Source organism: Mercenaria mercenaria, chromosome 10 (assembly GCF_021730395.1).
Source record: "Mercenaria mercenaria strain notata chromosome 10, MADL_Memer_1, whole genome shotgun sequence".
NCBI classification, from domain to species: Eukaryota; Metazoa; Mollusca; class Bivalvia; order Venerida; family Veneridae; genus Mercenaria; species Mercenaria mercenaria.
In genome coordinates, this window is record NC_069370.1 from 47230966 (window position 1) to 47342908 (window position 111943).

At 35.4% G+C, this 111943-nt stretch overlaps 4 protein-coding genes across 7 annotated transcripts; 3 read left to right on the forward strand and 1 right to left on the reverse strand.

Annotated features, from left to right (window-relative positions):
- Positions 1–6817: 6817 nt before the first annotated feature.
- LOC123561693 (peptide methionine sulfoxide reductase MsrB-like) lies at positions 6818–29334 on the reverse strand. Its single transcript, XM_045354226.2, has 5 exons — positions 29146–29334; positions 22582–22694; positions 19842–19918; positions 18643–18790; positions 6818–13225 (listed from the first exon to the last, which is right to left on the reverse strand). The coding sequence occupies exons 1-5, from the start codon at positions 29261–29263 to the stop codon at positions 13118–13120; spliced, it is 564 nt and encodes a 187-aa protein (XP_045210161.1). The 5' UTR covers positions 29264–29334; the 3' UTR covers positions 6818–13117.
- Positions 29335–29345: 11 nt separating this feature from the next.
- Positions 29346–50454, forward strand: LOC123561690 (kelch-like protein 18). Its single transcript, XM_045354225.2, has 11 exons — positions 29346–29496; positions 33601–33731; positions 34526–34666; positions 35032–35230; positions 36601–36761; positions 39320–39456; positions 40236–40343; positions 41326–41440; positions 41682–41786; positions 44718–44829; positions 45739–50454. Exons 1-11 carry the CDS (start codon positions 29389–29391, stop codon positions 46126–46128), a joined length of 1707 nt encoding a protein of 568 aa, XP_045210160.2. The 5' UTR covers positions 29346–29388; the 3' UTR covers positions 46129–50454.
- A 6362-nt stretch (positions 50455–56816) lies between these two features.
- LOC123561689 (outer dynein arm-docking complex subunit 4-like) lies at positions 56817–79596 on the forward strand. The gene is made up of 16 exons (XM_045354224.2): positions 56817–56962; positions 57085–58032; positions 62121–62252; positions 66266–66419; positions 67030–67085; positions 67272–67523; positions 67833–67986; positions 72631–72822; positions 73384–73557; positions 74289–74481; positions 74783–74943; positions 75237–75435; positions 75911–75997; positions 76412–76608; positions 77621–77689; positions 77998–79596. Exons 2-16 carry the CDS (start codon positions 57301–57303, stop codon positions 78447–78449), a joined length of 3204 nt encoding a protein of 1067 aa, XP_045210159.2. The 5' UTR covers positions 56817–56962; positions 57085–57300; the 3' UTR covers positions 78450–79596.
- A 3514-nt stretch (positions 79597–83110) lies between these two features.
- On the forward strand, positions 83111–100527 carry LOC123561686 (centrosome-associated protein CEP250-like). Of its 4 annotated transcripts, none has more exons than XM_045354215.2 (15): positions 83115–83507; positions 86622–86782; positions 87098–87296; positions 87745–87804; positions 88357–88533; positions 89364–89480; positions 90403–90537; positions 90901–90954; positions 92053–92157; positions 93139–93318; positions 93628–93732; positions 94090–94197; positions 95613–95738; positions 96053–96131; positions 96658–100527. In XM_045354215.2, the coding sequence occupies exons 2-14, from the start codon at positions 86732–86734 to the stop codon at positions 96100–96102; spliced, it is 1467 nt and encodes a 488-aa protein (XP_045210150.2). In that variant the 5' UTR covers positions 83115–83507; positions 86622–86731; the 3' UTR covers positions 96103–96131; positions 96658–100527. The 4 variants fall into 4 exon arrangements, with proteins under 4 accessions (XP_045210153.2, XP_045210151.2, XP_045210150.2 ...); XM_045354212.2 differs by having other exon boundaries at positions 83119–83507; positions 96053–96098; XM_045354218.2 differs by lacking the exon at positions 95613–95738 and having other exon boundaries at positions 83111–83507.
- The last annotated feature ends 11416 nt before the right edge of the window (positions 100528–111943 follow it).

Consider the following 111943-nt stretch of genomic DNA (forward strand, 5'->3'; position numbering starts at 1 on the left):
ACAGAATTTAAAACAATTACCATAAATGAACCAAATATGTAGCTAGTCTGATGTTCTGACCTCATAATGGATAAAAAAAAAATACCTTTCCTTGCGGGAAAACAAAACATCAAAACATAAAATAGAACTAGAAACGGATTACAGCATTTGTTTTCCATACCTGCATAACTTGAGGAAGAAAATTAGACACATGTATCCATATGTATCAACTTCTTCAAGTACTTTTCTGTTTACCTGCTTCTAATGCGCATATAAAGTCACATTAGTATGAGTACCTTTTATAACAGCAGTTTTAATGTAAAACAAAACATCAAAATAGTCAATAATTATCATTCTTTGTATCAGATAATCCTTTTGTGCCATTCTTTGAATTCTTTCGAAAGTATTTATAAGTTCTAATTTTCAAAACTACAAATGAGTGATAATGAATGGGAAAATTTATATTTATAGCAGGAATTTGACATTTTGACATATTTTTTTACCTTTAAATGTAACAATTTAAATGTTTGACAATTCATGAAAGGTATGTTGCAATAATCCTACAAAACAATGCATGCGAGCAGTTTATTTCATCAAAAGTGAACGAAGAAAACAAAGTTCCTTTTTTTCATTTTATAGCGGCCATCTTGTATTGGACGCCATCCTGGATTTCTCAGCTCGCCACCATTTATATATATATAAATGCCAATTTATGCCGGTACTTTCAGAATCTACAAACTTTTACGAACATTTCGGTATATAACATGCCTTGGGTCCGAGTTACCCCTAGAAATAGTGCCGGAGTCACCCTATCACTGTCCAGTTACTGTTTTGTATGTGGTACGTTTTTGCAAAGTTACCAAGATATCCATTCATGCATGAAATAGTTCGAGATAAAAATCTCGACCACAGTGTTAAACATCTTTGACCCAGTTTCGCAACTGCAACAACGGGCGCATTCGGATAAAAAATGCAGTTTGATTGAACCCTGATTTTTAAAAACTTCGGAATATACTTCTGAATACATTTAAGGAAACAAAAAAGATAGGGTCGTGTGCTTGGTATTTTGCTAGACTGCTTTGGAAAAAAATGAACCTCGCTCAAATTTTCATAATGGGAGTCAATGGTAAATAATAGAAAGATTATTTTGTTACACAAAAAGACCTGCTACATATTGTATAGACTACATCTTGGACACTCATCATTATACAATGCTAGAAGCGGGGATCACTGAATAAGGCACAAACGATCCTCATGCATGTGGCTCGCAAATCAGTAATAACCGAGCAGTGTATATAATATAGCGTCTGAACATAATTGTAGTGTACAGTGGTTTAAGTAGCGTTTTACAATCAATGTACAAGAGGCTCAAATGGGCCTAAGTCACTCACCTGACGAAAACCTTAACCATCTGACTTTGCTTCTAGCGAGGTTTGAAAATCCTTTAAGCTGTTCATTAAAACAAAAGTTATTTGATTTTTTTCTATATTTTGCTTTCACGCTCCAAAAACGCATAACCACCAGGAGAAATTTTTTAAAGGTATTTCTTTTTTAACTCTAGTGGCCCCTAAAATGGCCCAAGTGCCCCCAATTTGTTCAAATTTGAAATAACCCTTATAATGATGTTACAGACCAAGTATGAAGAAGATCTATTAAAGGCGTACGTTAGAATTCCCTGTATATGAGATGGACGAAAATTTTCCCAATAACAGAATTTCTTTAAACTTTGCATATTGAAGGACAATCATCTAAGAAACAAAAAAATGCAATAAAAATCATAGGTCACCGGATTCGAAAAAGAGTTATCTGCCCTTGAAAACGTCATTTTTGGGGGGAATGCCGTTTTCAAGGGCAGATAACTCTTTTTCGATTCCGGTGACCTATGATTTTTATTGCATTTTTTTGTTTCTTAGATGATTGTCGTTCAATATCCAAAGTTTAAAGAAATTCTGTTATTGGGAAAATTTTCGCACCAAATTCTAGCATACGTCCTTAAGCGGTTCATAAAAAGAAGTACTTTATAGGTATTTCTATTTTATGCTTAAGTGGCCTTAACTGTACGAACGGACCTTATAATGACGCTACAAATCAAGTTTGCTGGAGATCCATCAAGCAGTTCATGACAAGAAGTCATTTAAGGCATTTCTACTTTTAACTCTATTGGCCCCTAAAACGGACTAAGCGCCCCCAAATTGAACAAAGTTTGGAGAGGACCTTATAATGATGCTACAGACCAGGTTTGATGAAATTCCATTGAGCAGTTTATGAAAGTAACACGTTAAATATTATTTTGTTTTCGCCCTAGCGGCCCCTTAAATTTGAATAAAATGGGGAGAGGACCTCTTAATGATGCTACAGGCAAAGTTTTATGAAGCTCCATCAAGCAGTTCATGAGCTCTAGTGGACCCTAATGGGGACCAAGTGCCCCCAATCAAACAGTTTTGAGAAAGGACCTTATAATGATCCTAAGACCAGGTTTAATGAAGATCCATCAAGTGGTTCATAAGAAGATGTTGTAAAAAGTGTTTCTATTTTTAACTCTAGCAGTCCCTAAAAGGGATCAAGTGCCCTCAACTGAACAGATTGGTGAAGGACCTGATAATGATGCTACAAATCAAGTCTGATGAAGATCCATCAATTGATTCATGGGAAGGAGTCAATTAATGGCATTTCAAATTTTTAGCTCTGGTAGCCCCTAAAAAGGGCTAATCGTCACAATTTGAATAAAATTGGGAGAGGACCTTACAGTGATGTTACAAACCATGTTTGATAAAGATCAATCCAGCAGTTAATGAGAAGTTGTTTAAATGTATTTCTAACTTTAGCTCAGGCGGTCCCTAAAAGGGGCCAAGTGCCCCCATAGGTATAAAATTGGGAGAAGACCTTAGAAAGAATGATGTTACACACCAAATTTGATAAAGATATATCAAGTGGTTCACGAGAAGGAGTCATTTAATGGAATTTCCAATCGTCACAATTTGAACAGAATTGGGAGAGAACCTTATAATGATGCCACAAACCAAGTTTGATAAAGATTAATCCGGCAGTTCATGAGAAGTGTGTGTGTGTGTGTGTGCGTGCGTGCGTGCGTGCGTGTGTGTGTGTGTTCGGGTTTAACGTCTTTTTCAACAATTTTTCAGTCATATAAACGACGGTGTCAACTTGTAGCAGTGAGCACAATGGCCAACTTTATAGTGCTGCCTCACTGGAATATCACGCCGTAGACACATGGCATGATACCCACCCAGTCACATTATACTGATACCGGGCTGACCAGTCCTAGCACTATCCTCTTCTAGTACCATTTTTTACGTCTTTGGTATGACGCAGCTAGGGACCGAATCCACGACCTTCCACACTCGAAACGGGCGCTCTGCCACTAGGCTACCGAGGCGGTAGTTCATGAGTTGTTTAAATGTATTTCTAGCTTAAGCTCTAGTGGCCCCTTAATGGGGCCAAGTGCCCCCATATGTATAAAATTAGGAGAGGGCCTTAGAATGACGCTACAGACAAAGTTTGATGAAGATCCATTGAGCGATTCCTGAAGCGGGTTTCTTTTTCAATTTTTAGCTCTAATGCCGCCATTAGAACAAACATTGGAGAGGACCTTATAATGGTGCTACAGACCAAGTTTGGTGATGTTCTATCTAGTGGTTTATGATGTATTTCTAATTTTTGCTCTAGCGGCCCTTAAGAAACAATCGTCCCCATTTGAACAAAATTGGGAAAGGTCCATTGAATGATGCTACTGATCATGTTTGATGAGATCCATCAAGCGGGTTTTAAAGTGTTTTTCTTTCTTCTATTTTTAGCTCTGGTGGCCTCTTAAAGGGGCCAAAGTGAACCACTTGAATAAATTTGATACAGGTCCATGCCAGATTATTTGATAGACAGAAGACTGTTTCATGAACACAATACTATTTTATTGAAAAAAGACCATTTGATAGACACACGATTATTTCATGGACAGAAGACTGTTTCATTGACACAAGACTATTTGATGGAAACAAGCCCATTTGATAGGCACAAGATTATTTGACGGAGAAAAGATCATCTAATAGACACAAGACTATTTAATGGTTACAATGCCATTTGACAGACGCAAGATTATTTGATGGACAGAAGACTATTTCATTGACACAAGACCATTTGATAGACACAAGATTTTTCATGGACAGAAGACTGTTTCATTGACACAAGACTATTTGATGGAAACAAGCCCATTTGATAGGCACAAGATTATTTGATGGAGAAAAGATCATCTAATAGTCACAAGACTATTTGATGAAAACAAGACCATTTGAGAGACACATGATTATTTGATGGGCAGAAGGCTGTTTCATGGAAACAAGACCATTTGATAGACACAAGACTATTTAATGGTCTCAATGCCATTTGACAGACGCAAGATTATTTGATGGACAAAAGACTATTTCATTGACACTAGACCATTTGATAGACACAAGATTATTTCATGGACAGAAGACTGTTTCATTGACACAAGACCATTAAATTTTGATGGAAACTATTTATTTGGGTTTTATGGTGCACCAACAAGACCATTTGATAGATACAAGATTATTTGATGGAGAGAAGACCATCTAATAGACACAAGACTATTTGATGGAAACAAGACAATTTGATAGACAAGATTATTTGATGTGCAGAAGGCTGTTTCATGGACACAAGACTATGTCATGGTAAATAAGACCATTTGATACACACAGGATTATTTGAAGGACCGAAGACTATTTCGTGAACAAAAAGACAATTTAATGGAAACAGGACCATTTGATAGACAAAAGATTACTTGATCAACAGAAGATCATTTGATAAACACAAGACTATTTAATGGACATAAGACTATTTGATAGACACAAGATTATTTGATGGACAGAAGACTGTTTGATGGATGCAGGACTATTTGATGGAAACCAGACTATCTGATGGAAACAAGACTATTTGATGGAAACAAGACTATTTGATGGACACAAGATTGGTTGATGGACACAAACTATTTGCAGAAAGCATGCCTACATGATGGACAGAGGAAAGGTAGATGCTTCGACTACAGCTACAGTAAAGCTATTATTGAAACAATGATGCTGTTAAATATTAAATGGCAAGGCAGATTTCCTGGAAGCTAAAAGCACAGCAAACATTACCAGGGCCATACATTGCAAAGGTAGAAACTGTAGTGGCAAGATGAAACAGACCAGTCAGTACAAAAATCCAACATTAGGTATATTTTGATTATATGAAAGATACAAACAAGAGGGCCATGAAGGCCCTGGATCGTTCACCTGACCTATTGACCTAAAGATCATCAAGATTAACATTCTGACCAAGTTTCATTAAGATATGGTCATAAATGTGGCCTCTAAAGTGTTAACTAGCTTTTCCTTTGATTTGACCCAACATGACCCAGATTCGAACTTGACCTAAAGATCATCAAGATTAACATTCTGACTAAGTTTCATGAAGATACAGTCATAAATGTGGCCTCTACAGTGTTAACAAGCTTTTCATTTGATTTGACCTAGTGACCTAGTTTTTGACCCCACCTGACCCAGATTTGAACTTGACCTATAGATCATCAAGATTAACATTCTGACCAAGTTTCATTAAGATATGGTCATAAATGTGGCCTCTACAGTGTTAACTAGTGTTTCCTTTGATTTGAACTGGTGACCTAGTTTTTGATCCTACATAACCCAGATTCAAACTGGACCTTGAGATCATCAAGATTAACATTCTGACCAAGTTTCATGAAGATACAGTCCTAATTGTGGCCTCTACAGTGTTAACAAGCTTTCCCTTTGATTTGACCTGGTGACCTAGTTTTTGACCCCACCTGACCCAGATTTGAACTTGACCTATAGATCATCAAGATTAACATTCTGACCAAGTTTCATTAAGATTTGGTCATAAATGTGGCCTCTACAGTGTTAACTTGCTTATCCTTTGATTTGAACTGGTGACCTAGTTTTTGATCCTACATAACCCAGATTCAAACTGGACCTTGAGATCATCAAGATTAACATTCTGACCAAGTTTCATGAAGATACAGTCCTAATTGTGGCCTCTACAGTGTTAACAAGCATTTTCTTTGATTTGACCTGGTGACCTAGTTTTTGACCCCAGATGACCCAATATCGAACTTGTCCAATATTTTATTGAGGGTAACATTCTGACCAAGTTTCATTACGATTGGGCCAAAATTGTGACCTCAGTGTTAACAAGCTTTTCCTTTGATTTGACCTGGTGACCTAGTTTTTGACCCCAGATGACCCAATATTGAACTGTCCAAGATTTTGTTGAGGGTAACATTCTGATCATGTTTCATTAAAATTGGGCCAAAATTGTGACCTCTAGAGTGTTAACAAGCTTTTCCTTTGATTTGACCTGGTGACCTAGTTTTTGATCCCAGATGACCTAATATCGAATTCCTCCAAGATTTTATTGCGGGTAACATTCTGACCAAGTTTCATTAAGATTAGGCCAAAATTGTGACCTCTAGAGTGTCAACAAGCTTTTCCTTTGATTTGACCTGGTGACCTAGTTTTTGACCCCAGATGACCTAATATCCAACTGGTCCAAGATTTTATTGAGGGTAACATTCTGACCTAGTTTCATTAAGATTAGGCCAAAATTGTGACCTCTAGAGTATTGGTAACAGTCAAATTGTTGACGACTGAAGACGACGGACACAGGGCGATCACAAAAGCTCACCTGAGCATTTCGTTCTCAGGTGAGCTACAAATGGGGATGAGGAAAGAAAGGTATGGTGGTGTCGAGGAAGTGGGGGAAAAAGCAAGTATGAATATTCAACAAGTGAAACATTATTTCAATTTATTTTGAAAAATACATGTAACTAAAATCACGTAACAATTTAGGAAAATTCAAAATCATATAAGTCATAAAACATTCCCAATAGTATCATTATGTAATAATCGCATACTAATAATTAATTAAAGACTAGCCAAGGCTAAGCAAATTGGTGACAAAACAAATTCAGTTGCATTTTGTGTTTATTAACAAATCACATGTATTCATACACAAATTAGTTTACCTGTTGCCATGCTCTAAATAAATAAGAACAATAAGTAATATAAAACTTACATGTGAATAATACACAGACACAATTTTATCATTAAATATTAAGCTTTTATATGGCACAGCTTTAAAACTTAAAACTTAAGATTAAAATAAAAATGCAGCCTGAACTTTATGTAATAATCTAAGATACTTAAGAATGTAAGAAGTATATCATCATAAGACTGTCACAAAATACGTTCTTAGCCGAGACATTATGCCCAAAATAATTGTCAGCAAGTTCGGTGAAGATCGGATGAAAACTGTTTGACTTAAGAGAGCGGACAAGACTAAATTTGCAGTTTTTCAAGTAATTCAAGGGCCATAATCCGAGAGCGTTTATGGAGATTTGGGTGGTTATCAAACTTGGCCTTTATTAGGCTGCATTATGTCCACATTGTCAGCAATTTTGGTGGAGATAGGATGAAAACTGTTCGACTCGGAAAGCGGACATGCTTTGAATGCCGACTGCCCATCACAGGTGTTCACATAATACACCCCGCTCTTTCAGAGATGGAAGTATAATAATTCAATAACTATATCAAGTAATATCAATTAATTCAATGTGAAGCACAAATGAAATTTTATATTCATATCTATGTCTTTCTTACTTTTTTCTGCAATTTAAAAAAAAAACAACAACAACAAAATTTAACACATTCGGACCATCTGAGACCATTTGCTATCACATGACTATATATCTACCTATGAACACACCTTGACTGCACCAACTGAAAATCATGACACTCCGTCAATATTGCTGTTACATGTACATAATACTGTTTTATTATATAATGATCAAGGGACCTTCAAAGCTTTATTCAAATGGAATGGTAAATTGATATACATGTATAATAAATGATTACAGCCCAAAGAGATGTATTGGAAGACAGACAAATATTTCTAAATCCAAATTTCACTGTCAGTGTGTAAAATGATACACAGAAAACCTTGAAATAATAATTCCTGTTTGACCTTTGACCTAACCAGGATCATGACAGATCAGGAGCACCACCTTTAACGAAAATAACCCTTACAATATGTGTCCCCATAATATTTGAAGACAAATAAAAAAAAACCACACACACACCAGACTGAATGACATTAACACTTCCCTGTGACCTTGATCTTTGACCCACTGACCTCTACAAAATAGGGGTCATCTAACCTCCTATTAACCACTATGTTCCAAAACATTCTCTAATTATTGACCTGAAACGAAAGGGTTTTGGCGTCAGATCAACCAACCAACATAATCACAACAACTCACTGATGGGTCTTGAACCAACAGCCTTAAGGTTTAGCAAGTTTAAGAACTAGTAGGGTCACGAACGCACCTAGCCATATGACACCAGCAGTTTTTTCCCCAGAAAGCAGAGTTGAGAGTAATTCAAATACCAGTAAGGTACATGTAAAAAACCTTCATATTTAAAACCAAACACTCTGTTTGATACCTAAGTGGCATTAGTATACCAAATAGTGTAGTAGATCTACTTCATCTCAAACAGATTCAATGTACACTTTTTTTTGTCATACCAGTCTGGAGATCTATCTACAGAACAAATAAAACTGTACAGAATAGCACTAATAAGCAAAAACATATACTAATCACTACCTTTACAGCAAAACCATATGCCCTAATGTAAAAAAATACTCTCTGAAACCCAGATCATATTTCAAATAACAAACTATAACAATTTAACTAACATATTACAATCAATCGTTAACTGCTTATCATAACAAGAGGACCATGATGGTCCTGAATCGCTCACCTATCCCCACATGACCCAGTGCTGAACTGAGTATGACGTCGTTATTTCTATGATTTGACATAGTGACCTAGTTTTTGAGCACATGTGACCTAGATATCATCAAGATAAAAAATTCTGACCAATTTTCATGAAGATCCATTGAAAAATATGGCCTCTAGAGAGGTCACAAGGTTTTTCTATTATTTGACCTAATGACCTAGTTTTTGAAGGCACGTGACCCACTTTTAAACTTGACCTAGATATCAGCAAGGTGAACATTCTCACCAATTTTCATGAAGATCTTGTGAAAAATATGGCCTCTAGAGAGGTCACAAGGTTTTTCTTTTTTTTCGACCTACTGACCTAGTTTTTGATCGCACATGACCCAGTTACGAACCTGACCTAGATATCATCAAGCTGAACATTCTCACCAGTTTTCATGAAGATCCATTGAGAAATATGGCCTCTAGAGAGGTCACAAGGTTTTTCTATTTTTAGACCTACTGACCTAGTTTTTGACCCCACGTGACCCAGTTTCGAACCTGACCTAGATATCATCAAGGTGAACATTCTGACCAATATTCATGAAGATCTCATGAAAAATATGGCCTCTAGAGAGGTCACACAGTTTTTCTATTTTTAGATCTACTGACCTAGTTTTTAACCCCATGTGACCCAGTTTCGAATTTGATCTAGATATCATCAAGGTTAACATTCTGACCAATTTTCCTGAAGATCCATTGAAAAATATGGCCTCTAGAGAGGTCACAAGGTTTTTCTATTTTTAGACCTACTGACCTAGTTTTTGACCGCACGTGACCCAGTTTCGAACTTGACCTAGACATCATCAAGGTGAACATTCTGACCAATTTTCATGAAGATCCATTGAGAAATATGGCCTCTAGAGAGGTCACAAGGTTTTTCTATTTTTAGACCTACTGACCTAGTTTTTGATCCAACATGACCCAGTATCGAACTTGAACTAGATATCATCACGGTGAACATTCTGACCAATATTCATGAAGATCTCATGAAAAATATGGCCTCTAGAGAGGTCACAAGGTTTTTCTATTTTTAGATCTACTGACCTAGTTTTTACCCCCACGTGACCCAGTTTCGAACTTGACCTAGATATCATCAAACTGAACATTCTGACCAATTTTCATGAAGATCCATTGAGAAATATGGCCTCTAGAGAGGTCACAAGGTTTTTCTATTTTTAGACCTAATGACCTAGTTTTTGACCCCATGTGACCCAGTTTCAAACTTGACCTAGATATCATCAAGGTGAACATTCTGACCAATATTCATGAAGATCTCATGAAAAATATGGCCTCTAGAGAGGTCACAAGGTTTTTCTATTTTTAGACCTACTGACCTAGTTTTTGACCCCACGTGACCCAGTTTCGAACTTGACCTAGATATCATCAAGATGAACATTCTGACCAATTTTCATGAAGATCTTGTAAAATATATGGCCTCTAGAGAGGTCACAAGGTTTTTCTATTTTTAGACCTACTGACCTAGTTTTTGATGGCACGTGACCCAGTTTCGAACTTGACCTAGATATCATCAAGCTGAACATTCTGACCAAATTTCATAAAGATCCCATGAAAAATGTGACCTCTAGAGTGGTCACAAGCAAAAGTTTACGGACGCACGGACACACGCACGCACGCACGGACGACGGACGATCACAAAAGCTCACCTTGTCACTTTGTGACAGGTGAGCTAAAAACACCTTATACATTCTATTAACAAGTTCATTGAACATTTTGCTGTAGATTAGGTAATATTCCCTTCGTTTTATTTTAGCTAATTTTTGCAATCAGAGCAACATACAAATTCAAAACTCTCTTCAAAAGGAGGAAGCATAATCTCAAAGATTACACATAAAACAAAGTGTGAATTCTTAACAGTGTGATCATGACTGCTATATACAAGAGGACCATGATGGTCCTGAATCGCTCACCTCTTCCCACATGACCCAGTTTTGAGTAAGACATCGTTTTTTCTATTATTTGACATAGTGACCTAGTTTTTGAGCTTATTTGACCCAGTTTTCAACTTGACCTAGATATTATCAAGATAAAAATTCTGACCAATTTTCATGAAGATCCATTGAAAAATATGGTCTCTAGAGAGGTCACAAGGTTTTTCTATTATTTGACCTATTGACCTAGTTTTCAAAGGTACGTGGCCCTGTTTTGAACTTTATCTAGATATCATCAAGGTGAACATTCTCACTAACTTTCATGAAGATCTCATGAAAAATATGGCCTCTAGAGAGGTCACAAGGTTTTTCTATTTTTATACCTACTGGCCTAGTTTTTGACCGCAGGTGACCCAGTTTCGAAACTGACCTAGATATCATCAAGGTGAACATTCAGATCAATTTTCATGAAGATCCATTGAAAAATATGGCCTCTAGAGAGGTCAAAAGATTTTTCTAATTTTAGACCTACTGACCTAGTTTTTGACCGCAGTTGACCCAGTTTCAAACTTGACCTAGATATCATCAAGATGAACATTCAGACCATCTTTCATACAGATCCCATGAAAAGTATGGCCTCTAGAGAGGTCACAAGGTTTTTTTATTATTTGACCTACTGACCTAGTTTTTTAAGGCACGTGACCCAGTTTCAAACTTGACCTAGATATCATCAAGGTGAACATTCTGACCAATTTTCATAAAGATCCATTCAAGGGTATGGCCTCTAGAGAGGTCACACGGTTTTTCTTTTTCAAAACCTACTGACCTAGTTTTTGATCGCAGTTGACCCAGTTTCAAACTTAACCAATATATCATCAAGATAAACATTCAGACCAACTTTCATACAGATCCCATGACAAATATGGCCTCTAGAGAGGTCACAACGTTTATTCATTATTTGACCTACTGACCTACTTTTTGACCGCACATGACCCACTTTCGAACTTGACCTAGATATCATCAAGATGAACATTCTGACCAATTTTTATGGAGATCCATTCATAAGTATGGCCTCTAGAGAGGTCACAAGGTTTTTCTATTTTTAGACCTACTGACCTAGTTTTTGACCGCACATGACCCTGTTTCGAAACTGACCTAGATATCATCAAGCTGAACATTCTGACCAATTTTCATGAAGATCCCATGAAAAATATGGCCTTTAGAGAGGTCACAATTTTTTTCTATTATTTGACCTACTGACCTAGTTTTTGAAGGCACATGACCCACTTTCAAACTTGACCTAGATATCATCAAGATGAACATTCAGACCAACTTTCATACAGATCCCATGAAAAAGATGGCCTCTAGAGAGGTCACAAGGTTTTTCTATTATTTAACCTACTGACCTAGTTTTTGACGGCACGAGACCCACTTTCGAATTTGACCTAGTTATCATCATGGTGAACATTCTGACCAATTTTCATGAAGATCTCATGAAATATATGGCCTCTAGAGAGGTCACAAGGTTTTTCTATTTTTAGACCTACTGACCTAGTTTTTGATCGCATGTGACCCAGTTTCGAACTTGACCTAGATATCATCAAGATGAACATTGAGACCAACTTTCATACAGATCCCATGAAAAATATGGCCTTTAGAGAGGTCACAAGATTTTTCTATTATTTGACCTACTGACCTAGTTTTTGATGGCATGTGACCCAGTTTCGAACTTGACCTAGATATCATCAAGGTGAACGTTCTGACCAATTTTCATGAAGATCTTGTGAAATACATGGCCTTTAGAGAGGTCAAAATGTTTTTCTATTTTTAGACCTACTGACCTAGTTTTTGACGGCACGTGACCCAGTTTCGAACTTGACCTAGATATCATCAAGATGAACATTCTGACTAATTTTCATGAAGATATCATGAAATATGGCCTCTAGAGAGGTCACAAGGTTTTTCTATTTTTAGACCTACTGACCTAGTTTTTGATGGCATGTGACCCAGTTTCGAACTTGACCTAGATATCATCAAGGTGAACATTCTGACCAACATTCATAAAAATCCCATGAAAAATGTGACCTCTAGAGTGGTCACAAGCAAAAGTTTACGGACTGACGCACGCACGCATGCACAGACGACGGACGCTGCGTGATCACAAAAGCTCACCTTGTCACTTTGTGACAGGTGAGCTAATAAAATCAAGAAAAAAAAGTGACACATAAATTACACAGTCTACCATGACACATGATCAAAATTGCTCACACAAACAACCACTCTATAACAATGCTGCATGTAAAATCATCAGTTAAAATTATTGTCGAGAAGATCCATTTCCCTTCCTGTGTTTGGTTATTCACTTTTTAGTTTCTGGTTCAAAATCTAAAGCCACGCTGTTGATGCAATAACGTTTAGCTGTTGGTGCTGGTCCATCGTCAAACACATGACCAAGGTGAGAATCACACTGAAAAACATTGAAAAATGTGCTTATTTACAATAAGGCCTAAAAAGAATTCTTTGTTTCCGGTAACATGCTAAAAAAAATAAGGGTAGGTTAGTTGGAAATTTATTTTTGGAATTTTTTTTTATTAGACGAGACATTTCGGAAATCATTTTTGTGTCAAAAAATGAATACAAATAAGGGGTTTAATAATGCCTTTAGATCATCAGTAAGTTGATTTCTAACATCAATGACCATGTTTAAGGCATAAAAAGTGCAGTTTTGCAACTTTTTGTTAAAAAGTTGAAAAAAAATCTCAAAGGCCATAAAAACAGGGTCAGGCCAAAAATTTAGGGTAGTTCGGGATACTGAAAACAAACTTTCGTTTTTAGGCCTAAACTAGACCAACACAAAATTTTAGGCCATTTGTGCACACTTTTGACAAAATCATTTGCCTTACTTAGTGAAATCCAAAACAAAACTCCAGGTGCATAACTTCACATGCTGAATAACAGGCTTATGGTGTCTGATGACTAGGTCAAATACTTTTCGAGATAAGCATGACACAAATATGGCCAGAAATACATCCGGATGCACAGACAGACATACAAACAAGGGCATATCTAAGTGCACCACTACCTTCCCCCACAAAAATTCTTAGGGCACAAAAGTACAATGTAACATGTGATAATATATAAGAAATATTAAACATGAATGAACTTTGGATGGTAATCTATTTTAAAAAACTTTTCCCATGAACTGACCCATTAGTTGCAACCAAGACACCTATGTATGACTGTTACCCCTTACCCTGCTAAATTTCTATAATGAACTTGTCCATCTTTAAATTTGAACAGTACCAATTACTGTTAAAAGGGGTGCTTACCAAAAAGATGCTGACTGAATGGCAAACAGTGCAGATCTTGATCATACTGCATGGATGTGCAGGCTGATCATGATCTACACTGGTTGTAAAGGCAGAATCAATTGTGTCTAGCATGATAAGGGTTAAAAGACAAAATCAATGGAATACAATTTTTCAACAGATTTTAGAGTCATTCTTAGACTAAATATTTCTTTCTACAGGTAAACATATTTTTTTTTTTTTGGTTAACATTTTTCTACATGTAAGATGGATTTTTTGTTTATAAAACACAACAAGAGGGCCATGATGGCCCTATATTGCTCACCTGTTATCATTGCACTTGAGGACAAGAAGGTCCTCAGAAAAAATATCTAAGTCCAAAAGACAGGAACAACAATGGGAAGAAATTCAACCAAAAAGAAAAAAAAATCTTACAAGGTATAGATATGTTTAAATACACCTAAAAATTGGAGGTACCATCCATGTTGTACCACAGAAAACTGGTCTCTTGTTTTTCCTACGGCCAATAAAAGTTACCAAAAATAAGCTATTTATAGTAACATAAAAAGGAAGTAATTAAAAAAAATATTGTAAGTGAACAAAAGAAGGATCTGCCAAATAAATCTTTGAAATAAATGAAATTTCAGATCAGTATCTTCAGTAGTTATGGAGATATAACAATTTTAATTTGAAATAAAGGGAGGTAATTTGACATAAAATCAGTCCATAGTTATCTAAGTAAGTACTTACTGATATAAATCCATTTTGATTCCAATCAGGGGAAGTAATCAGATATAAAATAACTCTGGAACCTGTGATTGGATCTGATTTGTCATGGAATCCAAGATTGATTGTTGTTGAAGATATTTTGGAAATTTGTATCAAATAAAACCATAAATGAAGTCTCTACATGGCTGCAAAAGCCAAAATAGCCAATTTTGGACCTTTAAGGGGCCATAACTCTGGAACTCATGATGGAATCTGGCCAGTTGAAGAAAGGAAGCAAGATCTTGTGGTGATACAAGTTGTGTGCAAGTTTGGTTAAAATCAAATCATAAATGAAGCTGCTATTGTGCAGACAAGGTCAAAATAGCTGATTTTGGCCCTTTCAGGGGCCATAACTCTGGAACCTATTAAGGGATCTGGCCGGTTCAAGAAAGGAACCGAGATCTTATCGTGACACAAGTTTTGTGCAAGTTTGATTAAATTAAAAACATAAATGAAGCTGCAATTGTGCAGACAAGGTCAAAATAGCTAATTCTGGCCCTTTCAGGGGCCATCGCTCTGCACATCCTTTCAAATGTGTGAACATTTGTGTCAGGTTTCTCTGAAATCCATCAAGGGGTTCAAGAGTTACAGAGCGGAAGGGAAATTGCTAACCAACACAAGTTGGTTAAAATCAAATCATAAATGAAGCTGCTATTGTGCAGACAAGGCCAAAATAGCCAATTTTGGCCCTTTCAGGGGCCATAACTCTGGAACCCATTAAGGGATCTGGCCGGTTCAAGAAAGGAACCAAGATCTTATGGTGACACAAGTTTTGTGCAAGTTTGGTTAAAATCAAATCATAAATGAAGCTGCTGTTGTGCAGACAAGGTCAAAATAGCTAATTCTGACCCCTTCAGGGTCCATAACTCTAGAACCCATAATGGAATCTTGCCAGTTCTAGAAAGGAACCGAGATCTTATTGTGATACAAATAGTGTGCAAGTTTGGTAAAAATCAAATCATAAATAAAGCTGCTATTGTGCAGACAAGGTCAAAATAGCTAATTTTGGGCCTTTCAGGGGCCATAACTCTAAAACCCATAATGGAATCTGGCCAATTCAAGAAAGGAACCAAGATCTTATGGTGATACAAGTTGTGTGCAAGTTTGGTTAAAATCAAATAATAAATGAAACCACTATCGTGCAGACAAGAAATTGTTGACGGACGGACGGATGGATGACGGGTGATCACAAAAGCTCACCTTGTCACTATGTGACAGGTGAGCTTAAAACATTTCAGTGCTACACTGAAAAGAAAAGCAAACGTTTAAGCGAGAAATACCAAAGGACCTCCCTCCAAGATACTGCTTATGTGTTTATTCTGGCTTCATTTTTGGCAGTGTTCAAATAACCAGACTTACTGCAACAAGAACGCTACAAAGCTGGGTAATATATGCTCGAGTTCTAGATCAGAGGAAAAGGAAGTTAAATTTGAAGACTTCTTTTTTTTTTGAGATTGTGTGTCGGAGAAGGAATGTAATGTGGCAGTGGGTAGGAGGTTTGGGGTGGGTGTTTATGCTGTGGTGGTAATGGAATACTTTGACTTTTCATGGAGTGAGGGGGGAGAAATATGAAGTCACACTGGGACCTTGAATTCTGGCCTACAAAACAATTCATACGCTCTGCACATCGTCTCCTTGGCACCTGCCTATATGCCAAGTTTGAATACCTTGAGTGGTTATTCAGTAATGCTCTGGACATCACATGACAGATAAATTTATCTTTGCTGTAACCTTGACCTTTGACCTAAATACCTATTTTATGCCCTTGAATACTCAGGCACAAGAATATTCAAGGTTTCTTTTATGTGTGTGTGGGGGGGGGGGGGGGGTGAGATGTTATGTGAGGGATTAGATGGGGTTGAATCAATGTGGTGGATTGTGTTGCACTCCCTGGCAATAAAAGTGATTGTGGGGAGTGATGGGGTAGTAATGAGGATTGTTGCACAACTCATCATCACTCTCCTATTTCCAAGTTAAAAGCCAGTATCTTCAATAGTTCTGAAGTCCTGCTTTGAACACAAAATACAAAGGACAAATTTAAACTCAGTTTGTGACCTTGACCACTGACCAACCAACCAAGTTTGTGCCCTCTACACATTGTGTCATTGCCACCTTTTACCTATATGCCATGTTTGAAGCCAATACCTTGAATGGTTAATAAGTTATGCTATTTATTATTACTTAACCAAATCGGGATGCCGATGCCGATGCACTGCTGAGTCCAATAGCTCTATCTATTCTTTGAAAAGTTGAGCTAAAAAAGGTCTATACTAGTTTTCTGAAAATAATTCAACATGTAATGTAAGTTTTAATTTAAATGACATCACACCTTCTCATGTGACATTAGGGCCCAAGGTTATTAGCAGAATTTGGAGTCTGAGACCAATCTAGAAAACATCAGCATTTGATTGGCTCATTCTGATCTCTCTTTGAAACTAACCAATGGCATGGCTGCTAGGGCTGTCATTGATTGGATCTTAGGCATATCGACGATACCAATATATCAGAAGACAAATATCGACGATACATCGATTATTAAGTTAGATTAACAACTTATTTGTTCATATGCATACTATATACCTCCCTGTAAATGCTATTTTTAGTTTTATTGCCTACTATTCATATTGCTGTTTCATTGTGCTGTATTTGTATTTATGAAATAAAAGAAATAAATAAAAATTAATAAAATCTTTCATTTTTATTTTGCCTTCTCTTCTCTTTTGCATTTATCCAAATTTGCAACTTTGTGAACTTAAGTTGTTTTTGAGGGTCTGAGTGTTTATCTGGATAGTTTTTTCTTTCGTAAAATATCGATTTTTGAAAATGGGAATCGATAATCGATCGACAAAAAAATATCGTTGATATATTGATATCGTTTCTTTCGATGAGTGACAAGCAGAGTAATATTCCAAACTGAGTAATGTCTTTTTCCGTTGGATCTCCGTCATCTATTTGCTGTTTATTCCTCTTCCAAATTTTTTCTTTATCATCTTAGAACAATTACAGGCTTTTAAGCTCATCTTAGAACAAAATGCTCATGATGAGCTTTTAGAACCACTGGATGTCTGTTGTCTTACTAAAACTGTTCAAACAAGCTGTGCAACTCAACTCAGAAATCTAAGGCCATCATAACCCTCTTGTTTCAGAAAGCAGACTCAAGGATGATTCATCTTAACCTTTAGCCTGCTGGCGGCAAGTGATTCAGCCTTTGCGACCAGTGCAGACCAGGATCAACCTGCACATCCGTGCAGTCTGATCATGGTCTGCACTGTTCGCTATTCAGTCAGTAAATTTTCAGTAAACACCCCTAGTAATTATAAATGGTATTGCCCAAATTGAATGATGGACCAGTCTATTATAGAAATTTAGCAGGCTAAGGGTTAAATAAACATCAACCACATACACAGCTGTTGTTAAATACATTTAAAAGAACAGCTATTTGTCTCGGAGCAGGCTCTCTACACTAGCATGTGTTTGCTGATGTTGCTCTGTAATTGTAAATTTACTAAAGACTTCATTTAACTTTTAGCCTGCTGGCGGCGAGTTATTCTGCCTTTGCGACCAGTGCAGACCAAGATCAGCCTGCACATCCGTGCAGTCTGATCATGGTCTGCACTGTTCGCTATTCAGTCAGTAAATTTTCAGTAAACATCCCTTCGAATAATAAATGGTATTGCCCAAATTGAATGATGGACCAGTCCATTATAGAAATATAGCAGGCTAAGGGTTAAAGGGAAAGAAAACCTGCAGTTGTTGGTCAGTAAGTAAGGATTGTTCTTAACAGATAATGCTATAACATTTTACAAACCTTTCTACAGATGACCTCAGTTCTGAAAGTACTACGACCTGCACTGTTTTCTGGCCTCTCTATAACATTTGGCAGACCTGTCTCTTCCTGTTTGTAAACATCACTAAATGATGGCCAACCCGTGCCTGAATCGTACTTGCTGTCAGAGCTAAAACATCAAAATACAGACACAATGTAATTAATCTCAAACTTGAAATTTAAACGCAATACAAAATGACAAGTTAATCCATTTAGTACGCCTATGCTAGACAAATAATGTCTTAGCTCAGGTTACTCGATGAATCACCTTTAATAAACGACAAAAAAACGCTATTATCATTTAAACATAATCAAACATTTAAGTGCTCCATTTTGGTCCGGTTCTTAACTTTAAAGAAAAAAATTCTCTAATTTTATTTGTGGCCGATATTTCAAAATGCCAGATTTTCAGTATTTCTTTACAAAAATAGAGCAAAAAAAAAAACATGAGTGAAATTATCCAATGCTGATAACCTCTAATGAACTTAATCAAGTCTTTAAACTGAAATAGAGCACTTATTGCCTGTTTCAGCAACCTATGGTAAAAGCATTAACCCTTAGCCTGCTAAATTTCTAAAATGGACTGGTCCATCATTCAGTTTGGGCAATACCATTTATTATTTGAAGGGGTGTTCACTGAAAATTTACTGACTGAATAGCGAACAGTGCAGACCATGATCAGCCTGCACGGATGTGCAGGCTGATCTTGGTCTGCACTGGTCGCAAAGGCAAAACCAATTGCCGCCAGCAGGCTAAGGGTTAATACATCAGTGTAAAAGGAAACCAGCTGTAATGATCTGATTCACCATACTTTATGAAACAGGCCTAAAAATATAAGAAATGCAGGAATGATTTGTTCATTTGTGTCTATGAAACAAATTGAAATCTGCAATAAACTATGCTGAATTAGTAACATAACAAATGGTGGTTAAGACTGTTGGAAAGGTGGTTAAAACATGCTGGGTGCCTATGCTATACTTGAGTAATAAACCAGTATATAAAAACTTTTTTCAGCAAAAAGAAAAAACGATTCAAGCTGCAAAAATGATATCTTCTAAAAAAGTGTAAATTATAATTTTTCGTAATTCGAAGTATATGAATCGGTTTCCAACAGTCTGTTAAACTGTTCAAATGATGCATGACTATGGGATATATGCTACCTGTGGTCACCCTTATTTTACCTGAAAAGACCCTCTCCACAGCATACACATGTGTAGGTGCCTCGCTCATAATGGCTGTTGTACATACCACTGAATGGCTGTTTAAGTATACAGAAAATAAACAAAAATATTTTACCAAACTGTTACTACACTTATGAATGTAAAATGTACATTTCATTTCTAGGAACATCTGCATAATTTTTTACTTAAAGTTGTGCACATGTACCAGTAATGATAATTGGCAATTTCTGTATATATATTATATGATATATTCTTGTATATTTACATTCACCCTATTCCTTTCCATTGAAAATTATGACGTTCATTTTGTATGAACTGCAAAAGGAAAGGCGCTAAAGTGACGTCAATGATGCTTAGCGATAACGGGCTGCTGTTTTGACAACACATGCGTACAGTCAGGGACGTGTTCCTTAGATGACGTCACAGTTGTTCCGTTTGGTGAACAAAATGGCCCGGAAGCTGATTTTAATGTTTTAATACAACAAAATGTGTGCAATTTATAATATAATCTTGTTTACAAATGGAAAGAAAATATAATGTAAATATCAGAAATGAAATTTTTTGGTGTTCATGCGAAATGAACGACAGAATAGGATCAGCAAACTAAACATGAATCACGCTAGCCTATCCTATTCTGTTGTTCATTTTGCATGAACACCGAAAAAAAATTTCATTTCTAATAAATAAAATTTCAGCATAAGCTTCGACCATTAGGATTGCTTATAAGATCACAATGATGTTCCACAACAACCAGAGAAGAAAAGTGGAGTCATATACAGTGATTGCATAATCAAACAGTAAGTGAGCACTGATCATCATTACAGGACCACAACCTAAGATTTGACTTTCAATTCTTTCATTCTAACAAGAGCGGTCAGTGCACAGCGCGCTCGACTATTCTCAGTGCTTGATAGTATAAAATAAGCAATGAGTAAAACTTTAACATTATAATAAGCATATTCTAAGTCGAAAAGGGGCCATAATTCAGTCAAAATACTTGATAGAGTTGCCTCCTCCTTTTCACAGACTGGGGTCATGATGGTAACAAGTACGCAAAATATGAAAGCAATATCTCAATGGACTTTGAAAATATTTGGGGTGGCACGCAAACTTTAACATTTATTCTAAGTCGAAAAGGGGCCATAATTCAGTCAAAATGCTTGATAGAGTTGCCTCCTCCTTTTTACAGACTGGAGTCATGATGGTAAACAAGTATGCAAAATATGAAAGCAGTATCTCAATTGACTTTGAAAATATTTGGGGTGGTACGCAAACTTTAACATTTATTCTAAGTCGAAAAGGGGCCATAATTCAGTCAAAATGCTTGATAGAGTTGCCTCCTCCTTTTTACAGACTGGGGTCATGATGGTAAACAAGTATGCAAAATATGAAAGCAATATCTCAATGGACTTTGAAAATATTTGGGGTGGTACGCACACTTTAACATTTATTCTGTCGAAAAGGGGCCATAATTCAGTCAAAATGCTTGACAGAGTTGCCTCCTCCTTTTTACAGACTGGGGTCATGATGGTAAACAAGTATGCAAAATATAAAAGCAATATCTCAATGGACTTTGAAAATATTTGGGGTGGTACGCAAACTTTAACATTTATTCTAAGTCGAAAAGGGGCCATAATTCAGTCAAAATGCTTGATAGAGTTGCCTCCTCCTTTTTACAGACTGGGGGTGTTTGGGGTGGTACGCAAGCTTTAACATTTGTGTGACGCTCATGCTCACGCCGACGAGAGTAGGATAGCTCCCCTATTCTTCGAATAGTCGAGCTTAAAAGGAGACTAAATATTGTACGACTTCTGTTTGTGCAATAATACAAATATGACCCAGTAACCACTGAAAGCCCAACAATTGTCTGAAGCGAAAGAGCTCCTATTTAGGTTCCTCATTCCCCTAAACTTAAACTTCTGACATTTTTTTTTCACCAAGTTCAAAGAATATGCATTGATCTAGCATCTCAAGAGAAGAAGTTGCTAAAACATTTTTTTTATTTTATTTAAATTTTGGTGATTCCTAGATGGCATTTCAAAGAAGAAGTATTTAATCAAACTTGAGAAAGGTCCATCCAAGAATACTACAGACCAATTTTGGTGAAGACTGTCTGCCATAAAAGGCAGTCAAAGCAGAACTATTTGAAAAGGACATTACAGATCAAGTTAAGTGCAATTCTAACTAGTAGTTTCAGAGACAGTTTAATTAAAAACGCTATACCAATTGACCTCTGACCTATTAACTCTAAAAACTGACCACAAGCAATCATCCTAACATTCTTTAGTTAATGAACGGAAACCATTTCTAGCCTCAGTCACTGTGACCTTGACCTTTGACCTATTGACCCTCAAAACTATAAGGGTCATCTATTTACCACTGAAAATCATCCTATTAAGTTTGACTAGTCAGTAACAAAGGATTCTCTACTTACTGACCAAATCAAATAGTCTACTGACATACAGACTGACAATGAGCAAAACAATCAAAAGTTGGAATAAAAAGCTTCTTGTTCTATTGAGTATTTAGGTTCTTCTTTTGCTTTTCAAATCCCATTTATGATTTATAAAAAATATTTTGACCAATACAGATTATTATTGCTAAGTAATTATTGTATACCCGTACATAATGCAGCAAAAAACTGGGAATTACAGTTACATGTGTGGATATATCCCTTTGAGCAGAAAATTTCTGTACAGTTAATTATAACAATATAACAAATTAATACTAATTTACTTACTGGTTCAGTGCACTGCTCCCTACACACTGAGAACTGTTCAGGGGTCAGTCTCTCTGCCCACTCTGCCTTTGTCAGATTTCTCAATTCTTTGTGTGTAACTGGATGTGCATAACCTCAAATTGAAAAAGTAGAAAAAAGATAAAGATATCTGATGCCAAACATTTATTTCAAATGCAGAAAATCTTCATCAAATTCTACAAAATACTGGTATATAAATTGTTTATGTAGAGCTAGATTCAAATTAAAAGTCATGAAGGAACAGTCATTAAATTTATTATAACAAGTTTGACTTGGTGACAGGTTTAAATATGGATTCTGCAGTTTTAAAGAAAAAAACTTCAGCTCTTACGCTAAATGACCTAGTTTTTCGAACAAGCAGAACTTTAGCAGCACTGCCTCATTCTAAAGAAGTTTCTGGTCAAGTTTTGCAATATTACCATAACAACAGCTTAAGCTTTGTCAGGAGATGTACCTCTGACAAATTAACTTATGGTACATTAATTGTGAAATGCATGAGTTTTCTTTATTTTTACCAACTGTGTCATATGATAAAGTTTATGATGTGAAAGATCTATTTTAAGTCTAAATCAAAACCTTTAAATGTAATAGCACAGATGAAGTAAAATTGCATCAACATGAACCTGAAATTCTAAGAAAGGGGCATAATTCATGAATTATTGGCATAAGAGTTATGACCCTTGTATCATGATGCCAGTGATGATTTGGAACAACTACTCTATGTCTAAATGAAATCCATTTTATAATAAAAAAGACTAAGAGTGCATCAAAACTTATACCCAAAATTTTATACTTTATTTAGCCAAGCTCAAATGTAATTATATGTAATAGGAGCAGGAAAATGTGCAGCCCGGTACAGGATTCGAACCTGCGACCTTCTGCTTGCAAGTCAGATGCTCTACCAACTGAGCTAATCGGACAACCGATATCATAGACCAAATATATATACATTATATAGACACTGCTACATTCCTCCCTCCATTTTTTAAAGACAAACTCAGATTCTTTTGACTAACCCAGCCATTGCTTCACCCTAGCTCTAGGATTCCAAGGCTAGTCATCACACTCGCGGCACCAATGCAATAGGAGCGGAAAAATGTGCAGCCCAAAAAAATGCTAAACTTGCTTAAGGCATCGCCTACAGTGGCGGCCATTTGACTCAAAATTTTACATGCAAATTTTCATAAAAATAAAAGATGACTAAGTGGTTATAATAAAGTCAATAAATTTGTCATAATTGTGTTTAAAATATCTATGTGAACATATGCAAGTAGAAGGATGTGCATTTCACTACCTGTATTATGCCTTTATTCGATATTTTTCTATGACAAAATTTTGCAATTTTACGTGCAGTCAAACTCAATATATATTCAATACATTTCAAAGATAGTTACAGCCAATTGTAAAGCAGACCGTGAAGAATAAAGTCTTCAGAAATTATTTTGAAATTTTACCTGATTACTGAATTATACAAAAAAATCCCAACACCATCAATTTATCCAATTTGTGTTATCTGTTCACACATAATTTACATGTATATAAACAGGTGATATTATAGGATTATGTATAGGTTTACCTGGCTACCTGTGGTCAGTAATGCATGTACAAACAACATTTTAAATTAAATTTACATGGGGTTGTCTTTTTGTGTCTTAAATGCAATAACCAGGAACAATTTCGACAAAAATCCATAAGAGTTTGCAGTATACATATTGTACTATGAAATTAACTAAATTTTGTCTTTGCAATATTTTTTATATTGGAGTTTGACTGCACATAAAATTTCAATATTTTGGGGTAAACTTTCGGTCTAAACGAGACTCAAACATTTTACAAGCAGCATATTATGTACTATAAATCATCATATGCTTCTTATGTTGTTGATAATTTGACCAGCTGTTAAGGTATTAGATCACTAATAGTAATGTTTACAAAATGGCCTTTGCTTGGTACATTCTGAAAGGAAACCATATTTTCACTATTTTGCAATTTTTAAACAACTTTCACCGTGCCGTTTTTTATAAATTTTGTATAACTTATGGTATCTCCTCAAGCTCAAGTAGAGACAAATTTCAAAGTGATAGCCACTATCCAAAACATTAGCAGAGAACTCATTTTACCATTAATTTTAATAAAAGAAACATCAAACTATTGGTAAACAATTATAAAATACAAAATAAAAATGACAATTTCATTTTTTCTATGGTGCCTCAAGTAAATGGATTTAATGAGATAGAATTCATACTTCAACATTGAAAAAATAAGGTCCAATGCTGTGTTTATGTTTTGAATTTTGCTTACTCCATTTAAAAATAACCTTAGGTCAAACGTAAAACTACCTAAATTTCTTCCACAATATATAATCTAAGAGTGAAAGCAAAATGGAGAACTTTCACCGTGTGTAACTCAATATTTTTAAGGATGTGTAAGTCTACCCCTTCTGTTTAAGTAGTAAATTCACTTTGAACACCAAGAAATCGCTTATAAGATTCATCTTTTTCCATTTTTGTACAAGAAATCAATAATAAGTCTTGAAAGAAGTAAAAATTTACTAGAAAAAAGGAAAACAAGGAAAAAAAATTTGCAGTGAAAGTAGGTTTATTGTAGGAATTGAATACTCTTCAAAAAGGAGGTTCTCTATTAGTGATCTAATACCTTAAGGCTTTAGTGCAATTTTCTACAGAAAAATACTCCGCCTGAAAATATGAACTGATACTGAGTTGTGACTGTGGCGATGCCTTAAGCCTCTGTATTCGTTTGCTGAGCACAATTATTATTTGGTACTTTTTTCAAGGGCGATTCTAATTTATTAGCGGATTCTTCTTTATTTTTATTGTTGTTTTTTTCTTTAATTGGTATCATCATTATATTGCTCTTGTTAACTTCTTTTGGGATTACTTGGAAATCTTTTGTGAATAAAACTTTCTTATTTTCAATGTTGTCGTGTGTTTCGATTTTAATTTGTATGTTTTCATCAGTTTGGAATAACGTTGTGTTTAATTATGTTTTCAAAGTCTGGTGTCGTTTCTTTGCAATAATAACACTAATATTGCTTCATTGTACCTAAAACAGACAGAAATCAGAATTTAATCGTAATTTGTAATAACAATCTGCCATTCAATATGGACAAAATCATATTCAAATATTTGCAATTTAAGTAGTACAATTGTGTGTGTAAAATCGAAATAAGTCGTTCACTATCATTTCAATTATAGTCGTACAATACAATACAATACACAGCACCGCAAATTTGTGTTTAAAATGAAATAAGGGATGAATTACGGTTGAAATCGTTATCAATGAAAAAGAAAATAAACTAAATTCTTATAATGTGACATGCATTCAGAAAATTTGCTTTATTTTTTTATAAAACTCATTCAATGTTGGTATGCATGATCTAAACATTCACCGTGTAATAAACTGATTTCACCTTACCTACCGCTCATGTAAGTCATTCTGGACTTATATTGACTGGGAAAATTTTGAAACATGCCTTTCGAAACACATCTCAAGGAATAAACATACCTTTATTTGACATTTATCCAAATATCAATCGAAAAAGTTAGACCACGTTTATCATATTTCAACAAATGATTGAAATCACATCGCTATTTCCGTTTTGGTTGTTCAATCGTTTCTACACTGTGTGTCATAAATGTGGCCTCTAGCAGGGCACTTGTTTGGCCATTTTTGGGGCCGAATATGGGCCCCATTCCCCTCATAAAATAGTAATGTTTTTTTCCCCTTTCTCAGAAGAAAATTCCCCTTGAAAAAAACAACAAAAAAATGAACTCTCTTTCAAGTGGTTATATTATAGTGCCTCTAAGGAAGGTTACTGCTGCAATATAGATACATTTGTTAGAAATGATTGAAAACAGTATTAGTAAGTGTATACTTGATAGAAATGATTGAAACTGTATTAATAAGTGTGAAAAATAGTAACACATATATGGCTAAAATTCCCCTTTTTGTCTTAAAACGACAAAAAATTCCCCTTCCTGAGGGTATGGGTACCTGTCTCCAAAAGTTGTCTGGTGCCCTGTCTAGAGTGTTAACAAGCTTTACCTTTGATTTGACCTGGTGACCTAGTTCATGACCCCACTTGACCTGGATTTGAACTTGACCTAAAGATCATCAAGATTAACATTCTGACCAAGTTTCACAGAGATATTGTCATAAATGTGGCCTCTAGAGTGTTAACTAGCTTTTCCTTTTATTTGACCTGGTGACCTAGTTTTTGACCCCATCTGACCCAGATTTGAACTTGACCTAAAGGTCATCAAGCTTAACATTCTGACCAAGTTTCATTAAGATATTGGCATAAATGTGGCCTCTGGAGTGCTAACAACCTTTTCCTTTGATTTGACCTGGTGACCTTGTTTTTGACCCCACATGACCTAGGTTTGAAAATGACCTAAATATCATCAAAATTAACATTCTGACCAAGTTTCATGAAGATACAGTCATAAATGTGGCCTCTAGAGTGTTAACTAGCTTTTCCTTTGATTTTTGACCTAGTTTTTGACCCCACCTGACCCAGATTTTAACTTGACCTAAAGATCATCAAGGTTAACATTCTGGTGAAGTTTCATTAAGATAAAATCATAAATGTGGCCTCTAGAGGGTTAACTAGCTTTACCTTTGATTTGACCTGGTGACCTAGTTCCTGACCCTACTTGACCTAGATTTGAAATTGACCTAAATATTATCAATATTAACATTCTGACCAAGTTTCATAGAGATATTGTCATAAATGTGGCCTCTAGAGTGTTAAATAGCTTTTCATTTTATTTGACCTGGTGACCTAGTTTTTGACCCCACCGGACCCAGATTTGAACCAGACTTAAAGGTCATCAAGATTAACATTCTGACCAAGTTTCATGAATATACTCAAAGAAGTATAAAATACACAGAATGGCAACTGGCTGTAATCTCGCGTGAGCTCGTGTCAGAGCGTGATTCGGCGTTATCTTACTAAAAACAAACATCGGCGAGCATGGAGTTACAATTTGTACCTTTAAAACTACATTAAAAATACATGTTAGCTTCTAAAACAAAATTAGTTTAATTTGAAATGGTCTTAAGACTCGAAGTACACGTTTTTTTTTTTTTTGCCATCGAAAGAAGCGTGGTCATATGGTGATAATTATTTTACCGATGAATAATTGCTTTCACATACAAAATGGCGCGTGGAGAAAGCGCCACTTCCGGTAAACGAGATCTCGTTTTTTTGTCACGGGAGGTTGGCGAGATTTGCTCTATATGCCTTTCAAGTTGCCAATCTATTTATTTTAATAGCTCTTTGATATACTGTAATAAATGTGGCCTCTAGAAAGTTAACAAGCTTTTCCTTTGATTTGACCAGTCACCTGGTGACCTAGCTTTTTGACCCCAGATGACCCAATATCAAACTCATCCAAGATTTTATTGAGGGTAACATTCTGACCAAGTTTCATTAAGATTGGGCCAAAATTATGACCTCTAGAGTGTTAACAGTCAAATTGTTGACGACGGACACAAGGCGATCACAAAAGCTCGAGCACTATGGGCTCAGGTGAGCTAAAAACACAAAAATAATCAATTGTAAGCATTTTACAAATTCTGAAACTAGAATCTACTTCTGATGAAGTGAAGTAGCTAAATCTTGTAATGTTCAAATTTATCAAGGTTGCCACAGTAAAAAAATACGCCCGTCCAGAGCTTGTTAGAAGAAAAGTTTTTGTTACAGAATTGCACATATGATTCAAATATCATGACAGTAGCTTTTAAAATACGAAAACAAGGGCTATGGTTAAAAACGATGGATGCTACCCGAACTGCATCATTCACCTTTCATAAGCATTTTAATAAAAGAAGTCACAGTGACCTTGACATTTGACCAACTGACCTTGGCCTAAAATGAGTGTCATGGGTGATGTAGAAGCATTCATCAACACACTATAAGGCATATAAGAAAATTTTGTTCTTATATTTGACCTTTGACCTCTAAGTGCGACCTTGAGTCAATGAACTTAGACCTAGGGACCTGGTTCTTGTGCAAGACACTCTGTCCCATAATGCCAAGTTACATCAAAATCCTTCCATGCACTTTACGAAGAAGAAATGCTCCGTACAAAGTCATTCTTGAATTTGACCTTTGACATCTGTGACCTTGACCTTAGACCTAGGGATCGCTAGTTCTTGCATAGTCACTCCCTCTCATGACGGGGAACAATTGTGCCAAGTTAGATCTACATCAAACTCCCTCCATACATGAAGAAATGCTCAGGGCAGTCATTCTTGAATTTGACCTTTGACCTCTAAGTGTGACCTTGACCTTAGACCTAGCGACAAGGTTCTTGCGCATGGCACTCCATCTCATGATGATAACATTTGTGCCAAGTTACATCAAAATCCCTCCATACATTAAGAAGAAATGCAAAGTTTGTGGACGCCGCCAGCCAGCCCGCCAAATAATACGTGACGGATGCAACGTAAAATGAACTTGGCTCCAGTCTTGACCGAATTTTGTTCAATGCAATATTGATACAGGTAAATTCAACTTACATCGATTTATCGCTGTCAAACATTGAGCACTGTTTTGAGACTTTTTCAGCACTGTAAATGCAGTGGACGTCCGCACACTAGTACCTGGAAAACGACGACAAAGGGCAAGAAACGACATTTTCTGGTTATTTCTAAGAGTAATCTAGGACATCTATGACGTCACGGAATTTCCCCCGGCTTATGAATAAACTCCGAAGGTAATCGAATAATTCGCCTCAATTTCTCGGACAATCAATAACAAACATGGCGGACGAGATCGAAGTTTTTCAGAAAAACGACTTGCCTAATGTAGCTTTCCCTGTCTTCGAAGAAATAAGGAGGCAAGGAAAACTATGCGACGTTACACTGAAGGTATATTCAATAATTGTTGTAAAATTATGCGCAAGTTGTAATGTAGAATCTACATTACACAGCCAATCTATCAAGGAAGTGTCTAGGGATACGGATCCGTACCTCTAGACAAGACAAGCCTGTTAGCGGTTTTCTAGGGGTACGGACCTCCATTTTCTAGATATGTAGGGTTATATATATCTTAAATTTTGTTGAAAATGAAATAAATTAAGACTTAACCAGTGTTCACTTAAAACTTGGATCTAAATGGTTTACAGATCCCAGCGTTCACCCGATTGTTAACCTTCTCTTTCAAAACCTAAATAACCGAGGAACTCCAAATGAATACACTATTCCGTGCCGATAAGTTTGTTGATAACAGATAAATGAATGCTTCTAACCCTTAAATGAATTCTATTTGAAATTCAACAGAAAAAAATAAATTAAGCATAATAATATGCACCTATTTATTTTGTTATTTAACAAGATATAATGATAATCGGCACGGAACTGATTATTTGATAATCAATTAACCGACATTAGGTAAAAGAAACTGTTTGTGAAAACGTCCCTTGTATCTCGTAACGGCTACCAAATGTGTGGAAAACATCAATACCCTAAGGGTTATTTATCATTAAAAATAGTTTTTTCCCAAGATATTTAACTCTTTTTTGTTTAATCTTTATATTTTTTTTCTGCCAGTTCGAATCATCATGATTTATTCGGTGTTCCTCGGTTATTTACGTTTCGAAAGAAAATGTAACAAATCGCGGGTGAACGTTGTTATCTGTAAACCATTTAGATCCAAGTTTAAGGTAAATTCTGATGAATTCTTATTTGATGTTTCATTTTCAACAAAATTTGAAATGTAAATGACCCTCAATCTTTAGAAAATCGGAGGTCTGTACCCCTAGAAAACCCCTAACAGGCTTGTCTAGAGGTACGGATCCGTACCTCTAGAATCAGATTCTAGAGGTACGGATCCGTACCCCTAGACACTTCCATCTATCAAACCCTTCACGTCATCATTCACTGGATGATTCAGTCCTCAGTGCTCTCGATGATATCTCTGCAAAGGACTCTGTCACAACACCTCCTAAACACCCATGCAATTCCAGTTCCATGAACCCTCCTAAACATCTACGTTCCCGCAAGGGGTTTGACGTCAACGGAAGATAGATAGAAAGCCTCTTCAACCCCCAAGTCTGCAGTAAAGCCCAAAGGCAAACGCCCCAAACCACTAGGTAACAATCGAGGTATCTCAGTAGCAGTCAAACTAATCCGACGCATACAGTTTGTTTTATATTGTCAAAACTAATCCGACGCATAAAGTTTGTTTTATATTGTGACGGTCCCTAAAATAAGCTGTTTTTGAAAAGGAAGTGGCTATTCATAAGAATAGTAAAAAGCCCGCAGGTGTCTATTCCTACGGCAGTTTTGTGTTACACATCGTACTGAATTCATTTGAATGATATAATTTCACCCAACTTCTTTACTTAATATTCCGGTAAGGAAATCCAGTGAAGACAAAAAAGGGAAGTGATTTCCCCTAGTACCTAGTATAACACATTTTGTTACATTTTATTACTTCCATTTGTTACATAAACAGTTTTTATTGTAAGTTTAAAATACTTATTTAAGCGAAATTTGTCTTCTTAAATTAATAAATCGGAAAACGATTGTTGGATGTACAACTGTAGATGTAAATACATACGTATTATATTGATCTATGTTTCGTGTATATGCATTTTTTTTACAACAGTACCTTATTGCCCCTTAATTTAGTTTTATACTTGAAGTTTGTCACACATCAGCTTGACATATTTGCATCAGTTCAGACCTGACATTTTATTTGTAACACAATGACAAATGTGATTACATGTCATTTCCGAAATCGGTTGAAAATATATCTGTTGAATATATTGTTATACAAAACTGCCGTAGGAATAACCACCTGCGGGCTTTTCACTATTTTTACGGGAGAGCCGTAAAAATAGCCTGTGAGGCTATTCCTACGGGACTGTAAGAATAGCCACTTCCTTTTGAAAATAAAGACGGTCTCAAAAACAGCCACAATTTCACTACAGGCAAAAAGGTCCCATAAATTAGCTGCACTCAAAAATAAGCTGTCCACTTTTTTGAATCAGAAATAGTATCATGATGTATAAATTGATAACACAATGCGGTGTTTATTACGTATTGTGTAAGTTATTCATACCCGTTGGACGATTAGTTTAAACATATTTATTCCACATATATGTACATATAGTTACATAAGCATGTATTACATCTGTATGGACAGGATTAGAACGAAAGACAATGTCTTATAGAGTTCTTCTCATTGGGCGATTAAATCATAGGTGTATTTGTTTGTAAGCACGGCGGATTATTTTCATTAAGGAATTAACAAAACAGGCATGTCATAAGTATTAAGTATTTACCGACGTTGATGTTTTCAAGAAAAGCAAAAAATAAAACATCCGTACCTGCAGTATTTTGGTACTCAGAACATACACTGGTTTTTAAACTGTTAACGGATATATGTACTCAAAAGTTAGTCGGACTCAAAAATAAGCCGGTCTCGTTAATAAGCCACCAGATCCTTATGGAAATTTAAAATAAGCCGCGGCTTGATTTCAGGGTATAACGGTGGGCAAATTTTTGCGACATTTAGCGGCAGATTATTTTGCAGCATATAATGCAACCTTGCGACATTTAGCCATGCTGCGACATTTAACAGTGCCACACACAAGTTAAGTTGGTAAAATTTTGCAATGTTTATGAAAAGAGGGTGCCTGCACATTTATCAGACCCAAGCCAAAAATACACTTGGTCTCCAGATATCCGGTAATTAATGTATGTTACCTGTATACTGTGGTTCCATGGGAAAAGTTTTAATCAGCAACATAAAAGTTGTGTGTTGAACAGTCATTATTAACTACATTTTTTAAAATTTATATGAAATAACACTATCAAGTCAAAATGTCTCCTGGTCAAAACACTTCCCATTTTGGTCAAAATGTCCCCTATTTAAATTTGGTCAAAACACGCCCTATAAAAGAACCACCAGTCCTATCATTTTTTTTTCTTTTTCTAAATTCTGTGGGATTATTATATTTTGTATTAAAATATTTTTAGATCTTGTATTTCACAAAATCCATTTTATCAACACCTAAATTAACTTAATCAACCCCTTTAAATTATACATAGATGTGCATGACTATATTGAGGGTATATATACTAGTACCAGGTGTCATAAACCCATTAATCACCAGTTTTAAGGTGTGAACATTTGAGAAAGGATTATCTTTTATTCAGCACAATCAACAGACTTCCAGAAAATCGTCAGTCTGGCGGACATGACCGGAAAATTTTGTAAATTGAAGCAGTATTTGTTTTTTGTCTGTGATATATTCTGGTACTATTATACTTAATTATAAAGTTATGATGATTAGAATTTAGATTACAGTGATCTTTGATATTAAAATTAATTTATGTAATAAAATATTATGTTTTGTTTGTAACTTTTCATACGACATTTGATATTACCATGAAAAAAATAAATCAAATGAAAATAGTGTTATCGTATCTATTTAAGTGAATATCATATATTGCAAATTTACCTGGCAGCTGATCTTACGACAACGTCTTTTGCTATTCGTCTTTTTTACTTTAGGAAAAATATAATGGCCCTATAACAAAAAGAAAATGTCATCAGCGTGTTCAAAGAATGCTGATATTCTTGGGTATTTGATGGATATTTAATTACACAGATGGACAGTAATTGTATTAATTATTTAGCATTTTACATGACTTTGTTTTTTTTACTAAAATAGCGTTTATGCTACATGTAGGATAACATGACATGGCCCTTACTTGTTCACTAGCTGAAAGGAAAAGCTACTGGCTAAAGTTAAGCAAAAATATTTTTAATAGAGTGAATTATCCTAGGGTATTCAGCTAATATCAGATGTTTGAATACTGAGTTTCTGTAAACTGAAAGACTACTATAACCTTAAATGGACTTTCAGTAGGTGCATCAGATTGCATGATTTACAGACCAGCTATGCCTAAACGGTTGCTGCCATCGAAGTGTTTTAATTTTCATTTTATTGATATTTATAGGTTGGTGACAGGAAGTTCAGAGCTCACAGAATTATATTGGCCTCAACTATTCCATACTTTCATGCTATGTTTACACATGACATGGTTGAATCAAAGCAAGATGAAATCAGCATGCAGGGAATAGATCCAAAGTAATTATACATTATAGCATAAAGGAATTTTAAAATTTGTTTTTCTTTCGTTGGATACAAGTTTAACATTGTTTCTTTATATGATCTGTACTTCAGGGGCCTCCGTGGCTGAGTGGTTAAGGTCGCTGACTTCAAATCACTTGCCCCTCATCGATGTGGGTTCGAGCCTCACTCCACTCGGGGCATTGAATTCTTCATGTGAGGAAGCCATCCAGCTGGCTTACAGAAAGTCAGTGGTTCTACCCAGGTAACCGCTCATGGTGAAATAATGCACAGACGGGCACCTGAGGTCTTCCTCCACCATCAAAGCTGGAAAGTCGCCATATGACCTATAAATAGTATAATTGTGTCGTTGTGACGTTAAACCCAACAAAATAAATAAATCAGCTGTGCTTCTGTGATGTAATGGCAGTCAGTTAACCTCCAGTATTCCTGGGTTCCTTACTAGTAATTACTTTTTCTGTGAAAGTAACTAGCAACTACCAGACCTGAATCAACACAGATGAGGAAAAACCTGCTTTTATTGTCATGGAGAACATACACCTTGCCGAGGGATCAAACCTGGTAGGCTTGTACTCTGCTAACTGAGCTTATTGGGGTGCCTGTTTTAGCTGAAAATCAGATTGGTGTACACAGATGGCTTATCATTATATTTGTAATGTTTGTTTTTTTCATAATTGTGCTTCACAAACAAGATATGCAAATGTTGTGAAAGAGCCTTTTCACCTGTGTTTATAAGATAATTTCATTTCAGATTTTGGATCGGAATCTATTTTTGTTTACTTGTGTTTCAGTGCGCTGGAAGCATTAGTGAATTTTGCGTATAATGGTAGAGTGGAGATAGACCAGAACAATGTGCAATGTTTGCTTATAGCTGCAAGTTTCCTACATCTACAGGCAGTAAAAGATGCTTGTTGTGAATTCTTAAAAAAGAGGTAGGTAAAATATTGCCTTCACTTTTAAACAAGCCCCTTACTTTCCTCTTGAAATTATATATTTTGGATATAGCTTAGAAGTTAAATCCTTCAGTTATTATTCGATTTCATCAGATTTTTGTTGCATGATTATAGGATAATTTTAAGTTTTAGTAATGCTGAGTATTTGTATAGTTTATGCAGTAGTGTTTTGTGAAAATTGTGATATATTAACATGTTATTAAGAAATGCATGTTTATTCATCTTCTGGATGGGTCTAATACTGTATATTGTATTGATCTTTAAAACATGAAAAGACATCAAAACCTAGCAAATGTTCTGTATATATATGTTTTTAATATATATCAGTATCTATTTATTTTCAGACTCCATCCCTTGAATTGTCTTGGTGTACGGTCATTTGCTGACCAGTATATGTGTACAGGTCTCGTTGAAGCAGCCAATAAATATATACAGAAACATTTCAAGGATGTTGGAAAATCAGAAGAATATTTAAATCTGTCGCAGACCGATGTTGTAGATATACTTGGACGTGATGAACTGAATGTCAACTCAGAGGAACAGGTAAATACAGAAATAAGAAAAATAGCTGTCCTTGAGTATGATTTTTTAGCTTGCATAGTACTACATTTATTCAGTTTAGGTAAAAATAAGTTTGCCAGTAAACATTATGATATTTCACCTATCATTTACAAGCTGTTCAAAAGGACGCACATTGAATCCTTTTAACAATGTGACCAAGGCTTGCATCCACAGTCCTCAGTCTGATTTATATAAAGGACTCTTCAGGTAATTTCCAGAGGATTTTCTGTGTATGTTTGACCATTTGATGTTTCGGAAGAATGGCAGAATTTTTTTAAAACTAGAGTTAGTCTACTCTAAGTCAGACTTGGATTCTTTTAATAGCTATTACCAGAGCTTTAGTATACAGCATTTGATCAGGGTATTGCTTGTCTGTTGTGTCGGCCAATGTGACCAAATCAAGAAGGCCTCCTAATGAAACCAGGACAGGAAGCAAGTGGACTCAAGTGCATTTCAGATTTAGCATCAAGCTTTCTTCACAATCAAAAATAATTTGTTATGTTATAAACTAAAACTGTGTACAATTTAAAGTTGTTGTTTGTGAGCTTGGAAGTCACTGAAATTTATATCTAGCTGCTTCTTACCTAGAAACTTGATACATACAAAAATAGTAGTACTCAGACAACAAAATATTAAGTTATTTTACAAGTAACACAAGTCAGCAATGTTCATCCAATTACATATTAACATTATGTGATTTTGGCATTCAGGGCCTCCACTGGGCCTCAGAAAGTTGTAGCCACTTTTTGAGAGAAACTGCCAAATTGAAGCTGAATTGCTGAAATTTGGCTAGATGTTAATAAAATTCTTGTAGCCACTTTCAAAAATTTGAAGCCAGTTCTTTGAATTTGTAGCATTTGGCTACATTGGCAAATGGCAGAGGAGGCCCTGGCATTTGACTAGTCATGGAACCAATGCGTGTATCAATGTTGAAATTTACGCTAAATAATGTCAGAAATAATAGATAAGAATAAGGACAGAAAATCTGATTGTTATTATGGATCTCTGCAAGTTATGTATTAAATGCATATATTGAAATGTGTAGCCTTCGATAGCTCATAGGAGGAAGATCTGGAGTTGATCCCCAAGGCAGTCATGTATCCATGCATTAAGAAGACATTGTCGAATCATTGATTTCCACCCCGACATGTGGAGAAGTTGGCAGTTACTTGTGTAGAACAGGTTTGTACTGGTACAGAATCATGGAGCAATGGTTAAGTTAACTGCCCTCTGCTAATTAACTGAAATACTGTTGGAAAAAATGCATTAAAGTAATTCCCCCCCCCCCCACACACACACAAAAAAGATCAATCATGAATGGTTCTGTCATGTGTTGGTGTTCTATGTTGTAGGTGTATGAAGCTGCACTGAAATGGGTCAAGAAGGACATATACGGAAGACAGGAGTACCTGCCAGAACTGATGGCCAAAGTGAGGTTACCACTCCTTACACCTCAGTTCCTAAGTGACAGAGTGGCTTCAGAGGAACTTGTTAAATCAGATCATAAATGCAGGTATGTTTCAAATTTTGGTGTCTAAATGGTCTGGAGACATATTTTGTTAAATCGTAACAAATATTTACTCAAACTTTGTCAGATATTTTATTTTAAAGAGAGAAGAAAAAATGCTGTCAAAACTCAGTATCTCTAACTCATTAGCTCATCTGATTTTTTGAAAAAAAATGATGAGTTATTGTCATCACTTGAGCGGTTGTCGGCGTCGGCGTTGCCTGGTTAAGTTTTATGTTTAGGTCAGCTTTTCTCCTAAACTATCAAAGCTATTGCTTTGAAACTTGGAATACTTGTTCACCATCATAAGCTGACCCTGTATAGCAAGAAACATAACTCCATCTTGCTTTTTGCAAGATTTGTGGCCCCTTTTGTACTTAGAAAATATCAGATTTCTTGGTTAAGTTTTATGTTTAGGTCAACTTTTCTCCTAAACTATCAAAGCTATTGCTTTGAAACTTGGAATACTTGTTCACCATCATAAGCAGACCCTGTACATCAAGAAACATAACTCCATCTTGCTTTTTGCAAGATTATTGCCCCTTTTGGACTTAGAAAATCAGTTTTTTAGCTCATCTGATTTTTTGAAAATATGAGTTATTGTCATCACTTGAGCGGTGTCGCGTGCGTTGCCTGGTAAGTTTTATGTTAGGTCAGCTTTTCTAAACACAAAGTTGCTTGAAACTTGCATACTTGTTCACCATCAAAGCACCCTGTAATAGAGACATAACTCATTTGCTTTTTGCAGAATTATGGCCCTTTGTACTTAGAAAATAAGAATTCTTGGTTAATTATGTTAGGTTAACTTTTCTCCTAAACACAAGTATGCTTGAAACTTGAAATACTTGCTCACCATAAAGCAGACCCTGTACATCAAAAACAAACCCACTGCTTTGCAAGATATGCCCTTTTGAAGAAAATCAGTTTTCTTGGTTAAGTTTTATGTTTAGGTCAGCTTCAATCCTAAACTATCAAAGCTGTTGCTTTAAAACTTGCAACTCTTGTTCACCATCTTAAGTTGACCCTGTACAGCAAGAAACATAACTCCATCCTGCTTTTTGCAAGATTTATGGCCCCTTTTGGACTTAGAAAATATCAGATTTCTTGGTTAAGTTTTATGTTTAGGTCAACTTTTTCTCTTAAACTATCAAAGCTATTGCTTTGAAACTTGCAACACTTGTTCACCATCATAAGCTGACCCTGTACAGCAAGAACATAACTCCATCCTGCTTTTTGCAATAATTATTGCCCCTTTTGGACTTAGAAAAATCATTTTCTTGGTTGAATATTATGTTTAAGTCAACTTTTCTCATAAACTATCAAAGCTATTGCTTTAAAACTTGCAACAGTTTTTCACCATCAAAAGTGGACACTGTACATCAAGAAACATAACTCTATCCTGCTTTTTGCAAGAATGATGGCCCTTTTTAGACTTAGAAAATCATGGGTAGGGCAATATTTCTATTACACAAAAAAAATCAGATGAGCGTCAGCACCCGCAAGGCGGTGCTCTTGTCTTGGTTAAGTTTTATGTTTAAGTCAGCTTTTCTCCTCAACTATCAAAGTTATTGCTTTAAAACTTGCAACACTTGTTCACCATCATAAGCTGACCCTGTACATCAAGAAACATAACTCCATCTTGCTTTTTGCAGATTTATGGCCCCTTTTGGACTTAGAAAATATTAGATTTCTTGGTTAAGTTTTATGTTTAGGTCAACTTTTTCTCTTAAACTATCAAAGCTATTGCTTTGAAACTTGCAACTCTTGTTCACCACCATAAGCTGACCCTGTACAGCAAGCAACATAACTCCATCCTGCTTTTTGCAATAATTATTGCCCCTTTTGGACTTAGAAAAATCATTTTCTTGGTTGAATATTATGTTTAAGTCAACTTTTCTCATAAACTATCAAAGCTATTGCTTTAAAACTTGCAACAGTTTTTCACCATCATAAGTGGACACTGTACATCAAGAAACATAATTCTATCGTGCTTTTTGCAAGAATAATGGCCCTTTTTAGACTTAGAAAATCATGGGTAGGACAATATTTCTATTATACAAAAAAAATTGATGAGCGTCAGCACCCGCAAGGCGGTGCTCTTGTTTTTAGAGAAGTTCTGCATGTTGTAGAAATTATAAAGTTCGTCCAGAATTCTGTAAGTGTTTACTTTGACTCAAGACAGATTTGGCATATCTTGACAATACTTGTGTGGAAGGAAATTCCTGTTATGAATGCCTGTTTTGAACAAAAACACAAAATCTATCTTACAGAAGATAAAATACTAGACTAAGTGATGATATTATTGATAGGCATGATGTTACTCATTTTGATTTAAAATATTTTAAAGCAATATTCAGCCAATAGCAGTGAAGTAGATCTCTTTTGTACCTATTGTTAGATAACTTATGGTTTATAATCTGAAAACATAATGCGAAAAATGTCAGATATATTTCACTCTTATTTTGCAGTTATTTACTGGGAAATGTGTAAAAAGTCTTAAATGTAAACTGAAAATTTAGCATTTATCAAGCATTATCTTGTACCAAAAAGAAACTTTTTTCCAGGGACCTATTGGATGTTGCCAGAGACTATCACTTGATGCCAGAAAGACGACACTTGCTACAGACATTCAAGGCTCGGCCTCGATGTTGTACAGATATACCAGGAATGATATATGCTGTTGGAGGTCTAACATCCTCAGGTTTGTCAAACAGTCACCCTTTCTTATATTTTGTTTTGTTCTGCTTATAAAATTCAAGAGACCTCTGTTGCTGTCGTGCTGAGTGGTTAAGGTCACTCACTATGAATCACTTGCCTTTCACCGCAGTGGGTTCAAGATGTCACTTGGTGTGTAGATATTTTAAAAATCTTTTAGATGGCACTTAGATTTGCCTTTGTCCATATGTTTATCCATAGTCTGTATGAATTTGTGTCTTGCATATGTTAAAAAGTATTTCACCTAGAGTCATCAAACCTCACAGGAGTGTTATTGAGCATGTTACGTTTTGCGCCTGGTGTTTTAATTGAAATTTCACAAAGCCAGACCAGTTTTACAGCCCTTGACTCAGTCAAAAATATGCATACTGTATTTTTACAGTGAAGGAGTGGGTGGAAAGTTGCCACATGTCCTATGACTGTAATAATATGGCATTAAACCCAACAAAAAAAAGAAATCAACTTACTTTTGTATTTTATTGTTTTTATGTAAGTTGCAGCATATTGATCCCAGTTTCCTGTTTGAAATACTCTGTAACACATGACGGTGGTTAAAGTCAAACACAAACACTTCATACCTTTGACAAGAAAATGCTAACTTTGCATGAAATACTTCCTACAGACTGGGGTCAAAACATTAGACTTAATAGAAGTCAAGCAGGTATGCAGTGGTGAAATTTTGTCTGACAACTGTTTTTATCTAAACAAAAATTTTATCAGAATCTGAAGCAGTAAAATTTTAAACAATAATTTTTCTTTTTCAAGGAGATTCATTGAGTGCAGTAGAATGTTATGATCCATTGCTGGGCCGCTGGATGGTAGCTGAGGCTATGAGCACAATGAGAAGTAGGGTTGGGGTGACAGTTTTAAATGGTAAGCATATGATTTTATATTTAATACATAATAAGTTTCAGGTGCATAGTTGTATGAATTGTAGCAAAACTGAAAAAAAAAAAGGAAAAAATTGTGTGCATGCAGACATGAGGTACATTGAGAAGTGACATGTCAAACTGAAAACTAAATAAGGCTTATTTCTCTTTCCTTTGTTTTTTCAAAGTGGAATCCCTGAACAAAACTTGATACAGTTTGACTTGTTCTGTTTGAGAGTTTAAGCTTGCATGTCTTATGGGACTACATAGTAAATTTTTAAAAGTCAGAACATTGATTTAGAAGATGTTTCTGCAATGATTTTACCAAAAACCTAGCAGAATATGAAGCTAGTAAACACACATTGCAGTAGATTTGAGGTCAGGCACACTTGCTGTAATCTGAGACCTGATGCAAAATATCAGTCTATTATTCAGCCATCATGAAGGTATGTTTAGTAACAATTTCATAACTCTGTCATGAAATCAAACGCCTGATGATAAAAATGTTCGCTCGTGCATGGAAACATTGGCATTCCTATTGGTAATTTATTATGTCTCCCACCACACCGCGGTGTGGGAGACATATTGATTTACTCCAGTCTGTCAGTCTGTCTGTCACAAAGCTTGTCCGCACTCTTAAGCCAGACATTTCTCATCCGCTCTTCACCAAACTTGAACAAAATGTGTTTGACCACAAGACCTCAGCCAAGTTCGATAACTAGCCAAATCTGCCCAGGCACTTCTGAATTATGGCCCTTGAATTACTGATTGGATCCACTCGTCCAAACCATCTAATTGGATCCACTCATCTAGACCATCTAGAGAAACTAGGCAATTTTCATAGGGGCAGTTGTGGGAGACAGGCGCTTTTCTCAAAAGCATCTCTAGTTTCATCATGAAATTTACAGATCATTAGAATTTAAAGGACACTCAGAACAGATTCAGAAAAGTGTTTTCTATTTACCTATGATACTTTGTTATTACAGGGTTGTTGTATGCTATAGGAGGATATGATGGTCAGGATAGGTTGAGTACAGTGGAAGTGTTTGAACAAGACACAAAAAGATGGAAAAAAGTTGCTTCTATGAATTGTAAAAGAAGGTGAAACAAAATTCAGTGTTTATATCTCAGCCATACTTTGTAATTTATGAGGGTTCTCAAAAACAAAAACTCATGAATTTCAGTGTTTACACTGTTCACATAATTTAAAGAATAAAAATATACATTAATATCTTCTGTATTATTTGAATTGTAGCAAAATACCATAAGATCTTTAGTTAAGTCCCTAATTTTCCAATATAACAAGTTGTAGAATGTTGCAGCATTTACTTGATACTTTCAGTGCTTTAGGCGCTACAGCATTAAACAAGAGGTTGTACGTTCTCGGTGGATATGATGGAGTTACTTCCCTTAGATCAGTAGAAGTCTATGACCCTGAAACTAATGTGTAAGTTCACTGCTTTTCAAGATTTCAAACTTGCATGTAGTGTATTTCCTGTAAAAAATTGGCATAAATATTCTCCTTTATATATTATTTATTTTAACATGGCTCAGTTTGATTGCCAGTTAAACAAAGAAGAAAGTCAAGCTCTGTATATTCTGTAAAAAACAATGGTTGACGTGCAGACTGGTATCAGAGCATTATGACGTCAGTTATGAGGTCAAGTTGCTGCTTGGCATCCATTTTATTACTACTCAGATAAATGAAACCCAGCCTAAATTTTATTAAAATATTTCAATGAACATGTTAGATGAAAACAAGCAAGTCCTTCTAGTGGTTTATCGTCTAATTTACCATGGTTCATCATTCAAGTGCTTAGATATTAAACAACACAGGCTAACATCTTTGTGGTTCAATTCCTGCTCATTTGAACTCTGAGCTGTGATTAATCAAAAGACAAACAACTGGAGGGCCTTGACTGTTTGTTAAATACTGTAAATCCAGTATTATTCGCGGTGTTATAATTTTCACTATTTTTCGCGAATCGGGTGCATCGCGAAATCATGTCTCCGCATAAATATCCTTCCATAACATACAGATATATTCGAAAAAAATGTCCAAAAAAACGGTCGAGTTCAGCAATCAATACTAGCCGCCTGTACATCGATGTTTATTGAATGAATTTCAATTCATATCACATTTCAATGTCTTAGGAATAAGTACATGCAGCTGGCAGTTTTTAACGGTGAGCATCTCCTTGATGCACTTCGTATGTGCCAAACAAGCAGAGCGCGTGGTGCCCGAGGGGAACATCCCAACATTATCTTCTCAACAAACCTGGTATTTTTACACATTTTGTTTAGACAACAATAGGGATTAGCGGACAATCTATATTTATCACACTATTGTATTATATATTTGAATGTATGTTAATTATGTATGAAATGGCTGTAACAAACTTTGAACATTTTATCAGCTATTAAGTGTAATAAGAATAATCGCCAGTGAATTGAATAAAGGATTTAAAGGCTCAATTATTTCAGTCTGTGTGAATAAAGTAACCGATTGCTAATACAAAATAACCGTTACGGACCATGTGTTTAACGTGTCTTTGGCATGCATAAATTCCGTACGGTGTTGAAAAATGGGCATTAGTATAATCACGACCTCCTGAATTAATTGAAATTCCGCTAATAAAAGATAAGAACCTTCGCGAATTTTAATTCCTGACCATTCCGTCGCGAATTCATAAAACCGCGAAATAATTCAGGGTGCCGGAATTCGCGAAATAAAGATCACGCTAATATAAAGTGATTTACAGTAGCTATGGTTACAATATGTTTATATCAAGATATCATTTACATGTACATCTGTTATAAAAGAAATGATAATGAGAAACTGATACAACAAAAGGATAAATTATATAGTCAGATATGTTCACCAAACATGAATTGATATAATACATCAGTCATACTCGTTGTCTGTTCCTGATAGAATTGTTCTGTCTAGGAATTGCTGAAAAATGGATAACTGGAACTCATACAGTGTTTGAAGCAAACTTGTATGTTTTATATGATATGTTCAATGTTCTGTTTTTCATGTTTTGAAAATACGACCGTTGCGCCTGTCATATTGTTGAAAGATAAATGGTGACTTTAGTTTGATGAATTTGCATTTGACATGCAGTCATATACTAAAAATAAGAATTTTCAAAATGTTTTTGCTTCAAAATAAATGTCATAAACAACAGATGCCATTAACTGCCGATTGCTCAAACAAAACATGGTCCCATTGAGTAAAGTAAATCGTGTTACTGTGCAGGGACACCAATAAAAAGCATTCAAATAAACTGACTTGTTTTCAGGAATAAAGATATGGTTTGAATCATACTTAATGGCATTTTTGTATCCCCCGACAACAAAGTTGTAAGGGGGGTATACTGGTTTCAGGTTGTCTGTCTGTTTGTCCGTCCGTCCGTCCGTCTGTCTGTCTGTCCGTAGACACAATCTTGTGCGCACCAACTCTCCTCATCCCCTTGACACAATTTAATGAAACTTCACAAAAGTGATCAGTAACAACAGTAGTTGTGCATCATGCATGTTAGGTTCTTTCAGAATTTTTTTTTCAGAGTTATGGGACTTTGTTTTTTGCTACTATACTATATACATAGACACAATCTTGTGCGCACCAACTCTCCTCATCCCTTTGACACAATTTAATGAAACTTCACACAAATGTTCAGTAACAACAGTAGTTGCGCATGGTGCATGTTAGGTTCTTTCAGGAAAAAAAAATGCAGAGTTATGGGACTTTGATTTTTGTTACTATACTATATACATACAGTCTGCATATGCAGTCTTGTGCACGCATAATCTCCTGAACCCATGTACACAATTTAATGAAACTTAACACAAGTGATCAGTAGTTGTGCATGTTAGGTCATAATCTCCTGAACCCATGTACACAATTTAATGAAACTTAACACAAGTGATCAGTAGTTGTGCATGGTGCATGTTAGGTCCTTTCAGAAAAAAATTCTGCACAGTGATGGGACTTTGTTTTTTGTTAATATACTATATACATACAGTCTGCATATGCAATCTTGTGCGCACCTAATCTCCCGAACCCTTGCACACAATTTAATGAAACTTCACACAAGTGATCAGTACCAACCCTACTTGGGCATGGTGCATGTTACGTTCTTTTAGATAAATATTCTGCAGAGTTATGGGACTTTGTTTTTTGTTACTATGCTATATATACATGAGTCTTTATACTTACAGTCCACATAATTATGCAGTCTTGTGTGCATCAAATTGCAATGTACTGTGTCAGTGCATGCGGGGGTACATTCATCACCTTCAGTGATAGCTCTAGTTTGTGTTAGTTTTCATATTTGCAGTGACAGTGAAATACAACGTGGCTTTATTCTTTCAGTTGGACACTGTTATCGAATATGTTAAAGCATAGAAGTGCAGCAGGAATTACTGTTCTTGATGGAGAGATATACGCATGTGGAGGGCATGATGGTCTTTCCATATTTGATTCTGTAAGTACCAGAATATAGCACACAAAATGTTCTATCTGCTTACAGGCCTTTTTCTCCTCATTTTTGGAATGCAACCAACACTGGTGCAATTGGGAAAATACCTCTGTAAATTGTCTTTATTGGGAATAAAAATATAATTGATTTCTTTTGAATAACATTTTAAAATGTGTGATGGCATTTTAACTCTTAGCATACTAGCAGCAATTGTATCTGCCTTATGCGACCAGTGCAGATCAAGATCAGCCTGCAGTCTGATCATGATCTGCACTGTTTGCTGTTCAGTCAGTAAACCTTCTGTGAATACCCCCATGAACTTTAAATGGTAATGTCCAAATAGAAAGATAGAGAAGTCCATTTTAGATACTTAGCAGGGTAAGAGTAAATAACTGTTTACTAAATCTAATGAGTAACAATTTACAAAATAGCAAAACTTTTGTTGAAAAGCAAAAAAAAAAGGTAGTAACAGTGGTTAAGGAACTTTAGGTTCAGCATTTGGGAAAAAACATACTTTTTTGCTTTGGGATTGCTTCCCTTTATGGAGGAAAAAGGTCCTGGCTTAGTCCATATCAGTTAGTAATTGATAAATGATGGTTATAATTATGTGTTTATGCTTGCAACAGGATTGCTACATCCTACAAGTCTAACTAGAACTTATGCCTTAGTGATCATCATAATTCAAATCCATGATCTTTAGATAAGGAGTCAAAGCTCTGTGTTTGTACACAAGTGTTGAAAACCATGACATGTACATTTGTAAAAAAAGAAAAAAAGCCGTGGGCAGGGAATACTTAAAATTTTTTCCACTTTTCCAGTTACAAACTCTGTGTGTATTCTTAGTTCATAGTTCATAAAGCATTATGCGAATTAGCTGTCTTGTATTTCTGTTCATATCTGTTTATGTATTTGTAGGTGGAGTGTTATAACACGTCTACAAACACATGGCGATATCTGCCACCTATGACATCGAAACGTTGTAGACTGGGTGTTGCATCTTTGAATGGCAAACTGTATGCAGCAGGTGGTTATGATGGGTCTGTGTTCTTGAAATCTGTTGAATGTTACGACCCTGTCTCCAAATCATGGTCTGCAGTCAAAGACATGAATGTGAAGAGAAGTAGAGTTGCTCTTGTTTCAACGTACGGAAAAATATATGCAATCGGAGGTTATGATGGTGCTGGAAATTTAAGTTCAGTGGAAATGTATGACCCAGAAAAAGATACATGGACCTTTGTGAAACCCATGGCTGTCCATGAAGGAGGTGTCGGTGTGGGTGTTGTGCCAGTGGAGCCAGAAGTTTGAAGCTCTCTTTCATACTGTTACCAGCTGTTTTAATGTTTCCTGATGTGGTTAATGAGAAAATGGTTGCACTGCTTAACACTGATGCCTGCTTCTATGCAGTTTACTGGTCTGGTTGAATTTAGAAATGGCTTCTGGTGTCAGCATGTTCAGAAAATATTGCTGGTTAACCAGAAATGCAAATATCAGGGTTTTAGAAATCCTGTGTATAGAGCAATGGAGGAAGTTTCATAAGGCTTTTAATTTTTTCTAGAGTGAGCTCTGTGGGCTACCTTGTCAACTGCAATTCAATTTCAGTTAGTCAAGAATCAGTAATGTAGCTGTGAATCTTTGAGTTTTTATTGTTTTCTAACCAGTCATTTAGAGCCAGTCAAAAGATTATGACAGTCGGGCCAAAAGATTATGACAGTCGGGCCTAGTATCATTATTGCATGTGATGCAGTGTCTGGAACCAGATACGCAAATATGAAAACTAGAGCAAGGTTGTAGTGCCATCATTCTTGTGATTTTCATAGCTTAGATACTTGAAAATTTGAAAATTACTGTTATGACAAAATGTTGATTAGTCTTGTCTACAAAAGATAGAAGCAGGTCTTCGATGTAGTGTGCATTTAGATACAGTGAATAAGAGAATGTGCTCTTCAGTCTGTGATAGAACTGAGTATAAGTGTATTCCTTGTGTCTGAAACTAATCCTGCCTGCTTATTGATACCAGGACATGATATAGTATGGATTATCTACATTATTTTATATTTTATTGTCTCTCCAGTTGCATTGGGAAGTTTTAAAGTGATGATTTGCTTTGCAGAGATAGTGATTTATGTATTCACTTATGGGTAAAATATTGTTGTTTTTTTTTTTTAAATATATGGGTAAAATATTGTCCTAAATGTCTAGTTTCACATCAGACTCCCAATGTTTGATTCCTATAATTGTTATTGGGATAGATAGTGTTTCTGCCTGGTCAACAATCATAAATTAACCATTGTTCTTGGACCAAACAAGTTTGCTTGGTTCTACTGTCTTGTATATTCTGTAATAACACTGATTTTTAAAAGCTCGTAAGTATTAAAATCGAAAAATATTGTTTATATCACATTAGGTTTTGTTTTACTCCGACTAAAGGGCAGAGTTAATGTATACCATTATCACCTGTAAATACCATGCATGTATGTTATAAAAAGACTTTATGACTGTGTCCAGAAAAATATGCAGTCTTTAATTGTGTAATCAAGTGCTATTAAAAGTACTGCAGTTTCTCTGCTGCGCAGAATTCCAGCATGTTTCTTGCTTAGAACATATCTGATATATTAACATAAAAGTATTATTTTAATGTTCTGCTTTTGATTGCTAGAAGAACAAGTGCAAAGACTTGTGTAAAAACTTGTATGAATAATTCTGCATAAAATGAATTACTTATAATTGTATGCCTGTGTTAAATAGCAAAGCTGTGTCTTTAAATACACATGTTTTGTATACTTATTCAAATATGATATGCCTGGAATTTTAGCATTTTATATGTGAGATTAGTTTTCCTTATTTACCATAAAGTGTGAGATAATTAGCTCGTCTGATTTTTGAAAAAATCAATGATGTATTGTCGTCCCTTGATCATTGGCATTGGTTAAAATTTTTTGTTTAGGTCTACTTTTTCTCAAACACTGCAAGAGCTACAGCTTTGAGACATTACACACTTATTTGTCATCATTAGGGGACTAGGTAGGCCAAGAACCATAACTCTGATATGTATTTTGTCATATGGCCATTTTTGTACTTAGAAAATTTTAGTTTCTTGGTTAAATTTTTTGTTTAGGTCACCATTTCTCAAAAACTATAAAAGCTACAGCTTTGAAACTTTATACACTTGGTTATCATCATTAGGGGATGATGTAGGCCAAGACCCATAACTCAAACCTGCATTTTGTAGAATTATGGCCCTTTTTATACTTAGAAAATCTGAACTATATCTCTTTTCTTACATATTGTCCAGCACTTTCAGACGAGCATTGGCACCCATAGGCAGTACTCTTGTTTATTTACTATTGTTAGTTAAAATATGGATATAAGCTACATATGAAAATCATAATCATTAGTCAGTACAAAGGAGTTACTAGTATTATATTGAAACTAGTAAGTTTCAAAAACATTTATGAATCTTACGCAAGTATTCGTGAAAATGGGTTAATACCTTTTGGCATGTGTTTGTATTTGGTTTACAGTTACATGATTTATGGCTCAGTTCCGTTGAAATAGCTGATAAAGTTGACCCTCTTTGATAAATTAAGCTGGAAAACTTATGTCTATGATTATTTTGGGGAAAGCTTCTCTTTTTAGCTCACCTGTCACATAGTGACAAGGTGAGCTTTTGTGATCACCCTTCGTCCGTCGTCCGTCCCTGCGTGCGTCCATGCGTCAACAATTTCTTGTCTGCACGATAGTGGTTTCATTTATGATTTTATTTTAACCAAACTTGCACACAACTTGTATCACCATAAGATCTCGGTTCCTTTCTTGAACTGGCCAGATCCGATTATGGGTTCCAGCGTTATGGCCGCTGAAAGGGCCAAAATTAGCTATTTTGACCTTGTCTGCACAATAGCAGCTTTATTTATGATTTGATTTTTACCAAACTTGCACACAACTTGTATCACCATAAGATCTTGGTTCCTTTCTTAAACTGGCCAGATTCCTTCATGGGTTCTAGAGTTATGGCCCCTGAAAGGGCCAGAATTAGCTATTTTGACCTTGTCTGCACAATAGCAGCTTCATTTATGATTTGAATTTAACCAAACTTGCACACAACTTGTATCACCATAAGGTCTTGGTTCCTTTCTTGAACTGGCCAGATTCCGTTATGGGTTCCAGAGTTATGGCCCCTGAAAGGGCCAGAATTAGCTATTTTGACCTTGTCTGCACAATAGCAGCTTCATTTATGATTTGAATTTAATCAAACTTGCTCACAACTTGTGTCACCATAAGATCTCTGTTCCTTTCTTGAACTGGCCAGATCCCGCTATGGATTCCAGAGTTATGGCCCCTGAAAGGGCCAGAATTAGCTATTTTGGCCTTGTCTGCACAATAGCAGCTTTATTTATGATTTGATTTTAACCAAACTTGCACACAACTTGTATCACCATAAGATCTTGGTTCCTTTCTCGAACTGGCCAGATTCCATCATGGGTTCCAGAGTTATAGCCCCTTAAAGGTCCAAAATTGGCTATTTTGACTTTTGCAGCCATATAGAGACTTCATTTATGGTTTGATTGGATACAAACTTCCAAAATATCTTCAACAACAATAAGTCTTGGATTCCATGACAAACCTGTCAGATCCAATTGTAGGTTCCAGAGTTATTTTATATCTTATTACCTCCCCTGATTGTAATCAAAATGGATTTATATCAGTACTGTACAGTACTTACTTGAAATTTCATTTTTGGCATTATTTGGACTGAGACAATCAGGGTAGATAACTATGGAATGATTTTATGTCAAATTACCTCCCTTTATTTCAAATTACAATGGGTATATCTCCGTAACTAATGAAGATACTGATCTGAAATTTCATTTATGTCAACAGATGGACTTGGACAATCAGTGAAGATACATATTGACTGAATTTGTGACAAATTACCTCCTTTATTATTTATCTAAATGAATACACCTTAGCAGTTTCTAATGAGATTGGTTTGAAACGATCATATCATTTTGAGCAATGGTACTCAGGTGAGCGACACAGGGCCATCATGGCCCTCTTGTTAAAAATAATGCTAATAAAAGTTGTCTAGAATGTATTTCAGAACTAGAATCTTTTACATATTTCTCAAGTAATATTTGATATTGTGCCAAATCACATGTTCAGGTAAGATAAAATGATCTGTAAGCAAAATGTTTACAATTTAGTATACACAATTGATCTGATCTGATTTATTTCACTTTTTGCAAAAAAAAACCTATGAATGTAGTGATTAGGTCAGTCTCTAATTTTTCAACTTCAGATGTAGCAAGAAAACATTTTTTTCCTGCCCTAACCAGATCAACTTTAACTACATGTATATGCTTTTATAGGCTTGAACTACTTCAGATAATTTGAGATCACGCTCTTTGAACAAACTTATTAAACCAGTGCCAATATAGAAAAAAGGTACCAATGCAAACCCGACTTCATTTATTTACTAGTCCATTAATTTTTTGTGTTTGCTAATGTAATATTGATTAATTGTCTTAACAATTCACTGTTTACTTTATATACACACTTTTTACATTTGTTAATATGTTTAATGTTTTAAACTTTTATCTGTCCTGACTTAATAAACTGATTTATAAAATGCTTGATTGTTACAGTTGCTTATTTTTTCTTTTTCTAGATCAATTACCAACCTCACTGGGTCAAGACCCATAACTCTGACGTATTTTGAGCAAATTATGCCCCCTTTTAGACTTAGAAAATTTTGGTTAATGTTTTACATGCAAGTTATTATCTCATAAACTAATGCAGATATTGATTTGAAACTTCACATGTGTCTTAGGGGTTATAAAACTAGTTGATAGCAGCAAGTCCCATAACTCTGACCTTCATTTTGGCCAAATTGTGCCCCCTTTTGGACTTAGCGAATTCTGGTTAAAGTTTTGCATGCAAGTACATACAGCTATTACTAAAAGGCATATAGATTTTAAACTTATTTTTTTTCAAGACCAATTACTAACCTCACTGGATCAAGTTCCATAACTCTGGCATGTATTTTGGGCAAATTATGCCCCCTTTTGGACTTTGAAAATTCTGGTTAAAGTTTTACATGCGAGTTTCTATCTCCAAAACTAATGCAGATATTGAATTGAAACTTCACATGTGCCTTAGGGGTTATAAAACTAGTTGATAGCAGCAAGTCCCATAACTGATATGCATTTTGGTCAAATTATTCCCCCTTTTGAACTTAAAACTCTTTTGATATTTAACCTTTTTAGGTAATATTTTCCTGCCTCTTGGACAATATTTCGAATAGTCGAGCTTGGCTGTCTTACGGACAGCTCTTGTCATTATACATTGTATAGAGGATATTTGTTTGTTTCAGTGAAATACCAATTTTATTTCACAAGTGAGCATCAAAAACTGATATTTTCAAGAGTGGCGTAGCCACGAGTGAAAATGACATTGTTTGTTGCTCACGAGTGAAATAAAATTGATATTTCACTGACACAAACAAATTTTCTTTTTATTTCATGTGTTAAACACTATTTTTGTTGCGTAATTTATAAAATGTCGAAAATCACGGGAAAGATCAACAGAAACATAACACAAATGACGTCATTTTAACGACGTCATCGTCATTATGGTCCCCAGTATTCATAACGCTCGGTATACAATATGACTTCGATCGCGACGGAGGACTGGAACTAGTTCGGCAAAAACAGTGAAAAATAAAAATGATAATCTACTGTTTCAAAACTGTGGATTATCACTTTTATTTCACTGAGAAAACTCTATAATTCACTGGAAAACATAAAATAAAATGTGCTCATTACTGGATTTCATTTCATCTGAGGAATAATGACTTTGCCATCATGCAACAATTTGATGTCATAATTGAGATATTAATTTCTCTCACCAGTCTGCATGTCAAACATTCTTTGTTAAGAGAATATACCATGCTTTAAGACCTCCCCCTTCCCTCCCTTCCTGTTTAACTGACAAGTCCAACTATGACAGAATGTTATATTCCTCACAAGTTAAATTTCACAAATGGATAATTTCATGAATTAAAAAGGACTTGTGACACTTCACCAGCTTTTAGATTACCAAAAATCTCTGCTATAAAAATTCTCTAGTTAATTATTTAATTCACTGAGTCTCTTACCTGATACACTTAATATATGATATGTCTGCCCATCTGTCTGTCTGTCAGCTATGAGTACCAAATACTTATAGGTTATTAGCTTTGTATTGGGAAATATGCACGAGTTCTTCAGCGGAAATATTGCGCGACTGTAGGAGCGCAATATTCTTCCGCTGAAGAACGAGTGCATATTTCCCGATGCAAAGATAATAACCTTTTTATTACATACGCATCTACACGTATAAATATAATGTAAATATCATAATATGTTCAATAGCCTGAATAGGATTGTCAATACTGAACTAAATAGAAAAAATAGAGCAACAGCACACACTGAATTATGTCACGCACCCGATATTAAATTCAGGCGTCAGTGTATGGAAAAATATTGACGTCTCCGGTACCAGTGTAACTTAACAGGGAATAGAAACGAGTATGTAATAATTCTGGATACTGGTACTTAAACAGATACAAATCTTCGTTTATTTGAAAATTGCCAAATTAAAGTTCACAAAATTGTTTTTTGTTTTTTCCTATAGACAATGTATTTCCCAGTATATGAACAATAAGAACTACTCTTCTCTTAATTGTATTATTTGACCAGCACATATTAGACGGATAACTCATTACAAGTTAAGTTTCGATACGTTTCATGACATGAATACATATTTGCAAGTATTTAAAGAGGAAATTTATTTTGAATTTATACTTTCGTTAATTTAATGAAAAATGATAAAAAAAAATAACTACAGTCAAACCTTTCTATAAAGACCACACTTGGGAGAGCCAAAATGTGGTCTTTATTGGGAGGTGGTCTTTATTCACAGGTTAAGATACACTGTAAATGTTAAAATGGGAAACAAAACATGTGGTCTTTAGAGCCAGGTGGTCTCTGTTCAGAGGTGGTCTTTAACACAGGTTTGACTGTAATAGAACTTTAATGCAAAGGCAAATAACTTTTTCTAAAAAGTTGGAATTTGTGAACTTTATTGTGGCACATTACTGTACCTAATATATACACATCCAATGCACTTATTTGGACAAAAGCTAGTAGTTCAGTAGGATAAAACTAGTTAAAGATAGGTATGTGGTATAGCAAATAATTAGCTGCCTGTGTCAAACATGTATTTTTCATAGGTTTCAAGCATATATTACCAGGCCCGTCTACAACACAGAGACGGACAAGGTGCTCCCATCAGTTAAGTAGTCCCTGTGATAGCTTTGAAAGTAATAAAAGAATTTCATAAAACCTGGCAGTTGGATCTGGATGACGGTATGGAATATATGCGGGTAATTTTGTATAATTATGTGGCTGCAAGCATAGCATGGCAATGATAGTTCCATTACAAATGATTACAGGGAAATATTTCAGCGCATGACCTAAACATACAACTATTGTACATAAACAGCCGAAATAAAGAGGAATTTGGCAATTTTATGATGGTTTAAACTGAGGTTTTTATCGTTTGCTTCAATTCAATGACTTTCTTTTGCAATTCATATAATATTCATGATCATTATAAGAAGTAATAAATTTAAGCCGGTCTTAGGGTATGTAACTTGTTTTTACTGTAGAAGGAATTTTCGCTTGATTCGTTTTAAATTATAAATTTATTTCCAAATGGATATTTCAAAACATTAGGGTTATTATTTCACGTCAGTCTTTCACAGGCCATGTCATTGTAAATCGCAGCTGACCAGAACTCGAGCTTAATTTAACGGAAAATGCATAGGTTTAAGTTGTTTTTTTATTAGCGTTTAAGTGCGCGTGATTTCCTTAATTGATGGTAAACTCAATTATATTGTAATATATTCATAATATATTGGCATTTATTATGTCCTTAATTTCCTAGCGTTAAAATCAATTTCTAATTTTTCATAAAATTCAAACTAGAAAAATTCGAACTATTAAAAAACGCAAAAAGCAGTTTCAACCATTTATTTAAGAAATTATAGAGGTGGCTAGAGGGTATAACGTTTTATAGTTGCTGTCATTAGCGAAAAGAACTGTTTTTTTTAACTGCCGATCAATTGGTTAATTTGTGCACCAGAAAGTAAGTAAAATGTTTACATTTATACATGCTTTTCAGTGAATTATCGAAATATTAGAGTGAAATATATCTGTGTTTTTTTTTCACAGTGAAAAACATCAAAAGTATAAAAATATTCTGAGTCAACCCAGTAATATTATTTTTGACTAATGATTACCCAATTTCAAGCTAAGCATAGATTTTATTAAGAAACATTAGAACAATATTTATGTACATCAGGTAAAAACGTGGCGTCTAGTGTCAATGTCGTTTTGGATTCGATTGTCCAATATCGTTTTTGCTTCGAATGTCCAATGTCGTTCTAGGTTAGAATATCAAAATTCGTTTTGTATTCGAATGTCAATTGTCGTTTTCTTCCTGAAAGTCCAATGTCGCTTTTTATTTTTGAATGTCCAGTGTCAGATGTTCACTTTCTCGCCAACTTCACGTTTTTCACGTTTTGCAACACGTTTTTTTTTCTCAAAAACAATCTGTCGATTTTTTGTAATAACTTCCAAAGTGAGATGCTATAACATTTTGAGGCGTAACACGACACAAAAACAATATCCAGTCATGTCATTTGAAAAAGTTCTCGTGTTCCATAATCAGTCAATATTAGTTCAAGTAATGAAAGGCTTGTATCACAAGAATAAAATGTGTATTAAACGGAGATATTGTGTTACTATAACAACAGAATAACGATCTTTACAAAGGAAAAACATTCAATGATATCACTGTTTAGAGTATGCGATATTTAGTAACAGTTTAGGCAATATACGTACATGTAAGAGATGTAGGAAGTTGGTGAGAAGTTCGACATTGGTCATCTACATTCGAATCGAGAACGACAGTTGACTTGCAAGGGTAAGTTCTTTAATAGAACACATTTTGGTATTTTTGTAGATAGCAGAATTATCGTAATCATCATTCATCACCCAAACTCCCCCCCCCCCCCCCCCCCCCCCCCCCTCATCATTTCCACCGCCGTCATCATTACCATTACCACCGGCATCTTTATCATGATATCACCAATACCATTAGTTTAACCATACTACGGATGGACAGAAAAAATACATATGCACGCCCGGGTTTTTTAATGAGTACAAATATAGTAAAATAGTTTTATTTAAAATTGGTCATTTGTATAGATCGGTAAAACTATTGTTGTTTATTTAGATGATGATGATAATTTTTACAATCGTGACGGTAGTGATTATGCTTTAGATAAGGTCAACTAATGATTTTGATTATTTTGATGATGATGGTGATGATAAGATGATGATGATGATGATGGTTATGGTAGTGATGTTGAAATTACTTTGATGATCGCTGTGATGAGAACCCCCAGCCGTCCACCCCACCTCGTTTACAATTTACAATATTTATTGTTTTTATCAGAATAAGCATTGGTAAATGACCCGGCGTACAGCTAAGGTACACAGGCCCGGATCCAGAAATTTTTGACTTGGGGGTGGGGGCACCTATTTCGCTTGGAGACAATTCTAAATTTGTTGTCCCCTAGATATGACGTGTATTGATGGTTAATCGGTGCGTGCGAGCGTGCGTGCGTGCGTGCGTGTTTTGTTCTACACGAACATCACACATACTGTTCTAACGTTAGACTTTTTTCATGAGTTTTTCATGAAGAGTATTGATTTCTCATCTGTAAACAATCTGTTGTTACAACATATATATAAGGCTTAAAGGTGAAATTCAATTCCCAACTTCATCATATATTATCAGCTGTAATCATGGATATGTTAGATAATGGATATTTATAATGAAACACCTTGACCATTTATTGTAAATTTAATCAAAAGTTAATCGGGCTTTGTGATCGTTCTGTATACCAGTTTCATCGACAATCTCTTGGGAGTCAAATATGTATCGGCATTGATTAAACCTAAGATTTAAGTAGATGGTAAACAAGCCTTGTTTTGTGACTGGACAATGATTGCGAGCCCTCTAGGGGTTCGTCAAAGTGACTGAAGTATCCGCATTCTTGTGTACTGTTTGGGCTGCAGCCTGGAAAATGTGACAGTTTCACGGTCTTTTGCTGATAATATATATTCAGGATTTTGTTTAAAACGATGAAGTTTCTGAATTTTTAAAAAGACGCAATGACAGACAATAACGTATTTTTTCTTCTTTTTTTCGAGGGCTGGACGGGTTACGCGCTACCAACGTTATGAGGGAACTTCTGACAGTCATGGAAGCTTTATTTTTTTCCTTAAAGTGTTGCTATTAAACGTTTGTTGTTGTTATTGTTGTTTATTTATAATTAATTGAAGGATTTTTACAAATTCGTCGATTACTGACAAGTGATAAAATTATCATTCACTAATAATGCATCTTTTTTCATCTTTGTATTCTCTGTGTAATTGTACATAAGAGACCTGACAAACCAATCCGGATCCGTGAACTCCAGCGGGAATTAAAGTGTGAGCAATTTCAATAAAGTTTAACACCAATAAGCTTATATTCTGATTGATTTCATACAAATGGTTTCATAGCTCTTTGATGTTTGTCACAATGCAATTGTATGATTTTAACTGTCTCACACACAGACGATTTATTATCATCTGTTTATTAGTTTAGTAGTGGAATTACATCTCAAGTGAATTTTAAGTACAGTGTTAGTGCAGTGTTAGAGTGAAAGTTTAAAGCCTAATTTTGCTTATCAAAGACTTTTACAAAATGATCAGAGAAATATTATACCTGTGTTGATACAAGTCACGGTGTTGAGCCGCTTTTGTTTCTGTTCATTAGTACGATATGGCGCCTTTGTTTTATTTCAAAATCGATCGTTATAATGAAAGACTAGAAGTCTCTACTGAAAGGGTTTTAAAGAAGAGATATCTTTGAAATGTGACGCTAACTTGTCATACATGTATGTGTTTCGAAGCAACGTGAAAAGACAATAGAATCACCTTTAGACAAACACACCGCTTTTTTTACGAAGGGTCTAATTGGAGTACGTTTTTTATGTATTTTTGCGGAATTCTTTATATTTTTTATGTAATATTTATTTATAAATGGATGTATATAGGAATTATCAGTGTTTTAAATGTGATGATTTTCTTATTCTACTTTTAGGTTGTTTTCTCGTCATTTCAAGGAAGGACGTCGGAAATTTTCGAACTTTAAAATTCAAAATGGCGGCTGATGTGCTTATTACGTAGACGATTTCGAAGTTTTATATTGAGCTTACTTTTTATTGTTATTGATTTGAATACTGACAAAAAAACTGGATAAGAGCATCTTTAATAAAAAAAAGAGCTCTTAAACCATAAGATTTATTGACATTAAGCTATGGGAGTGCAGGTTTTATCACCGGAGAGCCACCATTCTAAACTGCGCTCTCTGCCAAAACTCCCGAAAACTTCGCATTACTCGGTGAAACCTTTAAACTCTGTGAAACCATCAAGAGCTCTTCCGTCTGTTCCAAATTCGAATATTTCAAAACTGGATTCTAACATAAAACTTGCTAGGGCATTGCCAAGGGTTCCCAAACATATGGATAATAAGAAAACATCAAATATGGTTGCTCGTCAGGGGAGAGCACTTCCGGAGGTGCCTTTTAGAGATATCAAGGACAATATGACGGCAAGTTCCAGTCGGTCGTCTACACCACATATGACGCGCAACACGAGCAATCTGACACAACAAAGTGCGTCACAACACAACGTGGTTATTCACAACGCAACGCAGCATCATCATAATACCCATAATTCCAAAAATCATCATCATAAAGGTGAAAATCATCACCATCATCATAAAAGTGAAAATCACCATCATAAAGGCGAACATCAACATCACCATCATCATTCAAACCATCATCCGCACGTGCCACAACATCAGCACGTGACACAACATCAACACGGCAATACAACTCAGAGAACTTTGCCAAAACTACCAAAGTTGCCTCACAAACCAAAACCTGAACAGAACAGAATAGAATACATGCACGACGTATACAAAAAGGAAGGAGATATTTACAGTGAAGACGGAAATTATGAACAAGCTTTGAAAAGTTATAATTTGGTAAGTTTGTTTTGATTGTAGCCAGAAATTTTTTTTTAAGATACCTTGTCTTTCGCCGATGTGTATTTTTTAAATTTAAATTTCACTTTTTAATTATATAAAATCTTTCTTATGTCCTCTTGCGTTAATAGAATAATTAAAAGACTTCTTATTTATAATTTGGATCATAAGTTAAAAAGTTAGCTCCATTTTAACTTCGGTTTGTATGTTTATGTTTTAGAAGTCCAGAAACTAAACTGAGCTGAAACAAAACTGAATTCTTGATAGGTTTTTTTGTCCCGTCAGAAAGCCCGCTCGGTTATAGCTTCAAGTTGGTAGTTTTTAAAAAATAAAATCTGTAAAAATATCTTTTGGAAGCATAGAATGCAACCAAACAAAACAAATAGCAGACTCGGTTCACGAGAGGTACCGGAAAGTGTAACACCTCTCACGCCAAGTAGCACCGGCTTAAGCGAAATTCTATTTTACAGATACTGAATGGACTTCATACTCCAAAACGACCAGAACACATACTTATACAAGTAGGCTTCTTTTTAAAAAAAAGAACCCTAGGAGAGGTCCAGTGTTGCTCCTTTTAGAGTTATATCAGAGACATAGATAACAGTTGTTATTTATGTCTCTGGTTATATGATAGGTTGTGCTATAGACGAAAAACAGTTTCCCTGTCACAGGTCACTGTGACCTGTTAGGGGTCATAGTCACTGTGACCATGACCTAAAGATCTTAAAATCAATAAGTCATCTTCAGGTTATGATCAATCTCCGCCAAACCGAGGACCGTAAGACCAAGTATTTCCTGGTTATTGAATTTCATTAGCTATCACTGCAATAATTGTACACTGAACTTAGTTCTGGTGAAAGCTGCCAAACTAGCATCTTACCATTTTTGCGAGAACCTCACCTGGCAGGCTTGTTTGTCAACTGCCCCGTTCGTTTTTGCCCCGAGAAGCTTTAGAAAAGCTTATAAGAAAATCCCAATCGAAGGGACGTCTGCAGGAAGTGAAATAATATATCATTCTTTTTTTTTGTAAATGTATTTTTTTTTCAGAGATTTTCATTGTTAATGTGCTATATGAAAAAGAAATTCTAAACATTTTATTTGTTCAAGTTTATTACTCAGTTTGTAAGGTTTCGAATTGTCGCCTTGTTTTGATCACGTGATTAACATCTCCGACTATCGGTTGGAAGACACAGAAGCTCGGAAGAGCTCTTCTTATTCCGGCAGATCTTCCGAACGGGATGAACCCGCCAGTTAAACAATAAATTCATTTAATTGAACGAAATACATTTTAACATGATTCAATTCATATGCATATCTTTGAATACTGCAAACAAAGAGTAGTAAATATCTATCTATCAGTATATATATTTTTGTTAATAGCGAGCTCGAGAATCGAGCTTTACGGTAACGCAAGTATACTTTCACACTTGGTGATGGCCCCAAAGTACAATTAATTTCCCATAGGGTTACATACAAATATATCAATGCAAGGCTTTGACACAATGTTCTGAAGACAAATGCAAATACCTTCTCTTTAGAAATCTATCCAAGAGAAACACAAAAATCACTTTGAAGTGACCTGTTGACCTGCTACTTTTCTCCTCACATCTGTCAGAATGAATACTGTATTGCATTTTTACAAAGTGAAGCGGTCCAGCCTACTTTTTGTACAAATCGCAGACAGTCATTTGCACAAGAAACCATGATTTTCCAGATTTTTTTACCCCTTTCTCTTCATTTACATCAGATCTATAAAATTTGGCTACTTTCAGAAGCTCAGAATATCTATTTACAATCAAATCCATCATGAAATGAGGGACCTCTTTTCACTCGGATACACTTCCTTTAGTTGGGTAACGAAGGGCAGGTAACTGTACCTTGTTACCTGATGGATTTGAAAAGTTTCGTCGGAAGTTTTAAAAAAGCGCACCCTAGCGGACTGGTGCTCACAGGAAGTACTTCTTTCCGGAGTGAATACAGAACTTCATTCAATTGCTAAAAATTATTCATCACTTAACAATAATGAAAAAATGATTTCCAGTTGTTTGAAAAAAAAAATATTGTTTTCATTTAAAAGATCAAGCATCGGCCACAAAATGGAAAAAATGTCATAATAAGCAAAAAGAAACGGGAACGCGGTATGACGTCACCGTGACACCGGCTTCCCATAAATTTTACAACGTTATGATATTCACTGTTATAGGTATGGTGACACTAAATGTAGACTTTTTAAGTGAATAGGTTCTCCTGAGTTCTTGTCACTAGTGAATAGTTTCTTTGTGACAAATAAATGATGCATAATATTTTTAGATAAATCCGATTTCTTTGAGCTCGCTTTGAGGCTTTGCCTTATTTCATATTAACTGAATCGTTTCCAACATTTGTAACAACAGTATTACACTATATTTCTTTATTTTAAACGAACAATTATTTTCGTCTTGGAGGATTTCAAAACTTTACTTGTGCGCAAGCACATTGGGCTATTTAAGACTGGCTCACCGTAATCTGCGCTAGAAAGTGGAGTCTAACGCCGTAAAATTAGTAGATTAGTCTAAATCCTCCTAGTCTGAAAGCCAACTCCAATAATCAGATCGAATCACAGACAAGTGATAATTTAACGTCCTCCACCTCTGATTCATGTGGAGGAGTTGTAAGTTACTTGCTGAGAACTGTGTATACTGATAAGAAACCAAGGAACACGGGTTAACTAGTATGTTCGTTCTTTCACATTCATATTTGAACGTTGCAGCAAGACAGACTTTCCTAACATTGATGTGCAATAAAATTTATCATGTTCAGTATTGTTATAAACTCCAAATAATTATGTTTCGATCAACAGTGTGTAAACAACAAGCAAGACGCATTTATAGTATGTGATTCCGTTTTTTTACAAAAGCATCAATTTAAATATTCCATTTATTACAAATCGGGTAGGAAAAGCATTTTGACATTTTCAAACAATCCATTTATTAAATCTATTGAATTATTAAAAAAAAAGAGTTACGGTTGAGATTAGGGAAGATCATTTGACACTAGTATAACACTGAACACTGACGTATTAATCTACCTCACTAAGAACTGAAATTCTATATAAAAGTGTGCTGTATGTTAACTTGGTGGGCACCGTTATGTTTATGTCCTTAATGGGCTCTGAATTGTAATAAAGTCTTGAAAATCGTTGCTAACAGTTCTATTTCTTTTCTCAACAGGACATCCCAATAAAAATATATATCTTTGCATTTGGTTTAAAACGTTTTGTCATGTTTTTCTTTTTGGTTTAATATATTGACCGTTAAAACGTATTTTCGTCAAAAGTATTTCTTGAACAAATACACAAATCGCTATATTGAGGAAAAATGTTTTTAGAGCAGATCATAGTGAATGTAAAGTTTATTTCAACTGGATTCTTACTACCTTAAGAATGTCAAAAATGCAAATGCCTGTAACCATTGTGATGAACCTAGCATTGATGTCTCCTGCCTTAAGTATGTGTTATCTATGTTGTACGAGGCTTAAGTGATTTGTATACTCTAATCTTTCATTGAGAAAACGCAAATAACCGGATAATAACGCCATTGAGACTGAATTCCGCCCATTGCTGTAAAATTGCTTCCGTTTGATTAAACAGAATGACACTTAACTTTGCGATTTTTATAATTATAAAGTTATGTTGACTGCGTGTGGGTTTTTTTTCTGTAAATTTTACGTGTGTAAGCTTTATTCAGTTATTGAAATATCAAGAGTCAAATGTCTGACTTTTCAGCTGTCCTTTTTGGAAAAAACAGCTGGCTTGTTCCAGCCAGTCTTTTTGTCCTTAAAGTGGAGCAATTGGTACAGTTTATAAAGATTTTCGCTTTTCAGCGGTTCCTATTGAGAGGGGTTTCACGGTATTAAAATTACTGTCCAGAGGGTCTACCTTACTCTTTGTGGTTAAGCGGTATTATTGGCACATATTGTCAGAAACCTTTTGCATTATTAAAACGGAATGGGAAATTCTTTTTAAAAGTTGAATACACAAAAAATAACACGAAATATTTCCGTGTATCATCTCATTACGTCTCATGTTTATTATAATGATATGATTTCAGGCCCTTAAATTCATTTCGGACGAGAAAACAACCATAATTGCTAGATCTCGGGTCTACCGGAAGTTAGGCAAGCTGAGGAAAGCAACACAAGATGCGGATCTAGCTCTGAAACTGGACCCACTATACCATGAGGTACTATTGTGTTACATATGAATACATTGAAGCTTTCTACCTTTTATGATTACTCTTTTCTTATTTCTGCCACCCTGAATGCTTTCATTTCATTTTGTATTTCAACTATAGTTAAAGTAGCACTCAAAATTAAAACAAAAATAGTTTTCCGGTGGCACTTTCAGAAGTTTTTTAAATGTGGTTCATCTTGCTACAAGAGCACATTTCAGAATAGGTGTAGTTGTTTTTGATGATACGATATATAAATTGAAGTTGAATACACATGAAATTGTGTATACAAGTAAAGTTTTGATTTATTCGTTTCAATACTAAATCGACTGAATTAGACACGTTACGTGAGCACATATTCATAATTTTGCTGAAATATTAAGGCAAGGTGAGCCATTATTTTGATTTTTTTTTCTGATATCTGGGAGTTCCGTTTGATACCAGTAGCAATACATTTATACCTGTTTTAAGCAAGTGTTATTATTTCAAACAAAAATGACTACATATGATATAGGTTCTTTTTCTATTTTATATTTTTCATGAGTTTATCATATGACCATGAAATTATCATAAATAAAGTGTACCTATTAAACATTTAGCCTGCTGACGGCAAGCGATTTTACCTTTGTGACCACTTCGGACCATGCTGGTTAATCATGGTCTGCACTGTTCGCTATTCATTCAGTAATTTTTCAGTGAACACCCCTTTGAAAAGTAAGTGGTACTGCCAAAATTGAATGATGGACCAGTCTATTTTAGAAATATAGCAGGGTAAAGGTTAAGGAGATTCTATATAAGTTTCTGAAATAAAATTAAGTTCCATTATTTCAAATATGAAACATACTAATTTTCGTTGACAAAATGTTATTCATCAATAATTCTCAGTATTATTCATCATCCGAATGTTTCCTTACTGAACTGCTGAAAAAATAGTCGTTTTATTGCACGTTCTATCTAAATATTCTGGACAAAATGTCGTTTATAGTTTCACAAAATTTTACACTTATTCTTAATTACTTCAAATTTATAAAAATGTGGTGTAAATGTATTTAGACAAAATATGGTTTAAAATGTATTTAGTCAAAATGTGGTGTAGAAACTGTGGTGTTAAAATGTATTTAGACAAAATGTGGTGTAAAATGTATTTAGACAAAAATGTGATGTAAAAATGTATTTAGACCAGTTTATTCGGAAAGGTTTTGAATCGTACAAAAATATATTGCAATTTAAATGATGTCATTAAGGAACGCTTTGTTATAATTAAACGTAAAAGGAAATAATATATATATTAATCATTTCCCTCCCGCAAAGATTTGAACATATTTTTGGACCTTAGAAAAAATAATAAGACAAACTTTAGTTCGGGTTTCAATTTTCCCTCATTTGTCATTTTTGATCTCGTATCAAATAACTGTTCATATTTTATGATTCCCCTCATATGAATTTCATGATATAGAAATTATTTTATGAAACTACACTCTTTTATTTGAGTATCTTATTTCAATTTATTTTGTGCAGCGCATTATTTGACATAAATCTAAGTGTAACTATTAAATAGAAAAAGTCGTTTTAACTTTAAAAGGGTTACCGTTTCCATTGTCAATGCGCATGCAGCGAACCTTGCAAAAATGAAAAATGTAAATAGATCATGAAATAAAGCAATTAACAGTGCGTAAAACGTTATCAGAGTTAATGCTTTCATTTTAGAAGTTATTTAAAAGTTTGAGTGGAAGCCAGGTACGGTTTGGACTTATTAAGGAAATTGGCAAAAGTGTCAGTTTATCAACAAATGATCTGAGTGGTTTTCGCTGGCAGCATTACAAGAACATAAAAGAGTACATTTCCACTATTTAAGATCGTTTTAAAAAAGAATATAAAAATGCTTTATGCGTTTTTTTTTCAAGAGATGTACAAAGCATTCGTCTCAGCATCAAGAAAACAATGTTAAGTAGAAATTCAGTATTTTAGGCTATCGTAATATGTTGGTGGACATCTTCGAAATGTTTCAAACAAAAATCGAATGATGACATTCACTGTTAAGATAAATAAGGCCATACCAAATTGATTAATAGTTCTTCGGAAAATTTTCAAAAAGAATTGGAGCGGGCGAGCGAAATTTTTATTTTATTTTTTTTTCTCAATTTTGATTTTTTCAGAGGCGGGTAGATTTTACATGGAGCGAGCGGGCTTTTTTTATTTTTTTTCCCAGCTTTGACCCTTGAGGAGGCGGTTATGATTATACATGAAGTTAACATTTCTTTAGAAATAACACAGAAATCAAACATTTACAGTGTGGGTAACACAGTATATAGCTTTTCTATTATGTTTTAAAGACTACATGAATGATTTTGCAAATAAATTCTTGCCAAACCTCACTGAATCACTTTGTTTTTTTTAGTTATAATTTCTAAGGGATGAGTGTCTTATTTTTAATTTTGATTTTTCTACATCATTCTGAAGGCCTGCCTATTTAACGGCACAGCATGAGGAATATCTAAGACAAAACAGGCACATGTGTGGAATAACATTTCTTCTGAAGCACAGTTAAATGGCTTCGGCACATGAACAACTTTGTGCCCCTAGTGGAACTCCAACCCATAGAGGTGAAACAAACCACTTGACCAGTGAGACCAAACAGAGTTGGTCATACAGATGCTTCGACATTGCTCGAATCCCTTTGGAATAATTTCTTAACAGATCAGGCTAGCTTATGTTTTTGTGGTGGAGATTCATTTCAGGCAAAAATGATAACAAGACTGACAAAGAATGATCCCAATATGGCCACCCTTAAAGTGTTATATGGCCACCCTTAAAGTGTTGTTTGTTTTGCTTTGACTAAACTAGAAATTTAGAGTTGGGGAGGTCTGTTTTTTTCCAGTTTTTTTTTTCGTTCTATCAATTCACAGCCAAGTAATAGACAAACAGGCAAAATTGGGGTTACAAAGGACAGATTTTATATCTACACTACTTATTTGAAAAGCTAAACAATTTTTAAATTGACTAAATGTGTTTCGATAGAATATCTGACTGCTGTACTAAAGAAGTTAGATCTATGTTCAAAAAGATTTGGCCTAGACAATGTGATAGGTCGGTCAGGATCTGTGAACAAACATTTTTTTAAGATAGTAGTCGGCCTCAGGTTTGGGCTCTAGATATAACATACTGAACTAAACAACTGATAACAAATGGTTTGAAAACTATATCTGAACAATATTTCCAAATATTTTTAACTGCATCCCCGTGCACGTCTTACAAGTCGTGCTTCGTTCCTTTCGCTGTATTGAACAAAAGTAGAACGTGCCTACTTCATAACCTACCGACACATCGAAGGCCATGTGTGGCACTAGCACAGACACTCCAGATTTAAAACAAATGATGAACAACACCATAATTCCTGACTTTTTGAGTTTTGGTCATCAGTAACATGTATTAAGGATGCATCAATATCACTTTGACGCATTAAAACAGCGATAAAACCTGCTTTGCCGTTATTATTCCGGACCGCGTAATCGGGAAAAAAATTTTTTTTTTCGGAGATTTTTATGTACGTGCGGGCGGGTGATATTTATTTTTTTTCTTCGGGAATGAAATTATTGATGCGGTAGTTACGACGAACGACATATCAATTTGGTATGGCCTAAACAATAGAAGAAAAGACACGAATTTGTACGCTAGATATATTTCTGAAAGCACCCCTCCGTAGCCGAGTGGTTAAGGTCACTGACTTCAAATCACTTGACCCTCATCGATATGGGTTCGAGCCTCACTCGGGGCGTTGAATTTTTCATGTGAGGAAGCCATCCATCTGGCTTACGGAAGGTCGGTGGTTCTACCCAGGTGCCCGCTCGTGATGAAATACTGCACGGAGGGGCACCTGGGGTCTTCCTCCACCACTAAAGCTGGAAAGTCGCCATATGACCTATCATGTGTCGGCGCGAGGTTAAATCCAACAAACGCGTAGAAGTACTTCCATATGTTTACCAGACTCTCGATCATGACTGATTAACTTGATTATTTTCTCACAGGGACTGCTCCAGAAAGCAGAGCTATTGTTAGAACAAGGGGACTACGAGAACGCCTTGAACTACTTCCAGAAGGGGGCAAGAATGAGACCGGACAAAGATGACTTCCATGACGGCATTGAGAAAGCCAAACATGGCCTCTCAGAGAACCATAAAAGTACGTGATCATTTCACTGCAAATTTCAGAAATGTTTAAGTATCTGTTCAGGAAATAATCGAGTTGTTGACATGTTATTCAACATAGTTATATGTCTCAGCTGAAACTATTAAGCATATGTGCTCAATTTCAATATCCATTAAAATAGGATGTGTTTAAGTGTCCTCCAATAGAACTGAATCATGATAACAAAATGTCACGCGCATCACGAACAGCTTGTTATCACATTGTTATCTGTTATGCAAACTATTTCAACCACTCTTGAAAACCTTTTAAAATCTCAGCATTAACAGATTGGCAGTTTCCATATTTAGCCTTTTGCTCAGTGCATTCAATAATTTACCTCTAATGTACATGCTTACATATAATGTTACACAATTATTTCATCCATACACCAGAATTAGCGGCCCCGTACTTCTTGCGTATATTTAATGCATTTGTTTAAAGATTAAATATCATTTTTAAAATACGTTTTTTTAGTTCCCAGTTGTTTTTTTCCCCATTTAAACATTAATGATCAGTATGTTGACAGTATCAAAAACATTTTTCTTAGGGAGGAAAACTTAAGTTCCTAGTAAATAATTCAACGGTTATTTCATGTTTATTCCAGTTGCCAGGAAGAGGAAAAATACACTGAGCCCGGAAGATATTACATTGCAGAAAAAGGTATGTATGTTCAGATATTTTTCGTAAAAAATATCGCAAAATGCTTCAACCGAGCAGAACAAATTTCACTTTTATATCACTAAAGTTATTCTAAATAACCTTAAGGTTAACTTTAGATAAATGACAGGCTTATGCAAATTCATTTTAATATTAGACTGAACAGTATTTAACAAAATTTACATACAGGCTAAAGAAAAATCAGAGAAGGCAAGAAAGAATCGCGATAATGCAACTGTTCAATCGCAAAGATCAAACTCTCGTACAAGCGATGACGTACATAACAATTCATATTGCTCCAACGCCTCCACCAATAGAGAGTCCACAATTGCAGAAGAGGAACCGCCCACTATCGTCCCGGTCCCGCCTCCTCAACCACCGCCTGCAACTATGCGTGCCAAACTTGGACGGCAGATGACACCAATGCCAGGCAGAAGGAAGGTATATGTAATATTTACTCTTTCCCAGCTAATTTCAAATTCTCGACAAAATTTGCTTTACGCCGACGTACATTTACTTTGTCACTTTCTCCAAGTTTTTCTTCGAAAATTTAGATAGAAGTTTCATGTAAACTGATTTATTATGAGTAAAAGTAAAGTAAAAAAGTTTCAGGGAGTTCCAAGCAAGCAGTAATTATTCAAAATCGCCTGTGTAGTCTGTGAAATAGATTGTAGCAAAGCGCAGTAACGAGTATGACTAGAAACATAAGTTATTTAAAAAATTCAATGCTATTATTGTTACACTTGACAGCAAACAGAGCAAATCCTTCAGCAACAGCAGCAGCAACAACAACAGCCCGCAGCTCCGCCCACAGTTGATGACGTCAATGAAGACATGATGAAGCAAATCCTTGGATCCATGTATAAGGACAGAGCATATCTGGAGAAATTTCTCGGAGAGTCGGGTAAATAACGCGCATGTTAAACAATTCTCCTCTTTGGCGATCTTATCAGTACATCTACGGCACATATTCTGATAAGCCATCAGACAGCGCAACTGATAAATCCTATTCCTATACTTACATTGATTTATATAGGAAAATGATACATTTACCATAGAAAATGTCATAAATTACACATTTATATTTATTCTATTATACCATCCCGGATATTTCATTGAAAAACAATTCAATACCTTTACGATGGTATTTTTTCCTTCAAAATAAGTCAATATTTGGTTGCTTCAAAATTCGTTTGAAAAACGTCTCTCAAATTCATTATTCTCTCTATACATATTTGGCAGAATTACACGATAACCCTGTTTTTACTAAGTATTTTTGAAGGAAAGGTTAAAGTTAAAATACCATCCCGGATATATTTGGAAAGTCCTCGTCATGCACATTCTAGATATATATTTTATTATAAAATAAGTTATTTCTTTCTTGCTTCAAAATTCCTTTAAAAACTAGAGTTTTAACGCTTTCTGTATATTGACAAAAACGTGCTAAGTTTTACGATAAGATAGAGCTGTATCGGAATAGGAAATAACAGAGTTTAGCATGATTTTTGGGTGTGTTTCGTCTGACAAATGCTCTTTTAAAAATTTTTATTTCATGGCATTTTCCTTTGAAAATACTGAGATATGTTTTAAAAAATTCGAAAATAAAAGTGTAAGCAGTTCTGTTGTTGCATTGTAGTAATAACTAAAATAATAAACAAAATATTTATTATGACTTATTTTGACATAACGATTTGGTGTTTCAGTAAAGTAGTTGAATTTGAATTTAAAATTTTTAAAAGTGCCATTTTGGTTAAGTAGCATCCTGTTTCTTGTATACATGTATATCTTCGCGGCATGGGACAGCGTATTGTATTGACAAGATATTAGCATTATAAATTTTATGGTCATGTGCCTTAAATCAGTGTACGCAAAATTTAAATTTTAATGAGTTAATTAAATTTTAAAGCGACACGTATGTTGCCATCCTAATCACGGCATGTATGAATGAAAGGTATAACATAGTAACACGTGCCGATGTTTTAATATAAGCTTTTGAATTTAAACGCGTGATTTACGTCAAAGTAGCGGACTGTATCAGTGAATTAGAATTAATTTACAAGATATATGTGAAATCAGCAGCAAAATCGTTATTTCGAAATTGCCTGAAATCTTAAATTTTCCGAAATCTAAATTGCTTTAATCATATTATTATGTAGTATTAAACTTAAATGCCGTTTAAAGAATTAATTTGATAACAGTTTTCTAGTGCGTGCTGTTTTACGCCAAAAAGATGTTTATCTCTTAATTAGATTATTAATTAACAGTGACCAGATGCACATATGTTTTCATAATGAAGGAGGAATCGACACCTAATAATTACCACCTGTGTTCATTTGGGCCAACATTTTAGGTTTTATTTTTTTTTTTCATGTTTTACCCATTTATTAAAAATAACAAGTAACAAGGAAAGAAAATAATTCTCAAATATGTTAACTGCAAATATTATGTTAAACTGCAAATATATTTACGTATATAGGTTTTATTGTTTATTAAAGTCTCATCAAAGTACACAAATAAATATTAAAGACATGATAAAATTCTATATATAGCGAAGTAGATCATCAAGCAAAAAACGAAGAATTCAGTTTTACATTCAGAGTGCACATAAGAAATTTGAAAAAGAAAATGAAAACTCGCCAGTGAAATGAACACGGAAGAACTAAAAACAAATCTGAATTCGCTAGGAATCGTCCCAAAAATTAGAAAACACAATATAAGCTGATACAGTTATTACGCAAAGCTACACTGATGCGTATTGATAAGGATGTGTTAAGATGAAGCAGAGATAAAATAAGGGGCATGGTGTTGGAGATGATATAATTATAAACAGATGTGTTGATATTGTATATAATGTACCTGATTTAATATTATCAAGTTTCATAAGAACTCTATGTTTTATCATAGCTGCATACATTTACAACAGAGTATAGCCATTCATGCATACATCATATACATGTATGCTTTGATTTGTTTGAATAGCAATTGATATTATTAAAAGATGTGCAATGAAATTATAATTGAATAAATTTGGTAAACTTGATAGATCTATCCTTGCTATACATTCAGTCTGAAGAATACATCAATTATTCAAGTTAATCTGAATTCTCATAATAAATTATATCACAAAACATAAAATATAACGCTATATCGTATTGAAATGTTTTCCTCTGGTACAGTTTAGATACTTTCGTTGGATTAAAATTTCAGATCAGAAATCAATACAATGTATAACGAATAAATTTCTAATGAAACAATTGTGTATTAGGTGCCAAAAAGTATCCATTGTCCCGTGCAAAGAACAGAAAATTGCTATTTTTTTTTGTTTAAAAAAATACGTCAGTCACAACATTCACATTCTGAATAAAAAATGCTATTTATTTATATTCATTGATTGTATAGACAATCAAGCCTGTAAGAGATGATGTCTGGTTACTTGGTCGCTGTTTGAGATAAGAGATATCATAGGTTACACTCTACCAATTCAAGTCCTTATTTATTTCATATTAATAACAAAACATTCAGACCTCATTTTCAGCACTTTAGAGCATTTCAATGATATGAAAACCATATATGGTCATTTAGTATAACATGTCTTCTTATCAAAAATAGAAAAATATTGACATGTTATGTTGAATATAAGAAAAATAATCTGTTCTGAGAAACATCACCCTCTAAAAATGCCCCCATGAAAACAGCCGTTTAGCAGTTACGCGTAGGTAGACATTTTTCGCAAAGAATAAAACTTATTCCAAGAAATTTACAATGAAAATGGTCTAGATCTATTCTCAATACTATAAGCAATAAACATAAGCCAAAAATTTAACTGTCACCTCCTCATGTCACTCATTATACCAGATTTCATCCATAGCATGGAACTACATTTTGGACTACTTCACATGTAACACTGAGTAGTCACTTCCGGTTTGGTGTAATCCGTCCTTAAAGAAACATTTTTCATACTCAATATGTGTTATTTTCACTTAAATTGTACCAGTAACCTAAATGCATGAAAAAAATACCAGTTTCAGTTTGATACAATCAATTTTCAAGGTTTTATGGCTTTTTCAGTAACGTATGCTAGCGCGCCAAATTTCCTGGAAAAAAGCTGCCGCGACATCATTTTTGACCACTTTTCCTTGCTTGAGCTTATTTTTGCCATATTTTATCAAGTTTTACCATAAACTGCACTCAAATCACACACTGTTACTGTAAAATATACCCAAACTCACCCCTGACACCTAAAACATACCAATATTTAGTCAATAAATATGCATTTTTTTAAAAAAATACACCCAAAACAGTGATTTTGAAATATTTTTAGTTTTTCTTCTTTTTCTCTGCTAAATTGCACTGAAATTGTCATCTCCTATCATAATCTGGTCAAACTAGCCTGTTTACAGCCACATCTAAACAAGTTTAAATTTTTACCCCTGCACAACTTATAGGTTACACTCTACCAATTCAAGTCCTTATTTATTTCATATTAATAACAAAACATTCAGACCTCATTTTCAGCACTTTAGAGCATTTCAATGATATGAAAACCATATATGGTCATTTAGTATAACATGTCTTCTTATCAAAAATAGAAAAATATTGACATGTTATGTTGAATATAAGAAAAATAATCTGTTCTGAGAAACATCACCCTCTAAAAATGCCCCCATGAAAACAGCCGTTTAGCAGTTACGCGTAGGTAGACATTTTTCGCAAAGAATAAAACTTATTCCAAGAAATTTACAATGAAAATGGTCTAGATCTATTCTCAATACTATAAGCAATAAACATAAGCCAAAAATTTAACTGTCACCTCCTCATGTCACTCATTATACCAGATTTCATCCATAGCATGGAACTACATTTTGGACTACTTCACATGTAACACTGAGTAGTCACTTCCGGTTTGGTGTAATCCGTCCTTAAGCGCTATTGCTTTTGCTCACAAGGGGAGAAAACGCTTATAGCGAAATTGACTTAATCGTACCAGTATTTGCACACTTCCTTCCCCTGATAAGTGAGGAAAATTTCTCAGTATGGTATTGTATGGGTATATAAGTAAATATTCCACACATAAATAAAGTGGTTATCTGTTTGAAAATACCGTTTTCAATAATCTCCAAAATCTGAACATTTGATGTCCACTTTGTAGTGTTAGTTTTTATCGGAGAGTTTTTGTTTAAAGACCTGTATCGTTTTAGAGCGATTGTGTCATGAGTCAGAAATATGGTAAACATACTCGGTTCCGGTGCTCTACCGGCCGAGCTATATAAACACACGACTGCCTGCCCATTTTCTCCCCGTCCTAAACCATTAATATGAAGTTCGTCCTCTAATTTCTTATGGGACAGAGAAAGAGGAGAACATGATCTAGGAGTAAATACAGCCACTGCCCCACGTTGGGCGCCAAATGTCACAGGGCGAGGAAAATTTGCAGCCAGACCGGGACTCGAACCAGGTGCTCTACCGACTGAGCTACCCGACTGCCTACACTTTTTCTTCCCGTTTTAATGTTTGAGTCCTATAACGTGATAGAAACATAATATTTCAGAGGGTATAAGTTTGCCCGGAAAGATGAATGTTGGATCAACTGCACAGAATGGGCTTCATTTCCTGTACGACCGCGTGTTGAACTGGGTGAGAAAAGGAGAACCAGTCCCGACAACCGGGTCAACATTAATGCCATTGCCCCGGGAAACAAGAACGTCGGCTAGACGTAAGGCAATGGTGCATGGCTCTTCAGGTGAGTAGAAATTATTCGAATTGATTTATTTTCATAGAAATATCCATTAAACAGTTGAGTTCGTTTACTTTTAAGGTCATATTTTCAATAGTTTTCATTTTGATCAAAATATAACAATTATCGAAATACATTGATTACCTGTTCTAGCTCATAAACTCTTCTTATTTCAACAAATGATCCATTTTTACGATGATGTCACTGCCGTGTGTAAGGTGGGGATACAAAAGCGAAGAGAAATATATACAAGAATGCATTTTGTGACATATGTTATTTCACCAAACTTTCCTTTTTGCTTTTTGAAAAATCAGTCCTCAACGCGATTAGCTACCCTTGTACTATTAACCTTAACAGTAAGAGTAGAGGAGAGCATATGGGATATAACTGGAACCCTACCGAACTAATTCCGGTATTTTTATAATCATTTAGAAGTCGAGTAGATATATGTTTCAGCATGTTTGATAGATAAAATAAAGTGTCTTAATCTATAATTTGTGAAACATTAATTTGTACCGAGTCAAATCAGACTCTAATCTGAGTAAATTTATGATTTCTTTATTGAAGTGGAAAGTCTTCTTGAAGAGCAAGATAAAGAAAACGAGACCCGCAAACGTAAACATAAGAAAAAGGGGCAATCAAAGGCACCACACACGTGGTATAATTTTCTCGAGAACAAAAAGCTCGAGGAAGCGCAGGAGAGAAAGAACGCACGCAATGTGTTTCTGCATGTCGTGGAAGGTATGCCGCAATGTTTAGTTGAAGTCTTTCTTAACAAACCAATCTTTAATGATTGCTGCTTGCATATTGCACTTGAATCTTTGCAATTTAGACACACTAGAAATGTTGCTAATTTGCCATCAAAAATGTACCAGGGTAAGGAGAAAAGAAACAATAAACATCTGAAATTTAGGTAATGGATCTGTAATGACAAACGAATATTTGAGCCGCGCAATGAGAAAACCAACATAGTGCGTTTGCGACCAGCATGAATCCAGACCAGCTAGCCTGCGCATCCGCGCAGTCTGGTCAGGATCAATGCTGTTCGCTAACGGTTTCTTTCATTGCAATAGGCTTTGAAAGCGAACAGCATAGATCCTGTTTGGGTCCGTGCTGGTCGCAAACGCACTATGTTGGTTTTCTCATGGCGCGGCTCATCTACGTATTCTCCTTAAGCGATTTTAGGCATTATCCGCTGATTACGGAAAACCATAAGCGCGTTGAACGATATTAACGTCCGGAGAAAGCCGAACTGCCTAAGTACATGGAAATTTCCTAGTGTCATAACGAGTCCACTACCTTAAAAAATTTAGGATTCTACTCAATCAAACTATGTCCTACTACTTCCCCAGTCCAGCATGTCTTTTTCGCTTGTATGACGTTTAACTGAGTCGCATATATAACATCAGTCCAAAGTCGGAGCAAATTAATGTACGTTTTGTCCATTAACATCCATTTTATCTGAAATATAGGTCGCAAGATAAAACCAAAGGAGCACTCCAACCTAGACATGAAGAAGTCCAATCATGACCCGGAAATGTCAAGGAGGGTGAAGGATGGAAAATTACGTAGGACAAAAGATCATGACAGCAAGGAATCTCTGAACCAGTCCTTCATCTTTAAATCATACCGCCCTAGTAGTGACCTCCGTAACAGCGACGAAAGGTAATTGAACAATGACAAACAAAACAACTTTTATTAGTAGGCCTAAACATAGTTTTGACAAACAAAACAACTTTTATTAGTAGACCTTAACATAGTTTTGACCAAAAGTATATTATTTTTAGGCAAATTGACAGGCTATCTTTAAATTATTGTACTGCTGCAAATAAAGTCATGATGTCGTTACTGGTTTAGATATTCAGCGTGTGAATGTATCTCGTAAATTCTAAATCTGAAAAAATCATCATTACCAGTTTCTATATTTGCGATTTCTTAAAAGGTAACAATTGTTTCTGTTTGACAGTAAAGGAACGGCAATGGACACTTCTGAACAAGAGAAACCCGTGCAGACAAGAACACCACCAAAGAAACTGAGAAATTATGGTAGAGAAAAAGACCGGCTGGAAAGACGTCGGGTAGCCGTGAGCAAATTTGCTGCCAAAGAAATGGAAGATATTGAGTTGTGTAAGAATTTGTATGCAATGTACGTTTTTAACCTTAAGGAAAGCACATCTTTGTCCAGTATGTTAATTTTAGGCATATGAATTCTGTACTTTATATCTTAATTTACATTACTTTAAAAAGAGTGTTTTCCTTACAATTGTGAAAATGTATTCCATGTTATATGTTGCTAAGTTATTCATAATTAACTTTTTTTCTTGCATTGCGTTTGCATTTGTATTTTATATTTGTTAGGTCGATAAAAAGCTACTTCAGGAAAAAAATAAAATTTAGTTTGACTTGATTTCTCATTCCAGTGTATGCTGACGGACAGTATGACGCATGCGCAGAAAAATCAGAACATGTTCTGAAGATTCTTGATGCGGAGGACTGGCCTGAGAAATATGTGCACATGGCAGCATTACACAGTTACCTTGGCAACGTCAGTATCGGCAAGAAGAACTATGTGGGAGGTTTGGAACATCATAACAAAGATCTTGAGATCGGGGAGAAACAGTAAATATACAACACTCTATGCCTTATCTAAATCATAATTCAAAGTGAATGAGTGTGAATGTAGTGGTTCCTTATCCTGTTGTATACCTAGGAGGCTCTATGGCCGAGTGGTTGAGGTCGCTGACTTTATATCACTTTCGCCTCATCGATGTGGGTTCGAGCCACACTTGGGGCGCTAAATTCTTCATGTGAGGAAGCCATCAGCTGGCTTACGGAAGTTCGGTGGTTCTACCCAGGTGCCCGCCGTAATGAAATAATGATCTGTGATCTTTCTCCACCGCGAAAAACTGGAAAGTCGCCAAATGACCTAAAATTCATTTAAGTCGCCCGTATATGTGATATTTTCTTCTTATCACCCGTCATAACAAGTTTTTTGATGCTGCTCGGAGCTCCATAATGTATGTAAAATTTGAAAATTGTAGTAATTGTGTACCTTAAAAACTTTTCAATAACATATGTTTCTGTGGTTTTTCAGCAAAATAGATGATGCAGTTTCCCGCGCACTTGGCAACCTTGGCAGAGTGTATGTCGTTCAAAAGAAACACCAAGAGGCTCTCGACATGTAAGTTTTCATTTGAATTTACCAGAATGTGCTTGCGGTTCTTTTAAATCATTCTTAATAATTCCAATATGTTTACTTGCACAAATTAATAAACAAACCCTATTTCAGGAGAAAAAGGCCTTGCATTTGAACCCGGGGATGTGTTATATTTTATCAAATAAACTTATTTCAACTTTAACACTGTGGCTATCAAATGAATATTGAATGTTGAAAGATGGTAACGCAGTTAAATATTTCAACAAGTAAACTCTCTGTCAATACTGCCTTCTTTGTGCGAATATTACGTCCGACATATACAATGGCGCAAAGGTCAATTATCTATATTTATAATACAATAACAAAGTAATAACATTGTCCAAAGACAGACCATTATGTCCCGTTTAAGCAACACTTCACTGTACTGCTTTCCTTCAGGTTCCTCCGGAAGACTCCTATGTGTGCGTCCCGTATAGAGACGGCCTGGTTGTTCCATGAAATCGGCAACTGTTTCCTGGCTCTGGGAGACTTTGAATATGCAAAAGATGCCGCGAAAAAGTCCCTGGAGGCTGCGGAAGAGGCTGTGGAGTGGAGTTATCAGCTACAGTCATGTGTCCTCATGGGTGTGGCAGAAGGTAAAAATAACCATTGCTTACATTTTAGATGCAGGACGTTCGTATTATGTAGAATTAACAAAATTCTGCGGGCTGCAGTGAACTTCTAGTACATTTCTAAATATCGTTATGTTGATTTTGTATATTAACGGGTTTTCAGCCACAGACTCGCACACTCGGATTAGCAACGCTATGACCCTAATTGCATGTCGTAGATTCCCATGATCCATGATAATTTTGGTGTAGTTACGGAAGGGTGAAGATGGTGCTAAAATGTCTAATACAAGCACATTCTAGGAGAGCAACAAGGCATGGAGAAGCGCTATTTAGGGGAAAGTTAGAATTTGTAATTTAGCCATTTTTGATGTGATTTTACCATCTGGTGCATCTATACATGTAACAGTTCATTAATTTATCATTTATGTCTATCGCTGCACACTTTACTTTGACCTTATCAAATTTCTTCAGTCATACTTGAACCACTCTGTTATACCTCTTTATGGAAAGAATACGAATTTGTCTTACGCAGGTTGATGATGACACCAATCTGACTAAAGTACATCTCCTATTACGCTACGCATAGGATCTGAAAACGACCTATTCATTGCCTCGTTCTGGCGACCCTTTCGCTAGCCAATCAGGGCCTAACTTACAACATCTTGCAAATCTACCTGTAGCCTTGACTTTTGATATTTACAATTCTAATAGCGTACGGTATCAGTTAGCCGGTTAGCTCAGTCGGTAGGCCACTTGCTTTGTAAGCAAGGGATCACGGGTTCGAGCCCTGGAATGACTGCACATTTTTCTTACTCTTCGACATTCGAACAAGTCGTCTGGTTGGATAAAATAAAAATAGCAATACTGGAAATCCAAAATATACAGAAGACGAATGTGAATGGGTCGTTCTCAGATCTTCGTTTAGAAGATCAAGTACTTAAGTCAGATTGATGATGACACCAGAGGGACTCTAACCGCCGATAAATTTGAAAATGCACTTTTTCTTATTTTAATTCTAAATTGTGTGTACTTTCAGTCAAACTGAAGCAGTATCATGCCGCTTTTAACACCTTCGAGAAAGCCCTGGATCAAGCTAGATTACAAGGTATAACTGAAACACACTTATAATAGTTTTCTGATAACATTAAAAGTTTTGGTGCCGTGGTTTTATCTGCACAAAGTGTATGATACGAGTAAAAGAACTTATGTTCAAGAATAACAAACATTAAAACCAGTTTGTACGTGTATTTTTGTCTCTTTTGCATCTTTTAAATCAGTTACTAAGTAATACATTTTTTTCTGGGGCAAAGCGAAGTCTTTTATCAACGCATTTTACATTGTATTTGCTATAGAATTCATATTACCAGTCTCATGCTTTCTAAAATTTACTTTAAGACATTTCTGATTTTCCAGGTGACGAGAAAGCGGAAGACGCTATAAGAGAAGCACTGCAAGATGTTAATGACCGTATTGTCGAAGAAATGCGCACCAAAGGACCACTGAACTTCCCAGAGTCTCGTTCTGATAATTTCATGACGCCTATATCACGTGACAATACTACCATATCAGAATACCAGTTGCAGGGATTATCAAGGTCACGTGCAGAAATAGCTAGGATGCATGCAAATCTCGGATACCGCTGCCGGGCAGACTATGCAAAAACACCTGCAGCCCAATCGGAATATTCTAGCATACTTATTCCAGAAGACGATGGCGATGTGTCACTTACTGATACAGTTGGTGATGTAAATGACCTTAACCTTGACCTTGAGAGGCTTCGGACGGAGTCCACTCTGTTTGGATCATCAATTGATCTTCGTGATCATATCAGATCCGAAACATTTGTGTCAGGGAAAGGAAAGTGACCTTAATCGGTGTTTGATTCAAAGCGACTGTGCCTTAAGATTTGTTGTCTTTTTGACCAGTTCCTATAAAGATAGTTTCGATGTACACATTTCGTTTTCGACAAGCTGCATAGGAAATGGTCGGATTCAAAAGATATAAACGATTATCAAAGTACTACTAGTAAACATCTGCTGTTTGGTGTTTCATTCAAAGTTTCGAAAACAGGAGGAGGTGTCAGGATTACAAGAAGGAATGAATTATCATAATACAGCATGGTTATCAGGTTTAACTGTTGCATTGTCCACACACACTATTGCATTGTCCGAAAACAAAGGTCTATCTTTATTTCATTTCGTGAAAGATAGATTCTGTTTGGACTTTCATACAACAAATAACGTATCATGTTGACTCAAATTCTCAAAGTTTCGATCCAGATATTTCGCTGTTGAGGCGCTGAAATAGTTTGGGAGAATTTAAGAAAATACATGGTACTGCATTTTTTGTTAAACCAACTACACCACGCCGAATACTGTGCCACATCGCCAGGCACATGTGTTTCCCTATGTACAATGACATTTTTTATGTTTCCCTGTGTATAAAGACATTTTGGAATTGATATTTTGATACGCTGTGCCAAAATGGACCACATGAAAATGTTGTATATTACAATGACCTAGATTTTGTATGTACCTCGTGGTGTTCTTCGTGCTTGTTATGTCTGTCTTTGTCACCAAATAGGCCTACCGATTGCTAAACAAGTGGTATTTCTTTTTTTTCTTTTTTTTTTCTTTTTGAATCTTTAATCAAATGTGATAAAACATTAAGTCACAGAAAAAAATCAGTTATAAACGTCTCATATTCGGAAAGGTTTAAGAAAAAGGGTATCTAAACTAGTTTCTTATCTTAATCACATGGACTTCAGTTGGAAACGAGTCCGCCGCGGACTATTTTTTATCAGTTGTTTTGTCTTGTTCTAGTCAAATGTGTGTCTCGCTTTAGATATTATAAGGTATACATACGTAGTTATGTTCTTGCCGATAGAAATGATTTGTCTTTATGTTATTTACGTTAGATTATTATACAACTGTGATATTATACGTTTCTAAATGTTCGATTTTGATGTTAAATAAATTTGTATGAAATTGTAAATAAATAGTTTGCATAATCTTCTTTGTTCAATATCTAGATATTTGGAATCAGTAAAGTATCCATTTCCGGCGTGATCTTCACTGAAAAAAAGGCTAAGTAATACTTAAAGGACCGTATTATCGCAAATTACTTGGCGTTGGGTGCAATCAAGGGTATCAATTGAGGTCTTCGACCGAGATCAATATCTTCGCAGGAAAACCAGAGATTTCACCCAATGCTATGGTATTTGTGATAATGCACGAGTTTCTTTTTTTTTATCCAAAATGATATAGATTTTTTCATAAACAAGAGTTCCCCACTGATAGCCCTAACTGTCTATTTCGGTCTTGCCCTCGAAAATAGCTGTACTGATATATAACAAAAAAAAAACAAACACAACGGTTTTGTTTTTATATCAGCACAATAATGTGTACATATTGTACTGTCTACGGGAATATTTATATCTATGGTATCTCTTCCTACTAAGCTCTCGCACTTTAATAAAATTCTTCTCAAAAAAGATATTTTTCCAAGTGTAATTTGTTTCACATAGTTTAAACTTAAAGTAACTAACAACCATATTTTCAGCGTTAAAGTCTCTTAAGTTCAGGGTTTGGCATTCATAAATTTCAAAACTGTCCAGTGGTCACCCGAAGCCCCCGCTCACTCCTACAGAAATGTAACAGCACTTCCACTTGAAAAATGTTCTCAAACACAGACAAAATTTCAATTACGATGATAAATAGAATTTTCTGTTACGAAAAATTTCCGATTTCTTTCAGAAAAAAAGTAAGCAAAACACTTGTGAATATCTCAAACCTCAGCAGTTTAAATCTAGGGTGTCGGTAAGTGGTTAGACTACCGGCATATACTTATGTTCAACAAAATCCGATGCCCGTCCCCATATAAAAGTATGAATGTTATTGTCTGCACCTGTAACGTAAAGTGTAAGCGTCTGATGGCCCTTTCACGCTTCCGTATAATCAACCTTTATTGCAAATCTGAAATACAGAAATATCTGAAACTCGAGGCATATATTGACACTTTTAGACTACATCAAAAATGGCCTTAAAGGTGGATATTCAGATTTTGGCCATGTAACGGATTTGTTCGAAACTTTAGCATCTGATCATTTACACTCATTTATGTTCACTAAACACTTAATACTAATTAGATTTTCACTGGAGGTATATTTAAAATTTCCGTCATTTTCCTATCCTGGTTGCCCAACCAAGATAGAGTTATTTTATCATAAGTATAAATTTGATAAACATACTTTGCCTAAGGAAATGTATAAATATAAGACCTATTGTAAAATATTTGCATTAAAAATTATGTATTTAGATGGAATTCATTAGAAACGCAAGTTTGAAAAATTATTATTACCTCCCTTTGCCTATCTTGGTTGCGCAACCAAGATAGATTGGAAATAAATGAATTCAGAAGCTACACACAGCTTTAAAACTTGCATTTTGGTTCAGATTGTTCAATAGTTGATATGTCTATCAAATGCAAATGTAAAACTAGACATTTATCGAAATAAAAAGAAATACCCAGCTTTTTATATACTTTCATATTAAAGGGGAGTAATTACAAAATTTTATAAAAATAATAAAAATATACATTTCAAATAGGAATCTAACTCTATGTAATCGGTCTTTTTGTTCCTTAAATAATTCTCTACCAGAATATACAAAAAGTAAAAAATGTCATTAAATGTTGATTAAATGTGATTGACCACCTTTAAGAACGATTAGATCTCCATATAACTTATGCTCCGTTACGGAACCCTGTGGGATTACATATCGCGCTCAATCCCAGATATTTTCTAACTGTGAGAAAGAACTAAAAGCTATGGAATTCCATAAATGACAGCGTCCTGCTTACTGCTTAATACCTACTGCGTCCTGCTTACTGTGTACTGCTTAATGCCTACTGCGTCCTGCTTACTGCTTACTGCTTAATACCTACTGCGTCCTGCTTACTGCTTAATGCCTACTGCGTCCTGCTTACTGCCCACTGCTTAAATTGAATTTTCTGCAGTTTTCATACAGTGTCAATTTGAAATTTGTCTGTATTTGAGTAAATATCGTAAATCATATTTTTTTTCTTCAAAAGAACTGGACAAGAAAACTTGTTAAATTGTGAAACAAGCTCGTACTTAAGGAAAATACCGTCTAAGTTGGATATCACTATTATGGTCCTAATACCTTAATAGAAATTCCTTCTTTTGAAATTATATGATGACTAACGGGCAAAAGAAAGTAACTTAGGACATTCGCAGACAAAATTTTAACTTCTGAGTAGGTTACATCATGTCTAATGAATCCTTGTTACGTGTACTTATCGCTATTCAAATAGAGTATAGTCATTAATTGAATGAGTCATTCAAAAGTAACAGACTGTCAAATGTGTCTCTAGTTTTGACGTAAAATTTTGACGTAACGGCACTGTTAAATTGATGCATTAAAATGTCTAGTTACAAAAATATACAAGCATTTATTTTTTGAAAATGTAAAAGGTATTTTAGTGTGATGTATATCTTATTCACAATCATGAATAGTTCGGTCTATCACATACAGTTGGTGTTTATATGGCTCTGACGTCTAGCAATTGAACCATCCGTCCTCGGTATGTGCGTCAGTATGAGCTGGTTAACTATAGTTTTTACCGTTTGTTCTAGCACCTACATTTTTTACCAGAGAGCTTTGAAAATTATACAGTTTTCACCTTTTCGAAAAAAAAAAATCTTTCTTATTTGTGAAAACTGCTGAAAACTTCGTACGTAATGAATAAGTGTCTGGCAACTACAAATTATGCATAAACATTAAGCAGAAACATTCATGTATTTTTTATTCATTGCGTATTTCGGCAACTGTATAGTTCTTTGACCAATATAGTTGTAATAGTTTCTCTATTTTGAAACAGAAAGAAGAAAGTATATAAGCAGTAAGCAGTAGGCAGTTAGCAGTGGGCAGTAAGCAGTAAGCAGTAAACAATTGGCAGTAAGTAGTAGGCAATAGGCAGGACGCAGTAGGCAGTGGGCAGCAAGTCTGTCGTTTGTTGTGACGTCAGCACAGTATTCGGAATGTTTTGATGCTATGCATGGTAAGCAGTAGACAGTGGGCAGTAAGCAGTAAGCAGGACGCTGTCATTTATGGAATTCCATAAAAAACTGACTCACCATTTAATAGCAAAGCAAAAAGAAGTCCGGGGATGTATATTTAGACATCCTAAATTAATGTAGACCAATACAAATGCTATTTTCGTTTTCCTACTTTCGTTTTCAATTTTAGCCTATGTACTTTCATTTTCGTTACTTACGGGAAAGGCTGAAGTTCGTCTGACGTTATTTTCAGCGTTGGCAACAACATACTGCGAGAGTGTATAAAAATGTGCCCACTTTCCTAAGGTTATAGGCCTGATAAGCAAGGTGATGATACTGGCCCAGTTAGCTGACAGGTTCATTTTCTCCGAAAATAAAGTGTTTTTTTCGATAAGTTTGATAGTATACAGTGTAAACATCTGGCTACCATAACCTAATTGACGCTATTTTTATTTGCTGATGAGATCCGTAACAGAACATAAACATCTCTGAAAGCTTAGTTTTTAGCTAAAAATCATATCTGAGGATTAGCACTTACAGGAACTGGGCCGCGGAACCTATTCCCAGGGATTGTAGTACTCGGTTACCATAAAAAGTGTATTCCCTGAAAACTACTGATCGATTTTCAAAAAATTGACCCTCGACTAGATAAATTACTTCCGTATGTGCGATAATGCACAGTGCATTATATTTGATTTGGTTGTCACAGTTTACTAGGCTGAATAAAATATATTGACATAATTTGATTGTTTTTAATATCTTAAAGGAGTTTCAGCTTTACCTGTCAGGATTAGTGTGCATGCAGCTGAATCTTAACTTACAAAAATACCCGTTTACAAGCAAGGTTAGTTACTTTGAATTTTATCAAATTCTCTGTGTTCATAATTGATAATATATGGTGGCTGATTTCTGCCATCTCGCTTGTCGTGTTTGCGGTGCGAAGACACGACAGCAAGACACATACAGAAAGTGTCGTGCCGCCGTGGAGCAGACACTACAGTACGACAGCTCGGTCATAAAATGTGTGTGTACGTATAATTTAGTAATTAATAGAGATTGTTATATATTGTTTATGCCTTATAAAGATGGTTCACATTGTTGAAAATAAACATGTACGTCTTGCAGTATATATTTTCTTTTTACTGTAAATGCATTTTTTTTAAATACATACATGACTTTAGATAATAGAGGGTGTTATCAGGTGTATTGTCAATAGCGACATTGAATGAACGTGTAAACAGCGGAGCGTACAATCGTACAGATAGTTTAAGACCATTGAATTATTACTGCCGTAGCAAGCCTGCATTATATTCTCACTTAAATGTAAATTGCATTTTTTGCATGACAGTTTCAAGGTTTGACAACTATAAACACTTCTTATAGCTAGTTTTTCAACTGTATAATACTAACAACGACTTAGCCAGCACATGAATATGGGGGCACGAGAAAAGTTAAAGACCCACCACAACCTGGTGACTTACTATTTCCTCCCACATGAACTTCGTAAAAGTCATTCTCATAATACTGCTATAATGCATGATGACAGGTGGATAATTTAGGCTCTCCCTGAAAAATGCGCTTTTGCAGCTTCATCAAAACACTTATTCATTCAATCTCTTTTCAGTATAGGTCTAAAAACATAGATAGATTACTACCTTACACTGTAGAAAAAGTGTGGTCTGAACTCAGGTTAATATATCAAACACTGCATAATGCTACATTCATTCGATAAAATGTTTAGACATTAAACACATTGTATTGGCCTAATACATATCGCATTCAATTTGTTATTTTTAACATGAGGTCATAAGAAAAATGTTAAGAATAGATAGATAGATAGATTGGGTAAGTAACAAATCAACCTTAGTCGCCTTGAATTTGCCCGGATAAATATACAGCTGTTGCGGTGTTGCTACCAACACTGGGAATATTTTATCAGTCTCATCAAAAAGCTAATTCATTGAACTATTTAAATAGAGGGTTGCATATTGTGAAGTAGCATCGGCACATTAACATATAATGAAACAGATTTTCAGCACTTTGACCTTAAGGAAACTGACCTCAATATAAACTAGAGCTGTCACTAAAGGTGATGAATGTACCCCCCGCATGCACTGACACAGTACATTGAATTTGACACACACAAGACTGCATAATTATGTGGACTGTATGTATACAGTATAGTAACAAAAAACAAAGTCCCATAACTATGCAGAATATTTATCTAAAAGAATGTAACATGCACCATGCACAACTAGGGTTGGTACTGATCACTTGTGTGAAGTTTCATTAAATTGTGTGCAAGGGTTTGGTAGATAAGGCTCGCACAAGATTGCATATGCAGGCTGTATGTACATAGTATGTTAACAAGAAACAAAGTCCCATAACTCTGCAATTTTTGTCGCTGAAAGAACCTAACATGCCCAATGCACAACTACTGTTGTTACTGATCAGCTGTGTGAAGTTTCAATAAATTGTGTCAAGGGGATGAGGAGAGATGGTGCGCACAAGATTGTGTCTATGTATATAGTATAGTAACAAAAAAACAAAGTCCCATAACTCTGCAATTTTTTTTTCTAAAAGAACCTAACATGCCCCATGCACAACTACTGTTGGTACTGATCACTTGTGTGAAGTTTCATTAAATTGTGTCAAGGGGATGAGGAGAGATGGTGCGCACAAGATTGTGTCTATGTATATAGTATAGTAACAAAAAAACAAAGTCCCATAACTCTGCAAATTTTTTTTCTTAAAGAACCTAACATGCCCCATGCACAACTACTGTTGGTACTGATCACTTGTGTGAAGTTTCATTTAATTGTGTCAAGGGGATGAGGAGAGATGGTGCGCACAAGATTGTGTCTATGTATATAGTATAGTAACAAAAAACAAAGTCCCATAACTCTGCAAATTTTTTTTCTTAAAGAACCTAACATGCCCCATGCACAACTACTGTTGGTACTGATCACTTGTGTGAAGTTTCATTAAATTCTGTCAAGGGGATAAGGAGAGATGGTGCGCACAAGACTGCGTCTACGGACAGACGGACAGACGACCAGACTGACAGACAGACAACCTGAAACCAGTATACCCCCCCCCCCCCCTTACAACTTTGTTGTCGGGGGGGGGTACAATTAGGGTCATCTGCCGATCACGACCTAATTGCCTACCAAGTTTGAATTTCCTGTGTCAAAGCGTTCTTCAATAATTAACTGAAAACCAACGGGGCAGACGAACAGACGGACGGACTATTTGCCGCCCCGTTCCGCGAGGTGTGGGGGTGGGGGTGGGGGTGAGGTGGGGGGGGGGGGGGGTTACAGTTTAAGGCAAATATCAAACTTTATGTATCTGTAAAATTGAGTTACAACGCTCCGCTTAACCAATTTATATTGTTTAACGATGGCGAAACTAATACTTCGCAAGTATACGCGATGAGTTTTAGTAAAATTCCGTTAGAATGCATGGTTTAGTGATGACTTAATTACTGCTGGTTTAAACCTTTGCTAGTGCAAGAAGAATGGCCATTAGGCTCAATATTCATTTTGTTTAAAAATGATATATTTTAATCTTTGGAGCAAACAGGATGACTTCGTATGGATCGTGTAGCTGAATTGAGAGAAACTGTCCTCAATGTGACACTATATGCGCTTTTTCAAGTTAATCAATTCAACGTTTTCAGTATTGAACTTTCACCCTATAGAAGCTGTCAGAAGCTACACATACAATGAGTGCTTACTGTTCAATGACTGAGCGTAGCTAGACGGCTCTAACTGTACACTATCTAAAACGGCACTTTAAATTTGGCCTTTTTTTACGAAATTCAACGATTTTCACGTATTGAACTTTCAGCCCCTATAGAAAGTTGTGCAGACAACTTCAGCTACATACAATAGTCTACTACATGTATTAGACTTTCCGTGGTACTCAAATTATCAATAATCGAAACTTTCTATTTTAGCTGGATATTGACAGAACTAGGCAACAACTGGCGTGTATAATTAAAGAATATTATCGGGGAAACAAAACGTACAACAAACAGTTCTGCAAATCAGTTAGCTGATAGAAAATATGGCTGAGGCACAGTGTTCCTCTCAAAGTCAGTCTCGCACTGAAAGACGGGTAAGCATTAAAGCAGTATTGAGGCGGCACAGTATCACCCTGTTTCACAGATTCGCCTGAGAGGCGGTTAAGGAGAAAACGTCGGTGTTATGGCTAAAGAGAGGTTTGGCAAGGTCGCATATCAGCCATGGAAGACAGGTTGTTTGATGTAATTTTAAAGGATGTTTGTGTAACCGTTATGCAGTTGTCTCAATGTTTCCAATATATAATTTAAGTGATCGTACAGATAAATTAATGAGAATGTAACTTTAATTTTATATTTCATCTATAAATGTAGACATCTGGTCTTTCTTACTGTTTATTTTTCGTTAATAGGACAGCACTGTTGAAAACATGTTTAAATGCCCGATTTGTCACAACGAAATGTCCCGCGTGTCTATTACCCATTGCGGGCATCGCTTCTGCAACCGCTGCATAAGGAAGTGGATAGAACAACACCCCAACTGCCCAACTTGCAGAACGAAAATAACAGCCAAAAATCTTATCGAGGACCGAACTTTTGACGAGTTTATACGTAAGAATCGTTTGTTTCCATTGAAAAATAATATGTGTTTACAGTTTATATATTTGATCACAGAGGTCCAAGTCATAAGAGACTAGATTTCGCTATTTTAAGAGCTTGAATGGAAGATTTTGCATGGGTTCATGTCTAGCTTTAATTTTGTAGAGCTGATTTTATCAATTTATTTACACGTTACTTAGTTTGCAATATCAATATTAGTTTGAATGAAGTACATAATTATATTTTGAAGTCAGTGATTGTTTACTTCTACACCTTTATTGTTGTAAAATGCATTGTAGTACTTCATGGCATGCTCGACAAGGTTCTTTGTCTATTTTTGTCAGCCTTAAAAGCGGACTCTAAATGCACGTTTGTTATTAACCAAAGACAATAAATATTCCTACTTTTCCGCCAAACCTTTTTGTTTTAACATTTGTGTATTTCTGCCTGATGTCAACAGGAACGTTTAAAGAGAGGACGGTACCAACCGCGGAGAGTGAGGCCCAGCAAGAACAAGCAGGTAAGCCAGAAAAGTTTCACTTTTTATATCATTGGATGGCGGAAGCTTTAAAAATATAACTTTGACGTATCTGGTAATTTAATGATGAACACGGCCATGAAATTGTTAACAAGATTTGTAAAGAGTCGTAGCGGCAATATAAAGTAATAGCAGGCGTAGCATGACACTAGTTATACTCAGCTACTCAGCTTCTGCGTGATGCTAAAAGACAAAGATAACTCATTTGAGCTGCGCCATAAGAAAAACCAACATAGTGGCTTTGCGACCATCATGGATAACTCATTTGAGCTGCGCCATAAGAAAAACCAACATAGTGGCTTTGCGACCATCATGGATCCAGACCAGCCTGCGCATCGCTTTCAAAGCCTATTATAATTAGAGATACCGTTAGCGAACAGCATGGATCCTGACCAGACTGCGCTGATGCGCAGGCTGGTCTGGATCCATGCAGGCTGGTCTGGATCCATGCTGGTCGCAAAACCACTATGTTGGTTTTCTCATGGCGCGGCTCATTTAATGAACATATATTCTAATTAAGAATATTTTACACAGGACGAAGTGGCGGGATGTCGATTGAAGAGCTGGGCAACATTTTACAGAGTGTTATGCCACAGAGGGACCAGGATATGAGGAATCTTACAGACAACCTCATTAGGATGAAGGACCAAGAGATAGCACGGCTTACAACACAGATACAGGAGCATACTAGCACCATCAGCCGCCTTAATGGTATGATTAACTTGTGTGTCATACGTCTCATATATAGACATAGTTACATCTTTTTTCATTTATAAAACGTTATAAAAAGCTGGGGAACTATTTCTCACTTACAGTAGTGTGTATCTATTTTATTTAAGTCGTGGTCAACGGGAGACCACTGTTCAGAAATTTCCTTTGCATTGATTAATCTATTTTATTAACAATATTTTAAACTTTATTATATATCCATTATATGAATTGTATGACTAATACGCTAACAAATACAAAACCCTGCATTCAACTTCTGTTGGTAAGGAAAGATGCGTAAAATAGTTCACTGTTTTAAACGAGTTTTTAGTCTTATTTTGTCTTAAATCAAAGTCAATTATGGTGGATATAACACTAGAAATAGGTTTGTATAAACAATGTGTAATAAAAGGGTTATTAAGACGGTACCTGGAGCTGCAAAAATGTATTAGGCTTTCATGGTTTTTGTCCGGCCGGATCACATTCGGCGCAAGCCAGGCCTGGAAAAATCCACTCGAGCCGATTACAACATTTCAGATCGAGGTACTATTATATCAACCCTACTACATTTCACTACGCAGATAAGACATTATTTGTTATCAAAATGTCATATCTCTTAATAGTTACAAGATCAATTAATTAAGACGTTAGTGCGGTGTCAAATTAGGCGTCGCCGCATATTGTGTGTTCGAAACAGCAAAAGTACGATACTACGATGTTGAAATATCAAAATACTGAAACTACGATTTCGAAAAGTGAAGACCACGTTGATGAAAACACGAAAAAATCGAAACAAATAAATATTCAATTCGCCTTTAATTTTCTAATTTTAGGTGAACTCAGGACTGTACAAGATCAGCTTGGGGATGAATTGCCCATACTGACGGAAAGATCCGCTCAATTACAGCTCACATCAGACAGACAAAGAGAACAGAACCAGCAACTACAAGGTAATGACAGTGATGTTACATGTAGGAGCTGTCAGAATATAGTTGTCTTCTGGTTAGAAGGCGCAAGACGCTAGATAACATAAAGGCTGTATTGATTACTTCTGAGGCTGAAGCAGAGGAATATGCAGTTGGCATTAGGCGCAATCTGGGCTATGTACAGTTTTTTTTCTTCAGCCTAGTTATGTTCTGTCAATATAGCGATGGAATATGAAGCGCTGTTGCCAAGCGCCAAATTAAATATGATTTATCAACTTCGTACCGTTAGTTCTACTGATACGTATCAAAGGAATGGTCCTATAGGTCCTATAGGTAGACAAAGAAGCTTCTACAGTGGTGTCGTACCGCGAAATATTATTATATTATCGCTATAACCGGAAATACAATGGGAAAAAACAATGAAAGGCAAAAACACTACTGCGCCCACCTCCAGTTCTATCTTGGTCGCTGGAATCGGCAACAGTAATTATAGTCGCATTATACGAACACATTAATTATAAATTAAGTATTATCACAAGATACATAATATTTATTATTAATTGTTTGTAAACGATAGCACCATACAATGTGGAATAGAACTGTCGTCGAAAACAATCATTACATTTACAGCTTGAGTATTTATTAATGAGCCGCGCCATGAGAAAACCAACATAGTGGTTTTGCGACCAGCATGGATCCAGACCAACCTGCGCATCCGCGCAGTCTGTTCAGGATCCATGCTGTTCGGTAACAGTTTCTCCAATTCAAATAGGCTTTAAAAGCGAACTGCATGGAGCCTGACCAGACTGCGCGGATGCGCAGGCTGGTCTGGATCCATGCTGGTCGCAAACCCACTATGTTGGTTTTCTCAAGGCACGGCTCAATTTTGTTTTCGAAAAAGGTACGAATTTGTCAAAAGATCCTGTTCTCTTGTTAATGATTCCAGACAAGACCCAGAGTCTTGAAACTAGCTTGACGTCATACAAGGTCGCAGTGAAGCAAACGATGGAACAGAAGAAATTACTGGAAGAGCAGCACCGTCAAAAGACTCAAGAATTACAAACAACTAAGACCCAGCTAGGTGAGCACAAACAGTTAACAGTTTATGCTTCGTGCGAAAACGGAAAACTAGCCCAATGCAAAACTTACTAAAACATTGCCATCGCTTCGTTCATTTTCCTACTTTATGACAATGTCCAATTTAGCCTGTAAAAAGATCGCTTTGAGGCATACAACGCAACCAAACTGAATAATAGCAGACTCGGTTTGATCGAGTCTGCCTATGAGAGGTAATGAACTGTTACAATCACCTGCTGAGTGCTTGAAATCAAATAATATAATAATTATGTGTTATATATTTCAGAACGATCGTTATTTCCATTATAGTTTTAACGCATACTTGATAATGAAATAAATACAATAAAAAGCGTTCTTGTAATTGCAGATGTGAGTAAGAAAGAAAATACACAGCTGAAGTTGCAACTGCAGAGTACTAAAGGTATTTTCATTTTACGTATCAAACACGTCAAATTTCTCTTAAAATGTTATACACCCCTATAATTCAACTTAATACATCAAAAACATCTCTTAGTTCATTTAACATACCTATTAATAACGTCTGAAGGTAAATGCCATTTTTCATTGATGTCGCGTATTAGAATAATTTAAAAGACATGCAATTCACCTTTGTATATTCTAACACGTTAACTGTTAATAAATATCTGCGTGATCAGTCATTCACCCTTATCATGCTGGACACGATTTATTCTTCCTGTTGCGACCAGTGTATATCATACAGTATGATCTGCACCGTTCGACATTCAGTCAGTTTTTTTTTTCTTTTAGTAAGTACCCCGTTCAATAGTTCAATGGTAATGTCCAAATAGAAAGGTTCGATCTTTTCAGATTGTTCAGCACGACTTTTATGATGTATTATTGGTACTGTTTAGTTATGCAGCTTGAATATTTTGGTTTTGGTGGTTGCATTGCTCCCGCTTTCATAGCGTTGGTACCCCTCATTCAACTTAATATATCAAACACCCCTTGGTTCATTTTATGTACTAATCACGTCTGAAAGTCAATGCCTTTTTTCGGTTTATGTCGCGTATTAGATCAGTTTAAAACACATGCAACTCACAATTGAGCCGCGTCTTGAGAAAACAAGCATAGTGTGTTTGCGACCAGCATGGATCCAGACCCGCCTTCGTATCCACGCAGTCAGATCAGGATCTATGTTGTTCGCTAACGGTTTCTCTAATTGCAATAGGCTTTGAAAGCGAACAGCATTGATCCTGACTAGACTGTGCGGATGCGCTGGCTGGTCTGGATCCATGCTGGTCGCAAAAGCTCTATGTTGGTTTGCTCATGGCGCGGCTCATTTGTATATTCCAATACGTTAACGCTAATAAATATCTGCATGTGATCAATCCTTAACAAGCGTTGTGATTTCTGCAGATGTCCATGACATGAATAGACATTGCCTTCCACACAGATACAGTCACGAGAGATATTAACGGATTCCATTCATTTCAACAAGAACAAAGTATTTCTTTAACTCTTTTCTTGTTTACAGTGTTATTATTTTATTTACCAACAGATGCGTTGAATTCACAAAAAGAACAGCTAGAAAAAAGCGAATCGACTACAGAACAAATGAAAGAGCTGGTAAACACTTTCTTTCAGCAAAAGCAAATGTTGGATGGTAAGCATCTATTGATATTTTATCTGATATATGTGGAAAAACAAGTGTTTGCTATTTGCATTATTCATCTTATCGGATAAGCTACACAATACGTTTTTATTTTCAAAATACGTGTGTATATAATATGAAGGAAAAATCCCGCCTTGCTCAGTTTACATAAGCGGAGTTTCCAGTAAATGACATGAAAAACAGTTCACAATTTTAATTGAATACTAAAATTAAATGACATAAAATACAGTTTGCATTTTCATGTATATCTTCCTAAAATTAATTTCAAATTTCTCTTTCAGTAGCGTAACTGTTTGAAAAGGCTTATATTGCAAATGCAGTTGAAACTCGTTATTTCGAACACGCCTATCTCAAGATTCCGGTTAATTCGAAGACATTTTCAAGTCCCGCCCCGAAAACATGTGCACAAAATATAACTTGAAGTTGAATTTGGTTATCTTGAAATAAAACGCTCGACGCCTTGGAATTCTAGATACCAAGATACCTTAATTCAACTGTAATTACTTAATTATAAAAATGGGTTATTAGTAAGTTTAAAAAGGAATGGGATATGATTTTGTGGTGCGATATGTCCTACATTCTTTTAATAGTATAAGTCTTTGTATAAGGTCCAGCTGCATTTGCTGTTATACCTTTGCCTTGTCTTCTCATTCTTGTGGACAAAATAGTTGATTACTGTGAGCTCATTAATATTCTTAGTGGGAGGGGGTGTGGGGGTGGGGGGTGCTAGATTTCATGGTTGAGTCAATCCAAGAAATTTAATCCCAGTGAGCAAGTAAAACGCCCATTCATTTTATGTTCAAAAGTTGAAATCCACGAATTCATATTCCCGCGAAATTGCCGTTTTGACAAACACCACGAAATTTCATGCCCACGAAATGAAATGATGTATATATATCATTTTGAACTTTATTCAGACATAAGGACATACATAAATAAATGTTTATACATTGTACATTGCATTTATTCCAGCGGAGCTTGAAACAGCTCGACAGGAATGTCTGCAACTTGGTCAGCAAGTCCAGCAACTGCAGATGTTTGAAAGTATGTACCAAGACACTGCTCAACAACTAAAGGATCTCAATGAAACAGTATTGCCAAAAAAAGATTCTACCATTATTCAGCTACAAGAAAGGACAACAGAACTTATTAGTAAGTTTTTTTTGTTATTTAACTTGCAGATTTCTTCGGTTACATATTCAATAAAAAGGCCAATTAATTATTTAGACTTCTGTGGTTTTACTAGTAGCATGAAAAGTTCTGAATCCGTATCGTATTCCGAATTATATGACAAACTTTCTGAGGAGTGTAACAAAAAACAAAGAAACTTACCCGAGGAAAATAACGAATATGTTTGCAATACTTTAAAAGTTAATGTAATTCTGACTTAGTTTTTTTTTTGTGTTATGTTTTAAAATTATGTGTAATCATGATGATTTCTTCAATAGCAATTATTTGTAGATGATGTAGCCATTTTACGCCAAAACAATATTCCACTGGGCCAACACGTGCAGATTCTTCAAAGTAACTTACAAGAAGCAATTCAGCAACTTCAGTGCTACTATGGTGAGTAGTCACATGTATTAGAGTTTTATCGCTTTGTGCAATGTTAGGATAAATGTTTTTGATATGATATAAGATGTCATTGACATATCAACAAATAACAAACCATGATGCTTAGTCGGATATGCCAGGGACTGTAAGAAATACCTAGCTGAAGTAGCCGAGTTTAGGACATTGAGTAAGTTTATCCCGCAGGAAAGCAGTTGTACTCTGCTATCGAAGCCTTAGATGGTTTTCTCGAACTTTTAGACTTTGTGTTCTGGTTTTAAAATCACGAAGTTCAACGCATAATTGTCTATATATTTATTTCATGTTTGTAATTGTAATTTTCAGCGTAATATTTCTTTTATTTTTCAACAGAACAAGAATATGGGAGCAAGATTATGAAGGTAGAAAAAGTGAACGAAGTTTTAAAGAATCAGCTGAATGAAAAGGAAACTGAACTACAGAATCGAGAGGACGTAGGGGGTAATGCAGCTCATGCTCATTCATTAAAGAAGGGTTCAAGAGACAGAGCAGTAACAATGTCGGAAGCAATTATATTATCTAAACATTATGTTAACAAAATTACAGATAACTAGTTTTAGTTTTACCGGTTTATCTTCATGATTATATAAATAAATGTTCCATAATACAAAACAACTTACGCAAAAAAAGTGAAATGTCATATTACAATATTACAAGTTTGTATTATATTGCAAAATCCTAGTATAGTGATGCATGCTATTTATTTACACACATGATGTCGTCTGCATGTTATATTGCACTTTCAAAACATATACGAGATCGTCTGCATGTTACATGCAATTTCCATGCATACACGATGTCGTCTGGATGTTATATGGCAATTGCTGTGCCTAAACGAGGTCATTTGTAGGCTGTTTTGCAATTTCATGATGTATTGCGCTATCTGTACCAACACAAGGTAGTCATATCTGCATGTTACATTAGAATTTTCATGATGTATTGCAATGTTTATACCAACACAAGGTAGTCACTATCTGCATGTTCTATTCCAATTTCCAGCCTGCACTGGGTCGTCTATATGATATGTTACAATTTCAATGCCTGTACGTGGAATTGCGCATATTACATTGCAAATTCTATGCCTACCCACTCGAGATCGCCTTGTCTGCATGTTGCATTCCTACACGATGTAGTCCGTATTTTGTATTTAGATTCTAATACCTGCACAAGGTTGAATGCATATTGTAAACTGTAACTTTTATGATTACAAGCTCTTTTTCTCCCTGAGAAATTCGAATATTTTCTCTTTTGATTTCATTAAACTCATTCTTTGTAGACACGACAAAATGATTTTATGGCGTATTCTTTATTTTTCATGCTCTCCGAAGGAGCATGTAGTCGTCACCTTGTCCGTCTGTCCGTCACACTTCTTGTCCGATGGATAACTCGAAAAAGTATTGAAGATACCACGTTGTAACTTTATGCATAAATAGAGCTTATTGAGAGGAACCATAACTCTAGGTGGCCCTATCAGCCGTTTCTGAAAACCTTGTCGGGGGCATAACTTGATTATTATGTACGGTATGGACTTTGTACTTTACATATTCATAAAGATCAGTGAGAGGGAGAGTAGTGTCAAGAACCACAATACTTGCTGACCACATTTCTCTTTAACATAACAACCATAACTGAAAAGCCTCTTATGCTACAGTTATTCTAGTAGACAAGTCTTGTACTACAGCCTTCAGTTGGTAAAGTCAGTTTTGAAACTTACTGCAGCAAAAAAGTACATCTACGTCGGTACAACCAACAATCGATTTCCGATTATGACTGGTCGGCGCTGTCAGAGAAAAGTATCAAAGAAGATATATACAATTATAATCATTGTTGAAAATTAAAGAAATGTTTCGTTTTAGATGAACTTAAATCAGCAACGAGGACCTACAAGAAACTCATTAAAGAGAACTGTGATCTCAAAGACAAAGTGAAGGAACAGGACAATCAAATAAGGCATTTAAGACAAGACGTTGCTCATTCAAAACGTAAGGAAGAAATACTAACAAGATATTTTAATGATATATTGAAATTCTTTTATTCTTTTCCCCTTCATTTTCTGTTGTCAAAACAAACAGCGATCTAATACTAGTTAAACATGACCGATCGTTGTCGTGCGCCTGAGTGCATTCACATTGTTTGCTCACGCTTAAATTCCAAGTTCTTTTGTTTTTATAGCGTAATGTTGTATGTGTATTCTATGTACAGATCCTCAATCTAACAGCATGACCTCGGCAGTCACATAATATGTAGGAAAGAGTTTCCCCGTTTATGTTAAAAGAAATATTCTTTTCTATTGCAGAGAGAACAAACCAACTTGAACAGATGATGAATTCCCGTGTGAATGTGTAAGTATAAATTACTGTACATTGTGGCGTCAGGTATTCTTACTCCGGCATGTTATACTAAAGTTGCATGGTCTTGCATGATAAAAAGCCCCCGTGGTCACATTGGTACTCATGTAAGGACTTTTGGTTCGAAACCTGCTATGACTGCAGAATTTCCTTTAAGTGTGGATGCCCACCAGCATGCTAGTACAAGATTTTGCAATCAACATTGTGCTATCGTTGAAAGTGGGGATTGTGGTAGAGTGTTAAACTATCTGTCTGTGCGTCCGTGTGTGCACATATATCGTAGCTGGCCTATGCACTTTCTCATGCTTAGTCGGATTTCAAAATCACTTGGCACAAATGACCAACTTGACAAGACCATATGTCGTGTGCAACGCTCAAGTGTCAAGGTTACACTAAGGGTTTAGTCTAAAATGCCATTACTCACAAGAAACATTTTTTTCTATCCAAACACGACATATTTCTAGTTATATAGGAGTACTTTATTAGTAAGGAAGTAAAACTGAGCATTTCTTTTAAAATGATTTATATCGTTTGATTTGTGTATGTCTTTCAGGTATGAAGAGTAAAACATGCCACTTTACAGCTTAAATTGAAAACAAGAGCCAAAACCAGTATCATCACATACATGAACAAAACACTTTACACCTCTGTAAATAAGATATTGATATGCATAGACGTAGCACGCGCAGTGCTAGTGGCACGACACCGGACTATGCAACCGCACTAATAATTATTTACATCTTTTCTGACAAGAGTCTTATGTGGGGAAGCTTTACACCTGGCAGCAAGAGAACCCGGAAAGCTTGTCAAACTGTACCGTCTTCGGTCTCTAGCATTATCCTGATAAATGAAGGAGTCATCCGTACTTGTAAACGGCGTTGGTTATTGACCTTTTATGTAATATAAAAATATGTAAGAATTAGCTGCTATGTTTTTAGATGAATCTTCGAGTGACAGATATAATTCTTTAATTAATTGTTGATAAGTGTACTCTACAATGACTAGATATTGCATGTACAGTTTTGTTGAGTTGATAAGAACATTCGTACAAGTTACTGTAGAATTTGTGTCTATGCAGAACTTTAGTATTCATTTATAAATCTAGCAATGTTTAAGCTCAAATGGAATACATTGCAGCCTTAATAAAAGCATTTCAATATTGAACGCATATTAACTTCACATTGATTGCATTGATTCTATGACTTTTCAGTTATTATTTTGTACAGTATTTGTAATGCGAGTTAGATGTGGTATGTGAAAAATGCAACTGTAATAGTAATGTTACAAATTTAATGCAATAATTTTGCAATTGTAATATATGTAAAATGGATTTGTGTAAAATGCGACTGTAAAATGTGAAAAATGAAACTGTATATACATACCTCTTTCACTTTAAGCGTAAATGGTCAAACATAAGCATTTAAATGTTTCTTATGCCTCTCATGTTGTTCGTTAACAACACAGTAAAAAAATTAATATTGATATTCATATAATACTTATTATTCACTTGCAATAATATTTAAGTTAAGTTATAGTGTCTCATCTGACAGCAATTTGTTTCTTAATCTTAAGTTTGACACCGTAAACTATGGCACCATCTTGATAAAAGACACACAGCTGTAAGATACTCTCTAAAAACATTTATTCGAAAAAAAATGTGATGTTATATTCAAAATTGACAATGACTCAATGAGCGGTCGAGGGTGTAATATATGAGCTATAAAAAGCAAAATGTATATTTTCAAATATGGCATTATCTCCATATAGCCTCTCCTAGTATGAACAATAGTCTATGAGACGTTAAAACCTACTGCAGTATATTAAAAGTTGAATAAGGACAAAGCTTCATTACATTCTAAATCTTTTAAAATCATTTGAGCCGCGCCATGAGAAAACCAACATACGGATGCGCAGGCTGGTCTGGATCCATGTTGTTCGCTTTTAAAGCCTTTTGGAATTGGAGAAACTGTTAGCGAACAGAATGGATAATGATCAGACTGCGCGGATACGCAGGCTGGTCTGGATCCATGCTGGTCGCAAACCCACTATGTTGGTTTTCTCATGGCACGGCTCATTTACTTGCTATAAAGAAGGTAACCCTACCATGTGACATGAACTACAAGGCTAATATGTATGTGTTCAACGGGTCAGAAAAAACACTTCCCAGGCAAGACTACAACACCTTAGATAATCCTAAAATGCAACATGTCTATACTAAATTAAGGTGATATATTTCTTACTTACTTTAGACTTAACTATCTTAATGTGAGCCTCGCCATGAGAAAACCAACATAGTGGCTTTGTGACCAGCATGGATCCAGACCAGCCTGCGCATCCGCGCAGTCTGGTCAGGATCCATGCTGTTCGCTAACGGTTTCTCTAATTGCAATAGACTATGAAAGCGAACAGGATGGATCCTGACCAGACTGCGCGGATGCGCAGGCTGGTCTGGATCCATGCTAGTGGCAAAGCCACTATGTTGGTTTTCCCATAGCGCGGCTCATTTTATAATCTGTTTCGAGAACCTTTGTAGAGATTAAGACATGGCCAAAAACTTTGTTATCTCTTATTTAAATAAAGTGGGTTACAGTTGTCGTTGATAGTTGTTAATATTATAAAACTGACTTTATTAATCTTCTTAGTTAATCCGCTTTTTGTTTCCTTGTATTTGAAATGCGTTCATTGTGCAGGAATACTACAATAATTGAATTTGATTAATAGGATTAATAGATGTTTAACCACACATTTTGCTATTGGCACCAGGACGAATCCATCAAGTACAATCAATAAATACGAATAGAAAATTATAATGTCTTGATTTAGTTAACTGTGTGTCTCTAGGTTAGAGACCACCAATTGTTTTCCCATAGACTTACATTGTAACATCATGGCGTGTACGGCCTTCCATACATCGAAACATGTATATATCTAATTACAAGTTTTTAAAGAACTATCTTAGTTCTACCAAAATATCGGACGAAAAACATATGAATAGTGATACTTTATTTAAGTAATTTTCGTGTGAATGAGATGACCCCCTGTTTACATCATTGACATGGCGGGAGAAATTCGTTTGATAAAACTTTTTTCAATACACATAAAATGTAGCAAATTTTGTTAAAATGTATAATGAAATACTGTAAATGCAGTGAATATCAATTTTGAAAAAATAATCACTTCCTGTGTTTGTTTAAATGACTGACCAATCAGAACGCACAGACGTTACCTTATTCCCAGGTATACGCTTACCTCATTCCCAGTAAGTTCCCTGTACTTTTTAGCTCGACTTTTCGAAGAAAATGTAGAACTATTGCACTCGCCCCGGCGTCGGCGTTCAGCGTTGGTTAAAGTTTTTGATAAAGTCAAATATCTGTTACTATCAAAGCTATTGACTTGACACTTAAAATAGTTATTTACTATCAAAGTCTACACCAGGAGAAACAATCCCCATAACTATTTTGAATTTTGACAGAATTATGCCCCTTTTTAACTTAGAATTTTTGGTTAAAGTTTTTGATATAGTCAAATATCTCTGTTACTGTCAAAGCTATTGACCTGAAACTTAAAATACTTATTTACCATCAAAGTCTACACCAGAAGAAACAATCCCCACAACTCTGATTGAATTTTGACAGAATTATGCCCCTTTTTAACTTAGAATTTTTTGTTAAAATTTTTGAAAAAGTCAAATATCGCTGTTACTATCAAAGCTTTTGACTTGAAACTTAAAATACTTATTTACCATCAAAGTCTTCACCAGGAGAAACAATCCCCATAACACTGATTTGAATTTTGACAGAATTATGCCCCTTTCTTACTTAAAATTTTTTGTTAAAATTTTTTGATAAAGTCAAATATCTCTGTTACTATTAAAACTTTTGACTTGAAACTCAAAATAGTTATTTACTATCAAAGTCTACACCAGGAGAAACAGTTCCCATAACTCTGATTTGAATTTTGACAGAATTATGCCCCTTTTTAACTTAGAATTTTAAAAAAATTTTTTTGATAAAGTCAAATATCTCTGTTACTATTAAAGCTTTTGACTTGAAACTCAAAATAGTTATTTTCTATCAAAGTCTACACCAGGGGACACAATTCCCATAACTCAGATTTGAATTTTGACAGAATTATGTCCCTTGTTAACTTGGAATTTTTTTTACTAGCAAAGCACTACTTCAGAATCAAGCACTGAGAAAAGTCGAGCGCGCTGTCTTACGGACAGCTCTTGTTTGAATTGGTGGTCTCTGACCTTTAGATATTTTAAGATATACATACATAGTCATGCTTTACTGCAAGAAATGACTTGTCGCTATGTTATTTACGTTATTTCTTTATACAACTGTGATATTACATGTTTCTAATTGTTCAATTTTGTTATTAAATAATTTTGTATGAAATTGTAAATAAATAGTTTGCATAATCTTATTTGTTCCACATCTATATATTTCAAATAGGTGCAATCAATGGTATTAATCGAGGTATTTGACAGAAATCAATATCTTCGAGGAAAACCAGAGGCCCAATGCCATGATCTTTGCGATAATGTACGAGTACCTGTCCTACATGGAAACAAAAGCTCTTTTTTATCCAAAATGATATAGATATTTCATATTAATAAGAGTTCCCCTCTGGTAGCCCTAATTGTCTATTTTGGTCTTGCCCTTACTGATAATATAACTAGATAGTTATGTTATAAAGCAGCACGTTTTCAAGTGTGTGAACACTCTAACGGAATATTTCATTTGTGGAGCCTCAGTCCTACTAGGGTCTCCCACCCTAATAAAATTCCTACTCGAAAAATATTTTTCCAAGTGTAAGTCGTTTTATATAACATAAACCAAAAGTAACTGACAACAATATTTTTAGTGTTAAAATCCTGCTGAATTCAAGTTTGGCATTCACAAATTTGAATATTATTCGGTTATACTCTTTATAATGAAATAAAACCAGTAAGAATATAACCTTTCCTTTAGGTAAAAATACAAAAGTCCTTCCGTTTGAAACAGATTTCTTTCTCTCAAAATCATCAAAATGCAGAATTTAGCGTTTAAGATATTAACATTTTTCCCGAGCTTTGATCCCCATACTCAAACCTGCAAAATTCGGCACCTCTCGCTTAGTCTCCCCACACTGGACCAAAGTTCTAAAGACGCTCCTACACCAATGCTATACATATTATATATGATAATGTTTATACACTCTCTGATTCAGAGATGCAACCGCAACTCTCCTAAAATTGCGAACATAGATTGTTGACAGCCAAAACATCCAGACCTGAGATCATTTTAGAAGGTTTTTTTTTCAGGGGAATATGTCCCCGATACCCTCTCCCTTCTTTTAACATCCATTTTTAACTGTCTATTGTGGTTCATTTATATTTACGTGTCACTCAATCAAAAAATATATTATTATATCAATCCCGCCAACCCCTACCCTGCGTCAGCACCTGCGCATTTACACTGGTTCATTCATACTTCAGTATTCTCAAATTTCAAAAAGTTTAAATTTACAAAAAAGGGAAACAATTCCATGTGAAATACGATATCAGATCTTCTAACGTATCTGAAAGGGGGCATACTACTATAAATTTAACTCGTACAAAGTAACTTATTCAGAAATTGAAAGAGTTAAGTATTTAAACATTTAACTATATGAGCACATTACTGAAACAGCTGCTGTGAGCACTTCGAGCGTAGGAACATTCCAAGTTTACTCAAAATCGGGTAGATGTAATGATAATAATAACGAGAATGACATATGAGCCGTGCCATGGGAAAACCAACATAGTGGGTTTGCGACCAGCATGGATCCAGACCAGCCTGCGCATCCGCGCAGTCTGGTCAGGCTCCATGCTGTTCGCTTTTAAAGCCTATTGGAATTGGAGAAACCGTTAGCGAACAGCATGGATCCTTACCAGACTGCGCGGATGCGCAGGCTGGTCTGGATCCATGCTGGTCGCAAAGCCACTATGTTGGTTTTCCCATGGCACGGCTCATATTATGTTTTAGCCAATCAAACATGTGGTCCTCTAACATAATGATTTGAAAATGTAACGCAGGGCATGCCTTAAATAAACGTATAATGAAAACACCAGTCCTTAGTGGCATAATAAGTATATAGAAGTATGAAAAGAGTTTCATTTCTACAATCCCGCCAAGTACAAACTATTAAAGCACAGTTGAAGGAAAGTGAATATATTATTTCAAAATGTAAGCAAAAGTAACAACTTTTTTGGAACTTGCAATGTCTGCAAACTTATTGTCAGAAATGAATATCGTCGCTGCAGAAAAAATGCAAGACAGCAGTATCTTCCTTGGACTGGCTTCATCAAAGTGAGCCGGTGGCAACATTTTAATGTTCGTCATTTTAGGCAATCTTTTAGTTTCCACTTTTTCTAAGTTATTGGCTATGTGACCTCTAGGACAGTACTATGGTATGATAAAATAGTAAGGAACAACCACTAGATAAATATCATCGCTTCAATCCAAGTGACATGGTGTGATCGTTTGTTCATGTGACAATAAATTTGAATATTTGCATCCATACTCTTGGTTACAGACTTAAGTTCTATATGTTGTTTTAGTTGCCGAATTTACACCGAAATGGTTTTAAGGCATACCTGGTAATACTGCATATATATCTGCACGGTTGTGAACATAGTTGCTTTTCTTGAAAGCCTGGAACTATTTCCAGTGCTGTTGTAAGGATGGTCTTAAGAACTGGCAGATTTCTGAAATTAGTATTAAGACAACATGTAAATTAGGTGTGATTATGGAACTAGACACTGAATGTCACCAATGAGGCACAAATGGGTGTTCCGTTGGGTAGCCTCGTTGAATATCATCAAAATATCCACAAATTACAAAAGAGTTAGACATAATAAACTGGCAATTGGCAAACTCATGCCGTGAATTCCCAGTTCAATATTACCACTTAAGATTTTCAAGCCCGCCCGCTTAGCTCAGTAGGTAAGAGCGTTGGTCTACGGATCGCGGGGTCGTGAGTTCGATCCTCGGGCGGGGCGTATGTTCTCCGTGACTATTTGATAAACGACATTGTGTCTGACATCATTAGTCCTCCACCTCTGATTCATGTGGGGAAGTTGGCAGTTACTTGCAGAGAACAGGTTTGTACTGGTACAGAATCCAGGATCCAGGAAAACTGGTTAGGTTAACTGCCCGCCGTTACATAACTGAAATACTGTTGAAAAATGGCTTTAAACCCAAAACAAACAAACAAAACTTAAGATTTTCGCAGTAGCGAACTGTGGCAAGTCTATATCTGCATGTAGTTTTCGTGTGGCTATCGGTGTGTAACATCACCGTATTCGCATTGACCGTTATTAGACCTTTATCACGGACACGGACATGGAAATGTAAATGTACATGTACTCTGTACTTCAGTCAAATTTGAGGGGTCATCTCTAAACTTTTACCTGTTTAAGGTTTAGGAGTATATCACCAAAACACAGAAATATTTTATAAACGAATAACATCGTTACCAATATTTAACGTAACCATTATATGTTCTGCCGTACTGTCCCGTACTGAAAATATTCTGAACAAGAGTGCCAGAATGTCACAATATACGCCCGTCACAGCAAATTTCTTTACTCTAGCACCTGTATTTGCAAATGGAATTTTAATTTTGTGGTTGTTTAGTAATCATTGTAAGTCATTTGTTTTTCTAAGTCCACAAAAAAAACTCCTTACCAGGTAGAGATACCTTAAAATACACCTAAAATTTGAAAGTACCACAGAAAAGTGGTCTTGTTTTTTCCCTACGGTCAATTATAAAAAAAGTTACAATATAAGTTATTTATAGTAACAACTAAGGGAAGATAATCTTAAAAAAAAATCCAAAAAAAAATTATAAGTCCACACAAAAATCTTTACCAGGTAGAAATTAGTCAAAATACACCTCATAATTGGATGTAGCATGCATGTTGTACTACAGAAAAGTGGTCTCGATTTTTCCCTACGACTAGTAATGAAAAAGTAAAAATATAAGCTATTTACAGTAACAACAAAGGGAAGTAATTCTAAAGAAGGGAAGTGCGCACGACACTTCGTCTCATGATGGTGTATAATTGTGCCAAGTTACATCAAAATCCCTCCATGCATGAAGAAGAAAGTCATTCTTGTGTCTGACCTTTGGCCTCTAAGTGTGACCTTGACCTTTGAACTAGGGACCTGGTTCTTGCGCATGACACTCCGCCTCGTGGTGGTGAACATTTGTGCAAAGTTATATCAAAATCCCTCTATGCATGAAGAAGAAATGCTCCGGACAAGGTTTTCATTCTTGTATCCTTTGACCTCTAAGTGTGACCTTGACCTTAGACCTAGGGACCTGGTTCTTGCGCATGACACTCCGCCTCGTGGTGATGAACATTTGTGCCTAGTTATATCAAAATCCCTCCATGCATGAAGAAGATATGCTCCGGACAAAGTTTTCTTTCTTGTATCCTTTGACCTCTAAGTGTGACCTTGACCTTAGAGCTAGGGACCTGGTTCTTGCGCATGACACTCCGTCTTATGATGATGAACAATTGTGCCAACTTTCATCAAAAATCCATTCATGCATGAAGAAGATATGCTCCGGACAAAGTCATTCTTGAATTTGACCTTTGACCTCTAAGTGTGACCTTGACCTTAGACCTAGTGACCTGGTTTTTGCGCATGACACTCCGTCTCATGATGGTGAACAACTGTGCCAAGTTTCATCAAAATCCCTTCATGCATGTAGAAGATATGCTCCGGACAAAGTCTGTGGACGCCGCCCGCCCGCCCGCCCGCCAGAGGCGTTCCCATAATACGTCCCGTTTTTCAAACGGGCGTATAAAAAGTTGTCCCCCTTTGAAAATGAATGCCATTTGTAAAGAAATTAAAAAATAAACAATCGCTGAAAACTGTGTTCCGCCTAGTTATGTGAAATTTCAACACTCGCACGCTATTACAAATGCATCAAAACAAACATGTGTAACAGTTCCTTGAAAATGGTGAGATTTAAAAAGCGTTTGACTGTCTGGAAGTGGGGCCTGTTTAAACAGTTCTTTTAACTTTTTATATCAGTATACTGACACTTGTTTTGTAGAGTAATATAAGTAATATACACGCTATCATTACAAAAACAACAAAACAAGTGTCAGTATACTAATATAAACATTGAATTCCGAAAAGAAGACTGCCTAAATGGGACCCACTTTCGTACAGTCAAACGCCTTCAAAAATTCACCATTTTCAAAAAACTGTTACACATGTTAAGTTTTGATTCATTTGCAATCGCATGCGAGTGTTAAAATTTCACACAATTAAGTGGAACACAGTTTTCAGCAATTGTTTAGTTTTATTTCTTTTCAAATGGCATTCATTTTCAAAGGGGACAACTTTTTCAGAATATTTTCAGTACGGGACAGTACGGCAGAACATGTAATGGTTAAGTAAAATATTGGTAACGATGTTATTCGTTTATAAAATATTTCTGTGTTTTGGTGATATACTCCTAAACCTTAAGTTGTTATTGAAGATAAATTAAGGGCGAAGTGCAAAAGGAAGCTATTTCACATTTTTCATTTTTTTTCTATTAAAATGTGCATATTAGAATTAAGAATGTAAATTTCTCTCAAAGGGCTAGGTATGGTTTTCTGTAATTAAGTATTTTGATAAATAAATAATGCTTATACATCTACAAACAAGTATTTGAAAATAACGTTATTAGCGTTTCTAGTTGTGGCGTCACTGATGACGTCATTTATATGCGAAATACTGTATAACGCTAAAAAACCGTGTTTTTTGCTAAATAATCAAAAAAAAAAAATATCCATAATGGATAAACTTTCCATTATTTACATGGGCATGTGGAAGAAAGAGCTACATCTATCACATAACAAAATTTGTAAAGTATACCGCTTGCGAATGCTGAGTATTTTTCGAAGAACTGACATCTTGTCAGAGGAAGCTAAATATCTTACTAAAATGAGTTTCTATGCATTTTATTGTTCTTTTAACAACATCACTTTGAAAAATTGGGTTATCATAACTATATTGACAATTTCTTTATTGAATATTAATAAGAGACGCGAGTATAGTCCCTACAGATTCGTAAAATAATTAAATCTACACAGGTCGGCGGTTTGAAGTATTATGGACGAGTAAAATATAATTCAACATTTTGAACGTAACTTCAAAATTGCTAATGTACTCTACTTATCATGTGTCGCTTTCAGATCAACATTAATTAGAAAATATATGCGTGGGTCCCCGTAGTTTGCTAGCTATGGCGATGTTCACAAAGCGATGTTTCATGCATTACCATTTAATAAAACATACACTCTAGAAGTTTTATAAACTACACTGCTCAAAATCACAAACTTTTAAGAATTCATTGAAGCAACCAACTTTTCATTCTATTTATCATTGATTTCAATGAAACGGTGGAAATTTCAAATTCTGTATATTCTTTCAACATAATACAGAATTAGGGCCTACATAATTTTAATAAACGTTCATATGAGTGAATTATCTGAAAGGAAAATGTCGACGGTCTTAATACTTGAATTTTACAGATGTTGGTGAAATACATAGATGATCTTACATAAGTTAGTTTTTTTACTGAATTTATTCAACTATTTAATTAACATAATAAAACGCGAGGCTCGTGACGAGCATTTTATCTTTAAAGAAATAAGGCAAGTGTTTCTTCCTCGTTCTTATAAGTAACAAAATATTCATTATAAATCATAACGTTTTAGCAAACCAGTCACGAACTTCAGTCCAGCTATGTCTTCGTGGCTTTAATCTGTTTAGTTTATAGGAAAACAGTACTATATTTGCACTATGGACTATGCACTTTTTATAAAATCTTGTGACGTTATTAGTGATAAAGTCATAGTTATAAAATGGTACCAATATCTTAATTTTTATTTTATCCTTTTTCTTGCACTCCAATAATTTAAGCCATTTTTATATAATTACATCTTAAAATGCACTTAAATGAAACTATGTTTATCCCAGTAAATGCATGTCGTACAATAATTCAGAAATAGTTCCGTTATAGAAAATGCCTGGTTATTACATGCTTGGAATAAGGTAGTTCAACAACATTTCAGATTGGCAAATTTTCACGATAAGTAGTATATAGCAAATTTATTTAGAGACCTAGCTTGGGATTGTGTTTAGGGCGCTAGAGTCAATGGCAATATCACTATTGCTAAAAACATTTTTTTTAAATGTGTCTCTCTCAGTGAATTTATATTAGAGTGAAACCTTGCCCACAGGAAGCTTCAAGAAAAACCAAGTCTCGAATTGTGTTTGCAGCCAGAAGGTTCATTACTAAATGTGCTGTTCTTGAAAAACTCCACTGTGTGCAGGGATCTAAGAATACATTTTTACATTTAGGAATTTTTGAGAGTTGTGGTTAAAATCCCGATCGGAACTTTGCTTTGTTTTGGCAGTGTTGATGGCATTGGGGCAAATGCTGCAAAGGTCAAAATGTCACACTAAAAATAGAAGAAAAATCGCTCAATAATCGGATCGTCAAGCAGAGCAGATGGTGTCCAGTGTATAGCTTAAGTTCGAATTGACAAATTGTCACCAAACTCTGTATATAGCAAGCTTCTGTAGAAGCTAGTGGGACCGCCTAAGTCAATGTCAATGTCGCCAATATTTAAAATAGAACAGAATAGAAGTTTATTCAATCAAGAAGTTTATTCAATTAAGTTGACTTGAACACAGTATAATATAATCATGGTGTGAAAAATCAGTTCAATAACCCGCAATAAGATTGAAATATTACCACGAAGCTTACTGGGATAGAAAGGCTTGGATTATATTTGGGGCCGCTCGAGGTAATTTCAACTACATGGTTAATAAAAATAGATGAAAAACAGTTTTCGGCCAACAACTTCGGCTTGGAATGACATATTATCCACCAAATATGGTATATAACATGCTTATATAAAGACCCAATTTGTGACTTTATTTGCGACGCCGCTGTTTACTGAAGCTGACTAGTTTCGAATTTTATGTTTTGAGAAATCCCCCGGATTTTAACCAAAGTACATAGTACGTCTACATTTACATTTACAAGTCCGTGTCCGTTGTAATGGTCTAATTATAGGCTATAGCATTTATTTTTATCCATCGGTATTCAACAAATTAGAAGAGTTAAAGACCCACCAAAACCTAGTGGTCTACTTTTTCTTCTCACATGAACTTTGTTCAAAAAAATCTGGTAATACTGGTATCATACAACTATTCTACAAGATGACAAGTGGATAAGCTAAGCCCTGTTTTCATAACTTCATCTGCAAACTTACTCAGTCATTCTCTTCTCAGTATAGTTTTATAAAAAATAGAATATTCTAACACGATCCGATTCATTTTCCTACTAAACAAAGAAGACAGAAAACAGTGAATTATTATTCAACAAATCACTGTTCTGACGTCACAGTTATTACGTTAAGGCGTCAAATGCCATAGCGGCGCGCTGGAAAAGAAACCGATTGAAAACGGGCAAATATTTAATTAATGTCGTCAAGAATGTACTTAAAAATCCTTGGTAACGTGTAAGAATCGAAATAATATGTCTCATTTCGTGATTTGCTCTTGAATAAATCATTGTTTGTCGTTCAGATGCGTATTATTATATCACAAGGGCTGCGCCCTCGTGATATAAGTCCTTCGCATATGAACTCCAAACAATGATTTATTCAACGGCAAATCACTGGATGAGATATATTATTTCTTAAATAACTATCGTACACTGTATATAGAAACAAAGTGTGGTCTAAACTCACCTTAATACATGGAAGTACCGTGCATGCTACTACATTAATTGAATAATATATTTAGTAATACATTGCCTTAGCCTTATTTCTGTTACTGTCAAACTGTAATTAGATACTTGTTATTTCTCATTTCTTCATATACAAAAATGTATAATTACAATCATGGAACAATCTGACTGAAGTACTTGATCTTCTAAACGAAGATCCACGAATGACCCATTCTCATTCATCTGTATATTTTTGATTTCCAGCATTGCTTTTTTTATTTTCGCAAATCTGTTTTTTATTTTAACCAATCAGACGACTTGTTCGAATGTCAAAAATTAAGAAAAATGTGCAGGCAGTCAGCGACTCGAACGCGGGACCCGTCGCTTACAGAGCAAGTGCTCAACCGACAGAGCTAACGCTTTACCGACAAAGCTAACCGGCTATCTGACACTTTACGTCATAAAAATGTAAATATCAAAAACCCAGTCTAAATATAGATATTTTATTCTTACAAAATGTTGTAAGTAAACCTTCTGACTGGCTAGCGGAATGGTCGTCAGAACGAGGCTATCAATAGCATGTCTTCAGATCCTAAGTATAGCGTAATGCGAGATGTACTTTAGTCATATAGCATGATGGAAATACAAAAGGTAACAGTTAGTTTGTGGTGTGTCTGTAAGGTAACTTGACAATAGCCTCTACTGACCTTGACATTTTAAAGGGAAAATTACAAATATATATAACTCTCAAAGTTAGAATTGAAGCTCAAACAAGAGCTGGCACTATCAGTGACAAACGCCCCCGAGGTTTGCCCAGGAATGCTACAGTTCGACGCGCAAAATATGCCAGAATAGTTTAGGTATTACTCATTTTTCGACCAGATAAAAAATTTCTCCGAAGGTAACCTTGACCTTAGAGCTAGGGTCTGGGCCTTGAGAATGACACACTAACTCATCATAGGGAAAAATGTTACAAGTAATGTTTGATGATGGCAGAGTTATTGACTGGACAGAAACATAAATGTTAACTTTTGAATCTAAGTTTGACTTTGACTTTGAGGCTAGAGAGCTTGGACTTTCGTCTGACACGTCATTTCAATATAGGGAACGTTTATGCCATATAATTTTAAAATGTCTTCATCGATGGAATAGTTATGGAACGGACAAGAAACACACCATGTAAACCGTTAACCTCTAAGTGTGACATCGACCGTGGAGCTAGTGGTCTGGTTGTTATGCATGACACGTTTTCTCGTTATCGGGGAATATTTCTGCTAATTAATTTCGAAATTTCTTGATTAATGACAGAGTTACGAACCGGATATGAAACAGACCATTTTAACCTTTCACTTGACTTCTAAGTTTAAACTTGATCTTGGAGCTAGGGGTCTGGGTCCTGCGCGTAACACATTTTCTCCTTATGGTAAACATTTATGCCAAGTTGTTTCAAAATCCCCTCAGGGATAACAGAGTTATCTATTAAGATATGACTTCTAAATATGACCTTGACCTTGGAGTAAGGGATCTAGGTCTTGCGCGTGACACATTGTCTATGGTTACCATTTATGCCAAGATATTTCAAAATCCCTCCATGGATGGCAGAAATATGGATCGGACACAAAAATGACCCTGTTAACATTTGAGCACTAAGTCTGACCTTGACCTTGGAGCTAAGGTTCTCATTTTGATAAACATTTATGCTTAGTACCTTTAAAACCTCTTGATGAATGGCAAAGTTACGATCCGGACACGAAACAGACCCTATTTATGTTTGACCTCTAAGTGTGACCTTGACCTTGTAGATAGGGGTCTGAGTGTTTCACATGAACCGTCGTCTCATTAAGTTAACATTTATGCCAAACTATTTTAAAATTCCTTCATGGATGACAGAATGAATTTACAAAGCTACGGTCGGACGGACGGACATTGCGATTTTAATATGGCCACCTTCGGGGTCATTAAAATCAAAGAACATACTGTAGTGTAAATAAAAAGTTTTTTGCTGAAACATCTTTAAAGGATGTAAGGATGTAATTATTAAGTAAAAACCTAACATTATCAACTGCTTTGTAAAATTCTTGAAATAGATATATACTTAACCACTTAATAACAACATAATATATTAGGCCCTAACAAAATCTGAAAAATAGATCCCTGGGAAGCAACGAGGACAAAACAAATAGTAAATATTGCAGACTCGATTTAATTGAGACCGCATTAGCTCTTGTTGGTTGAATTTGTACGCTAGTCAGCAGTGTACATGTATTTAGATAATTTAACCATGCTTTGCACGGAATGTCATGGATCAGAGGGATAGACCGGCTATATTCATTACTACAATCCGGCAAACTGTATGAAAACTAAAGTGGTAGGATATTCATGGCATGACTTTAGAACATTATTTCTTGGACAGTATTTTTATCCAACCATCTAAATAGTGTAAATTGATACATACGTTACTGACACTAAATTTAGATGATGAATTGTATGCTGAATGATCTCTGGTAAATATTGCCCAACGTATAGCATAATTCAGGTACATTTGTTTCAGTCCGACCTAAATAAATTTTACATATGAGCCGTGCCATGGGAAAACCAACATAGTGGCTTTGCGACCAGCATGGATCCAGACCAGCCTGCGCATCCGCGCAGTCTGGTCAGGATCCATGCTGTTCGCTTTCAAAGCCTATTACTATTAGAGAAACTGTTAGCGAACAGCATGAATCCTGACCAGACTGCGCGGATGCGCAGGCTGCTCTGGATCCATGCTGGTCGCAAAGCCACTATGTTGGTTTTCTCATGGCACGGCTCATATACTGTATTCATTATTAAGCCACAAAACATTATAGATTTAAAATACAGTGCAACATCTGTTGAGCAACACCCTTTGGGAAATACAAATATTGACTGTTATGTAGAGGTTGTTGTTCTGGAGAGGTAAATTTTATAGTATATTTCAGCTTAGGGAAGTTTTCATGATGTTGTTATAGAGAGAGTTTTGCTTAAGAGAGGGCTGCTCTGGAGAGGTTGTACTGTATCACAATTTTAATACTGCTTCAAAG

Bases quoted from the DNA above. Each gene is read 5' to 3' on its own strand.
- LOC123561693 (XM_045354226.2), bottom strand. From the start codon at position 29,263: ATGTCGTTTCTTGCCCTTTGTCGTCGTTTTCCAGGTACTAGTGTGCGG. The intron at 18,791-19,841 runs GTAAAATAAGGG...TTGATGTTTTAG, and splicing joins TGTGGAGAGGGTCTTTTCAG to CTCTGACAGCAAGTACGATT. The intron at 13,226-18,642 runs GTTTGTAAAATG...AATGTTTTTCAG, and splicing joins CTGAGGTCATCTGTAGAAAG to TGTGATTCTCACCTTGGTCA.
- LOC123561690 (XM_045354225.2), top strand. From the start codon at position 29,389: ATGGCGGACGAGATCGAAGTTTTTCAGAAAAACGACTTGCCTAATGTA. The intron at 36,762-39,319 runs GTATGTTTCAAA...ACTTTTTTCCAG, and splicing joins AAATCAGATCATAAATGCAG to GGACCTATTGGATGTTGCCA. The intron at 44,830-45,738 runs GTAAGTACCAGA...ATGTATTTGTAG, and splicing joins GTCTTTCCATATTTGATTCT to GTGGAGTGTTATAACACGTC.
- LOC123561689 (XM_045354224.2), top strand. From the start codon at position 57,301: ATGGGAGTGCAGGTTTTATCACCGGAGAGCCACCATTCTAAACTGCGC. The intron at 58,033-62,120 runs GTAAGTTTGTTT...ATATGATTTCAG, and splicing joins CTTTGAAAAGTTATAATTTG to GCCCTTAAATTCATTTCGGA. The intron at 72,823-73,383 runs GTGAGTAGAAAT...TCTTTATTGAAG, and splicing joins AATGGTGCATGGCTCTTCAG to TGGAAAGTCTTCTTGAAGAG.
- LOC123561686 (XM_045354212.2), top strand. From the start codon at position 86,732: ATGGCTGAGGCACAGTGTTCCTCTCAAAGTCAGTCTCGCACTGAAAGA. The intron at 87,805-88,356 runs GTAAGCCAGAAA...TATTTTACACAG, and splicing joins GGCCCAGCAAGAACAAGCAG to GACGAAGTGGCGGGATGTCG. The intron at 90,955-92,052 runs GTATTTTCATTT...ATTTACCAACAG, and splicing joins GCAACTGCAGAGTACTAAAG to ATGCGTTGAATTCACAAAAA.